Source organism: Hemiscyllium ocellatum, chromosome 27 (genome assembly GCF_020745735.1).
Source record: "Hemiscyllium ocellatum isolate sHemOce1 chromosome 27, sHemOce1.pat.X.cur, whole genome shotgun sequence".
Taxonomy (NCBI): Eukaryota; Metazoa; Chordata; class Chondrichthyes; order Orectolobiformes; family Hemiscylliidae; genus Hemiscyllium; species Hemiscyllium ocellatum.
In genome coordinates, this window is record NC_083427.1 from 3,513,830 (window position 1) to 3,658,008 (window position 144,179).

Genomic DNA, 144,179 nt, shown 5'->3' on the forward strand with positions numbered 1-144,179 from the left:
TCGGTGCTTTTATGAGGACTCTAACCCCATGGGACTTTAAACCCGTACGTATCTAAACAACTACTTGTGAGCGGTGCTTTTATGAGATCCTGCTCAAGGGACTTTAAACCCACTCACACATACGTACGTATCTAACTATTCTTATTTCTTACCGCGCTCCCAGCGCCCTTTTTTTTCCTACCTTCTATAGCACTCCCAGTGCTTTTGTGGTGGTCCCTCTAAAAAGCTGTTCACTGGTTCATTCTCGATCCCGTCCGGTAGCAGCTCCTGCTGTGGTGAGTTGGATCCAGGTCCGCCCCTGACTTGGGGAGACACTAGTCGTGAGTCCCAAACGGTATACTCACGTCCTAGTTGGGCCCGTGTCCACCTTGCCACAGCAAGACCGTGTCCTGTTCAACCGTCACCAGGAGCCGCCTTCCGTTGGGATCCCACCGCTGCCACCAAAATGTGAAAGCTCAGCCACACTACCTGGGCTTTTTGTGAACGCCTGTCCAAGAACAGAGAACCACCACTTGATTAACACATTTCAACAGTACTGTTTTTATTCAAGACTGTCAGTATACGAATATACAAACAATCCTGGGAGAATAGCCACTTAGACCACACTGGGTACTAAAGAGTGGATTCTCTCACCGTTGATAGGGAAAGTTGTTACATTTATACATAACTTCTCACGCAATACAGAGTCCCGTGTCATTAAGCTATCGCAAAGTATATTAATCAAAGTATACTTAATTGTAAGCTTACACATCAAAAAATGCTCTAAATCTAACACACAGACACTAGCAGCCATCTGGTTAAGATATTAACACTATCTTTAAAGTCAGACAGTAACTCCCATTATTTTTCTAGCTCTTCAAGGCAACAGTCAAATCTCAAAGATGCTCTTTAAATGTAAACATTCAAACCTCATTACTGTGTTACAGTTAGACCGTAAGGCACCAGTACTCCTCTGATGGCTGCCCTTTGACCTAGGGCTATGTACTATGTCATTCTCAGATCTGTGGGATTGGACATGTTTACCCAGCCTGTGCAAGTTGCTGTATTAGCAATTTGTTCGCTCAGGATGCTGGGCAATACAGCCAATGTGCTTCAGCCATTTTAGTTAACATTCTAAGCTCCATTTTCTATATGGTCACTATATCTATTTCCAACTTATCAATACCTGTTCCTATTTTTTAGAGTACAATCTTGGCATATCAAATCGTATTTAGGAACATACGACGTAGCGTCAATCAACCTGATCAACTCCTCCACTATTGAACACAATTGTGCCTGTTAGAAAACTCAATCCCACATTATCCCCCTAATTTTTTTTACAAAACTGGTAATCAGAAATCTATCAATGCTTACTTTAAACCTTTTCAAACATTAAGCTTCCACATCCATCTGTGGTAGCGAATTTCAAAGGTGAACGACAATCCGAGTAAGAAAAGTATTTCCTGTTATTTCTCTCATAAGTTTTATCCCCCTTATTTTAAATTATTCCTCAGATTATAGACTCCACGACTAGAGGGCGAACATCCCGCCTGCATCGATCTTGTGCATTCCTTTCAGTATTTCGCAAGTTTCAGTAAGATCACCTCTCAGTCATTGAAACTCCAGACAATTCAGCCCGAGTTTCGCCAATCTCTGTACATTGGACAGTTACACCTCCCTGGAAACAGATTCTCCCTGTTGCTTTCTACTATTAAGACGTGCACTTTTTCAGTACTATATATTTTCATATCATATGTCATATATCGACCATGTTTTATGTGCTGTAACTGCGATTGCCCACTTTGTTGTTCTCACTATTCGGCACACTGAAGTCGAAGGATCACTTATCTTTCTTGTTGTTAACAATGTCATCTTAATGTTTGGTACAAAGCAACAATGATCCGAATTTATAATCTATGTGAGGCAGTGTTACGTTTTGGTTCCAATGATGTGCACACGAAATGAGATAATGTTTCAGTGTTGGATTCATCCTTACTTATAGTGGTGGAAAGCGACGTGGGAAAAATCTAAAATGGTTATATAGCTATGTTGAGCGAAGGCATGCTGGGCTTATTTCCAATTAAAAATTAAAATACCTGGAGGATTATTAACAGAGGGAGAGATTTTGCAATTAGTACAATCACTGTTCACGGATTTGAGGTAAAATGAAGACAGTTTAGACACAAAACAGTGCAATGGGGTGAGAAATTGGTAGTATAATTTGCTCTGAATGCGATAGAGCAATGGGAAAGTAGGTGCCTTGAAATATTTTGTGAATAATTCAAGCTGAAAAGCTGCTAGTAAAGCAGTTAAATTACTTTATGTTCAATTCGGGGCAAGGGGAGGAGAGGAAATTATACACAGCTATAGTGGAGAGTGGGCCTTTGTGCATTCGAGTGAGCTTCAATTGACACAGGGATAAATGAGAAAAATAGTGGAATTAAGTTAGGATAGATACAGGGATGTGAAGAGGTAAGGGCACTGTGCGATTGAGTTCTGAATGATTTGAGCCGAAGTGTTAAGGTGGTGGTTTGCAATTAATGCAGCGCTACTTGGACAGAGTGGGTCTGTTGGAGAATGATACAGGGATAATGGGGACAGAGCGAGCAAAGACCAATAGCTAAGGTTTTTCTTTGATGCAGAAGAGGACATAAGTAATACTTTCTTTACATCTGCTCTGTGTTTGTACTTGTCAGCGCTCATAAGTTCGCTGTCTTTCAGTTTCCTATTCCTCTGACCTGGCAGTAATCATGGGAACTCTTGAACACTGCAGCCAGCTGTCGACAGCTTTCTCGCACAGCACTGCTGCCTCACAGCGCCAGAGACCCCGGTTTGATTCCAGCCTTGGACAACTGTGTGAATGGAGTTAACACATTTTCCCCATGTCTGCATTGGTTTCCTCCAGGTGATTCCTTCCACAACTCAAAGACGTGCATGTTAAGTAAATTGTTGTGCTAAAAATGCTCATAGTGTTCAGTGATGTGTAGGTTAGGCGCATATCTCAGGGGCAAATGCAGAGTAGTAGCGGAATGCAGCTGTGTGTGTTAATTGTCGGAGGTTCAATATGAACTTGTTGGGCCAAATGGCCTGTTTCCACACTGTAGGGTCTCGAAAAGAATGATACGTTAGATACTCCATGAACATTCTCACACATATACACTTACCCTTGTCAAGACTCTACTGAATTGAACAAGTTGATTATGAGACCCTTGGAGTAGAAACAGACAGAAAGCTGGCGATTAGCGAATTGAGAGAGGGTTTACCATAGGGAGAAGTTGAAAGAATATGCATTGATAGCCCATGAGAGTGATGTCTTTTAGCTGTCGATGTACAGAAATCGAGACCCGTAAAATCCAGCGGAGTGATTTTCTGAGGATGGTGAGGCGGGGAGATAAGAAGTATTAATGTTCAAACACTGTTTCTGAGTAAGAGGGAGGAAAAGATGCTTTTTAGTATAAAGGTATTGCCCTGATAGCGATAGAATGAAGAAAAAGCAGTATTGCACACAAACAGGCCCTTCACCCCACCAAGTAAAGAAAGCCACCAGCCATTGTATGGGAACTCTCTGAGGCAAGAAAGACCAAAAGGCAAAGAACTGTACGGAAATCGCTTCCTTGAGAGCAGAAGACTGACCAACTTCTGAAAATCAGATGTTGAGATTAACAACTGAGGCACATCTACCTTCATGCCGAAGTTTCGCTGAGGGTAATAAACCAAGAAACAAACACCAGTCCTCATTAAATGAGCCAATGAAATTCGAATATCAGTGTACATACACCACTCTGTGCAAGCCCAGCTGACTGATACTAGTCACTGAGCAGAGGGGTGAGGAAGTAAAATAATTTGCTGAGGACGGGGACTGAGAATGCCCAATTATCTCGCCTGAGGAAAGGTTCCGACAGAAACCAGTGGTAGCGTGTAAAATTCTCCAGCAATCAAGAGAGAAAAACAGACTAACATTATCTGTTAGACTTTTAATATGTTGTCGTGGAAAGGGACTGACAATCTTGCCAGTGCAGTGATAGTTCCAAAAGGGATTGTGACAAAATGGGCAGACATCAGATTGTAGATATTTCTCTGAGGTAGAAAGGTGGAGAGACATGAAACAGGATGCCCGTCTGTCCCTGATAGAAAGCAACTGAAAGACAGAACCTGATGGATAGATTTTCAATGGAGGAATAAACACCTGTATGTTAACATTCAGTGTTCAACTATCTCCGTAATGGTGGGGAACAAGGATACATCTTGCTGTCGACAGATATTCCTATCGTAATCATTTTGCTTGTGTGTGATTTTTTAAAAAATAGTGGGCGAAAATGAAAAAGATCTGCTTGAAACACAGGGTTTTCCATGAATCATTGCATACTTTGAAAATAAGTGACACCTATTATGAACACTGTTCATGTGGCTGTGCGTTCCAGCAATATGCAAATGATTCTGATCCTAGGAATTGTTTACAAATGAATTTGCTTGGTTTATGGACCAGTGACGAGTTATCAATGACAAAGGTCCTCTGCTTGACAACAAATATGTCATTGGTCATCGGGTAGTTAAACAGCTTGGGCTATCAGCAATATAGAGAGAAACTTTTTTATGTCATAAAAAAAGAAACTCGCAGGGCTTGCAGTAGGCAGAAACTCACTCTCTCAGATCTCTGCATAAGACAGAACTGAATAAGACAGCTAATTTTTCCGTTGTCAGTCAATGTAAGTTGTAACTTTGAATTGAGAAACCAGAGACCCCAATGCCTTGGCCTCTTGCAAACCAATTGAAAGCATTCTGTGAACCAAATGCCGAGGAGAAGCCTCAGCAAGAATCAACCCAAAAACATCTTGTAAATTGTGACGCGGGAACTGATTCCATCCACATCCTTTCTCTCTCTATGCCTGTGCTTTTGTGTGCGTGGATCAGGAGTTTTAAAAGAATTTAGTGTTTTAACTTATCGTGTGATGCTGGTGGTATATAATTGCTTATCTATTACTAGCATGTAATTAACTCATAAATGTAATTTGCACATGTTCTTCTTGAGGATGTAAATCTGTTGCATGCTTTCCATCAATCTGGTTCTAAAAATTAAGTAGTTTATAGCTTTGTGTATATATTAAAAGAAAAAAAAGTAACTCCCAGAATGAGTCCAAGAAGGCCGGGGCTTCATTTTGACTGTGTCATGCAATGAGTGGTGACATCACTGAGGCGGAATACAAGAAACATCTATCAACACACAGATACATGTGTATGCATGTGCGTGTGTAGATGTACATATGCATTTTGTTTGTAGGTATATATAAATATTTTATGTATGCGACGATGCTGTCACTTTAAAAAAAGTATTTTGACCTTATTTTTGAAAAAAGGCTGCAAAGCAGAAGTTCTGAACTGACTACTGAAGACAATTTAAGTAAACAAGTTGTGAGGCATTTAGACATTGAAAAATTGGAAGAAAGGAAGCAGCCTGATGGATGTGGCCAGTGAGCACGGATCCAGATTTTCTTGTTTTTTTATCAGTAACTCAGAAGCTTTTTGCGTTCTCAAGAGCTCCAGTAATTTTCTCTCGGTTGCTACACTCTGAATTTTCTTTTAATGTTTCTTTCTCCTAAAGAACTGCATGTGAGAATCTGTGTCTGAATTTACCCTTTTGCCAAATAATCTGTTTATGGGATGCTACGATATTGGAACAATCAATTAGTAGTAGGTACTATATTCACTAGTGTCAAAGAGTCATAGAGATACACAACATACCCTTTGAAAACATACCCTTTGGTCCAACTCATCTCTGTCGACCAGATGTCCTAATTAAATCTCATCCCGTTTGTCAGCATTTGACACGTATGCCTCTAAATCCTTTCTGTTCTTTTCCACACAAAGATGCCATTGCAATATTGTGATTCTAAAAGTCCGAACCACTTCCTCTGGCAGCTCATTCCATTAATGCACTGTCCGATGTATGGACCAGGTTCCCCCGGGGTTCTTTTTAATTTTTCATAATGTCGTCCTAAACCTATGCCCTCTACCTTTGGACTCCCCCATCCCCGAAAAAAACCTTGTCTATTTACCATGCTCGTGCCCCTCATGATTTTATAAACTTCTTACAACTCACCTTTCGGCCTCCTACGCTCCAGAGAAAATACCCTAGCCTATTCAGCCTCTCCCTGTAAGCTCAAACCTTCCAAATCAGTTAATATCTTTGCAAACCTTTTATGAACACTTTCAAGTTTCACCCTTCTTATAGCAGGGAGACAAAAATTGCACACAGTATTCCAATAGTGACCTCAGGCATGTTCTGTGCAGCCACAGCATGACCTCCCACTCCTCACTCGCCTATCGACCTGCGACTTCACTTTCAAGGAACCATGTATCTGCACTCCAAGTACTCGTTTTTTGCAATACTCAGCAGATCTTACCATTAGATATATAAATTGTGCCCTGATTTGCCTTTCCAAAATGTAGCACACCACATTTATCTGAATTAAACTCCACAGGCTAGTTTTCATCCCATTTCCCCATTTGAACAACATTCTGTTGCACTCTGAAGTAACCTTCTTCGCTGTCGATTTATTTGGTTAAGTTTTCAAGTAATGAAGCTATTCTAAATTCCTGTTTGTTTTGTTTGTATAACCATAGCGTTTAAGCACATTGTGGTTTGCTTAACTTCGAGTAACTTGACCAGTCGCTGTGCATCTGGAACATAACACTTCACATGTACCTTTAAGATGAAAAAAGCATAGCGTCAAGGCTTTCTTTCTTTGAGGGTTATGGTCTAGTTCATAACATGCATATAATATTAGAGACACATGCACACATGTTATATCTGTTAATATCGGAGAGATGTAAATGCAATAGTAAGTAATACCTCTTTAACTTATCGTAGCTTCAAAGTCTTCAATAACTGTATTTAAGATCTGTTCATTTTCAAGATTCTGCTTCCTGCTTAATCTGTTTAGTTCCGCAAACTGTCACGGTGGATATCTTTCCCATGAGTGGTATTCAGAGCTTCAATAGGAGGATTTGCCCTGGATATAATGAGTGAAGTAGCAGTGGTATGCTGGAGAACCCCACTGTGAACACAACAGAGTACAATTTTGCATCGCTGTCTGAAATGTCATTGAACAAGATATCTCCATATTTCTTTCTTCAGATCGCCTTTATTGATTGACATTTTATCACGTTTCATATTTAAATTCGCCATACTGATGTCACCAGAATATACAGGCAAGTTACCAAAGTGGAATTGAAAGACTCTGTTTATCGATTAGATTGAAACATTCAAGAAGATTAAAATATTCGTCTTGCTCTGCTCTCTTAGCTTATTATTTGTTCAGGTATCACTGAAAACTCGATTGCATGGTACGGATCACACAACAGCAGGATAGTTTATAAACGTCTGAGATTTTGCTTCACTTAATTATCAGCAGTTTGTTGGTTATCATCCATTCTGCGTTTCTAATCATTGCCAGGCATTCGGTGCAAAGAATGGCAAATGATGACACTGATGAGAAGTACAAAGGCCGAAGCAAATGCATTCATCACTGAAATTGAAAACCCGCAACTTTTTCTGATGGAATTCATTTACAATAAATTAAATATTCTCAAATCTGACAGAATAGAGCCGCTGTCAGTGATTGTGAAAACCCCACCTGATTCACTAAAAAAAGTTGTCAGAAAAAAATCGCACATCATCCCTGAGTTTGACCTTTACCAGTTCAACAGATGTGTGAATGACATATAACTGTTACCTAAAATAATCAAGAAACCACAGATTTCACAGGAACTTAAGAATGGCATACAAAGGCTGGTCTTGCCAACAAAAACCCTCATTCAGTGAAACAAGGACTAAATGGTGAATTCTAAATCATTCGGATATAAGACAATAGTAGTCTTCTTTTGTATATAACGAACTGTTATTGATTTTTGAGGTCGAGAACAATAATGTCCTCTGGACTTGGATGAAACACTGTGTCTAGTGAGTAAAGACCATTCTGCTTGTTTTAGCGATTTTGTTTTCTTGCCACCACAGATCCAATAATCTGCTTTATGCTGACAGGAAACAATGTTAACATAATTTAGAAGTGGAAATAGTTACATGGAGCTAATAAGAAGAAACATTTGAAAGTATCTTGGAAAATATGGTTCTTCCCTCTTATCTACATTGGCCCATCTCATGCTAGAACTGCAGATTGGAATTAACGAACAGAAAGATTCATTGTATTGGCTCTATGGATTTCACTTAGTTTATACCTAAGTTCTCTCTTCCTTCGCTGGCGTTCTTAAATTTTTACGATACAATTTCATGTCTCCCGACTTTCAGTTGGGACTGTGGTTGCCGCACTTCGTGAGAGGAGATGAACACCAAACTCCAATATGAAGAGGATTCAAAGTAACTCTATTTCATTGAATTTGAAGGGAATGCATCCTGAATAACTTCAAATGACGCACAAAGATTGAACTGAGCAAGTACTGTGCTTTTCAAAACAGCTTAATTCTGCATATAAGTCAATTATTTCGAATGTATCCTTCTATCATTCCGATAAGCCCAAACATTTGATGTCACCGCATCTGTGGACAACCCGTCTCTTTCTAAACTTGACTTGAAAGGCATTATTACTCAAGCATATTGCAAGTTGAACTCAGATGACTTTTCACAATGACAGCTAAGGCCACATTTTCACCTGGAATGAATTTCGAATGCTGCAAAGCAAAGATGATTTGGAAGTTCAGCTAAATTACATCTTGTACTGAGAGGGTATAATTTGTCCTTGCATCTCGCATTTTATTAATTTAAAATGATGTGCAAATGTCATGTGAAAGAAAAAAAATGGTTCACACAGAAACTGGTTAGGATATGAAGTGCCACTGCTCGGAAATGTGGGGGAAGCAGGATCACTTGACGCATTCAACAAAGCAGGGAATGTAGACAAGAGATTAGCCCCTGAAAATAGAGCCTATCTCTTTCTGTACTACGCATTATTGTCTAAATGTACTTGACAAGATTTAGTCAATCTGATAGACCAGGTGATTTGATGTATAAGTCATGTCGTGCAGTTTCTTCTGCAAAAAGTGAGGATAGAATAGACAATTCATTGCCTTGTTAGTAAAACAAAAACTTGAATTAATAGCAATATTCATCGTAAGGTCAGATGATGTAGAATCTGGGTGGGTAGAGTTGAGGAACGCAAAGGGAAGAAATCCATAATGGCAGTTATGTACAGGTCTCCAAACATTTGGGGAACAAAATACACCAAGAAACAAAAAAAAGGCGCATAAGAAAGGCAAGCTTACAGTGAACATGGGGGATTTCAATATGCAGGGGGGATGGGAAAATTAGCTTGTTAGTGAATCACCAGGAAAATAATTTGCGAGGAATGTCAAACACAACATAAAAACAAAGGAGGAAGCATGTAATGTGGCGAAGTGCAGTGGGAAGCCAAAGGATTGGGAAGTCAACGAAGACCAGCAGAGGACAACAAAGAACAAAATAAGGAGGGAGAAGATTAAATATGAGGGGAAACTAGCTGCTATTACGAGGAAATATTGCAAGAGTTTCTATAGATATATAAAGGCAAAAGTGAACCTCGGGCCACTGGAAAATGATGTTTGAGAAGTCATAATGGGTAACAAAGAAATGGCTGAGGAACTGAACACGTACTCTGCATCAGTCTTTACAGTGAAGACAAAATTAATATTCTAAAATTTCACACGAGTGTGGGAGCTGAGATGAGTAATGTGGACATCAATGCGGAGAAAGTGTTAGAAACACTAAAAGGTCTGAAAGTGGATAAACTGTTGAATGAGATGAACTACAACCTGGAATTCTGAAGAAGATAGCTAAAGAGGTCGTGGAGGCTTCAGTAGTGATCTTTCAGATATTACTGGAGAAAGGGAGGATCGTAGAGGACTAGAAAATCGTCCCCACTTAAGAAAGAAGCAGGGCAAAAGATGGGAATTCATCAGCGAATTAGTCTGATCTCAGTCATTGGATTCTGGTGTCCATTGTGAAGAATGAGATTTCTGAATATTTAGAAGTGAATCTAAAAAAAACGACGTCAGCAGAGTTTCATCAGGGAAGGTCATGCCTGGCGAATCGGTTAGAATTCATTGAGGCGGTAAAGAACGGGATTGACCAAGGAGTGTCAATGGATGCTTCCTATCTGGACTTCGGTAAGTCCTTTGATGAGGTGATGCACAGGAAGCAGTTGAATAAAATAAGGGCCAGTGGTTTTAGAGGCCAGGAGAGAAGATTCACTGCATGGAAGAGGCAGACTGTGAGGGATAAAAAGAGTTCTTTTCAGGATGGAAGCCAGTGACAGCTCCTGTTCCAGAAGGGTTAGTTTTGTGAAAACAACATTTCAATTTCTACATTAATTATTTGCTGCAGGAACTGAGAGAATTCTCGCTCAGTATACGGATGATGCAAGGTAAGCGTCGGGGCAGGTTGCTTTGAAAAGATCAGGAGGCTGATGATAGATTCAGGTAGTTTTGGAGTGGGCAATAATTTGCAAATGATGCAAAACGGGTGAACGTCTGAGGTCATGAACTTCGGTAGGAAGAATAGAGGCATGGATTATTTCCTACATGGTGAGTAATTTCAGAAATCGGAGTTGGCATTTCTCGTCCAGGTTTCTCTTCAGGCAATCTTGATGGTTGAGTTGGTAGTTCGGAAGGCAAATGCAATCTTATCGTTCATCTCGGGGGAACGAGAATATACAAGTTGGGATGTACTTCGGAGGCTTTATAAGGCGTTGGGCAGGCCATATTTAGAGCATTGTGAACTATTTTGGGCTTCATAATAAGTAGAGATATTGGCCCTGGAGCGGGTCCAGAGGAGGTTCACGAGAATGATTCCAGGAATGAAAATCTTGATATATGAAGAATATTTGAAGACTCTGGGACTATTCTCGATAGTGCTTAGAAGGATGAGGGGGATATGATTGAAATTTTAGGAACATTGAATGGCCTGGACAGTGTGGAAGTTGGGAGGATGTTTCCATTGGCAAGAGAGAGCAAGACATGAAGGCACATCCTAAGAGCAAAGTAGAAACATCTTCAGCCAGAAAGTGGTGAATCTGTGAAATTAATTGCCACGCAAGGCTGTGGAGGCCAGGTCATTGAGCATATTTAAAACAGTGATAGATGAGTTCTTGATTGCCAAGGGGATGAAAAGTTACGGGGGGAAAGCGTGAAAATGTGGAAAAATCCTGTTAGCCATCATTGAATGGTAGGGCAGACTTGATGGGCCGAATCGTCTAATTTCTGCTTCTATATCTTATGGACATCTTCTTATTAAACGCTCGAAATCTGACTGCTGAGGTCATATTACAGCCTTCTAGCTGTTAGACTCTGACAGCGATGCATTAAAATAGTAGAGATGGAAGACAGCAAGAGATGACATAAAAGCCTTATCTTCAAGGAAATAACGAACAGTTCCAAATCAAAGGTCTTATAAACCTACTTGATTTATCGCCATTTTTATGACGGTGAGGACGAAATATATTCACCGTTTCTACCAATGTTTGAGTGGACTTAGTACAATCACACAAAATTATGGTGTTCTTTTGTGTATCAAGTTTGGTTGTCGATAAAAAAGACAAATGGTTGGCAGGATGACTTTATATGTCAATTAGGTTTCAAAATGGGCATGGAGAAGGTATGATATATAGTTAGATAAATAGATGGACAGATAGGCAGCTAGATAGGGAGATAGGTGGAGAGAGAGGCCGAGTTCTGGTTTGGCATATATTCATGCAGCAAACTGACAAATGTTTAAAAATGTAAATGGAACAGTCTAGAAATTTGCACACGCATTGCAGTTCATGTGATATGGATGTAAAATTCTTGGCACCAACTATGGAAATTCCAGTGTTGTATTGACACTCAGATCCATTGCAGCTGGGTCAATAGACTACAGTGGCATGGTTGCCGAATATCAGAGTTTCTAAGCTTTTGTAAGGTTAAGTCATAACTGGAGCGTGTGGAAAAATCGATTCTCCACCTTGCGTACTATTAGTTTAAATTGATACCTAAGCAAAGGAAGGATCTTGCGAGAAAGAAAAGCTTTGTGCACACTGTGAGTTTTTAGTGTACGGAATTCATTGTCTAAAAATGTGGTCGGACTAAGTTCAACTGAAGCATTCAAGACGGCATTGGATTGACTTTTTTGGGATAATTTTTGCGTGCAGATTTATGGAAAAAAACGCATGAACATGTTACAACCTGTGCATGGACTTTGGGAGGAATGGGCTCCTTCTGCACTGTAATAAATCTGTAACACTGTGATTTATTTCTTTCAATATAGTGCTTCTGCCAGACATTGTTGCTTCACTATACATGGGAATATTTGGTTTGATTGCATAGACCATCTGATGTACAGTTCATCAGGCACCCTTTTTCCAATGTTAAGTCAGGATAAAATAAACAACTGCAATAGCACCTACTTTAGAGCAATGGTCCAAATCTAACCTTCTAGCTACTCGATTGTCATTGTGATGCGTTAACAATAATGTGGACAGATAATAATAAGAGACTACATAACTGTCTCATCTTGAAGCAAATGATGAATAGTTCCGAGTCGCAGTCTCATTACACGTGTTTGTTTTCATAACTCTTTCCTTGACGATGAAGACAAAACATTCATTTTGTCGTTTTAGCATTTTGCACAGAGGTCATGCAATTACAATAAACTAATTTTTTTTGAAGATGCTTGGCTAATTACAGAAAATAAATAGGCGGCATAATGGTTTTATATGCAGTTAAACTTCCATGTAGGACTAGAGAAGTGAAGGTAGATAAATAGATATCGAAATATGTTAAGAGGTGGAAAGATAGATCTAAAGGTAAATAGGTGGCTAGATAGGTAGATAGATAGCTAAAGAGGGAGGGTCAAGTATCGCTACAGAGTAGTAAACATTATTGCAGTAAACTGACAAATTGCCACATATGCAAACGAGGTGTACAATGAATTTGCGTGTGAATTGCAATTTTTATGATGTTTGTGGAAAATTCTTTGTTTGATCTCCAGGTATGGAAATTTCAATGTTGTTTTGATAGCAGGTCGATTGCAGCTGGACCAACACATAATCACAAATATCAGGGTTTGTAAGTCGTAAGCTTATGAGTTATTTATGCAATCTTTCAAGTTGTGAACCAGTTCCTCAGGCCATTCAACACAAAGTCAAGTTCTACCAATCTCTCATTGTCGAAAGGAGAACCCATATCCTTTGTCAGCATGGATCTTCATATGTGGGGCACACTTCAACTGATCGTTTGCTTTTGCTATTGCTTTACAAGTCTCTTCATGTATGTTCAAAGATCTTCACACAGAAGGTCACAATCTTTTGTTTCTCCACATTTTGAATATCTTTTGTCTCAAAAGTGTACGAACGTCTAATGTTTCCCTCAATGCACAGATGGTAATGCTCTGTGTCATATACATATAATCTTCATGCTATGAATTCAACTTCTTGATATTTTTAGATTTGCTTGAAGTAGTCCATCATCACAACCATTCATGCACATTTTTACATAATGTTCAAGCTTGGAGATATAACGCCTGCAGAAAGCCAAAATTGCGAAATTGAATACAAGGCATTAAAAAATCAGCTAGGAGCAAGGACAGGCTGTTCTACATACGAATATGTGCCATCAACGAGAATTGAACTTCCTCTGTCATTCCCTCAATGACTACCTATATGATTTGAAATGGATTTCCCGCAAACCTCGTCTAATATCCATTTTATACGTTCACATATCTCCGGTTCCAGCATTTTCATGACATGCAGATCCAGAACAATATAATTTTCTGTATTAAACAGAAACCCAGCCGAGGTTAAATCTGCATCTCTGTACGATGTATGAATGCAACTAATTACTTTTACACCTTACCTAAAACAAGTTATATATCTCTCTCCAATTGGCAGCCAATTTAGTTTTTCATAAAGCAAATAAGCCCACCTTCTCCAACCTAAACATAATGGCTACATTCTCTCATAGCTGGAAAATTCTAGAAGACATGTGCGCATGTGCTCAGGGATCGCCGTTTCTTGACCTTGATTAATGCTTCAAGTAACGAGTTTTTCAAAGTACCCAATTATATGATGAGATTCATCATCGGAGTATGGAAAATTTCATGTGAACTGACACCTGAGACATGTTACATTGTAATGTGAGGTCAGGCTGTTCAAAAATATAATGACACTCGATGTCCTGCAGGCGAAGGAAATCGTAATTCTTAAAAAAGTCATTTATTGTCAGATAGAATTGGTAGACAGTTTCTGCTTTTTTACTTAAAGTAGGAGGTTGCAAGTTTTGAAAGTTTGTTTGCTATGGCAGATTATCTGCTGCAGAGTGGGACAGGGGATCCGTGTAACTAATAAAATCATGGAGATGAGGAAGAAACAGAAGTATATAAGCACTCAATATACCTAAGCCTTTTTCAACATGCTTGATGCCTTGATCATCTTTCTGTGAGGCTGGATGTGATTCCAGGACACACAAAGTGAATGTAATAGCATTGTGCACTGCCCAGAGCAGTCGTGCTGGGCAGCGATAAAGAAAGTAATGGAACAATGCTGCACCAGTGCAACCAGCATAACAATTTGATTGAGATTGACATCACCTATGAGCATATGGGAGTAGGGACGAGTCTTACGTTTGAATATCAGTGGAGAACAGTCAATCATCATGGATTTTGCCAGAGCGGCGTGGAGAGAAGGAGTGGTGAAGCGAGGGTGACGGGAAGGGTGAGTTTCCCCGCATTAATAGAGACTGATCTCGCTAGTCGGGCCTCCATTTGTTGAGAGGTGCGAGGGAAGAGCGAAGGACTTCTGGGAAGTCATATATTTGTGTGGTTGCGCTACCCAAAACACTACTCGGATAGTGTGCCCCACCCATCATCCTCCTCTAAACAAAAAATAGTTCTGTGCACCAGATTGGAAAGGTAACAAGTTTATTTTTTATTCCTTATTTTTTCAATAGTCTCTTTGGGAATTTAGAATCGTGGGAATGGAGGTGAGGGCAGTTGAATGTTCCTCCTGCAGAATTTCGGAGGTAAAGATCACCACTAGTGTCCCTATTGACTGCAACTGCGGGAAGTGCACCCAACTCCAGCTCCTCGAAAACCGCGTTAGGGAACTGAATCTAGAGCTGGATGAAGTTTGGATCATTCGGGAGGCAGAGGGGGTTATTGAGAGGAGTTACAGGGAGGTAGTCACTCCTCAGGCACAAGAAAAATGCAGAAGTGTTTCAGTCAGTGGACGGAAAGGGAACCGGTAGGCAGTGCAGGGATCCCCTGTGGCCATTCCTCTCAACAATAAGTATACCGTTTTGGATATTGTTGGGGGGATGACTTACCAGAGGAAAGCCGTGGGGCACAGGTCTCTCACACAGAGTCTGTCCCTGCTGCTCAGAAGGGAAAAGGAGCAGAGCAGTAGTCATTGGGGACTCCATAGGTAGGGGGAGAGATAGGAGGTTCTGTGGGGACGAGAGAGACTCACAGTTGGTGTGTTGCCTCCCAGGTGCCAGGGTTCATGTATTTGGGATCCTTAAGGGGGAGGGGGAGAAGACCCAAGTCGTGGTCCACGTAGGCACCAACGACTAGGGAGGAAGGGAGATATGGATTGAAGGCAGAAATTCAGGAGCTAAGATGGAAGCTTAGAGCTAGGAAGAAGAGAGTTGTTGTCTCTGGTTTGCTGCCCGTGCCACGTGCTAGTGAGGCGAGGAATAGGGAGAGAGAGGAGTTGGACACGTGGCTACAGGCATGGGGCAAGAGGGAGGGTTTTGGATTCTTGGATAATTGCGGCTTTTTCTGGGGTAGGTGGGAGCTCTGCAAGTAGGTTGGTCTTCCTCTGAACCAGAGGGGTACCAATATCCTGGGGGGAAATTTCGCAAAGTCTCCTGGGGTGGTTTTAAACTAATCCAGCAGGGGAATGGGAACCAAAATTGTGGTTCGAATACAGAAAAGGTGGAGAATAGGGAGGTCCAAAGTCAAGTTTCAGGGATGCAAGAATGGCACCGGCAAGCAAGAAGTTGATTTGAAGTGTGTCTACTTCAACACCAGGAACATCCGGAATAAGGCGGATGAACTTGCAGCATGAGTTGGTACCTGGGACTTCGATGTTGTGGCCATTTCGCAGACACAGATAGAGCAGGGACAGGAATGGTTGTTGTAGGTTCCAGAATTTAGATGTTTCAGTCAGAACAGAGAAGATAGCAAAAGAGGGGGAGGTGTGGCATTGTTGGTCAAGGACCGTATTGCTGTTGCAGAAAGGATGTTTGGGGACTCTGCAACTGAGGTAGTATGGGCTGAGGGTTGAAACAACAAAGGAGAGGTCACCCTGTTGGGAGTTTTCTATAGGCCTCCGAATAGTTCCAGAGATATAGAGGAAAAGATAGCAAAGATGATTCTCGATAGGAGTGAGAGAGACAGGGTAGTTGTCATGGGGGACTTCAACTTTCGAAATATTGAAAGGGAACACTAGTACGAGTACTATTGATGGGTCGTTTTTTGGCCAGTAGGAGGGCTTCCTGACACAGTATGTAGATAGGCCAACAAGGAGTGAAGCTCCATTAGATTTGGTTCTGGGTAATGAGCCCGGCCAGGTGTTAGACTTGGAAGTAGGTGAGCACTTTGGTGATAGCGATCACAATTCTGTTATGCTTACTTTAGTGATAGAAAGGGATAGGCGTATACCACTGGGCAAGAATTACAGCTGGGGGAAAGGCAACTACGATGCGATTAGGCAATTCTTAGGAAGCATAGGATGGGGAAGGAAACTGCAGGGGATGGGCACATTAGAAAAGTGGAGCTTATTCAACTAAAAGCTCCTGAGTGTCCTACATAAGTATGTTCCCGTCGGGCAGGGAGGAAACTGTAGAGCGTGGGAGCCGTGGTTTACGAAGGAAGTGGAATCTCTGGTCAAGAGGAAGAAGAAGGCTTATGTTAGGATGAGATGTGAAAGCACAATTAGGGCGCTTGAGGATTACAAGTTAGCCAGAAAAGACCTAAAAAGAGAGTTCAAAAGAGCCAAGAGAAAACACGAGTATTTGTTGGTGGACAGGATCAGGGTAAACCTTAAGGCTTTTTGTAGGTATTTAAGGAATAAAAGAATGACGAGAGTAAGATTAGGGCCAACCAATAGTAGTTTTGGAAAGTTGCGTGTGGAGTCAGAGGAGATATGGGAATTCCTAAATGAATATCTTTCGACAGTATTCACTCGAGAAAACGACAATGTTGTCGAGGAGAATACTGAGATACAGGCTACTAGACTAGGTGGGATTGAGGTTCACAAGGAAGAGGTATTAGAAATCTTGCAGAGTGTGAAAATAGATAAGTCCCCTGAGCCAGATGGAATTTATCCTAGTATCCTCTGGGAAGCCAGGGAGGAGATTGCCGAGCCTTTGACATTGATCTTTAAATCGTCATTGTCTATAGGAATAGTGCCAGAAGACTGGAGGATAGCAAATGTGGCTCCCCTGTTCAAGAAGGGGAGTAGACGCAACCCTGGTAATTATAGACCAGTGAGCCTTACTTCACTTGTTGGCCAAGTGTTGGAAAAGGTTATATGAGATAGGATTTATAATAAACTAGAAAAGAATACTTTGATTAGGGATAGTCAGCACGGTTTTGTGAAGGGTAGGTCGTGCCTCACAAACCTTATCGAGTTCTCTGAGAAGGTGACCAAACAGGTAGATGAGAGTAAACTGGTTGATGTTGTGTATGTGGATTTCTGCAAGGCGTTCGATAAGTTTCCCCACAGTAGGCTATTGTACAAACTGCGGAGGAATGGGCTTGTGGGAGATATAGCAGTTTGGATCAGTAATTGGCGTGCTGAAAGAAGACAGAGAGTGGTGGTTGATGGAAAATGTTCATTCTGGAGTCCAGTTTCTACTGGTGTACCACAACGGTCGATGTTGAGTCCACTGCTGATAGTCATTTTTATGAACGATCTGGATGAGGGTGTAGAAGGGTGGGTTAGTAAATTTGCAGACGACACTAAGATCGGTGGAGTTGTGGATAGTGACGAAGGATTTTGTAGGTTACAGAGAGGCATAGATAAGCTGCAGAGCTGGGCTGAGAGGTGGCAAATGGAGTTTAATGCGGACAAGTGTGAGGCGATTCACTTTGGTCGGAGTAAACAGAATGCAAAGTACTGAGCTAATGGTAAGATTCTTGGTAGTCTAGATGAGCAGAGAGATCTCGGTGTCCAGGTACACAAATCCTTGAGTCAGCACGGAACACCTTCTTCCACGTAGCTCTTTCATGGACGAACAAACTCAAAACAGACTGACTGCTTTCAGTGAACATCCAGACTGCCAAAACCAAACCATTGAGAATTCCCATTAAACAATAGGAACTACAAAAAAAAAGAGATGGCAGTAAGATGGCAAAAATGCAATGGTGCACATGGAGAGATTTGTCAATTTACATAAATGTTAAAATGGAGAAATGAGAGTTCAGGCATGTGTTCTTGAATAATCTCAAATTGATTATTCCTATGGCTGTGACAAGCAGAATTATTGTTATGCCATTCACGACTCGTTTGACCCATCATTGGCAACAGTCGCAAATCATTCTTTGACAATGCAGAAATCGTTGCACTGAATAGTCTACTCATTCTGCTCCCTCATTTCTTTCAACAAATATTTTGAAATCAGCGAAGTATCTATATTAGATGACATTATATGAGGAGGCGGCGTTTGACATTCGATAGTGTTCGTTGTGTTACCAGTAAAGGTTCATAAACTTGTTTAATTTGAAGCTATGGGTTTTAATAACGTGCGCAGTCAACACTGAAGACTGAATTCCTGAGTACATGCGGCTGCATTCACAAACCTGATACGTTTACTACCTTAGTGATACAAAAAATTATCCACGGATAGAGATGGAGGAGCTTTGGTTTTCAGTTCGTTGTGTTACTCTAAAGGAATGCCTATGTACATCTTTTTGCGACCCCAATGTGTGAGGCAGGTGTCCAAGCTTCGATGACAGACTCTGCATAGTGGAGAAAATACATTGTCTGTGTCCATTGTGCTTTCATTAGCCCCTGATTGTTTCCATGGTGGTTTCTTTTAATCTTTTCGAACTGATTGATAGTACAGATTGTTTTTTTCATGGTCACTTCAGAGAACAGAAAGCAGATGCAATCCATCATACAAAGGTTTGTGCCAGCTATTAGCCAGATCAGAGCTTTTCTGCCAGTAATTACTTTAGGTGCTGCGATGCATGCAGCAGTTCAGAGATAAAGATAAAAACAGTCACTGCAACTTGATTCCCCAATGAATTTTAGCAATGCATAAGGTGATGTCACCTAACTTATTTTGTTCAGTGACTATGAGTAAAATTAATGATGTCTCTTGGTATTTAACATTCGCTATAATAAAGGATCCTCCGTTTGGTACAGTGCACATTTGTGGCACTTCAAAGAGACTTCTTCATTTCTCATTAGAAAATGCATGCTCCACCAAGAGGCCTGGTATATGCAATTTATTACACAACTCTTGCAGCAATCGCTGTTCCTGGTAAAGTATTGCAGCAATTAGTCATTTTATGATCGAAAGTCAGGTTTTATTTCAATGTTAAATCGCTGGCATTCAGCTCTGATTATACACCTCGCAGGAAATTATTCACTGGAATAATATGGAAATTAGAGGTCTAATTTACGAGTGAAAGTTCATAAATGTACTTTGAAATATTGGGTGTAGATGAATGTAATGAATCGGATGTAGGTTAGTTCACAGTTACGTGGTAGAATCTGTTGCAGAGTAACGTCAGCATTATCGGCTGAATCTGTGTACCAGCTGGGGCAGTTCTCTTTTGCACCCTTGCCATTCCCCCATCCCCCTCGAAAAAAAAGTATAAAACACATGGTTAACAACATTCGGGAATCAAGAAGAATATAAAGAAGGAAATGCAATTATTTTACTGAATAACCCCTGGAAAATCAATGCTAATGACTCGGTCATAATCTCATAATACACATTTTAATACTAAAACCTGCTGAGCATTTTCAGGAACTTCGAATTTTTTTTATGCTTTACACCAACCGCAGGTTTTTCCTGTTGTCACACGAAGTCTTCGTTTTACTGGTCTGCCACAGTTCAGCAATTGAGGCAGACGTTCAACGTAAAACGTTAAAAATCACAATGACTTCTTTTGGCGAAAACAGTCCTGGATTTGAGATCTGGGCGTGTGAATGGAGCTTTCTTGACATCTCCTTCGTGTAACTCAGCAGGAGAACAGGTTCAAAGGATTGAATAGACTGACCCTGTTCACTTGTAATTATCTTGTTTATTGTCTTTCAAACAAGCAGTTACCTTTAGCGTTTTGTAAAACGTAGCAACTGTCCTCGCCAACAGCAGCACCACTAGTTTTAGGAGTGTGAATGGAAGCTGATGATTTGCAACCTGATCTGCAGAATTAAGCATTGCATGTGAAAGTAACAAAACATTAGTCGATAGACATGAGTGTAGGAATAACATAGAAACACGTAGGTAACAGACGTTTGTCTATGATTGATATGCAATTGTTATTTTGCTTTTGTTGGCATTTAAAACATTGCTCTCGATAAACAAATTATCGACAGCCATGCATTCGGAAGGGCTTGTTGCAGTATTATGATTGAAGTTACTTATACTCTGCTGTCTTCTTAGACATATTATAAATGAACAACTGATGATGTAAAATACTGACTGCTGGAAATTGAATCTGATCTTAAAGATTGAAATTGTTCATAGCAAATTAAATCTCAAAACATTCATTACAGTAAAAGAAGAGATTGCAATCATTGCTTCATCTTTCCCAAAAAGATGCATCTTAGGGTCCCAAATGTCCTATTTTTTTTTCTCTCGGTTCACACGTAAAATTTCCACTTATGGTTGAATGCTGAAAAATTCTCACCCCAGACGCTACATCCTAAAGACTTCTTCAAATAGGTTTTGAAAGTATTTGTGGCCTGGGTTGTGGATGAGGTCGTAGATTTGTTTGTTGAGCTGGTGTGGTTTTCTGCAGACATTGTGTCGTCTCGCATAGTGAAATCGTCAGTGCATCTTTGACACAGTGTTGATGCTCAGTCCCGCTTGGAATTTACGTGTCTCTGTTTTTGGGTACTTCAGATGCTGTATCGTAGTGGTTTGTGTTTGGTGTCCAGTTCAATGTGTTTATTGATTCATTTCTAGTTAGAATGCCAGGCTTCAATGAAGTCTCACGCATGTATCTGTTTAGCCTGAGCTCGGATGGATACATGGCCCCAGTTGAATCCATGCCCTTTGCAATCTGTGTTTTTGGAAATGAGAGAGTACTAATCGTGTCTGGCAGTAGTGAGTTGACGTTCATGCACCAGTACGCCAGTCTACTTCCTTTTTTCCTATGTAGTGCTTTCACAGTGCTAGCAGAGCATCTTGTTGATAACGTTCGTCCTGTTGGATGTGAGTGTTGGATCTTTAAAATTTGTGAGGAGTTGGTGAAAGGTGTTTACTGCTCTGTGGGCCACAAATATACCTAGGAATCTGAGTTCAGGAAATCATTTCTGACATTTCTTTGATTTATGGAATGATCAATATCGCATCTGGACATCTCGTGTTTTCTTCTTTAGGTTAGTTGCGTAAGTATGTGAGGATAGTACTTCTGGGGTAGCCGTTTCATTTAAATCCATTGAACAGGCGTTCCTGTTGTGCCTTCTGGAGTAGTGAGTTGTTCAGTGTGTTCATGCTCATTTAAATGGTTTTCTAATGCAGTTTCGTTTGTAGGTGTTTGGATAGTTGCTATTATAGTTCAGTATTTGATCTGTATGTATATTCTTCCCGTCCACATTGGTGTGGAGTTCACAGGTCAGTGTGCGTTCCACTAACACATTCAGGAAGATGTATAAGTTGTTGTTTTCTTCTTCTTTAGTGAATTTTCTTCTGGTGAGGGCGCTATTCATTTGCTAGTAGGTTCCTTTCAGTTGTGTACGTTCAGTGATGATAAAGGTTCCAATCTGTACACCGGGTCCAGAGTTTGGGTTGGAACTTGGGGAGAGGTGGTCCATTCAAAGCCTTGCATTCCTGCTTCTGCTCTCAGCCTGATATCGGTGACCCTATTGACATGCCATTGATTTCTCTTTTAACCTGTTCATTGAATATAAAGTGAGTAGTCAGGCATAGGTCCGGTAATTTTAACATGCTGTTCTTGTTGATGCTGCGGATGTCGTCGGGTATCCTAGTAACCAGTTCGCCCAATAATGTGGAAATGGTACTCTTGGCTATGTTGATGTCGATAGATGGAAAGAGCACTGTTACGTCAAATGAAATCATTATTTTGTCCTCCTCAACATCATCAGAAAGACCACAACAGAGGAAGACGAAATAATGATTCCACTTGATGAATCACACCAGCCTCGTGGTCAAATCTATGAGCTAAGGTCAATCGAATACTTGCACCATTAATGGATCTTGGGTTTTTCACTTCTAACTCCCTTGTCATTTGAAACCTGAGCCACCCAACATGATCTCTGTGTTAATTCTTAATCTTCCTTAGTTTTGATTTATACGATAAACAGTTTCAATTTGCTCAAGCATACATTTGAAACCATAATGCAAAAGATATGTGTTCTATCTTACCAGTCCTACAAAAATCTGCAATTGTTTCGCCTCAGATTGGTGAATTTGATTTTTTGAAATGCTCACATATTCAGTATTGACGACGTATTGCCTAATGAAAAAAAATCTAACATGAAATTTTTATCAACCAATGTCCAAGGGTTTTGATGCTTATTAATAATGACATTTATGAAGACTATCCAAAACCATGAATATTCAAACAAAATTATTTTCATGTGCACTTTCGTCAATTGCAAGGCAACTGTTAAATAGTTTTGAATTTCTGGGACAATGTCCACAAAAAAGACATAGTTGTTGGCAACAGCCAATACACACTGGCTCAATTCTCTCAAAGATCTGTCAGCGGTTGAATCACCATAAATATAGCTTAAATATATTTCATTCACTGAAGTATGAATTTGAGAGGAACATTCTTAACATGAGTCACTGGACTCGAAATCAAACCCTGCTTCTCTCTCCATACATTCTGCAGCAACTTCCATTTTTGCTTGTTATTAATTTAAAATTGTTTTTGAATTAAATCAAATTGTTAGTTTGTTGAACCTGAGGTAGTTTTAAAAATTAATTAGTGTAAATCTGACTGTAATAATTATTCATACTGCAAAGCACCACACGAATAACAAGTAAAACTGTTTGATATTTTGATATATTTCTTTTTTATGAGATGATGTGTAGTCATAGATCCATACGTCCTACATCACGGAGACAGGACCTTTGGATAAAACTGTTCGATGCCGACCAAAACTTCCATCTATGTTAATACCATTCCCTTGCACTTGGACAACATACTTCGAAAACTTTCCTATCCATTTTTTGTCTAAATGACTTTTAAAAGTTGTTAATGTACCAACCTCAAGCATTTCTACTGGCAGTTTCTTCCGTATGCATACCATCCTCTGTGTAAAAGAGCTGTCCCTCAGGTTACTTCATTCTTTCCCCTCTCACCTTAAAATGATGGTCCCTTGTCTGCAATTCACCAACGCTTGGAAAAAGACTCAGGGCATTCATCATATTCATGCCTCTCATGATCTTATACACATCTAAAGGTCAGCCTCAGTCTCCTACGCTCTAAAGAAAAGAAGTCTCAGTTTGTCCACCGCCCCCCATAACTCAGGCCGCTGAGTCCTGGCAGAATCCTTGTAGATTTCGTCTGCACTCTTCCCAGTTTAATAACATCCTTCCTCTGGCAAGATGCACAATACTCCGTGTGTGGCCTCACCAACATTCTCTACAACTGCAACATAACTTCCCGACTTCGATACACAATGATATCACCTTGAGTGATGAAGTCCAGTATACCAACTTTTTTTCACTGCCCACTTTCAGAGAACCGTGAACATGAACTCCAAGCTACCTCTGTTCCACTACACTCCGTAAAGACGTCATGAAACTCCTATCTTGATTTGACTTTATAAAAGGCGAAACCTCACGCTTATGTATACTAAATTACGCTTCCCATTTTCAGCTCACTTTTCCAGCTGATCAAGCTCCTGCTGCAATTTTTGATAACCTTCCTCATTGTCACAATACTGCCTGTTTTAGTGTCATCTGCAAACTTCTAATCATGCCTTCTACATTCTCATCCAAACCATTGACATAGATAACAAAACGTAATGGACCAATCACCAATGTATGAGACAGTCTACGCGACACAGGCCACCAGCCCGACAAGCATTCTTCCACTTCTACCTTCCTACAATCAAGCCAATCGTGTATCCAAGTTACCAGCTCTCCCTGAATTCCATGCATTCTCACTTTCCACAGTAGTCTACCATGTGAAACCTTATCAAAGACCTGACTGAAATCCATATAGACGATGTTCACCATCCTGCCCTCCTCAACGTTCCTAAGCACTTCATCAGACAACTCTAACTAATTTGTGTGTCATGCTCTCCCATGCACAAATCCGTGCAGACTATTTCTAATCCAATCCTGTCTTTCAAAATGCATGTATATCTTATTTCTCAGAATCTTCTCAAGTTACTGACCCAGCACAGATGTTCGGCATACTGGTTTATAGCTCCCAGGCTTTTGTTGCAACCCTTCTTGAATAAAGGCATAACATTCGCTAGCCTCCCATCTTCTACGATGTCACCTTTGGCTAACGATAACGTAAAAATGTCACCCTAGGCCCCTGCAAGTTCTTCTCCAGTATCATGTAGAGCCTTTGAATATATCTGATGAGGACCAGGAGATTTATCGACCTTCATAAATTCTCATAAATCCTAAACTTCCTCTACAGTGATAGTGATTGTCGCCAAGAAATGACCATTAACTTCTTCAAGTTCCCAAGACTTCATGTTTTTTTCGGTGGTGAACACAGACGAGAAATATTCACTGATAATCTCACCTATCTCCTGCGGTTCTACACATGCATGCCCACTAAGCTCCTTGAGCGGACTCATTCTTTCTCTCGTTATTCTTTTTCCATTCATAGACTTAAACAGCCTCTCTAGATTCACCCTAATCTTCCGAACCAAGGCTATCTTGTGCCTCCTTTTCACCCTCCTGATTTCCTTCTTCAGTAAACTCTACTATCCCCATATCCATCCAATGATTCCCTTAATCCAAGCTGCCTGTACTTGAGCCATGCTTCCTTCTTTTTTCTTGTCAAATCCTCAAAATCTCTTGTTATCCAGGGTTCCACATTCCTAACAAACCTGTGCTTCATCCTCACAGGAACACATAGACCTTCAACTTGAGCTATCTCATTTTTAAAGAGCCTGAATTAAAACAGTCCTGTCACTTCAAATTTTGCAGCTAGAAATGTTACGCATTATTACTCGTGTACGTGTATCAGGTAACGTTTCTTCTCTCTTTCAGTTAATTTAGTGGCTATCGTGATCCTGGCACGAGGAAGATGTGGTCTCTCCCGATGCATCACTCAGTACTTGTTGTCCATGGCAGTGATGGATCTCCTGGTCATTATTACTGCAGTGATAATGAATCGTATTCCTGGCATTTATTCGCCAGGAAGCTTTCTGTTCATTACTCCCTTGTGTAGCCTTAGCATTGCATTGATTCATGCAACTAGAGACAGTTCTGTCTGGTTAACGGTGGCTTTCACCTTTGACAGATTTGTAGCTATTTGTTGTCAGAAGCTGAAATTAAAATACAGCATTGAAAACACTGCAACATTTGTTATAGGGTTTGTTTGTGCACTGGGATGTTTGAAAAGTGTTCCCTGGTATTTTATACATGAGCCCATCTATGTAATTGATAATATCCCCTGGTATTGTAGACAGAAGAAAATTCGTTACACCTCAACAGCGTGGACAGTGTTTGATTGGTCTGATCGTATTTTAACACCCTGCCTCTCGTTCATTCTGATTATTTTGTTCAATGCTCTGACTGTCAGGCATATTCTCGTGAGCAGTGCTGCCCGAAGGAGACTGCGGACTCAGAATAATAGGGAAGATTCATCTGACCCAGAAATAGAGAACCGGAGGAAGTCCATTGTTTTACTTTTCGCTATTTCTGGAAGTTTCATTCTTTTGTGGATGGCTTACGTTGTGCAGTTCTTTTATGACAGATTTACAAGTAATTACAACATCAAAAGCTTCAGTGACCCCAAGTTTATTCTGCAAGAAAGTGCAAACATGTTGCAGATGCTCAGTTGTTGCACAAACACGTTTATTTATTCAGTGACTCAGAGAAAATTCAGGGAGGAGATTAAGAGTATAGTGGAATATCCCCTGCACGTATTAAGAAAATTAGGTAAATGAAGAAATAAAAAAACCCTGTCTGCTTCATCCTATTATCTCTCTGTGTATTGCAAATACAAGAATCAATGATCCGTTTACTCATGTCGAGAAACAAGAGTTCAAATTTACTGACACATGAACTTACACAGTGAGAAAATCTTTCTAACTTGCTGAAACTTGACTTCTGATATACAATCCCATTATACTCAAAGTCAGTTTCCTGCAAAGGTATTCCAATTTCCTGACTTTACCGCCTTGTTTCTAGAAACTTTTGAGTTTGCTGATAATTAAACATACATTTCCTAGTTATGTGATAAGTTGGTTGCAGCCATGAGATCTTGATTTGTACCAACGAAACAAACATACTGTTGTACAGTTGCAGGTCGAATGGAAATTGTTTATTAAACCTGAAATAAAACTGCTAATTGTTGCATTGATTTAATATTGTGCATCACTTCTGATCACGCAACATGCATTGTTGGATATCGATTGGATCAATCAAATATGTGGTTCATCTGACTGGAGTTGTTTTGAGACTGCTAAGCATTAATTATGATATTAAGAAGGACTGTGTCAAAAATATTCAACAAACTGGTAGGTTTGGTATTGATCCGCTTGTAGGATCGGAACCAATGATGTTGAAAATAACTTATGTTGAAAAAACTAACGGTGTGCCAAGTACGAGAAGGTTAGTTTTAGATTACCACGGAAGGCAAGAACAAGTTTGGAATTGCTTTATATTTCTGCATGGTTTTTTTAGAGTGAGCATTTTCGTGGACTTATTTTTAAAAATGTAATTATATAATTTAGTCAATAATATTTCAGGGCCAAAGTGAAGTAACCAGGTGGAGAGAACAATTTTGTATTAAGACAATGATTTGGTCAACAAGGACAGAAAAGCACCAGGAGCCGACAGAGAGAAAATAGAGTAGAACATACATCTGGTCCAACCTGTTCAGACATTGAGCATGATCACCACTGATCTTAGGCTCCACGTGCACATTGCTGCCATTTCCAAAACTGATTGATTGATCGATTTATTGTTGTCATGTGCACGACGATACAGTAAAATGTCGGGTTTGCGTGCTATCCAGGCAGATCATAGCAAACAGATTACACCGGAGTAACAGAACAGATTTTAGTGTTGCAACCGCCGAGATGGTGCAAGAGGGAGAGAGATGAGAATTAAACTTTCTGTGTGGGTAACCTTCAGGAGAGGGAAAGGGAATAGGCAGACAGTACATCGATCTTCTGTGGCCATTCCCCTCAATAACAAGTATACCGATTGTATTCTGTTTTGGGGGTGGTGGTGGTGAAGGAGAGTTGACCGAACAAGGGAAAGCAGTGATCGTCATAAGAGATTCAATGGTTAGAGGAACAGACAGGAGATTCTGTGGTTGCGATGGAGACTCCCAGATGGTATGTTGTTTTCCGGGTGCCTGAGTAGGTGATCTCTCAGATTGAGTGTACAGGATCCTTAAGCGGGAGGGGATGAGTAGCCACAAGTCGGGGGACACATTGGTACCAATAATAGTGCGAGGAAAAGCGATGAGGGCCTGAAAAGTGAATATAGGGAGTTAGGTTGGAGGTAAAAGAAAGACGAGCAGAGTGGTATTCTCAAGATTGCTATCGGTGTCACAGGCGAGGCTAGGAACAGAGACCGAGTGCAGCTGAGCACGTGGCTGCAGGTTCGTGTAGCAGGGAGGTGTTCAGATATGTAGATCATTGGGAGGACGTACAAGGAGTGCGTGTTGCACTTGCATTGGAGTGCAGTATCGTGGGCGAGATGTTTGCTTGGGCTCTTCGCGAGGGTTTAACCTAGTTTGGCAGAGGAATGGGAACAAGGGCTGTGAATCAAAGGATATTTAGCTGGTGAACAGAAACAGTGTGCAGAGTGTCTGTGAGGAAGGATATGCAGTTGAAAGGGCAAAGCTGCAGTCAGTGTGATGGGTTGAAGGGTGTCTATTTTAACACATTCAATGTCACGTGTAAAGGTGATGAACTGAGAGACTGGATCAGTACTTAGAGCTACGATGTTGTGGCCATTACTTAGACTTGGATATTTCAGGGGCAGGAATGGTTGTCAGATGTTCCGGGCTTGAAATGTTTCAAAAGGAGTAGGGAGGGAGGTAAAAGAAGTAGGGGAATGTCATTGCTATTCAGAGATAATGTAACAGCCACACAAAGCGAGGTCGTCGAGGAATTTTTGTCGACTGAGTCAGTGTGCGTGTAAGTCAGAAACAGGAATGGAGCAGTCGGTTTATTGTGAGTTTCCCATAGACCTCCCAATAGCAACAGAGACGCGGAGGAGCAGATTGGAAGTCAGGTTTTGGAAAGGTGCAGAAGTAACAGGGTTGTCATGGGTGAGTTCAACAAATGGAGTCCTCCAGTTCTGTTTTCAGCAGCAGGAAGAGCGGGATCTTGGGCCAGTGGCCTGTCAGGAAAGGGCGAACCACTAATTTAAATCTTTAAGAACTTACCTCGAGTGTCGGAGCCCTCCCTTTCTATTTTCAGCAGCAGGAAGAGTCGGAGCTTGGACCAGGGACCTGTCGGCAAAGATGAGCCACTAATGTAAATCTTTAAAAGCTTAGTTCAGAGATCAGAGGTTTCTGGGAAAGAAGGGACTCTTTTCCCGATCAGCTATATAATAAGTGTTTTCAGAGCTGAAACCATACCCTTATAGGGTCTGCTATCCATCCACCTCTTCCAAACTTAAACACCAGGGACATATCAGGTACGCTTCTCTTCTTTTTACCTTCCTTAAAAAGGGACGAGCAGGAATGGCAGTAGAGGGAGAGGAATATTCATCCTGCATGATGTTTGAGGTGAGGGACGTCATTAGTGTTCCGTCAAAGTACATCTGCATGAGGTATACCCAACTCTTGCGCCTCCAAGTCCGCGTTAAGGAACTGGAGCAGGAGCTGGATGACAGCCGCATCATTCGGAAGGCAGAGTCTGTGATAGATAAGAATCGCAGGGAAGTAGTTTTTCCTAAGCACGAAGAAAGCTGGGTAACTGTTAGAAGTGGGAAAACAGTCAGTGCTGGAATCCCCCGTGGTCATTTCCCTGAAAAACAAATATACCATTTTGTATGCTGTTGGGGGGAATGACTTACTAGGGTCATGCGTTGGGATGCAGGTCTCTGGCACGGTCTGTCCCTGTTTCACGGAAGGGAAACAGAGAAAGGAGGAGAGTGTTCGTCATTGGGAACACAATAGTTAGAGGGTCAGATAGAAGGTTTGTTGGGAATGAAAGAGACTGACGGTTGATGTGTTGCCTTCCAGGTGCCAGGGTCCTTGATGTCTCAGGTCGTGTATTTGGGGTCTTGAAAGGAAAGGTTGACCAGCCCCAAGTCGTACTCCACAGAGGTACGAACGACAAAGCTGGAAAGTGGAATAGGGATGTAAGGCAAGAGTTCAGGGAGCTAGCGTGGAAACTAAGAGCTAGAAAAAACAGAGTTGCTGTCTCTGGGATTTTACTCATGCCACGTAATAGTGAGATGAGGAACAGGGCGAGACAGCTGCACAAGTGGCTGCAGGCATGGTGCAGGAGGGAAGGTTTCAGGCATATGGATAATTGGGGTTCATTCTGGGGAAGGCCGTGCCTCTACAAAAAAGACAGTCTTCACTTGAACCAGAGGGGCACTAATATCCTGAGTTGGAGCTTTGCTAGTGCTATTGAGGTAGGTTTAAATGAGCTCAGCGGGGGATGGGAACCAAAGGTGTAGATCCAGTGCATAAGAGGATGATATTAGGGAGGCCACAAGAGTGTGTTTGCAGACAGCAAGCTGAGTTGAAGTGTGTCTACTTCAATGGCAGGAGTGTCCAGAATAAGGCAGGTTAGCGTGCAGCATGGATAGGTACCTGGGACTTCGATATTGTGGCCATTTCGGAGACATGGATGAAGCATGAATAGATTTTGTAGGGTCCAGGGTTTAGATCTTTCATTAAGACCAGGGAAGGCGGTAAAAGTCGGGGAGGTGTAGCTTTGTTAGTCAAGAACAGTATAACGGTGGATGAAAGAAATTTTGACGAGGACTTGTCTACTGAGGTGGTATGGGCTGAGGTTAGAAACAGGAGGAGAGTTCACACTGCTGGGAGATTTTTATAGGCCTTCGCAAATGGTGGAGGAGAGGATTGGCAAAACGATTATGGGCAGGAGGGAAAGGAATAGGGTGGTCATTATGGGGAACTTTAACTTCGCCAACATTGACGGGAAATGCTATAACTCTAGTACGTCGGATGGATCAGCTTTTGTCCAATGTGTGCAGGAGAGTTTCCTGACACAGTGCGTCGAGGGCAGACCAGAGGGGAGGCCAAACTGGATTGGCACTTGGTAATGAAGCAGGCCAGGTGTTTGATTAATGGTAGTGAGCACTTTGGAGAGAGTGATCATAATTCAGTTATGTTTAGTTTAGCGATGGAAAGGGACAGGTACATGCCACAGGGCGAGAGTTACAGATGGAGGAAGGGCAATTATAATGCGATTAGGCAAGACTTAGGAGGCATAGAATGGGCTACCAAAATGGGAACAATCGAAGTGTGGAGCTGATTTAAGAAACAGACATTGTGTGTCTTTGATAGGTATGTCCTGGTCAGGCAGGGAGGAAGAGATAAGGTAAGGTAACCGTTGTTTACTAAAGAAATTGTATCTCTTGTTAAGCAGAAGAGGAAGACTTATGTGAAGTTGATACGAGATGGTTCCGATGAGGGAATGGAGAGTTACAGATTAGCTAAGAAGGATTTAAAGAGTGAGTTAGGAATGGGGCATGAAAAAGCCTTGGCGGGAACATCAAGGAAAATCCCACAGCTTCTATGCTTATGCGAGGAATAAGAGGAGTGAGAGTAAGGCCTATCAGGAAAAGTGGAGGGAACTTGTGCCTGGAGTCGGCGTAGGTAGGTGAGGTCCTTAATGAATACTTTGCTTCAGTATTCACTCGTGAAAAGGAACTTGTCGTTTGTGAGGACAGTGTGAAACAGACTGCGCAGCTCAAACAGATTGATGTTGAGAAGAAGGATGCGCTGGAAATTAAAAAAAAACATGAAGATAGAAAAGTCCCCTGGGCTAGAGGGGATATACAGGAAGTTTCTTCGTAGGCTAATTAAAAAATGTCATTGGACACGGACAAACGGCCATGCGGGATGCAAAAACACAGACTATTGGTGAATTTCCCATATAATTGACAAAAAGAGTACTACAACGATTCCTGGGATTGAACGGATTTTATGGAAATTTGTACCAAAGTTTAGTAGTGTGGCTGCTCCACTCACTGAATAACTGAAGAAATATGGAAATTTCCAGTTGGCAGCAGACTGTCAGAAGACATTTGATAATCTGAAAGCTGTGTTAACCATTATCCACTATTTGCTACACCTAATTATGCAAAGCCAATCAAATTGGCTATCGATGCAAATGATTTGGGTTTCGGTGCTTTACTCTTACAGGAAGACGGCGGCAGGATTAAAACACCTCTGCGGTATTTCTCTATGAAATTCAACATACATCAACCGAAATAGTCGACAATTGAGAAGGACACTATTATGGATCTTGTTGGTATCAAAATTCATAATTCCAGGTTGAGGTTAGGAGGTTTGAACTCAAAGGCTGCGAGGGGCAATTATTAGTGTCGTTTGTTTCGGGTGTTGAAATTTGTTAGTTTAAAAAGGGTGCACCTCATCTAGGAATGGCTCTTTCAGTCACCAAGTTTTTCAATTGGTGGAAGAATTCAACTTTGAGATTCACAAAACGTCAGCAAGGCAAAGATTTCCGAATTATCCAACAAACAAGAGATGTGATGGCCTTTGTCTGCGAGGAAGTAGGACAAAAAACTAGCAATTGCCAGAAATTCCATCGGAACGTTTGGAAACGGCTAAAATTCAATTGCAAATGAATCAGTTTGATGAGAGGCAAAAGAAAGAGGAAAGGAAATGAAGCTGCTGAATTACAATGGAAAGCAAAGGGAACAGAAAATCAGAAGACCCAAAGAGAAGAAAGAGTGAAAGAGAGAGAAGAAAAGCAGAAAGAGAGAAAGAGTTAGAAGTTCAGAATTTGGTATTTAGAGGGCAGAATGGACTTAAAAGGACGGAGGTGAAGGTAAAAGGTGGGAGGGAGGATTAGCAAGAAGGATAGAAAAGATGAACAAATCCATCATAGTCAAACACAGAGAGGGGAATATGTTTAAATATAGAACGTAGAAATGTACAGCACAGTAGAGATCCTTCAGTCGCCGATGTGGTGTCGAGAATTAATCTTAATCTATATAAAATAATCTAACCCCGGCTCCCCTCAATTTACTGTTGTCCATGTGCATGTATAGCAGTCGCTTAAATGTCCCTAATGACTCTTCTTCCACCACTCCCATTGGCAAGGCATTCCATACGCTCACAACTCTGCATAACGAACCTACCTCTGACGTCTCCTCTATACCTTCCACCTAGCACCTTAAAACTATGACCTCTCTTGGCAGTCAATTCTGCCCTGGGCAAAGGTCTCGGGTTATCGACTTATTTCTTAGTTAAAAATTTAAAGTTTTCCTTCAAAAAAGCGGTAGCAGACCCGGAAGGCGCGCTAGGTTACCTGGGTAAGGTTTTTCTCCTCCCCTTATTTAAACGCGGGCTCCGAGTTTTAGGCCTCAGTCTCTCGGAAGACTTCGCGACGGCTGGTGGGTAAGTTTGGTCGCTTATTTCTTAGTTAAAAATTTAAAGTTTTCCTTCAAAAAAGCGGTAGCAGACCCGGAAGGCGCGCTAGGTTACCTGGGTAAGGTTTTTCTCCTCCCCTTATTTAAACGCGGGCTCCGAGTTTTAGGCCTCAGTCTCTCGGAAGACTTCGCGACGGCTGGTGGGTAAGTTTGGTCGCTTATTTCTTAGTTAAAAATTTAAAGTTTTCCTTCAAAAAAGCGGTAGCAGACCCGGAAGGCGCGCTAGGTTACCTGGGTAAGGTTTTTCTCCTCCCCTTATTTAAACGCGGGCTCCGAGTTTTAGGCCTCAGTCTCTCGGAAGACTTCGCGACGGCTGGTGGGTAAGTTTGGTCGCTTATTTCTTAGTTAAAAATTTAAAGTTTTCCTTCAAAAAAGCGGTAGCAGACCCGGAAGGCGCGCTAGGTTACCTGGGTAAGGTTTTTCTCCTCCCCTTTTTTGAAGGAAAACTTTAAAAGGATGACTAGGGTAGGTATCGGTCCAGTCAAGGATAGTAGTGGGAAGTTGTGTGTGGAGGCAGAGGAGATTGGAGAAACATTAAATCAGTACTTTTCATCAGTATTCACTCAGGAACAGGACACTGTTGCTGATGTGAATATGGAATCACAAATAATTAGAATGGATGCCCTGGAAATATGCAGGGAAGAGGTTTTGGGAATATTGGAAAGGATGAATATAGATAAGTCTCCTGGGCCTGATGGCATTTACCCCAGGATCCTATGGGAAGCTAGGGAGGAGATAGCAGAGCCATTGGCCTGGATTTTTATGTCGTCATTGTCAACGGGAATAGTACCAGAGGACTGGAGGATAGCGAATGTGGTCCCATTGTTCAAGAAAGGGAGTAGGGATAGCCCTAGTAACTATAGGCCAGTGAGTCTGACTTCAGTGGTGGGCAAAGTCTTAGAGAGAATGGTAAGGGATAAGATTTATGAACATCTGGGTAGGAATAACGTGATCAGGGATAGCCAGCATGGTTTTGTGAAGGGCAGGTCGTGCCTCACAAACCTTATTGAGTTCTTTGAGAAGGTGACTAAGGAAGTGGATGAGGGTAAAGCAGTAGATGTTGTGTATATGGATTTTAGTAAGGCGTTCGATAAGGTTCCCCATGGTAGGCTAATGCTAAAACTACGGAGGTATGGCATTGAGGATACATTAGAGGTTTGGATTAGGAATTGGCTGGCTGGAAGGAGACAGAGGGTAGTAGTTGATGGATTATGTTCATCTTGGAGCGCAGTTACTAGCGGTGTACCACAAGGATCTGTTTTGGGACCATTGCTTTTTGTTATCTTTATAAATGATCTAGAGGAAGGACTTGAAAGCTGGGTAAGCAAGTTTGCGGATGACACAAAAGTCGGTGGAGTTGTGGATAGTGAGGAAGGAAGTGGTAGGTTACAGCGGGATATAGATAAGTTGCAGAGCTGGGCGGAAATGTGGCAAATGGAATTCAATGTAGCTAAGTGCGAAGTCGTTCACTTTGGTAGGAATAACAAGATGATGGATTACTGGGCTAATGGTAGGCTACTTGGTAGTGTGGATGAGCAGAGGGATCTTGGTGTCCATGTACACAGATCTCTGAAAGTTGCCACCCAGGTAAATAGTGCTGTGAGGAAGGCATATGGTGTACTGGGCTTTATTGGCAGAGGAATTGAGTTCCGGAGTCCTGAGGTCATGTTGCAGTTGTATAAGACTCTGGTGAGGCCTCATCTGGAGTATTGTGTGCAGTTTTGGTCGCCATACTATAGGAAGGATGTGGAAGCTTTAGAACGAGTGCAGAGGAGGTTTACCAGGATGTTGCCTGGAATGGTAGGAAAATCTTATGAGGAAAGGCTGAGGCACTTGGGGCTGTTCTCATTGGAGAAGAGAAGGTTTAGGGGAGATCTGATAGAAGTGTATAAGATGATTAGGGGTTTAGATAGGGTAGATACTAAGAACCTTTTACCGCTAATGGAGTCAGGTGTTACTAGGGGACATAGCTTTAAATTAAGGGGTGGTAGGTATAGGACAGATGTTAGGGGTAGATTCTTCACACAGCGGGTTGTGAGTTCATGAAATGCCCTGCCCGTATCAGTGGTGAACTCTCCTTCTTTATGGTCATTTAAGCGGGCATTGGATAGGCATTTGGAAGTTATTGGGCTAGTATAGGTTAGGTAGGATTCGGTCGGCGCAACATCGAGGGCCGAAGGGCCTGTACTGCGCTGTATCCTTCTATGTTCTATGTTTATCCATGCCTCTCATTACCTTGCTCACCTCGATCTTCCTCTTTCTCTTCAGAGAGAAAAGTCTGAGCTCAGTTCATCCCTACTCGTAAGACAAGTCTTCCAGTCTGGACAGCAGCCTGGCAAACCTCTTTGCACCTTCTCTGAAGCCTCCACATATTTCCTATAATAGGGCGACTAGAACTGGACAAGATATTCCAAATGTGGTGTCACCAGAGTTTTTTTTAACGTTGCCACAAAACCTCGCAGCTCTTAAACTACATGCCCCTGTTAATGAAAGCCAAAACATCATAGGCTTTCTTAACAACCTTGTCCATTTGAGTGGCAACTTTGCAAGATGTACACACTTGAACACCAAGATCCCGCTGTTCCTCCACACTGCCAAGAATCCTGTTTTTAATCCTGCTTTCAGCTTTTAAGTTTGACCTTCCAAAATGCATCAATTCGCATTTATCCAGGTTGAACTCCATTTGCTATTTCTCAGCCCATCTCTGCATCCTGTCAATGTCATGCTGCAGTCTGCAATAGCCCTCGATACTATCAACAGCACCTCCAACCTTGTGTCATCAGCAAACTTATTAACCCACCCCTCAACCTCTTCATCCATGTCATTTATGAAAACCACAAAGACAGTGGATCAAGAACAGAGCCCTGTGGGACACCACTCACCACTGACCTCCAAACAGACTACTTACCATCTACATCCACTCTCTGCCTTCTGTCAGCCACCCAATTCTGAATCCAGACAGCCAATTCTCCCTTTGTCCCATACCTCCTGACTTACTGAATGAGCCTGCCGTGGGGAACCTTCTCAAATGCCTTGCTGAAGTCTATGTGCAGCAAACCCACTACCTGACCTTCATCAACCTGGCTCATCACCTTCTCAAAGAACTCAATCAAATTTGTCAGGCATGTCCTGCTTCTCACAAAGCCATGCTGACTGCCTTTAATCATTCTGTGCATTTCCAAATAGTAATAAATCCCAGTCCTCAGAATACTTTCCAAACGTTGCTGACCACAGATGTATTACTGATTGATCTGTAATTGCCAGGGATTTCCCTATTCACCTTTCTTGAAAAGAGGAACATTATTCACCTCTCTCGAATCCTCCAGTACCACTCCTGTGGAGAGTGAGGAAGCAAAGATCTTCGCTCGCAGCTTAGCAACCTCCTTTCTCGCTTCCCGGTACTACCTAGGATAAATCTGGTCTGGCCCTGGCGCCTTACCAGTCTGAATGTTTGCCAAACACTTCCAGCAAATCAACTTCCTCAATCTCGATCTCTTTAAGTCTGTTTTTCTCTGCTCCTCAAAGTTCTCCTTCACAACAAGGTCCCTATCCTTCGTGAAAACTAAAGCAAAAAAAAAACTCATTTATGGCTTCCATTACCTGCGCAGATTCCAGGCACACATTTCTTTCATTTCTCCTGATCGGTTCTACCTTCTCCCTGATCATTATCTTATTCCTCACGTCTGAATAAAATGCATGTGGTGTCTCGCTAATCCTTCCTGCCAAGCTTTTTCGTGCCCCCTCCTGGGTCTCCTCTATTCATTTTTGAGCTCCTTCCTAGCAAGCCTGCCATCCTCCTCTGAAGCTGTGCTAGACCCTTGGTTCCTCCACCTCACGTAAGCTGCCTTCTTCCTTTTGACGAAAAGCTCCCTTGTTCTCGTCATCCAAGGCTCCTTAATCTTACCCCTTCTTGCCTGTCTTCGAAGAACAAATTTATGCATCTCTCACAACAACTACTCCTTAAACAGTCTCCACATGTCTGTTGTGCCTTTTCTGCGGAACAATTGCTCCCAATCTGTACTTCCCAACTTCTGTCTAATAGCGTCATAATTTCCTGTTCCCCAATTAAAGGTACTCCAATGGTAACTGCTCCTTTCCCTCTCCATGGCAAATGTGAGGCAGCTGTGGTCACTGTCACTAAAATGTTCTCCCACCGCAAGATCTGACACCTATCTGGCTCATTGCTGAGCACCAAATCCAAAATGAGCTTTGATAAAGGGTCAGTTGGACTCGAAACGTCAGCTCTTTTCTCTCCTTACAGATGGTGCCAGACCTGCTGGGATTTTCCAGCATTTTCTCTTTTTGTTTCAGATTCTAGCATCCGCAGGAATTTGCTTTTATCCAAAATAATCTCCTCTCGTCGGCCTGTCTACATACTGATTAAGGAAACTCTCCTGAACAAACCGACAAAAACGGCTCCATCCAAACCATCTGCACTAAAGACCCTCTAATCAATATTGGGAAAATTGAAGTCACCCATAACAACAACCCTGCTACGTCTGACCTTTTCCAAAATCAGCCGCCTTATGAGTTCTTCTATTTTCCAACTGCTATCAGGTGTGTCTGTAGAAAATACCCAATGAGGTTACTGCTCCCTTGCTGCTCCTAACTTCCACCCACACTTACTCAGAAGACTAACCTTCCTGGACAACCATAATTTCTGTATCTATGATGCACTCTTTGATTAGTAGTGCAACACCTCATCCTGTTCCTTCCCCGTTCTTTTTAAATACGGTAAATCCTGGAACATTTAACAACCAGTATTGCCCCCAAGAAATCCACGTCTCCCTTATGGCCGCAGCATCATAGTCCCAAGTACTGATCCATGGTCTAAGTTCGTCACTCCTTTTTCTGACACTCCTTGCGTTAAAGTTTACACATGTTAACCAATCACTTTTTTCCATCACATGAAAAACCGTCTCAATAGATTCATTACATCCTGTCAATGCGTCATCTACAACTACCTCTCCCTGAGATGTGCAGTTCTTGTTCCCAACCCCTGCCAAATTAGTTTGAACCCTCCTGAACCACTCGACCAAATTTCCCAAGCAGGAAGCTTTTGTCTCTCCAGTTCAGGTGCAACCCGTCCTTGGTGTAGAGGGCCCACCTTCCCCAGTGCAACCCGTCCTTAGTGTACAGGGCCCATCTTCCCCAGAAGGCATCCAAATGGTCTAAGCATTTGAAGCCCTCTTTCCTGCAGCAACAGTGCAAACACGTATTCAGCTGCAGTCGCTGACTGTTTCTCACCTCACTATCCCGTGGCACCGGTAGCAAACCTGAGAACACTTCTCTATTCGTCCTGCTCTTCAGCTTTCAATCTAGCTGTCTGCAGTCACTTTACAGATCCTCAATCCCTTTCGTGGCTATTCCACTGGTTCAATCTCTTTCTTGGATATGTAATTGGTGTGTATAAAATAAATATGTGTAATCATTGCCTGGATTTGACAATGAGCATGTGGAAGCCTTGTTTTTAATTTTTTTTGAAAGAAAGTGGCCAAACAAAGGAAGTGACCATGGGGGTATAGTTGATGCAAAGATAGTTGGTAGTTAGAAATCGTGAGGTACTTGCATCACGAACAGCAGAGGTAACTGGGGAGCATAATAAGGTAACAAATGCCATCGAAATGCACTTGAGCTAGTGCCAGGAGCCAAGAGACAACTTTACAGAATATAAGGAGGGACTCTGGTCAAACGTACACTGAATCTGAAAAGATAAGCAAAATAATTTTTATAGACATTTAAGGCATTGAAAATACTTCAAGAATATGACACTTTTAGAAAGTGGACTATTTTGGAGCTTCAAAAATTCACTTCCTGAAGTAATGAAAACTTTTGTGTAGAGTAGAACGTTACGATTGCAAGATTAGCCGCCTAAATGGCCCATGGTTATGAATTGGTTGATAATTCATAGTTTGGCTTCAGGAATCAATTTCAATTTGTGAATGTTAGAAATATCTGAAAGTCGAAATTCTCAAGTCTTAAGGGAAAAGGAGATCTCATTGAAGATAGTAACGATAATTTATCACGGGGCAAAAAGGAAATCCATGAGGAAGAAAGAGAAGTAAGAACATCTCTGGTATTTTCATTGCAAAAAAGTCGAACTCACGAAATCTTAGCGTTGATGGTTTAAAATAACAACGCTGAGAAGATAGGTGTGAGAAAGCAGGATACACCAGTAAATTTTGTTGAAGTGAAACAGTTAAGGATAGTGGAAGCTAAAAAGCTGTGCACGAATGTACAACCTGATCAGCGGTTGGTGGAGACGGAAGTGCCAGATCTTCTTAATATATTCATTTGTGCGGGTAAGGTTGACTCGGATATGCCAGGTGGAGGAGGTAAAGAAATTGCAATTTTATGAAATAGCATGTCAATCGTTGATGGCGAGAGATGTAGAGATATATCATTTAGAAGAAGTAGTGACAGAAAATGTTGTTATGTGTGGAATTCATAGTGAGACAAGAAGAACTCCACCATAAAATGTGAGGTTGGAGTATTGGATGAAAAATTGAGAAGTGGTAGTAGGAGTATTAGAGGAACTCTCAATTCCAGGAATACAGTTTGTCCTTGATAACAATGTAGCTGGATCACAGGTGAGCATGCTGCTTTCCTTGGTTGAAAAAGCCAGCGGAAAATCTGTTAACGTACATATGGCAGAACCTATAACCTCAGATGTTTCCTGCATGTGTGATAACAGGGTGACAAAGCCTCAGGCTGAAGCCGGAGGAGAAGTCAAAGAATGAGGAAAGGTTGAAGTGCATTTATCACAGGCCTTATCTGATCAAATGATTGAAGAGCAGCAAGAACATATGGGTGTCAAAGTGGATATTTTTAGTTTAGAGAAACTAGCTGACTTACAAAGGAAAGATGAAAAGAACTGAAGGAGTTGTATCAAGAAGCGTACACTGAAGATCAATCTGAGTGAAACCCAAAGTGTTGACATGTTAAAATCGACGTATTAATGAGGAAATCGTGGCCATTATATACCCAGGTGGACGAGAAATCGGTAGAAGTTAAACAAGTAATTTTACCAGTGGGTTGTGGAAAACAGGTGTTACGGATATCACATGAACTAACAACAGGAGGTCATTTTGGAGTAAGGAAAACACAAGGCAATATGCAAAAGCATTTTTATTGATATGGAATGCATAAACATATATTTGAATTTTGCAACACACGTCCTACGTGTCAGGTGTTAGTACTCATTCCCGTATTTGAGGAACCTTTCACAACGGACTTAATTGATTGTATAGTACAACTAACTAAAGCAATAAGTGGTAATCAATATTTGCTGAAATCATGGATGTATTCACTTAATTTCCGGAGGGCATTCCCTTATGTACAATCACAACTACAAAGATTTTGGAAAAGTTAATTAAATTTTTCTAGAGATGCGAATGACCCACACAGATGCAATTATATCAAGGGTCAATTTTCCATCAAAATTATTCAAGAAATTTACGGATAGCTGAGGAATAAAATGATTCAAATCCCAAAAGGGGAGGCACAGCGGCTCAGTGGTTAGCACCGCTGTCTTATAACGTCATCGATTTAGTTTCAATTCCATCCTCAGACGAATGTTTGTATGGAGTTACACCTTCTCTCTGTGTTTGGGTGAGGTTTCTCCGGATGTTCCAGTTTCCTCCCACAGTCCTAAAGAATGTGCAGGTTCGGTGTGTTGGCCATGCTAAATTGCCCATCGTGTCCAATGATGTGTACTTTCGCTGAGGAATGCAGGGTTATGGAGTAGGAATGTGAGACTGTGTGGGATGCTTTTCAGAGATTCGCTGTGGACATGTTGAGTCGAATGGCTTTTTTCCACACAATGGATTCTATGATTCTTCACTGCGTTCCATCCAGAATCGTAAGGACCATCAGAATGGGGGCACCAAAATTAGATATCATATTAAGGAACTATAGACAAGACGATGCTGAGGATTGGCATCAAGGAATTCTATTCATACTTTCTGCAATTAGGGACACACCAATGAATCTACCAATTGTGGTCCATTTGAATTAGCTTTTGGACATGAGGTGAGAGGACAACTGAAATTGATTAAGGAGAAATTGTGAAGTCACACTTCACAGAGCACATATTTGGACTATATGTCAAATTTTACGAACTGATTAAATAGAATGGATTAAATAGCTGGACAGCATTTAAAAGTAGCACACCATGAGATGAAACAGAAACCTGACAAGTAATTAAAGGTCTAAAAATTTGCTAGTGGAGAATTGTTTGATGCAAACGTCAGATGGAAAGCGATCTCACAAAGGATAGTATGTGAATATGCTAGGAGAAAGTGAGGACTGCAGATTCTGGAGGTCAGAGTCGAGAATATGGTGCTGGAAAAGCAAGGCAAGTCAGACAGCATCTGAGGAGCAGAAGAATCGATTCTTCCTTGTCTTGGATGCTGCTGGACCTGCTGTGCTTTTCCAGCACTATGCTCTTGACTCTGTGTGAATATGCTCAAAAGCAATGATAGGGAAGGAGAGCAAAATAAAATGTATTATCAGTTACAACACAGAGTTAAAAAAAGTTCAGAGCATTCCGAATTGGACATTCCTCAAATAAAGTTGGACAATGACGAAGTTATCAAGCATAGGAATAAATTATTGAGTTACCTCCGGAAGAAAACAGAAATAACCTGGAAGAGTTATTACAATCACACGGGGAGATAGGTGGGAGCAAGATGGGTAGCAATAATATAATTCCACATAACATAGATATAGGAAATGTTTTTCCATTAAGGAATGTTCTTATAGAAACTCTCGAATATTCGCAAAGGTCTGAACAGAGATTGAATGCATATTCAAAGTCGACATCATAGAACTGGGTTTCAGTGACTGGAGCCCACTATTGTACTTGTATCAAAACCCGTTGGCATCCAAATTTTTGATTACTATCACAAAGTCTGCTTCATGCCCTATTCCACGTTTAGAAGACTTGAGGATTAGAACAAGCAACTTATATTTTGAAGTTGAACCAACTCAGAGGATACAGGCAAGCGCTTTTATCCGAAAGAACAAAAACAATTTCTACTTTCGTGGTATTGAATGTCCTATCCGAATTTTAAGTAGACAGGCAGGAGGCTTAAGGAACACAGCAAGCCAGGCAGCATCAGGAGGTGGAGAAGTCAAAGTTTGGTGTAACTCGTCTTCACCAGTATTGGTGGGTGTAGGGGCAGCTGCAGATAAAGGGGATGGCAGGGGCAGGGTAGTGAAGTGGGGATAGGTGAAGGCAGGTCCAGTGTACGACCCTGGTTGGTCAGTGGGAAGAATGACTCCAGTTGGTGGCAGGGAGGAGTAGAAGGGAGAGAGAGGGACTGGAAAGGAAGTCGGGGAAATGGGAAGATAGGTTATTTGAAATTGGAGAACTCAATGTTGAGTCCCTCTGGCTGTAGGCTGTCCAGGCGTTAGATGACGTGCTTTTCCTCTAACTTGTGCTGTGGTCCATGGTGGCAATGGAGAAGGCAAAGGAGGATCATGTCGGAAAGGGAGTGGAAAGGGAATTGAAATGGCTGGTGACTGGGAGGTCTTGTCAGCCCCGTGGTTCTGACTGTGATGATAGGCGAACTGTTCCCTAGGTTTACGTTTGATCTCCGCAATGTAGAGAAAATCACGTTGGGAGCAATTGATTTTAATTCAACCACCTTTTAAAGACTAGCCAATAACTTCATTTCTGGATTACTGAATTAAGTGGTGTACACTGATGACCTGGCGAGCTTCAGTCAGACATGGAACGAACAGTTGTAGCATCTGTCAGAGTTATTTGATCGACTTCGGGCGGCAGGTTTGGTGATCAACCTGGCTCAGAGTCAGTTTCGAAAAAGCCTCACATCCCTGGGCCATATTGATTGTCATGGCACACACTGGATGTGAAAATGAAGGCTATTGTGGAGTTTCCTCTGCCATCAACGAAGAGAAAATTACTATGTGTTTATGGAATGTTACTATACTGGAACCATTAATTAATAATAGATACTGCATCTGTTATTCTGCTGCTTTTTCAATGGAGTTAAGTTATTCTAAATTCCTCTTTCGTTGATTGTGTTGTAACTAAATTGTGGTTTGGTTAACGTCAAATAGTTTGACCAGTCACACTACATCTGGAACAAGCACTTCGCATTTACCTTTAGAAGTAAGAAAATGTGAGAATCTAGACTATCTTCTTACAATATTTTGAGGGGGTCTAGTCTGGCCCATAACATGATTAAGAAGATTTTTCTCAACACCATTACTAAATTTCTTCCGTTCACGCCCTTAACACTGTGTCAGTACCAGTCTATATTTGGAAAGATAAGATCCCAACTCTTCCAATCTTTATTCCTACAGCTATGCGTGCTCCGCAGTTTCCCACTGGCTATTGGGATTCTTATGATACAATCCCATCAACGTATCAAACCCTTCTTATTTCTCAGCACTATCCATATAGTTTCACTGGACATGTCGACAAAAATATCTTCTCCAAGTATCACTGTTATATTTCCCTAATCAAAAATACCATCTTTCATTTCTTGCCTCCCCTTCCATCCTTCCATCAGAAGCTATTCCCTGGAAAATTGAGCTGTCAGTCGTGCCCCGCCTTCCTTATTTCTCAAGCATCAATCTATATCTGCGTTTAAAATATTCGAATCTGTTACCGTTGTCTTGTATGGAATAAACTGCTCCAAATGATGAAGATAATGCTGAAAAAATGTCTTCATTTGTCTTGTTAACAGTGACCCCGCATTCAATGTCCTCCCAGAAATGTAAGCACAATTTTCTCAACCAATCTATAGCAACAATTTATGATGTTGTTTTTCAGTTCAATTCACTTCTTATCCTTCTGAAGTTCAGGTCGAGCCTGTCCAAGTGGCCCTCATAAGGCAATCGATCCATTGCATTTATTCGTTGATTAAACCTCTGAACTGTCTCTGAAAGGTCGGTTTTATAGTATCCAGATGTTGCCTCACTAATGCCTTTATTACTGAACAACAATTTCTCTTGTTTTGGAAACGACAGGCCTTGTAGTGAAGGTTCAAATTTAATGAACTTTCCTAAATTTCATTTACTGGCATAATCTCTGATTCGTGCGCTAGGACTCACACATTTATCAGCTTTTCAGAGAAGTTGAAAAACTTAACACATTGAATGTAGTGCTTCCTTTTTATTCTTCCTGACAAATTAGATAATTTCACATTTTCCCTTTTCATACTCCGTTTTGCAAAGGTTTGGCCTGTCTCGTGATCTATCTTTTCTCATTACCGATTCTTTTTTCAATATTATCTTCTTCATTTGAAACAGTTTATTCTTTAAAAGGCGGCGGATTGCATTCTTCGAGTACTTTGAACGCAGAGATAAGGAGATGAGGAGTTATCGTGAATGGCAGGAATATAGAGTTGTCAGACCAGCCACAAGTTACTGAATTACACAGCAACCTAGCGGAACCGAGTGATTTGCCATTGTTTCCTTATTCAACTACATGAAATTTGCTTAAAAGACGCGTTAGTTTGAAATACTTTCTTGATTCGATGCAATATATTAACGTAAATGGCTTGGCATTTAAGCAATGCAATAGTTAAGGTGAAGTGATTTTTAGAAGCCAGTTTCTGTAGCACTTTGCAATTTAAACTCAGCACTAAATGAGTTTTCATGGAAGAAGGACTTAACATAGGTGTTATAATCTGTCCAAATTCTAGGAAGAAAAACAACGCACACGATCTTGTAATCTCGGTGTCCCCATGGATCTCACAGTGGGTATCAATATAGCAGCTCTGGGAAAGTATTTTTACAAATATTTAATCACAGTGATTGCCTGTTAACAAAAAGGATGAAGCATCGCACAGAGAAAATGTTGACAACATATTATAGAATTGCAAAGATATACTACACGATGCTTGCAGTCAGGGATATTTCTATCAGTATTCAAAATCTGTACATTTGTTTTTACCTGCAATTGTAAATACTGCACGCTGAATCATTATTGACTGTCATAGATTATATTGTAATTTCTAAAATTCTGTTCATAAATATCCCTGTGCTTATATTTCATATTCTTATTTGAAAATAACCCCGCCTTTATGAATTTAACATAATTGAATAATCAGGCAAGTCAATTTAATGCAAAACCATATTTTGCTGAATAAGATTTTCACGAAGACAAATTTCTAATGGAATGACCTAGAGGGTGGGATTTGATCGTCCTAATATGGTAAATGGCAATCACTAACTTGCGTGGAAGCCCTTTCTCCACAGACAATACATTGAGCAGAGTAAATCTTCATTGGAAAATTGCAGAAATTGTATGACATCGAATAGAGTCAAATCCCGACCTCATTGCCTTGTCTTTGCTGCATGACATAGAACATTGAACATTTCGGGCCTCGAAGTTGCGCCGACCGGTTGAACCAATCTGAAGCTCATCTACCCTATACAAATCAGTTTTCATGCATATGTTTACCCAATGACCATTTTGAAAGCCCTTAAATTTGGCTCGTCTACTATTGTTGCAGGAAGTACGTTCCATGCCCCTGCTACTCTGAGTAAAGAATCTACCTCGAATGTCTGTTCTATATTTCTCAGCCCTCAACTTAAAGCTATGACCTTGCTTGCCGTTAAACTGAGCATTGGTTACTGAGTGGTTGAAACCATTTTATCCGGTGACCATGTACCACTGGGATTATCTGTCACTGTAAAAGTGGATTATTAACTGAAGAAAAAACAACCGGTGGCAATTGAATTGACCATTGAAGAATTGAACTTTCGGAGTGGAAGAGGCCGGTGTAGTTCATAATAAAACTGAACTGACAGTCCCGAACCCAGCCTGTATACATTCCTCATCTTAACTTTCCCGGAAGAATTTTACTGAATCCGTGGAGAATGAGAGTGCGGTTTGTGCGGGGTCAAGGCGAGGATGGTGGCGGGAAGGTTGGCCTGACATTTGTGTTAGAAAGGGGCCAAGCAATGTGCACCTGCAGCGATGATCATGGAACTATCATCCCTTGTCTTTCAATAACCTTTGCAACACGGAATCCCCAACTACAAACGTTAGAAAGGGACTTATTTACCAGAAGTTGTTGCTACAAGAGCTGGCTATAGGGTAACAATTTTTTGGCATTCAACTGCTCGCATACTGCCCACTACTTACCAGGGACAAGGCGTGAGAGATGTGCTGATCTCGAATTTTACTCACATGCAATATAAATGCACCCATCATCTCAGGTAAAAAAAACAAAGAGCTTGATTCATCAGCTCATCTGGAATCTTAAATGTTTAGTTTCTCCGCCACCATTTCACAGTGCCAGCAGCATTCTGTACTACTTAAGGATATACTGCAACAAATCACCAAGGGCTCTTTCAGAGCAAGTTTCTATGCCCACAATCTGTGCCAGTATTCCTGCACAGCCTTGTTCGCCCTATGTTAAAGTAACTGACTGAGTCCTCTGATCACTATCATCATCTGGTGATCAGATATCTGTCATTGTACAAATGTGTTGAATGGAAATCAACAGTAACCATGTGAAGTAGCTCCTTCCTGTGACTGTAAATGCCGAGTCCAATTTTTGCTCTTTTCCTATGAGCTCCTTCCAACCATACAAGGAATGTCTTATTCGCTCAAATTTGAAGCAAAGTCTGACACCGGGGTGAGGCATTGCAAGCTTACCTCTCAGTAAAGTATTGGACTGAGTGGAGTAGACTAACCCATTCAATTCAAACATTTTATTTCCGATTACATATGTCTTCAATCCATCGTACTATCAAAATTTTATTCTGATCTCCGAGGATTCAATGTGGAATAATTTTGTAGTAAATTTACTTGATAGCAAATGTAAAAAAACAAATGTAATGATATTTCACTTTTTGCTCATAAAGCGGAGAATTAAGGTCATTAACACCTTTGGCTATAACATGCATCAGAACGGGGCCAAACTAGACCACGTCGGAGACTAGGAATCCTACACCAAGTAACACACCTATTCGAAAGGATGTATTGCACTCGTGGGGGTGCAGAGGCGGTTCACTGGGTTGATTCCGGAGATGAAGGGTGTGGATTATGAGGACAGTCTGTGTAGACTGGGATTGCGTTCATTGGAATTCAGAAGAGCGGGGGGGGGGAGGGGGCTTATAGAAACAGATAAATTATGCAGGGAATAGATAAGATAGAAGTAGAGAAGATGTTTCCACTACCCATTGAAGCTACGACAAGAGGACACAGCCTCAAGATCAGAGAGAGCAGATTTTGGATTGAATTGAGCAGGAACGTCTTCACCAGAGGGTTGTTAGCCGATGGAATTCATTGCCCAGTGACGTTGTTGACATTAATTCAGTCAACGCTTTTAAAACTAAGGTTTTTTTTAAACAATAAAGGTATGAAGAGATACGTTGAGAGCATGGGTAAGTGAATCTGAGTCCATGGAAAGATCATCCATGATTGTTTTGACTGGCAGAGCATGCTGGAAGGGCCAGATGGCTGACTCCTTCTCTTAGTTCTTCCATTCTGCTGTTATGTTCGACTGGATTGGAGCAGGAGATCTGCTGTGAGAGCTTACAGATCAGCTGATAAAAGGCATGATGTTGGGGTGAGTGTGACCCAACTCTACTATTTGACATCAATATATGGTGATTTGGGACCGCAGGAATTGTTTGTTGTGTCTGGAGTGAAGGGTTATTGTCTCAAAAAAACACTTTTGTGGCATTTTACAATTCTTCTTTCGCTAGCCCAATCACACACAATGTTTATTGAGAACTGTGAAGCAAGCACAGCCAATGTTGAAATTGCTCTCCATTTAATTTAAAAGCTTTCACCGGAATTAAAAATCCATGTTGCTAACCTAACTACTCCGAGTGGCAGGTGGCCCATGTGTCTGCTCTTTCTCTCATAAGATTGAAGGTTAGTGTATTCGTGTTAGAGCAGGATAATGTTCAGTTGTTTTATTATTATTATAGTAGTTAACTCTTTCTCATTTCTGTGCTAAATCTAAGCATCTACTATCTTGACTCAGAGAGCTTGAAATGTTTCATCTGCAATTTCCAGGGTGATTTCCATTTTCCTGTCTTACAGTAAATATAGTAGTGATAGTGATCCTGTCTTGGGGAAAGTCTGGACTCTGCTCTTGCACCACTCGCTACCTGGTGCGTATGGCCATATCCAATTTGTTCGTCCTTATCAGTCATACTACTGCGGATCAGTTACTATTACTTCCCAGGTCATTCCTGGACATAACCCCTGTGTACTGCATTACCTTAGGCCCGAGTCGGTTAGCCACAGACTGTTCTATCTGGTTCACTGTCACTTTCTCCTTTGATTGATTAGTTGCCATTTGTTGCCATGAGATGAAAGCGAAGTACTGCAATGTGAGAACTGCTTTTGTGGTGGTAGCAACGACTTGCATTCTCTTATGTTTGTAAAAAAATCCTTTCTATTTTGCATATGAAGCTGATGTAATAATCGACAATGTACCTTGGTATTGTTATGTCATGCAAGGTACTTCACAGAACCTGGGTGGGTAGGATTTGATTGGTTCGGTGCAGTTTTAAACCCATTGTTTCCATTTACTTTAATTTTGCTAATCAATGCTCAAGCGGGTAGATATATTTTAGTGGCAAGTCGAGTCCACAAGACTCTGTTGGGTCAATGCAAGGGAGAAAACCGTGGTGACTCAGAGGTGGAGAATCGAATTGTCTGCAATTTTACTCTTCAGCATATCTGGCAGCTTTATATTTCTGTGGTTGCCATATACTGTATATTTTTCTCCTACAATATTTCAGCAACAAATCCGTCAGATTCTGTGTACAGTTCTTCATATATATTTTCGAAAGTTAGATTATTGCTGGTGAATTTAAGTTGCAAGCAAACACATTTACTTAAGTTCTGACTCAGTCCAAGTTCCGAGAACAGGTCAAGAGCGCCATTGAATATCCATTTTGATCAACTATTCAACTCATTAATAAACAATATAACTGATAGGCGGAACTTGCAAGTGTATGAGTACAATAGCGGCATTAGGTATATTGTCATGTGCACACAGATGAGAATAGTTTTAAAAAATTACAATATCGCTGATTATGGTACATTGTAGGTACAAAGGTATTTAGATACAATTTCTGAGGAACATATTCAAAAACAAAGAAATGAAATGTCCGGCATTGTAGACCTTCATGCCAGCTTACGTACAAAATATGTTCCTAGGAATAAAATATTAGACATGAACAAGCAGAATAAAGAAATAAAAATTTTAGAATTGCGAATCTTTCAAGAATAGAAGCCGGAGTAGACTAGTCCATTTTGGCATGAAACTCGCACCAGTCTATGCCAGGCTTCAACTGGAGGTTCTCGAAAATTGGAGTCTGCGCTGGCTTCATTGAAGCTGGGTTCTCTGCCCTGGCTTTGTCTTGAGAACAGGAATTTGCTCTGGATCAATCTTGAGGCTGTGAGTCCGCGCTGATTGCTCTGGATGCTGGAAGTCCACGCTGGCTTTATCACCAGTTTGGATGCCCGCTCTAATTTCAGCTCAAAGCTTGGAGTCCATGCTAGCTTCATTTGAGTCCGTGATTCAGCTTTGGTTTCATGTCGAGGCCAGGAATATGCTCTGAGGCTGGCAGCGCACACAGCGGCCACAGTCTGCACCAAGGCTAGGGATTTCTCCCAGAGCTTGACCTACAAGTGAAAGTATCCTTTTTCATGAGTACCTTGTAACGTATCCATCACAAATGTCCTCACCTTTCTGTTTTCCAGTGTGGAAAAGGAGAATGGAAACATTGAAATATTCCACATAGATGTTACATTTCACATCTCTCTAAATTTAGCAAGCTCATGAGTTTGCTAAAATTTCTGAGCTCATTTACTTAACTGCGTTTGCCCTTTCTCTCTTGATAAATTCCTTGAGACTGAATGAGAATGTTGGTAGTTTTTATGTACTGTATGGCTCTAAACTTATTTTAAAAGCAAAACTGAAAAATAGGATTGGGAAGATAAAATATGATCTCTCTAGCTCACACGGCCAGTTGGCGTATCACTCACGAATATCACATTCTACTGCACTTCCCACTTTTTTCAACATTTGATTGACTGAGAGAAAAGATAAATATGCCACTATCAGCTCTGAACATTCTCAACGATGTTGCATTTAGAAGTGAATAATTTCCAAATTTCACAATTCTCTGACTGACGAAATTAAACCTCATTGCTATGCTAAATAATCAGCTCTTACCCTGAAGTTGATTTGGATTTCCTAGTGATGCAAAGTGAGTTATTTGTGTGTCTTCAGTCAAGTTCCTTCAAAGCGTACTGTGTTTTCATGAGGTGTTTCCCCATTTTTCAGAATTGTAAAGGGCATCATCCAAATATGCTTAGCTGCTCATCACAGGTTAATAACTATTGCCCCAGAAACATGCTTGGTAAATTTCTTGATACAGCCTTGAATATAGACATAGAAAACTTATACTGTGGCAGTAAGTATATCCACAACTCGAGGTATAGTCTAAGCAAAATTTCGTGCAGCTGTAGCAAGAACTTATTATTCTCGTAGTCCTCGTAGTGAAAATTCGAGAATCAGGGACCATTGTTAAGATGTCTCCATTTTAAGGGATGTGAAAAATTTTGTTTTCTTCAAGATTCATTGGAAAATGGAGCTTTCTTCTTCAAGCGTTACAAAGAATTCGATCTTAAAATTTATTCAAGTTTGATCTGGATATTTAATGTACAGGGACATGGAGAACTGACGGATCCAAGCAGAGAAGTGGAGCAGAGATCGCAACCACGTTGGAGCTGACTGGAAAGGCCATAAGGTTTACTTTGTTCCAATGTTTTGAAAGGAAAACCCATACTTTGATATCCAAATAGGTTTATACACTTGGATGTTAACTTCCTGCTGTACCACTCCGGGAAAACCAGCAATGAAAGTATCACACGTCATAAAGGGAATGTGTGTGTTGTGTGCTGCATTCTAAAGTGACTAAACTAATTTTTGAACCTCGTGCTATTCACTGCTAGATTGTCGTCCACATAAGCTGTTTATACCTAATTTCAAAATCCTAATTTTCTGCTCACAGTGTAGATTCCAGTTTAACTATACACCATTGATCATTTTATATCAAATAATATTGATCTACTATTTGTATTAGCAATATAAGTTGTGCTCATTACTTGTGACAATTAATAAAAGCCGTGCTCATATAATTCCCTTATATTTTCATGTCGACCAAAGTTTATTGAGGCAGGTATGTTTAATTTGTGCATTAGCCGCTTCTATGCATCGTCATCAAATGGCTTTTGGAAATTCAAATATAATTAATTTACTGTTTATCCATTTTCTACCCATCCAACCAACACCTTAAAATGCAAATTTGTTTGCATAGAAATACTTCCGTTTCACAAATGATGACTTTATCTGAATATGACCTGGTTTCCTCTTTATTACTCTAAATTACTGAACGACAGATTGGTTCGCAGCTCTCTGAAACTAAACTTCCTCACCAATAAGTTGCCAAAGTTCTGTCCTCAACCACCTTGCCTTCATCTGAGGTTTAGATCACAGAATACAACTCCCACCAATCCTGAGGTGCTGCTGTTTGAAAATTTACCACGATTTATTACGTGCCATGCCATTTTGTCTACTCATGCCTGTGGAAAAGAAAATATTTGGGTTTTGAGGAGGCCATGCAGTGAAAATTGTGAGAATCTGTATGTTCCTACCACTAATTTTTTTGAATGTCATCAATGACTTAAAAGTCGAAAGCGAAAGGACAATTTGAAACTTTTCTAGGAATCTGTCACAGTGCTGAAGATGAAACTGAAATTCAAGAGAACAATGACAGACCAGTAATGTGGATGTCCACGTTGCAGACTTGCGAAAGAATGCATTTTGTAAATCAAAAATATAGGACACAGGACAATGAAGAAGATGTGGAAAACAAGTAAAATGACGGGATTTTATTTAATACTTCATCACTCGCATTTATTCCTTTCATACTTCCCGGAAGTAAGTGACTTGGTAGGCATTTCCCAAGGTTAGGGTTCAATGACATTACTGTGAGACCAGCTGAAAATAGTAACTTTTCTTCCTTCAATGACTTTAGAGAAATAGATATGGTTTTATTTTTAAACAATGATCATGATTACCATCACTGGGATCAGTTTTTAATTCCAAGATACTCTGTTTAATGTCGACTCCCTCATATTCCATGCTGTGATTTCAAACTTCTTCCCCAAACCATGAGCCTTATATTCTGTATTATTCGCTCAGTGAAATTACTACTAGCTGTTTTCACTGATCTGTCCCTCAGGAAGTCTTTGTACAACGACTTGACTCTCCAATCCCTCCATTAGGGAAGATATCCCATTACTAAAGACAACCACACAGACTTTCCATAAGATAATAAGAAACCGGAGCAGAAATTAGGCCATTCAGCCTATCGAGTCTGATCCGCCATACAACTATGGCTGATAAGTTTCTCAAGCCCATTCTTCCACTTTCAACCCATTACCCTTGATCTTCTTGATCATCAAAAAGTTACCCATCTCTGTCTGAAATACATTAAATGACCTGGCCTCCACAGAGGTATTTGGCAGCGAATTCCATAGATTCACCACTCTCTTACTGAAGCTGTTTTCCCTTATGTCGTTTTAAAATATATTCTCTTTGCTCTACATGTGTGCCCTCTTCTCCTCGTCTCTCCTAACAATGGAAACATCTTCCCAACATCCAGGCCATTCAAAAATGTGTACGCTTCAATTAGATCCACCCCTTATCCTTCTAAATTACATCCAGCATAGTCTCAGAGTCTTCAAATATTCTTCATATGTTAACCTTTTCATTCCCGGGACGATTCTCGTGAACCTCCTCTGAACACACTCCAGGGCCAATGCATTGTTCCTGACATATGGGGACCAAATATGGTCTGACCAGAAATACATCACTACTTTTATATTGAATTCCGTTGAAAATACATGCCATTATCGCAGTTGCCTTCCTAAGAATAGATTCAGCTGGCAAGTTTACACTGAGAGAATGCTGGAGTAGAACTGCCTAGTCTTTTTGCACTTCAGACTTCTAAATTTTCTCCCCATTTGGAATGTCGTCCATTACTCTATTCTTCTTACCAAAGTGGATGACCTCACACTTTCCCACGATGAATTCTGTCTGCCACTTTCTTGTCAACTCTCCTAACCTGTGAAAATCATTCCACAGCTTTTCTGCCTCATGTCCCTTTATCTATCTTTGGACTGTATTCGAACTTAGCCAGAATGGTCTCAGTTCCTTCATCTGGATCGTTAATTCATAGAACTAAAAGTTATGGAACCAACACCAAGCCTTGTGGAACACCACTTATGGAACAAAATTTCTTACTTGTTGTCATTCTGAGAAAGACTCTTGTACCAAACTCTCTGTTCCTGCAAGGAAGGCAAGCTCCTATCAATGCCAGCACCTTGCCATTAATACCATCGGCTTTAACCTTACTCAGTAGCTTCCTGAGCAGCAACTTTTCAAAAGACTTCCTGAAGTCCAGGTAGATAACATCAGTTGGCTCTCCTTGATAAAACTATGCTGACTTTGCTTTATTTTACCATACGCTTCCAACTTTTCAGAAATCTCATCCTTCACAACAATTTCGAGGATGTTATCCAAAACTGATGTTAGGCAAATCATTCTATAATTTTCCGTCATTTGACTTATTCCCTTTTTAAATAAGGGTCTCACATTAGTGATTTTCCAGTCCTCTGGGGCCCTCCCTGATTCTAGAGATTTCTGAAAGATCACCACTAACGCTTTTATTATCTCTTCAGTTATCTCCCTTCGAACTCAGGGTTTAGTCCATTTGGTACAGCCGAGTTATCCAGCTTCAGGCCATTCAGTTCTTCAGCACCTTATACTTGGTGATGGCCACCATACTCAGCTCTGCCCTGCACTCTCTTGCTTGTTTGGGATATTAATTGTGTCTTCCACCATGAAGACCGATATGAAATAATTGTTTAGTTAGTCAGTCATTTCCTTGTTCCCCATTGCCTATCTCTCTAACGTCATTTTCCAGTCCAATGTCCACTTTTGCCTCTCTTTTGCTCTTTTTATACCAAAAAAGTCTTACTCTCTATTTTAATGACTGGCTATCTTACCTGCATATAAATTATTTCCCCTCCACATTTCTTTTTTTGTTGCCCCCTTTTGGTCTTTGTAAGCTTCAAAAATCATTGATTTCCCACTGTCCTTCAAAACATTTGTATTTCCTCTTCACCTTTTATGCTCGCCTTGCCCTCCATAGTCAGCCATGGTTGCCTCATCCTCCCTGTGCCACGCTTCATTTCCTCGGGATGAATATTTGCTGTGTCTCCTGAATTATTCGCAGAAACTCCTACCATTGCTGTCCAATATCTTTCCTCTAGGCTCGTCTCCTAGTCAATTCTATCCAGCTGCTCCACCATGCCTCTGTACTTGCCTTCATTCCACTATAATACCAATACCTCTGATTGTACGTCTACCCCCTCAAATTGTAATGTAAATTCAATTACGTTATGGTCACTGCCTCCTAAGGGTTCTTTAACTTTGATATGCTTCCTTATCAAGTCTGCCTCTTGCACAACATGAAATCCGGTCCTGACTGTTCCCGAGTGGGCTCCATGAAAAGCTGCTCCAAAATTCCATCTAGTGGACATCCCACAAATTACTTTTCCTGAGAACCAAGAGAAAACTGATTTTCAACGGTTCACCTGCATATTGAAACGCCTCATAATCACTGAAAATTTGCCTTTTCTGCACATCTTTTCTATCTCCTGTTGTTTGTGGAGCCCCAGTTCCTGATTTCTGTTTGGAGGCCTTTGCATAACTCCAAGTTTTTTTTTTAACTTTTTCAATTCTACCCAAGCAGATTCTGCACCATGTGACCCTACTTAATTTCCTACTATTGACTTAACTTCTTTTCTCACTAATAAGGCAACCCACCCGCTCTGCCCACCTGCATAACTTTTCGTAAGGAAGCACATCCTTGAATAGTTAGCGAATATTTCTGTTCCCCTTGCAACCACAACTTTGTGATTCCTGCCATGTCATATCTACCAGTTTCGATATGCACCACAGCCTACATGCCATATTATATAAAATCCTGTTCTCACTTCCGCTCAAGGAGATATTAACACACTGGCATAATTTAGACACTTCTCTTAGAGGCATATCTGTGATCTTATCTGTGTCTCAGTCGATGTGTAAAATGCTAACACATTGACTGGTAACTTCAAGACCCTCGTTCCCACATAGATATCTATGCAACGGTAGTTTGTTGCTTCGTTCTGGGACTTCAGGATAATATCTGTGAAGTGACTAATGTCCATCAGTCACCTTATCTCAATGAAATACCCAAACACATTATCGCTGTCTTCCTCAGGGAGATACTGCATACCGGCTCACAAGAAGCAACATTTTGAATCAGTGGCATTTTAAGTTTTCCAAACTGCATTCGTTGCCTGCAGACCTTCCCATAACATTCCATACGGCACGTAAACTACCACGGGTTGATTGGACGAAAGTAATTTATTATGATAGGAATTGGACAATAGATCAGAGCTTACATCACTCAGCATATGAATTGAAATGTTTTTCAAAGTAGTTTAATCCCATTTGAGTTGGAAATCAACTTCATTATTAAATGATTGCAGATCCTTATCCTTTTCAAAACACTGCAGTCAACCAGGTGTCAACATTTTTGAACCTGTGGCCATGACGACATTATAGCAATGTTACTGGATTTCGAATCAAATTAATGATTCAATGACACCTGATTTTGTGCCATTATTACAACAGGTAAATTTAGCAAGCCACCATTCACCCTGGAATTGAATATGCTCTTGATACTAAATATAATGTGAGGTTGCCAAGCAACCTAGTCCATTGTTGTTCCTTATGGAAGGGAATCTGCTTTCTTCATCTGATCTGTTCTCCGTGTGGTTCTGGTCACATAGTGTCGCAAGCAGCTGTAAGTTAGCCCTTGATGTTGTAGGTGTCACTCACCTTATACAAATTATTTTAAGGAATCGAAATATCAATCCACACTCTCCCCTACCGTTAATTCCTTACACGACCTTGGCCCAAAGCATGGTATATCTCAGGTTACATTGATATGTCCTGAATATCATAGCACTGCAATGCAGTGGCCCAGGGATCAATCCACCTCCTCACTGCATTGCTCCTTACAATATTGCAGGTCCTAATGCACTCTTAGGAAACCAGATGTCATTGCATCCTGAGATTTCCATTTCCTACCTCTTATCTGAGATTATATTGCCACAGAATAACATTTTCAGTCTTAGCAATGCAGTAGATATTATTTGATCATGAAATGAATTGTCGAGATTCTTCTGGTGGCTTCGATACTTCTTCACATTGTGAACATAATCTGCAGATAAATATGGATATGGCAAGTATGTTTATTCATCAATACTTAAAATATAGCATTAGCTGATGAAAAATTTTATTATATATTCCATACACTGCATCGTTCTCTCTCTTTGTCCAGTGTGCAAGTGTTAATTTAATTTTCTGTACGTCTATCTCTCTGTTAATGTATCTTGATCTGTTCATTTTTCTGTATTTGTGCCTATATTTTCAATTGCTTTCATACCTGTGTGCATAGAACTGACAGAGACTAAACATCATATTTGTCTCCCTAACACATCAGTCAATCTATCAGTCTTTATCTGTCTCTGAAAATGTATGATTTCTCGTTTTCCACGCTTTGTTTATTCTATAACTTATTAATATGAATATACATGATTATGTCTGCATCTGTATGTACTGATTGTGTATCTTTGGTTAAGGAGTTGAACGTATGCGATGATTTTTCTCATTGCAAGCTTTCAACTAGATACCACGCATTAATTATGTCTTATGAGGAAACAAAAACTACTGTTAGGCCGAGTTGACCATTATTATGTTTTTTTAAAATGATGTTGAAAGGAAGGACGCCAAGGTTTTGATTCATTGAGAGATAGTTTATTCACTCAGTATTGACCTTTGTATTTCTCGTGCAAAGATTCTCAAAGAACAATCATTGAATAAAGGCAGGATATGGTCTCCTTGATTAATTTGTCGAAACACAATCTTTCGGGATTCAATGTAGAGAAAAGTAGGCAATGATATTTTATTTAGTGACCGTTAGAATTTTAAGGCCATGGCCACTGCTCGAACATATTAGACTACACATCGTTTTTTCCACTGAAAGTTTTGTGACCTAAAAATGTACAGTAAGGGAGTGAGAATGGCTGTAAAACAAGTGAGCGCCCAAACACATTTTTTAACATTACATATGTAAAAATATGTAACTGTATATGGCAGATACAACAGATCATTACACAAAAAGTAAAGTTCTGGGATGTGATAAGGTGCAAAGCAAAAAAAAAGAGAAGGGCCAATATCCACTGATGGTCTTCAATACCTTCCTCTTCATCAGCTCCATGGATCCTTTCCAAGCTCTAATTCTTATCAGTTTGCTTATTATCAGACCATATTAGATCAACAGGATTAGGATAGGGATGGAGAAAAATATAATTTCACAACATAACTTCAAAAGTTGCCATTGTTGAAACACTGATCGCTTATATTTGCATGATCTGTTATTAGATACGTTTTCTTTTAGCACGACAATTGCCATCACACTTGCGGTCAACACTGCCAACCAAGTTACATAGACAGAATGACAAAGAATCGAGTCTTTCTCCAGGAACGAGATCTGATTGGGTGGACAACAGCGATATAATGGTCAATGGCAACGCAGGTCATAAAGGGTGGGTTGCTATAAAAATTGATTAAACCTGAGAGTATAAGCATGAACGAACGATTCCGCCATATTATATTCTGGGATATATTGAATGAGGTTAAACATTGAGGCCAGGAGAACGAAAACGTTGGTGATCGTTAAGTCAAACAGGAGGACTTCAGTTGCTGATGTGATTTTCTTCCTTCGGATGAAATGCCACAGTGCGATTGAGTTCATAATAGTACCCAGGAGAACTCCAGCGATAAGGAGAGAAGGAAGAAGGATGCTTTGCATTCTCGCCATTACTTCAAAACCCTGTCATTGAAATGGTCAAGGCTTCCATTTAAATTTTCATTTAATTCCTGCCTGTGTTTGGTGACTGCCGTGATCCAGCTTTCAAGAGCGGCCATTGATTCTTTGCTAATAGGAAAGAGTAAACGTTGAGCTATGAGGGAACATTGAAATTTACATTTCCAAGGAAACTGAATCTGCACCAGTGAGCATCGATTGTGGTAATTCTCAATTAGGATACAAGCACACTAATCGTCTCACTGAAGGCTGTATCTGTACTCTCGACTGGTCTGTCTCCTTTTCAAAGATGCTTATATATTATCTCATGCATTTCGGTACTTTATTCTATGAGGTAGATACCAGTACACTCTGATCTTTAACCACGGAACCCCCATTTAAAAGACATTGTGATTGTAACCCGACATGTCATGGATTGTGGCAGTTCAAAAATGTTATTCATCACCATCTTCCCATGGGCAATTTTGGTGGAAACGTAAATGTTCGTCTGATCTTATAAAATAATAAAGCAGAAGCAGATAATTCGTTTTTAAAGATACTGTTTTGCGGGATGATAGTGGAGTGTGATGGAATGACGTTATCTAAGAGGTTGCAATCTTGGATATGACTGGATATTCTCTCTCATGCTCACTACGATGTTGTTTGCAACGTTTTCCTTCCCGTCTTAACTATGCCTGCTCTGACCTCTATGCTCCATTTTCGATGTTATCTTCTCTACTGTGTATTTAATCATTCAATTTCTCCACTCTTCTATGCATGCTCCCAATCTTTGCCAGTAATAGTTCCCTCCACCCAACATTATGGGTTCAATTCAATTGGTGAAATTATCACTCAGCTTCCAAATCTTAACAAATTTTGTATGTTGTCGCAAAGTAATTATATCTTTACCTTTTCAGTATATTGGAAGCAGTAAAAATCGGTGTGAACTCACGTAAAAACGAAGGCCTATTCTGCACAGTTTGCTTCAAAGAACAGAATGCATGAAGTCTGCAGATTTTGGTGCATGTTCATCCAATATCCTACAGGTACAACCAACTACTGTGATTCAGAGTCATTTATAGTTCCTGGACTGCAGGTGCTTTGATTACTCAGCTCACTTGTACCGCGTGAAAATTCTAGTGCCTCCCTATAAGAGATTTGAATTTGCAAGTACCGAACCCAAATAACTTCAGTGCTGCAAATAATGAAGGTATATTGCCCTTACTTTCTCGGAAAGAACGGCTAAATATGTCCTCAGGAAGAGCTAATGGATTTCTGTTCTCACACCTGGAAATGTAGCGGAGTAACCAGTAATCTAATGTATATTTTGGAATAGATTCCTTTCTAGTCTCATCTAGAGAGGATGCCGAATATGTTTTTTATGCCCTGGACATTTGTTCTATAACATGTCATGGAAATAGATTCTGTTCTGCAATATTGAAGAATATATTATAATGCTTCAAATACATCTGAAGACAATTAAATGTGCCAGGCATTCCTGGGCTTTGAGAGCTCAGCTTTCAGGTTACCCAGCCATTGCGATATAATAATCGCATCCTTTTCCGAATGTAATCTTCTAGATTAGTTGTAGGTAGGTACATGGCAATTCTTACACTTAATTACAACAGCTGATTCCTTTCTCGTCAATTATCCCTGACTTGCCTATGTCCAACACACCATTGAAGGCCCAATCTCTATAAACACCAAGCAGTAGATGACATGTAAAAACATAGTGTCATTCCCATAGCACTTAGCTTTTTTCACGTTCTCAGCAATCAAACCGTCAAATGTATGAACGCAAAACCATTTGTTGCCATGTCAACCTATATGATGACTTATTGGTATTATCTAGTAACCAGAATATGTAAGTAGTATTTGGGTGACAGGAATGGCACTTCAGCACTTCAGATTATGAGATTTCAATTCCAAAATAATTGGAATGCGAAAGTTTTCTGGTTAGAAACGTGCCTGGCACAAAGGAAGATGGTTGTGAATTTTGGAGATCAGTCATTTCAATTCCAGAACGTTTCTGCCAGAGTTCCTTGGGTTGGTGTCCTATCCCAAGTATCTCCAGCTGCTTCATCAGCGACTTTCCCTTCATCATAAGGTAAGGTGTTTGCTGATGTTTGCACAATTCAGCACAGAGACTGAAAAAGTCCACGTCTAAATGCACCAAAACCGGGAAAATATCCAGGCTTGGAATGACAAGTAATAAGTAAAAGATCGTGCCATACAAATCCCAGGCAATGAAAATAACGATCAAGGGAAAACCCTTGTGCTTACCAGTGACCAGAAACTGAATTGGATTAACCATACAAATAAAATCGCCTTAACAGCAGGTCAGATCAAGGAATATTGCAGAGGATATCTTATCCCTTGATATCGTAACACCTTTCCACCATCTATAAGGCATAAATCGTGAGTGTGTTGGAAAACTCCACACTTGCCTGAATGAGTGTAGGCTAAAGACTCCGAGGAAGCTTAACATTTTCTCTCAAAGTCTGTAAGGATAAGGACAAGGAATTAGCAAATTGGATTTGTTGATGAGAAATTTTGTGATGATATCCATGACGCAGTTAGATTTAAGAGAGTAAAGAAAATAGAGCGAAAATCGTTTGGCAATGACACCACCAACCTGTGAAAGGGTAATTTTACAAACTAACATGCATGTGAACTGAGTGCCAGATCCGTTCAGATCAAATTGTGTCAGAGCGTGAGAAGTCATTAAGAAGGAAATGGCAAGAATAAGGGACAAGTATGTTCCCTTAAAACAAAACAGTGAGAGCAAGGGAGGAGAATCTTGGATGACAAATGATGTAAATGTTTTGATTAAGAAAAAATGCTGAACAAAAGACTGAGGCCCAGGATTACTGCGTCCGTGTACCTCGAGGCATACACCAGGTGCAGGGGGCGAATTAAGAGGCAGTTAGGGAAATCAGGACGATGCATGAGACAGCGTTTTCAGGTGGAATAAATGAAAATACAAAATATTATTTCTGAAAGAAAATATGTAAAATGTATGAAAACAATTTGGGAAAGAATAGGATTCAACAGGGAAAATAGTCACAATTTGCTTGGTGAACTGCAAGACTTGAGTACTGTCCTCAATGAATTTGTTACGTTGAGCTTCACAATTGAAATCAGTCATGTGGGTTTAGATATCAGAGTTCAAAACTATCACATTAATTTAAAATGAAGAGAACTGATAGGAATGTTAAAAAATAGAGAGAGGAATATAGAGGGAGAGAGAGAGATGGAAAAGGAAGGGACAGAAGAGAGAGAGAGGGAGGGGAAGAGAAAGAGATAGATAGATAGATAGATAGATAGATAGATAGATAGATAGATAGATAGATAGATAGATAGATAGATAGATAGATAATGCAGACACCTGTTGCTGAAAACAACATGAATTCGACGGGGACAACACTCCTATTATAAGGCAAGCCAAACAGAGAGCAGCCAGGGAATTCCTAGAGGCATGGCACTCATCCACTGTTTCTATCAACAAACATATTGAACTGGACCCAATGTACCGGCCACTGCAGCGGACAGCATCTGACAACCAGAAGCGGCAGAGACAAGCCACTATAAATGCCGGAGGAAACATCACAGAAGCGCTTCACAGGAGGCTCCCAAGCACTGAGGATATCACCTAGAAAGGGGACGAAACGTTTGCAACAAAAACTCACAGCTCGGATAACAGAACCACAACAACGAGCACCCGAGCTACAAATCTTCTCCCAAACTTTGAAGTCATACAGCACTTCCAAACTGGTTCATGGCAACCAAAATATCCATCCAAGCTAACCCCATTGCCCTGAACGTGTCCCGTTTCCTTCTAAACCTTCCTTATCCATGAGTTTGTAGAAATGCCTTTTAAATGTTAATTTACCCACCTCAACTACTTCCACTGGAAACTCATTCCCCATGCGTATCACCTTCGCATCAAAATTCTGCCCCTCAAGTTCCCTTTTATTGTTTCCCCTCAAACCTTAAGCTGATGCCCTCTAGTCGTCCATTCCTCAACCTTGGGAAAAAAAAGAAATTGTGTATTCACCCTATGCATGCCCCTCATGATTGTATACACTTGTATAAGATCTCCTTAGTCTCCTGCTCTCCAAAGAAAAAAGTCCAACCTCTCCAGATAACTCAGGCCCTTGAGTCCTGGCGACAGCCTTGTAAATTCCTTCTGCACTCTTTCCATTTTAATAACATCTTTCCTACAGCAGGACGACCAAATTTTGGACACAATATTCAAAGTGCAGCCTCACCAACGATGTGTATAACTGCAACATACCTTCCCAGCTTCTATAGTCAGTGCTCTGACAGATGAAGACCAGTGTGCTAAAAGCCTTCTTCATCGCCCTGTCTACTTGTGACTGCACTTGCAAAGAACTGTTCTCCTGAACTCCAAGGTTCCACTTCAGTCCATAAGGCCCTAACATCCACCATGAAACTCCTACCTTGATTTGACTTTCCAGAATGCCAATATGGAAAGGGAAATGTAGAATACTGTACACATTGGCAGCTTAAAAGAATAATAGATATAGTTACTATTCCTACTTAACTGTTCCAATATAGTAACATCTTAAAAGCACACGCCTTTGCAAAATGGAAAATTCAGACACCGAATCTCACTTACAGTTCTCCAATCAAGGTGGAAAAGAAACTTCAAGAGAAGACTCATAAATAACAGCCAAGAGACATTCACTGAATCTTCCAGCTCTTTTGATACCCCAGTATCTTCGGGTTTTCCTGAGAAGAAAGCTAACCCAAGCATCTGGACCTGTGAGAGCTGGTCCCATCTATTCAGACTGCCAAATAATAACCCAAGGCCATCCCAGTTGTTTACAGAAGAGGTCGTCAGCAACCACTTTTTATTTCTGTCTCACAATCTTTCTTCAAAACGAAAAAAGGACAAAATAACATCTTAAAGTGATTGCATCATCATACCTCCTCATTCAGAAAAACAGAACCATCAATATACAAAGATGATTTCATTTATAAACCCATTAATCTTGCTCTATACCACAATAACATAAATATACATGAACTCAAAGCATGCAATCATTCACCCCTATATTCTATTTCAGTCCGTTTATTCTCACCATCACATCATCAAAGCCGCAGCAACACATCAGCAATTGTATTTTCTCATTCTGCCATGTATATACTTTTTAAATTGAATGCTGGCAGTAATAATCTCAATTTAAACAGTCTGGAAGGTTTGTTCTTAAATTTCTCAAAAAACTTTAATGAGTTAAGATCAGCATATACGTTTGTCTCAGGTACATTGCTGGCAATATAAATATTGAAATGTTGCAGAGCAAGCTGAAGGTTTTCTTCTCAATCGTGGAATATATCGATCAGTATTCAACTTTGTGGAAAAATACCCAATAGGTCTTTCCATCCTCTCGTCATCTTCTTGTCAGAATACAGCACGGACACCCATCATTCACATTGAGGGCCAACTTGAATGATTTTACGTAATTTGGTGTGGCTGACACTGGGTCAGTGGTTAACACAGCTTTCAGGCTGTGAATTGCCTTCTCAAAGTCTGCCGTCCAGTGCAAGTGTCTGCACTTCTTCAGTAAGTCAATCAATGGAACAACCACACTACTAAATTTGGTATGAATTCTCGATGAACCACATTCAATCCCAGGAATTTTAGTACTGACCTCTTCATTGATAGTATGGGAAATTCCCCAATAATCTTTTATTTTTCACATTCCATGCAGCCGACTGTCCATGTACAACAACATGGCCCATGGAAATGACATAGTCGTTTGTGAAGACAAGCTAAGTTAGGTTTGTCACTAAGCCTGCCTCCTGAAGTCAACCGAACATTACTGATAGATGCTGAAATACTACTTTCATGTGCGATTAAAAGTCACCCGGTCGTCGATGTACTCCATATGATTGGGTAAACCACAAGTAACCATCTTGATTAACCATTGAAATGTGATTGGCGCACTTTAATACCAGTTTGACAGGGGAAATTCGGTGTCAGGAAAGCCGAAATTCTTTTCTTTCTTTCGAATAAAAATACCTGTCAGCATCATCCTAGTAAATCGAGCTTAAAAATAATATATATTGCTCGTCCCCTCTTCTCAAAGCTGTCTTTCAAACGCGGAATAGGACATTGATCAGACTTCGTATTGCATTGACTTCACTATCGTCCAAAATCTTTGGACACCATCTGGTTTTGCCACCATTACTATTGGTGATCTTCATTCGCTGTAACTCACTTCGCTTATGTGTCTTTGAGCATGAGTTCAAACATATTTGAACCTGTGCCACCTTTAGACGATAAAGTATATAATGATGTTGCTTAATTGGATCATCATTTCCTATAATTAGATCATACATAGTACTTTCCAGCTTATTCCTACGTATCTCCTGTTCTGATTATATTAACTGTTTCAGATGTTATAAACTTTTCTCTGGAAGGCAACTCAGTAACTTATTCCAAAGTTGAGATCCACATGAGCTATCGGCACCACATCCTTTTTAAAACCAACCGGTAACACAACTTGGTGAACTTGTGGCCGATTCTCATCAGCCTGAAGATGTGATGATCTTCATTTACTCATAACGACGCCATTTTTATGATAGGAACATTTCTTGGATACACTCAGACACTCCACCTTTACATGTTTTTTGATGGAACTGCTGCAGTTTTTCATTTTTCTATTACAAGTCAGTTATTTTCCCTGAACTAAAACTATCCATTTTGTCCTCCAACTATTCTCGCTTTTTCCTTAACCATTCGATAGATATGGTTTCTGATAATTGTACTTTCACTTCCTTTTCATTATTCTTTGGTTTCGCTCCTGCTCAACGAACAGCTTTGTGACCTTGTTATCAAACGGTCAGAAAAAGTCCCAGGATATACTTCCTGCCATATCTCAGTTGCCGGATTTTCAATTGGCTTTTCCACCACAATAAGCAGCAGTGTCACTTGTGATTCAGCTATATCAGCACCAAAGATAAATTGTGCTCCTAGACCCGAGAATTCTTATAGTAATTCTTTATTCACATGTCACCGGATACTCCAACCTTCCTTTATATTGGATAATTCTCGTCTCACTTTGATTTCCACACATTACCGCTTTTTATGGGTAAGTCCTTCTGAATTACATATCTCGATCATCTCTCAATATCAAATGTTGATGTTCTCCCGTATCTCTTTGAAGTTCAATTTCTTTAGCTGCTCAACCTGGCTTATGTATGTAAGCCTCACCCTTGCAATTAACTGTTTTGGGAAGACCTGGCATTTTCTTCTCAATCAATCCCAGACAAGTTTTACATTCTGGTTAAGCTTTTCAGCTTCAGCTGTGGTTCCCTTCACCACTTCAACAGTAAAATCCCTGGGTTATCCAATGTCCCCACATTCCTCCTCCAAATGCTTTTTCTAAACCACCAAAACTGTGACTTCATGTGCCTTACTTTATTCCAATAATAACACCTGAGTTAAATTAACTTCTCTTTTCCCCGCACGAGCCTCCATTTTACCCTGTGATAACTTATCTTTATTACCTTCAAAGAAATGGCCTGATACCTTACCAAGTAAAGGTTTCCCTTTTCACATTCTCATAGACTGAAATTGTTGTCAGAGTCAAACTTTGATTTATAAGCCAATCATAACCATCGGCAATTTCAGCTGTGAATGATGCAAACTTAACTTTGTGCTCCTCCACATGAGTTCTTACTGCTTCAGGAAGTGAATTTTTGAACTCTTCAAAGATAATCAACTCCTCAAAGATAATCTAAAAGCGTTAAACTTTATGAAATATTTTCAATGTCCCGATGCACCTATCTACATTTTTGTTTGATTTTTTTCGAGCACAATGTCCATTAGATCAGGACCCATGCTTAGATTCCTGAAACTTTATCCATAGGCTTCTGGCTCCAGCCAATATGCACTTAAGGCTGATTTCTTCACATCTTCATTATCTCAAGATATATCCTCTGGCAGTGATGCAAATACCTCACCAGCTCTACCTCTCAACGTTTTTTTAGTTCAACAAAACCCACGTGATTACTGACCACTTCATTTGTTCAATCAATTTCCTAAATGAAAAAAAAATCTACGTCCTGCTCTTCAAATTCAGGCAATGCTTGTGCATGTTTAAACCACACCTGGCAAAAGTGAGGACTGCAGATGCTGGAGAGCAAAGTCGAGAGTATGTTGTTGGGAAAGCCCAACAGGTCAAGCAGCATCCGAAGAGCAGGAGAATCGAGGTTCCAGGCATAAGCCCAACTTCAGGAATGAGGTTTGTGGGCCATGTGCTGAGAGATATAAGAGAGTGGGGTGGGGTTGGAGGGAAGGTAGCTGAGAAATAGATAGGTGGATGAAGGTGAGGGAAAAGGTGATAGGTCTGGCGGGAGTGGGAGTGATGCAGGTCAGGAGGGTGGAAGCTTGGGACACGGCTAATGTGGGTGAGGGAAATGAGGAAGCTGTTGAAATCCACACTTATCCAGTGTGGTTTCAGGGCCCCAAGGCGAAATATGAGTCGTTCTTCCTCCTGGCGTCTGGTGGTAATGGTTCGGTGGTGGAGGAGGCCCAGAATCTGCATGTTCTTGACGGAGTGAGAGGGGGATTTGATGTGTTCAGCCATGAAGTGTTAGAGTTGGTGGCTGCGGGTGTCCCAGCGATGTTCTCTGAAACGACCCACAATAAGGCATCCTGTCTCCCCGATGTAGATTTTGGTGATATCGTATCGATTGTTTAAATTACATTTCAAAAAAACTAAAGCATATTACCTCGGATCATGGTATCTTGGTGATGGTCAATTTTATTGACCCGACCATTGGTGTGTCAGGAATTACACTCTACAGAATTTCAACCCTCAGCCTTGTCTCAACAATAAATGCAAATGCACTCATAAAATGTTTAACAATTAATTCAACACGATCCATAATATCCACAATCAAGTATTGAAGATGAGATAATTATTTGAAATAATTGATTCGTTCATTTCTGAATGGATATTTCAATTTCAATACAGCCTAATATAATGATACTTTTCTTCATAAAGAATGAAGAACGGGAGAAAGGAAACTGTTGGCTCTTAAAATCCAGGACACCAATTCAATCGTTTTCGTTGCATCTTCTATGTTCTTGGATGATTTCCCAACCACATTGCTCAACTCTGTGGAAGTGCAAGGTAGTCGGTTGCATGGATTAGCAATGGTTGCCAATTCCCCTCAATCCACTGACAAACCTGACGTCCAAGTATACAGTTTTTCATAGTCCCCTAAATAATATAGATTTACTGGACACGAAAATCTGACAATTATCATATATTGCGAGGTAATTGGAGTTGGGCAGTAAAAGCTGTTAGTGTGAATGCTGCCCACCTCGAAATGATGAATTTGGATTCAGTCTGGTAGTCATTATGGTCAATAAGCATCGAAAGTAAATTAACGGGACACTGACCACATGGTCCTTGATTAAAATCAATTTATTTGAATTTAGTTGTTCAAGGAACATCATTTCTGCAGCGAATACAAGTGTGCCATTGGGGTACTCATTGGAATGAACAGAATTAAACTGCATTCGGATAATACGTGTTAGATTTAAGCAAAACATAAATGGATGACATGAAACAAGAACAATTACATTTGGCACCTCCGTGTTTTCTGAGAATAAAGGCAATGACAAAATAAGAATGCAACACTAAAAATGAAGATAAAGAGATATTTAAAGGCATTATGACAGCATTATATTTATACAAGTTGTGGAACAGAGAGCAAGTTTCTACTGGTTTGGACACTTCATTTTCTGGGTAAATGACAGGAGTTACAGTCTTGCCAATAAAGTTAGTTGAACGACTTAGAAATACACATGGAAATAGAGCTAAGGTACTGAGCAAACAGGTGCTTTGTAATGTCAAAGATGGCACAAGTGGTTGAATAGTCCATTCATGTAAAGAGTAAATACCTGACCCATTCAAAATCAAAATTATTGTCTCGGAAGATTTGCAGTTAAATAAGCAACAGAAACATTTATAATATTAATGTTGGCTGTGATGTCATACAATATCTGGTGTAGTTTTGTCTTTGCTTTGTTTTGCTAATAGAGATACAATGAACGATTTTATAATATGTTGAAAAACGTTCATCATATAACTTGCTTTGTTGCAACCATGACCTCACAACAAGATTCTGAGGAATTCATAACCATGGTTTGAAACAAGAAACATTATTTGCAACATTTTTTCACGTATAAGTTTTGGGTACTTAGAGAAATACAGTTTCAATTGCATTTCTCTAAGAACGTCAAATCCTGAGACCATGTCAATAGGAATCAAAATGAATGTTAATCATAAATTGTCATAGAGTCGTTCAACATGAAAACATATCTATTAGGTCCAACCAGTCTATGCCGGTCATTGCTCCAAACTAACCTATTACCACCTGTGTGCGCTTGGACCCTATCTCGAAAACGTTTAGAAAATTCATGTACATATTCAAATGTCTTTTAAACGTTGCAACAATAACCACATCTGGACTTCCTCTGAAAATCAATTCCACACGCGAGCAACTCCCTGTTTAGAAAACTTGCTCTCAAGTCTTTATTAATCTCTCGCCTCTCATCTTAATGAATACTACACCTAGTCATCTAATACCCCATCCTAGAGAATGGACACTTGCCATTCACCGGATCTATGCCACTCATAATTTTGCGAAATTCTATAAGGTCACCCCTCAAACTGTTACAGTCCAGGAGACAAACAAATCCCAAAGCACAGAGATTAAGAGCAGGGAGACTATGCTGATATCGTATAAAGTGATGGCTGGGTCACAGCCGCAGCACTGTTTGGAGTTATGAAATCCACGTTACAGGAGGCATGTTCTGTGTTCTTTGGGTTCTGCGTATAGCACTATTCTCAAACATTTCCTTTGTTAGGTCTAACAAACGTAGCTATTAATCACATTCAGCAATAATCATCTCCATGTTCAGCAAATGAAAGTCCTGAACAGAAGAAATCATGTGCTCATGCAATAAGGTTATTAATAACAACAGCGACAAAATGAATGTTTATACTTTTAGAATTGTTTCCAAACATTTCCATTGCAATTATTTGGATAATGTATGGCACTTTTCTTTCTATAACAATTACTGGACCTCCTAGAAATAAATGGGTTGTTATCTTTCCAATATTATTGGGAATCAGTTATATCCCTGGCTTCAAGTCCACTAGATTTGGTGGAAAATTTTCGATGTTCACTAATCTCAAAGACACCGTGAACATATCTCCAGAAAGTGAGTGACATAAGATGTACTTACACTTTTTCAAGATATTGCTGACAGTCCACAACTTTAAAAAATTGTCTTCAGTTTATTTTAATTGATGAAGTGTGATTTCCTCAGTTTGTAGAACTTACGTGGAATTTCATCAAAATCAACATGTAACAAAGAAAAAGTGAATGCAAGCGCTAAAGATTGAAAACGTCCAAATAGTTTTCATAGCTTAGTTGTGACGACAGAGAAACACAAGCTGAAGTGATGGCATGGAACAACCGAGACTGTTGAGAGGGAAAGTTAATTCAACGCCATTTGCGATCAGCATCTGATGGAGTTTCATTCACAACTTGTGACAAAACAAGAAGTAACTGTCTTCAGTAGTTTTTGTCAGTTAACCTGCAGGAGCAAAACCCAACAATTACCAAAATAAGATGGAGAAAAACCATCGCATATTCTAAATAACACACGCAAAAAGGTTTCTTATAGTTACGAAATCAGGAGATCTGATCTATAGTCTGGAAGTGAATGACAGCAGCCCATGCTTGGGTAAGTTCCCACTGGTTAGGTATTTCTTCAAACATGCAAAGTAAAATGAATAATTTGGATTTGGCAGAAAGATGAATGGACCCTTGAATCGAGTTTTACGAAAATGTTATGTTAAGAATCGCAATATGTAATGTTCATGATGCACAGAACCTCTCTGGTAAGTTAACAGACTAAGGGAGTAGAAATAAAATAAAAGTAGATGAAGACAAGAATGGGCAAATATAAAGTCGTTTACAGTTGATGAAAGCAGATCAGATTTGACTTCTAAACGTCCAGAAAAGTATAAATTATCTGTGTTAACTGAATTAAATTAATATTCACTATGCATCATCATACTGCAATTGAACTGGCAGTTAAAATTGCTTCAGTGAAGTACTTTGGTTTCAATTGACAGAGTGATTGCTGGTTTTAGCGGTGGCCATGGATAACATGCTTCACTGGTTAGTTTAAGTAAAGAAATGTAGCAGCATACACGGCACCATATAACGCAGTCATGATAATGCAGGCGTTACTTTACGAAACTTAGGCCCAGCAATGTAAAAAAAATGCAATGAAGTCATTACAAATAAAATTTCCAAAGTTAGGGCTGGAAATACTCGCAGAACCTGTTTTAAATATTCTACGAAAGCTGACAGAATGAACTGAAGACTACTTACGTCTGTGCGAGACTAGCTAACACAAAAAAGATTGAAATTAAAATGGCAATACGGCTCCTTGATCATTTGAACAAACAAATCAGTGAAGCATCTGCTCAACTGTATTCGAAATCTGGCTTTGATCTATTTGCCGAGAGTACAGCTGGAATGCAGGAACGCCTTATTCCTCAGACAAAACGTTTACATCACCCAAAGAAGCGAATGAACGCTATATGCTGTAAGTCAGATGCAATAAACATAATGCCTGGAAAAACTCAGCAGGTCTGGCAGCATCTGTGGAGAGAAAGCAGACTTAACATTTACAATGCAGTGACCCATCCTCAGAACTTCTGATTTTGTTTGTTCCTGACGACTGGCATATTGGTTTTTGATTCAAAACTGAGAGTGAATACAAAGGGGAGACATTCTGTTATAGTTTCCTAATTTTGTGTTTGTTTGAGAAACTACACAGCTAGAAAGACATATTGGTTTGGAAAGTGTGCATCACGCAGAAACACATGAATGATGTTGTGCCTGAAAGACTGAAATGTATGAAAGCTGTGTGCAGCGATTACGCTAAAGTTCTACCAAAAATGAATTAGTCAGCATGGCTGAAATTAGCTGGTCGAGAAATGTAGCGAAATAGATAACCGTTGAGATGCAAGAAACTGATATTTTTAGATAGCATCTCCACCTCCAATATCTGATGATAATGATGACAATGTTGGTGATGACCATAGATTATGAGGGATAGCATAATTAGCGCTAACCCATTAGGAAGCAATTAGGTGAAGAATTTCCTCATGTAATGAAATTGGAGTCATTGCACACGCCTTCTCAAAATTTTCTGGATATTGTGGGCCAATTTATTATATATTGTATTCTGTCAAATGTACAACCCTGGCAAACTTGACATGGATATATTGGTCCTCAGATGAGATGATTATTGGATAGCCATTTTCTATACCAGTGATAAACGTGATTAATATCTCAAATTTATCTTCTTCTAAGTAGTGTGTGTTGTAAGTTCACAAGGAGCTCTTATAATCCACTTTAGTTGTTTCGTGCAGATGGAAAACTATTGAAATCGTATTTAAGATTCCTTGAAACAATTTCCTCCTACCAATTGAGTTTTATGGTTTCGTGATTTCTCTTTGCTTTCTTCTGCTTAAAATAACGCTCAAGCACATTTATCAAACTAAGTGTGGGTTTCTTATGGGTGCTCCGTTTTCTACCCACAATCCAAAGACGTGTAGGTCAGGTGAATTGGCCATGTGAAATTGCCCATAGTGTTAGGCGCGTTAGTCAGGGGTAATTAAATGGAGAATGGGTCTAAGTGGATTTCTCTTTGGAGGGTCGGTGTGGACTTGTTGGGCCAAAGGGCCTGTTTCCATATTGTGGGGAATCTAATCTTGCATTCACTGCGCCAAAGTTTTTACCATTCACCACTCAGGTAGAAAATATCTATTCTGAGATATTAATCATTTTTATTGAAACTAACTGTCCTCTTTCAAAGTGGTGCAGTGCCCGATTTGCATTTGTTCACGGAATCTGCAATTTATGACCACGTTTACATCTACGTTAATGATAATTTCGCTCTGTAAGTTCACTGAGTCATAGACTGAGGTTTTGTCCATGTTTTCTTTCTTCAATGCTATGTTCATCATTTCGCAGTTCGCCATAAAGCAACCAATCAGAAGTGGATCAGTCAATTCACCGAGTTGTACTGCACCAGAGGTTATGCAAACCTTATTATCGTCAAACCCAAATGCCTGAGTTTTCGATGTGACCCTTGATTCATTTAGTGTCAGAGAGTTATACTTCTCAGAAAAAGACCCGTCTGTGCAACTCATTCATGATCCCCAGACATCCCAATCTGACCTTACTCCATTTGTCAACATTTCGCCTATATTTCTCTCAAGCTTCCTATTCATATATCCATCCAGATGCCACATAAATAATGCAAGTGTACCCGCCTGAAACATAGAGTCATCGAGTCACGGAGACATACAACACGGAAACAGACCCTTTGGTCCAATTTGTCCATGCTGATCAGATATCCCAACCCAACCCAGTCCCACCTGCCAGCACCCGGCTCATGTCCCTCCAAACACGTCCTATTCATATACCCATCCAGATGCCTTTTAAATTTTGCAATTGTACTAGCCTCCACCACTTCCTCTGGCAGCTCATTCCATACACATACCATCCTCTGAATGAAAAAGTTGTACCTTAGGTCTCTTTTATATCTTATCCTTTCACTCTCAACCTATGCCTATTAGTTCTGGAACCCCCTACCCCAGGGAAGAGACTTTGTATATTCATCCTATCCATGCCCCTCATGATTTCATAAACCTCTATAACGTCACGCCTCAGCCTCTGATGCACCAGGGAAAACAGTCCCAGCCTATTCAACCTCTCCCTCTAACTCAAATCCTCCAAACCTGGCAACATCCTTTTAAATATTTTTTGCACCTTTTCGAGTTTCACAACATCTTTCCGAGAGGAAGAAGATCAGAATTGGAAGCATATTTCAAAAGCAACCGAACCAATGCCCTGTACTGCTGTAACATGACCTCCCAAATCCTGTACACAATACTCTGACCAATAAAAGAAAACAAATAACTCCATTCACACTCCAGACTCTGCTAAATTTACTTCCTCATAAGGTGTTTTTTAATTTGTTCCCCTTTCACGTAAAATATGTGACTTTTATTTTTGGATCCTTCACCCTGGGAAGGAGACCATGGCTTTTCGGCATGCCAATTTCCTTTTGATATGAACCATTAGAAGGTTATGCTTACGAAAAGAAAAGGCCACCCCGTATACCTTATGGCCCGACAACATATTTGTGAACCTTTTCTGAACCCTCTAATTAAAAAAAAGTATTTCCTATAGAAGGGTGAACAGAATTCTACGCAGTACTCCAAAAGTGGCCTCACTGATGTCCTGTTCAACCGCAATGTAACAACCCAACTCAATGAATGCAAATATTTCAAAGGTCTTCTTGGCAACCTTGACTACCTGCGACTCTACTTTCACTGAATTATACAGCTGTACTCACAGGTCCTTTTGTTTGGTAACTATCCCAAGGGCCCTATCATTTCCTGTGTAGCTCCTGCCCCCCTTTACATTCCGACATGCAACCATCATACATATTTACATTAAACTCCATTCGTTAATCTGTTCAAGGTCCCGTCATACTCTGACTTAACCTTCTTTACTGTCGAAGACAACACCTATTTTGGTGTCATCTGTAAATTCAGTTACCACAGCTCGTATATTTGCGTCCAAATCATCTATGTCAACGGCGAAAATCAGTGGGTGCATGCACTGATACTTGTGGCACATCTCTTGGCACAAAACTACAGTCGAAGAAAAAAATCTCTCCACCACCAAACTCTATCTTAGTCTAGAATAAATTTAGTAATGCAGCCTCGACAGCCCATCTGGGGTAAATAACTTCACAGATGCTCTACACTTTGAAATAAGAGACTCACCCTCCTCTTAAATATGCACATAACGTATTCTAAGATTATGGTTTTTGATCCTAGCGTATCCTTGTCTTTGTGGATAGATGCATAGTGTGGGCGAACTATGTACATTTGACTGAAGGCTGCTGTCAAGTGCGATCACTTCTGGATCCTTTATTGTTCATCATATATAACCGACCGAGATGAGAATGTATGGGGGACTAAGCGTTATCCTTGGAAGGAATAACAAGACAACGGATAACTCAATGAATGACAGGACGTCAGAAAGCTGAAAATACTAGAAGAGATGTTGGAGTGCTTATCTGCAGGTCCCTGATGTGGCAGAACAGTTTAATACATTAATAAATAACTCTAGACACTTTCCTTTATCAGGATAGATTTTACAGATTGTAAGAATAGGCGGTAATGCAAGAGCAATAGAAATTTTTGGTTAGGCCACAGCTAGAGAACTGTGTGCAGTTCTGAAAGCCACACTATAGGAAGGATGTGGCTGCACTGCAGGGACTACTGAGGAGATCTGCCAGAGCTGAAGCATTCTAGATTCGAATACAGGCTGTATGGCCCTTGCTTGTTTTCTTTATGACAGAGAAAAAGAATAGGAGACCTGATTACAGTGCATTTGAATATAAGCGGCATGGATAGAGTAGATTGGAAGCTTCTGTTTCCCTTAGTGAAGGGTCCATACCGAAATAACGCCATAATTGGAAAATGAAGTACATGCAGGTTGAAGTGAATTTGAGGAAATGTGTGTTCAGCCAGGCGATGGTGGGAATGCACTGCCTGGAAGTGAAGTTGAAGCGTGAATCTTAATATGTAATTGAATGAGCACTTCAAGTATCAAAACATTCATTTCAAATGCTGGAAAGTGGGGTTATACTATATAGTTTGGCGCAGAGTCGATAAGTCGAAGTTTCCCTTCCGTACTTTATGATTTTATGACTCATCCTCCAGGGCAAACCATCTTTATGGATCCACCCTATCAGGTCCTGTACGATTCTTCTATATTAGAGATAAGTTGACCTCTTATTCTTAGGTGTAAACGTGTGCATGCTTTCCACAAGTCTTCATTGTGATCCACGGCCAACACTCCTTAATCGATGCTTTCCTCAGTGCTTCACAATGAAGCAGGATTATGTGGAAAAAAAATATTTATGAGCATCTTATTTTTACCTTTATACCTTTGTAGACTCAGCATATTTCACCGCTTCTGGATTGTAAACAATATGAATGAACGAACTCTTCGTTTTTCTGTTTTCTTTTATAATAAAATCTACAAATTAAGCATTATTCTATTGCTGACACAGCTTAGTTCCCAAGTGCCATGTTATTTCACATGTTCATGCATCACTCTGAGCAATGATTATATTTAGGAAGCTTTTCAGGATAAGAATTAATTACTTAGCGACAATAAAAGAAGTCCAAAGTCATCCCTTTGCATAAGAGTAACTATTCCTCAGGAAAGAATGTGCATCATTATCTGCTGCTCAGCGACACCTCAGTTATGAATGCTGTGGTCTCACACAACGTCACAGTGCGATTGAAATGCGCTATTACCTTATGGACAGTTACAAATGTGCTGTACAACATACTGAGAATGAACAGGATAACGAAAACGATGATGGCTAATGAGTTGTTGGCATCTTCACCGACTTTTTCTTGATCATTTCTTTCATTGCCATTTTCTTCCGGATATTCCATTATTTCGGGGATGCCTGTAATCAATGGATACAGTTTGTTAGAAAAGTAGTCACATCGACAAAGAAAATCTCTAGAAAGTTTCTGCAATATCACCGAACTGGCACGTGGGATGTGACACGTTTGTCTTTGGACTAAGTGAACTTGAAAATGGAATTGTTGCTGTATCATGGGACTTTCAAAATACTGTAGATCACGCAGTTTTGAGAACAGGCAAAAGAGGGCAGAGAAAAATCAGCACATTCTAAGTCAGAGGAAGCCATGCTTATAAAATTGATTAGACATTTTTGAAACTGCGATCATATGTGTGGATGAGGACAGTTTAGTTGACTAAGTTTACGTGTATTTTAGCAATGCTTCTAATACGGTCCCATATGGGAGACTGATTTATAATGTTAAGAAACAAGGAATTCAGGGAAACTTGGCGAGATTGAAGAAACTGACTTCGTAATATGACACAGAGGGTAGTGGTAGACGGCTGTTTGAGGTGAATGGAATCTGAAGTCCTATGGTGTGCCACAAAAGAAAAAAAGCTGTAATAGAACACTATTGTTTGTTATTTATGTTAATGTATAAGTGAAAATGTGAAGCGATTGTTAAGCATATGCAGATGACACCAGAACTGGTAGAGCAGTTAATAGTTACAAAATTGGTTGTAGGATACAGGAAAATGTGTATGGGCTGGTCAGATGTGCAGACTAGTAGCAGATGGTATTTAACCATGATAAGTTTCTTCTTTAGAAGAAGAAACAAGATAAGGGAGCATTTAATGAATGACAGGACATTGAACTGCTAATTACCTCTGTTAAATTATGGCCTCATTTCTGTAATTAATATACATTTCTCCACCTGAGCGTTAATTGTATCCCAAGGTGATTCATATTATTTCCAAAATAGTTTCACTAACGAACACGCATTGACATTTTTGAAGTGACCCAGATTATTGATCAATCATATAGTGCTCAAATATATGAATGAAATCTTGCAAAACCAGCGCACTATGAACGCACTGAAAGACGCCATTCAGTCCACTGTATCTAGCCTGTGTCAAGTCTAATGCTAGTTGCCAGTGCTTGATGAATAGCCTTGTAGGTTGCAGCAACTAAATTGCCCATACAGAATGAATATGTGTAACTTGATGCTTTCTGTCTGAACCGTTCAACCAGTAAGCAAACCCCAGGCAGCCGAAGACCTTTTAATTTACCTCATGTCCCGTGTAGTCTTCAAAGACTACCCTCTTGTTAAATGATGGTCAGATATCCGTTTTCTAATGGGAGAATGCGACTATGGCAGCACTACTTCACTTAACGTCGTATTATCCACATTAATGCAATTCCCCCTGACTTCACCACACTAGCAACACGTCTTCGCTGCACATGCTACATAAGCACCGCATTATTTTGCACAACTCGACTTAGTCAGTTATCAGGTCCCTCGATCGTAAGGAAATCAATAATGCCACATACAATCTTTCCTTACTGTATCAACGTAAAAGCCCTGACAATATTCCTTTGAACACTGATGTGCGCTGTCCCGAACATTTGTGTTCTTCCAGTAATACAGTGAACTCTACACAAAACTGCATCAGTGATCTAACAAAGATCTCCCACAGTTCAAGCGTTACACCACTGTTTTTCTATTCAATATTTCATCAAAACACCTCGCACATTCCTTCTTTTTCGCAGTTTTTTCCTGTCATGTAGCAATAATGGACCTGTGGACAAAAAATTTAGTTTCTCTAATATCCTGTAGTCTTCTTGGTATCTTTCTGGGAACTGCATGTTTACATGCAATGTTCCTCTCAGCATATGCATAAATTTCCACTTTCATACTGAATGCAATGATCTCATTCCAAATACGGAAGTAAACCATTGATGTCAATCTGCATTCAACAGCCATGACCTTCAGGATCAACAATAACACCAGCTTTGTGTTATCAGTGCAATCGATACCATGACTCATGCAATAAAGTATAAATCATTGATGATCGCCACAGAGAGCGAATAATTCAACACTAAGTCGTGTCATACAATATTGGAGATAATACTTCAATTCACAAAAAAAATCTCCGGTCTTAACCTTTGCTTCCGACCGCTAACATACCAAAATTCGCCATATTCCCATATATCCAGTTGGCTTTATTTTTCTGAACAGTCTTCCAGCTGGACGTAAACAAATGCGTTTTTAAACCTTGTAGGTATCATTCACGTACTGTCCACATGAATCACTTTGTTGCTCTCACACCGAAACAAATTAATTAACTTTGTAAGACACGATATTCGTGTCACACATTCATGCTAATCTTCCTTGATTGCTGCACGCTTTTGTCAGTGGGCTTCCATTTGATCTCTAATTGTCTGTTTCAGTTCTCGTAACCTGTCCTGCTATGAGTTCAGGCTGACTGGCCAATCACTACATCATCTGCCATCAAATCATTTTTAACACTAGAACAGCATTCGAAGACTTGCAATTCTCTGGTACTCCGCATGCATCGAATGAAGATTGGAAAGTTATCCTCTGCTTATGTTTTTTTCACGCACACCCGTTGATCATGTGATCTTTATATACCTTTGAGGAGGTCGATCTGTCCATGACCCCATTTTTCATTGTTAGTTTATCAGATACTTCACTGTACTCCTATTTACCTACATGTCTGTTTCAGCTGTCTCCTTTGCAAAGACAAAGACAAAATATTGTGTAAATATAAATTACAACGCTCATTTATGTTTGGGACAATTCTTTCATCAATCACTATCTTGACCTTAAGCAAAAAAAATCCTTAATTTCTTCAGCATTGTTTGCATCCTTTCTTTGCGTTCCTAATTTCCTTTCTTCTTAGATTATCTTGGATTCTGTAGCTTCCAGCTGTTGTGACCATAGGAACAGAAATTTAGTAATTGGAGTGAAACATTCGGCTCCTTGAGCCTGGTTCATCATTCATGTTAGTGGCTGATAATCTACATCGTGATTATCAGCCACTACCACGCATCCATATTTCTGCTAATGCCATTCGCATCTAAAAAGCAATCGCTTTCTATACTGCGCATGTTGGATGAATCACATAATCTCTCATTCTTCCATTGGCTTAGGCTATAGGTCCAGTTTCTTCTGTCCCTTTTCACAGGACAATCTGACCATTTCACAAATTTGTTATTTGAATGTCCATTGGAAGGAAAGTACATCCTTACAGAAGTGAGGGGAGCAAATTAAGTATTGTAACTATATACAACCTTATCAAAACTACAAAGTTGAAGCAAGACATAGTTTCATATTTACTCAAATTTACTTACGATGAAATTTTTAAACATCAACCTTCTTCAATACTTCCTCAGCAATTTGTCAAGTTTCAATCTATTCGGAACTACGAGTCCCTTTTTAGCATCAGTTACCAATCTCTTGATGTTCATGAAATACTTCACATTCCAAATAATCCAAAGTGAAAAACCTCACACTTAATCCACAAAATAATCAATCTGCACTATTCTTGCCAGACATCCAGGCTGACCATGACAGTTTATAGCCTCTTCGTAATCTTATCACAACTCATATGTGACATTCACAATTATGGTTATATTACATTCCTTATAATCATTGATCAAGGTTATTAATAACAGCTTGCAAGCGGTATTTATTGTGATATCTCACTCGCAACAATATTGTAACAATCGAATGATAGGTTATTTGTACCATTAATAACAACTCTGCGTTTTCTACAACTGAATTAAATCTTAATTAATGATAGAGAAATCCTGTATTCACACCAGCAAATTTCATGCAGAACAATTAATACTCCGATTGAATCGTGATAACATTTACAAAGTGAGCTAATTCACATTATGAATTCGCACTTCTGCTCACATCCAGGACATCAGGTCTCACATTGATCTGCATGGCTGTGAATTCTCAGCAACATCTGAATCGGGCGGCCATCTCAACTCAAAAGCAAAACATTTCAATTTCCTCATGTGTGTGCGATATTAGAACATCAGTGACGTGTGTGAGTTGGCATCGATTTACCTCGGAACGGATGATGAGATTTGAAGGGATAGCAAGAGGTCAATATTTCTCCTGTGTGCAATTTGAGACATTGGGAGAAGGAAATTCTCGATCTTATTTGCAGTTCTGCCTTCATCCAAAATTAATGCTTCAAATAGCTGACATGGCATGGTGACTTATGCAGGTCACCAAAGAACCTAAGTGGTAAAACCAGAATCCCTCAAATGAGAAAACTTTGCATACGACAAAAAGACATACGATAACAGAAGAGTTTGCTTCTTATAAATCGCACAAGACTGCATGTAAAGATCCCAACTACAGTAGCAGCATCATTCTGCGATTGGCAGGCTGTGTCAAATATGATCAACATCCCGTAACATGACCTCAAACATGTAACTGAAGTCACTGTACTTACAGACACTGACCTCAGCATAGACTTGAGGAAAGGTCTACAGCACAGTGTTCCTTCCATTCACCGAAAATGCCATTGAATGGTAAGATACTACTGACCACTTTATAAATATTTTCCAACACGAAGATAGCTCACATTCGGATATACAGAAGAGCCAAAAGAAAGTTAGCTCTCAATCATCAACCTAGCATGAACAGAGATCACATCGTACTCAACTGACAACTGTCTACGTCCAGAGACGCCATATAAATGGAAATGCGCCACATCCAAAAACAAAGCAGAATGTCTCGCTCAGAGATACAATCCATTGACAGGAAATATCGCATGTCATGGAACAGCAAAACTGCTGGGTATGTAATATTTCATCGCCATCACGAAGAGGGAGTCATCAATGCAATCTCATCAAATCAATTGACCTGAGCATGTTATTTTACACCTGACCACGGATTTAAACTTCCATGGCCATTCAGGAATTTCAGAACAGCAGAGGATTTCCTTTCCTTCATCGAATCATATTCAGAACACCATTCTGCACAAAACGTAGGTCAAAAGACCCAATGTGAGATTTGTGCCTTGTAGCTCTTGGATGTTGCAGAAACTTTGCCAAAGACGTTGTTCCCTCATATTAGGATGCAAGTCTTACTGGGAGTGGGGGGGAGGGGTGGGGGGGGAAGGCGCGGTGGTGGTGCGGCGTGTGTAGGTGGAGCAGGTACCGGAGAACATGGACACCACCCTGCCAAACACTTCCCCACATTGCCCCATTAGTTCCCGCTTATTGTGCATGACAATTCAGCATGATACTTAAAAGATAGTCTGCTTTGTACACAGGTTGCAATTATTACAACGTCATTAAAGCAACGAACTGGACAACTAATTCAGAATGTATTTAAATCCACTTAAAATACTTTAGGTGTATGTTTTCAAGGACCATTTGAAATACGAATTTGCAAATCTGCAGTCAAGGAAAACGTGCAGGTTGTACATGGATGAGGTTCAAAGGATAGAGTTTTGAAGGGACGAGGTCGGTGATGCTGCGTGAGTGGATTTGCATACCACTGTGTTTGAATATTTGGTATGACTGTTAAATGAAGATGAGGATAACCAATTATAAATTTGGATGACAGAGTGTCATTGGGTGGACATGATGGTAGCATTAACAATTTGGATATGTAAGAGGCCAGAATTCCATGGATGCTGAAGAATTAGTGAAAATAAAGTCGGAGCGAGTCACATCAATAATGGCAGAAGACGATGTAGACATGTTTAGATGAGTGAGGAATAGTAAGTAAGAGAATAATTAATGAGCAATGTTGAGTAGCGTTCAATCAGCTTATTGACAATGAATGATTGGGAACTGCTGCAAATCGTTATGCTATTTTTATTTGAGTCATTTTAAGACGATGGAGAGTGGAACATAGCAGACAGAGAGCTGAACGGTGGCACAGTGGTTAGCACTGCTGCCTCACAGCGCCAGAGACCCAGAATCAATGCCTGCCTCAGGCGACTGACGGTGTGGAGTTTGCACATTCTCCCCGTGTCTCCCCTTCTGTGGGTGCCCCGGTTTCCTTCCACAGTCCAAAAATGTACAGGTTAGGTGAATTGGCAGTGCTAAATTGCCCGTAGTGTTAGGTGAAGGGGTAAATGTAGGGGAACAGGACTTGGTGGGTTGCGCTTCGGCGGGTCGGTGTGGACTTGTTGGGCCGAAGGGCATGTTTCCTCATTGTAAGTAGTCTAATCTAATACAAAAAAGTAATGTCAAGAGGCACAGAAGGATTGGTTGAGCTTGTTGAAAGCAGATGTACCAGAAGACATGACAAACATCTGTTGGGGTGAGTGAAAGGTTTGGACATTGACTTACAGTTTAAGGAGGATGTCGACTCAGAAAAGAAGTCAAATATCGCGAGAGGAAATGACCAATAGATAAATGGGGCGAATAAGAGACGGAGTGGGGTGGCACACAGAATGTAGGACAATGCATTGTGCGATTGGTGTTCACACATTAGATAGGTATGTGATATACACAGTGAAAAAATAGGGAACTGTGTGTGAGAGAGAGAGAGTTATGTAGGACTAGTGTCGAAGTGGAATCAATCAGGGGTAGTATGTAATTTATACATAGATGAGAGTCCAAGTACGGATCTTTGTGGAAACCAAAACTGAGGACTAGGATTAGACGTCACTTCAGGAGAATATTTGACAAGACTTATCAAACGAAGGTGAAAGCAATTTGGATGACTGATTGTCATGCTAAATATGTTGGCATCACGTCGGTTTTAGTAATTCTTTTCAATGTGGATGTCCCACAAGCCAGGCCGAACAGAGGAATGCTGCCAAGAAACGTTTAGGATGAGTGTTACCTAAGTTGAAGCAACCCCAGTGGATCTAAAATTCTGCACATGTCAGCAGGCTGCTGCGCTGCCGTATCAGAAGAGGATATCACATGCATTTCAATCAAAGGCTATATCATCTTTGTTAAAACGCTATGCATAGAAACCAAGAATAAGTAAGTCAAAAAGTTTTCATTCTGCGTTTATTGCAATTATGAGAGCCACATACAGACGCAAGCATAATTTCTATTCCTTCTAATAACGATGTGAAATGCTTCAAGAAATCTACAGAACAATTACACTGACAAGACAAAGTTGTCCTTGCATTTCAGATTCTAAACACAATTATCATTAATTGACAGACAAAATTTGAAATAGTGACTAATCTCTTATTTGCAAAAGTTTTTAGTATCAGGAATGTGACTGCACCATGCAGAGAATTGAAAATGCATTGGATCGGTTCCTTAAACAGTTATTAACATCATGACATTTAGCTGTTTCTGGAAAGAAAATAGTATACCACGGCAATCTAAATACAGGGTTTAACAGTGTCACTTAGTATGACTGAAACATTAACAAATGTTGGTTTACCGTGAGATTTATTTGTACTTCTGATTAAATCCCGGCTGAGGGATGGGTGGCCCACTAAGCAGGAGTAAGTGGTGTCACTGTTCCATTCCGCTGCAGTAAGTCTCAATCCGCTGGTAACGAAGCTGGAACCATTCCCCTTCTCGCTTTCTGATTGGGTCCAGTAGCTGGAATCCAGAAGGGTGTCATTAGCCATCCAACCAATGTAAATCTCATCTGGGTAAAAGCCGGTGGCGAGACACAACAGGGTAGCCGAATTCTCAGTATCAATCTCCTCCGTCGACGGATGCAGGAGATAAACCTTAGGAGGACGGAATTCACTGACTGTAAAGAGAACAATGTTCATTTAACTGAGCTCATCTTATAACTACATCGAAAGTTCTTTGTTTGTAATGCAAGTGGTTTATAAAATATTTCCTGTCTGCAAGACTGTGCAAATATCTCTGAATGCTAGAACATTTCTTGTCCCGTAAAACAAAAACTTGGAGACAGTCACAGATTTTGAAATGACTGCCACTCTTGGGGTGCAAATGATTGAACTACATATCGGTCTTTAACACCAGGATTCCAGACTACCGGCCAGCTGACCAGTTAATGTAGAATTTTAATGAATCGATAATTTATTTAATTATTCAATCACTCAAATCCAGTCTTTTCTCGATAGCAACAAAAACTGGTCTTTTGGAAGGAGACCATGCTGGACTGAAAATGTTCACCCTCTTTGTCTTTACACTGATTGTCCCAGTCCTGCTCAGTTTCCCCAGCACCTTTTTTTCACTTCCGACTTCTAACTCCGACTTCTAACTTCCGTCGTATTTTGCTCATATTGCAGTACTATCTCCACTTACCAATTGTCTTCTTGATAGAGGCTTTCACTGGTGTTGGTAATTTACTGTCTTCTACCAAGCAAACATATTCAGCACCATTGTCCCACTCTGATGCCATTATTTTAAGTTTGCTCACAATGGTGGATTTACTTCCAATCCACTCGGGATTTTGCGTCTCGACTCCTTCCACTCTCTCAGTCCCGTTCACTTGCCAGAAAACGTTGATATTTTCTAAGTCACTATAAACTACTTTGCATGCAATGGTCGCTGTCATTTCTTTCCAAATCTCTTCAAATGAAGGTTTCAGTAGATTGACAGAAATGTCTGGAAATCTGCATTCATCTGAAAAGAATAAGGAATTCATTATTTTCAGTCTGCATTGTTTAAATCAGTTGCAAAATATGACATGAGTTGGGGAATGTTTTATTTACTGCAATCTGTTAACTGCCGACTTAGTTTGTTTCAGTTTATCTAATTAGATGTTGTGTTCGCTTGAACTAGACGTTTCCATTCGCAAGGAATGTACCTTCATTAATATTTGTAATCTATTACTGTATATTTCGAAATTGCTGTGTCTTGCATATAATGGGACATGATTGCTTCCGTTCTGGGGCTGCACTTTTACCTAATGTAATTTCTGATGCTGGAAGATAGTTCATACTGTATGTCCTGCCTTTTACAGATTATAATATCAGATTAGGTAAAAGGTCTTATAAATGTCCTATATTCCAGTGCTCTATTTATTTTTACTGTGTCTGACCAAAGTGTGGAGATGTTGTCCTAGTGTCAACTGACACCTTGATTTTTTGTTGCGTCGTTTGAGCGACCTTTGCTGTCCTATTTATTCAGGAAAATCTATTCCTGACAATAATATGATACTTACTACACAATGCACACCTAGTAAACAGCATTCTCTGAAGATTGTGAGACACAAAATATTCTTTGAAGAGTGTGAAGTGAAGAAATCTGGAATATTCTACACGCATATCTTTGACTGCTTAAGTTTGATACTGGGAACAGCTAAAACTAATAGTTGTCAGTATTGTGATAACTTTAAAGGGACATAAAAGACATTGGAAAACATGCTTTTAGATTTCTTAGCGCAAGATGGTCGCTTTTAATGCAAATATAGTTAATTCTTTATGGATGACGGAAAATATAAATGTAAAGAAGGTCCTTAGATGTTTTTCTTGTCTTGTTAACTTAAAACTTACTATCTTAATTGTATTAGCTTAGCAGGTTAACTCTGAAAATTCCAAAATCTCTTGTGAGGGCAAATGCTCCATGTCTCTTTTGCAATCCCAATCGCAGTGTTTTTGGCTGTATGCATACAATAAGCATTTCCTGGAATGATGCCAGTGCTGCAGTAATATTGAATAGGTGGGGAGAAAATTGCTGAAACTATTTCCGTATTGATTAGTATTTCTGTTTAGCATTCGAAACTCAAAGTCTGAATATTTGCTTGTCTGCTGGCAGCCCTGAGTGAATCATGTCCACTTCCACTGTATGTAATCAGTCGTAAAAGTAAGTGTTAGGAGGAGAATGGGATTGTGAGAAAACTGATTTCAATAAAATTAATCATGTCCTATTGCTAAAAGAGAAATCGAAGGTTTAAAAATGACTTTTTAAAGCAAACAATGTCAGTATTTTTCGTGTTAGTGTGATAGTTTTAAGCCTCAGCGTTCTAAACTTAAACCAACTCGCACATGTATCATGTTTCATGTGAAATTCTTGCATCATCGTGGAAAGAAATGCATGATTTAACCGTGAAACACAGACGTGGGTGGTTTATAAACTTCAATGAGGAATTTTATCTTAACTGCTCAGTATTAACGAATCCACACGAAAAAGAAACGTACGTATGCAACCTATTCTACAGCAAATTCATATGACTTCCACTCAGTCATGCCATTCGCAGGAGCACAATTACATTCAGTTCCACCAAACCAACTCGGATGGAAAATGAAACGAAGGGACTGTATGTAACTCACGTGCATCTATTCTAACATAACTTTCTAAGAATCATCTGTGGAGCTAAGTCAACGCTTGGACTTTCAGCAGTTCGCTATTTCTGTGCATGGATGCTCCCCAAACAAAATTCCTCATGCGAAACGTTTTTGACTGAGTCCATCAACAACATTTGTTCGGTTGCTTCTTTGTTCTTTCCCATTGTTGTATGAGATTTATTTGCACCCTTCAGTCACCTCAGCTAGTGTTCCATCCAAATTTACGCCGTAATTGTCGGCAGATGAATTACCAGAGAGGCATTTCAGCCCATTAATCTACCCCCTTAATCACAAACCCATGTACCATAGATCAGTGTTCAAAGTTTGGGGCATTACTATTCACTGCTTGAAGGCCACTAATGGTTGGCACAGTTATCTGTCTATTCCGGCGACGTCTAATGAGAATGTTACTGAAGAATAGAGTCCTTGAAATATACAAGATAATTCACATGCTTGAGCTCCACACTTGGGCAACTGTTCAGGTTGTATTTATTCTTACCTCTCAGTTGAAGTCAGCAATCACTTATGCTGGACCGAAAGTAGGATTATGAAACATTGGTTGGCAGCATTCTTCCATTTGTCATCATTAACTGTTGTCTAAAGGTATCATACCTTCAAGAGTTAATTGTGCAATGAAGAATTTAAAAAAAAAACTTTTCTCGTCAAACTATTTAGAAAAGTTATTACACAACTCTGGAGCCGATGATACTCGAACTCAAACCTGCCGGATCGTTACCAATGCTGTAGGAAATGTATCCTTGTATCTGTTATATCAACGGTTCTCACACTGGTTGAAGTGGAGCACTTGTTGGATATCATTTATTCTACGGTCTACCAACTGCCTGCCTGGTCTGTGTTAAAGTTTTTTTTCAAGGAGTTGTCGTGAATTTTAATGTTTTCTGACTCTTTGAATATTCGATTACAGTTTCATCTAGTGTCGACATTTGTCACAAAGCATTATTTGCGAGAAAAATTGCTGAGAAACAGTTCTTACCATTCGGGTTCCTGATAACCCTTTTCACAATGGATTGGGAAGGTGGATGCGAGACAGTGCAGGTGTATTTTGCTCCACTGTTCCATTCTACTGCAGATAAAATGAGAAGGCTCCTTGCACTGAAAGTCAGGTCCTGTTCCAGAGCAGTGGGAAAATTGGTGATGTTTGCTCTCAAAGAAGCTCCGTCTTTCTCCCAGGAAATACTTATACTGTCAGGATAGAATCCTCTTATCAAACATGTTAGAGTGGCAGAGCTGGTGTTTTGAATCTCTTCTGGTGACGGGGGAAAGATGTGGAGATTTGGCTTAATTGGTACGACTGCAATAGAATTATAGAGAATATTAGTTTTTCGTTTATGGCCATTCGTTCATAAAACAACTTATAAAAAAAATTTCCTTTTCGTAACCAACCTCTTTGTTTTCCTGTTCGTTTTGATACTGGGGTCGATGACTGATTCTGTTTTGCGGAGCATATGTATTCCGTCCCACTCTGCCACTCTTCCACGCTGCTGGTCAAGCGGCTGATGGTCAGATATTGGTTTCCTTCTATTTTAGCTGCTTCGATTTTCACACCATAATTCCTTACCTTCCCATCCACCATCCAAGAGACGACTACCCCAGCAGAAACTGTAGAGAGCACTTCACAAACCAGAGTGGCACTTTTATTGATCCAGATTTCTTCAACTAATGGATTCCTTAGCAGCACAGCAATCTCTGTTCGTGAGGAATCAAAGGTTCAGATTGTGGAACATGTTCCAATCATGCAACTGCGAAAGTTACAAGAGATTGGAAAATATACCTATTTCTCTCACCGATATGTGTTGAACTTGAAACACGATTGTTTTCTCCACGGTTATTGATTTGGATCACATATGAAGTAAGAGATAATTAGGGAGAGAGCGGGGTAAAGACAGACAGAGTGAGACAGTGAGATGTACGCCGAAAGATTGTCATTGAAAGAATGAAAGTGACATACTGAAGAAAATAACCAGAGAGAGGGTGAGTGTCAGACAGTATCAAAAAGACTGGAGAAGGAGGCATGGAGACCGACCGATGCACGCAGAAAGAAAAGCACATGGAATAACAATGAATGATGCACAACAATGATTAATATCTACAGTGACGGAAAGATAAAGGAAGAATTATTTTCGATATTGAGAATGGAAGACACAGAAAAGAGAGATCAGTGGAAACATACAGTCGGATGGATAAACAGAGACAGAGCAAGACTGACAGTAACAAAGAAATTGATAAAAAGAAAGATTGACATTGAGAGACAGGAAATTTACCACACAGCGATGCTCAATGAATTTAAGTCCAGACGACAATTGAAATCATTATCGCTGACAAGTCATGAAAATGCTGTCCAAGAAATCCCTGCACAATAAAATGTTATTGATATCACTCACTGCACCTAGTTCAAGAATGCTACACTCTCAAATACAGACTACCAGTATAACATTCCATCTCATCCTGTACTGATTACGAATATGACTATCTTTTATGATTGTGAGCTTGTGAGTACATTTAATTTTCTTACCGGATGTTGATCTAACCTCTTTTCTCTGATTACTGTTCGTTGCAGAATGAGAAACATGACAGCTGTACATAGAGCCGCTGCTCCATTCCTGCTGAGATACTTTAAGTAAGCTTGTAGAGCTGAAGTCATTGGTCGACGTTTTCATTGGTGATGTAGTTGTAAAACCAGAACTGATGACATTTTTGTTCTTCTGCCAACTGATCACAATGTTTTTTGGATAGTATCTGCTGATTATACAAATCAGATGTACAAATCCGTTTGCTCTCTGTTCTTCAGTTGCAGAATAAAATAGACTGATGACTGGTGCAGTAGGCTTTAGTCCTAAAATTACAAAAAAAGGAGATTTACTCCCTTTTGTACTTTCGATTAGACTGTTTCTGTGATGTCCTGTTCAATCGATAACTCTCAGATATTACATAAAAGAGATGGTTGTATCTTTATGTCATGTTGCTTAAATAGATGGTTCACAGCGTTTGCCTCATCTTTAACTGTGAGCTGAGCTCCAAACTGCAGAGAGTCACGCAGCATGGAGATAGACCATGTGGTTTAAGTCATCCATGTCATCGGATTTTTTAAATTTGACTAGTTCAATATGCCAATGTTTGGCCTATAACTCTTCAAACCTTTCAATTTATTGTACCCTTCCAAACGCCTTTGAAATTTTGTAACTGTTGCTACAATTTCTTTGGTAGTAGATTCCAGAAACCTACCACATTCTGTGCAAAAAAAAACAAAGGTGCCACTTCGGTCCCTTTAAAACCTTTTCAATGTCACCTTAAACCTATTCCCTCTAGATTTGAACTCCAATATCCTAGGGGAAAAGGTCTTCACCATTTATCTTATCAGTGCTTTTCATGATTTTATAAACAGCTGTAAGGTCACACCTTTAACTCCTCTATTTGGAGACCCCCTGTTTGCATATCTATAAATTCACTGTTTTCTGATACTTAGCTCATCTGCCATTTAAACATTAACTCATGAATTTGTGCAAACTGGAAAATGCATTCCTGGCCAAAATCCTACTTTCCGAATTTGGCGTTTCAAAACCTCTGCTCCCAGTGTCGTAATCGTATACGAAGTATTCATTCTGGATCACCCCTGTGCTTTGTGACCTACCTTTTGTCGTGTCAAACTGTGTCTCACTTTCAAAATTGCTTTTCAGTCCTCAATTTCTCAATGGCTTCACTCAACTCCATCTCTAAAATTTCCTCCAGCTCAAGTCATCTGAGAAATATGTATTCATCTAATACTACGCTCTGGAGAATTCCGAATTATAACTGGCCCAAAATCGATAGCTTTGCTTCTCGTCCCGAAACCTGAGGTTCAGTAATACTCCCTCATATACCTCTTCTCCTTTCTTTAATTTATGTGTGCACTTATTAAATAATGTCTTTTTGTTGAAACTTTACCCAACTTCAAGATATTGATGATATTTGGCGATAATCGGTTTTACATTTCCTGTTTATGGAGAAATTTGATTGCATAGAGTTATCTGGAAATAGTTTTGGGCAGGCATTTCTGAAAAAAAAGGTGTAACTTGAGTTATGATAAATCAACAGAAACGTATTTGCACATCGAATAACGAAAATCTTGAGGTTTTGTTCACGTACTGAGAGGGAGCAAAAATGTCTCTTGTTGAAGTAAAAATCTCTACTACGCCAACTATTGGTTAAAGTTGGCAGAACACATCGATTAATTCCCCATCCTCCAACCGTCTCACTGTTGACAGATGATCACTGAGGATTGGAAATGCACAGTTCACGACCGTTACACAGCGAAAATATTCTCATGCTTTTCACATAGATCGTTTTCAAAATTGTTCTCGTTTAGCTTCTCTAAAATGAACACAGAGTGGTACTCTGAGCGACGCTGCCTTTGGAATGAAGTTCCTAATCTGAAACATCCAACTCCAGCATAATGTAGATCACTTAATATTCCCATTCATGCAGGTAGAAATTTTTTTTAAAAATGCCTTGGTTTCCCAATACACACAAATGGGTTTCTTCCCATTCCGTTTTTGATTTGTTCTCATAAATTTAAAAAATTCTTGTTAAGGAACCAAACCACATTTTCTTGTTCCCTAAACGAAACGAAAATCTGACCGAAATGTTAAAAGCCTGGGATTCCATTTTCAGACTGTGCTGTGCACCAGACGTCTTACAGGAGCCATCAGCAAGATCATGGTGCTTGTTCCTGCAAACAACTCCTGTCTCACGAGTGCCTCAGCTGAGCTGCTGCAATTTCCCCCCAAGTGTATCCTCAACTACTCCGTCATTTTCTTCACTGGTATCCAATCTTTAACTTCATTTAAATTCAACTAGTCCGAACTCTATTTCCCAGAACCAAGATAGCACCATTTCTTGTTCACCAATTAATACATTACCTCAAAGACAGGCAATATTTTATAGCTAATTTTCTCATCCGTGTGTTCAAATCAAGCCAGCCATACTGATACTTCGACAATGCTGTGAGCTGAACACCGTCCTAGTTTCTGTACTGATCCAATCTGCTTTTTTTGTTAATCCCCAAACTCCATCGCTGCAGCAGCGGTCACGTAACACATCACATGAGAAAATATCAAATGTGATATTCTATCAATAATACAACACAATGGCAGCCTATCAAACCACTTCTCGGTTAAGACGTTGATTGGTACTTTCACAGATGAACACTGTTCATGATCTTCCGCAAAGGCAACTTCAACAGATTCTGCATTATTTTCGTACCAAAGTCTCATATCAACACTTGTAGTAACTTCCATGGTGATGGCTGCCTTCATCAGTCAGTATAATACCGGACATCTGCGTAGTAATTGAGTCCAGCCGCAAATCTCATGCAAATGTTTATGTCCTCTCAATCCTGCACTGTGAAAACAATGATTTTCTGACACTTTGCTGTAAGTATCGCAGCTGCAACAGCTCGAATTGAAATTAATTCCGGCTGCGTTGATGCTCAGTATATGCCAAGGCCAGGAGTTTACAAAACTGCTCTTGGCCTTCACCACTCAACTTCCTGCAGGGTGACAAGAATTGGTTGGATACAGGTGACGTCGGAATGACAGGAAACTAGATTGCAGTTAATTCACAATGAGATTTGCGCGAGAGAAAGATATTTCACGGAGACATATCAGACTGAAAATATACATTATGTTTCTTTCTCCACGTTTGCTGCTGGAACTGTTGGGTTTCCTAGAATTTGTCGTTCCTATATTATGGAAGTGTGACCTCATTTCGGGGATGCAGCATGTGAAATGGATTTGAGTAAAGTTTAGAATTGCTCAAGTTGAGTAGTTATTTATGAGAGCAATGTTCAAGTCACCTATCAATAACTAAACGTTCGGGGGAGACAAAAGGAAAAGAAAAGAGAGTTTGCAGAAAATCACACCAAACGTTATGGGAGATTTTATCTGTATAGTAACTGGAAAAGACAGATATACAATGTTATGCCTTAATATGGTGTTGACACAATGTTTTTGAGACAGTTTCTTTGAACTGCATATTCTGGACTTACATTGAGCCTGAATGATGGAATGGAATAGAATTAAGTCAAGACCGCATAGCGTAGACTGGCCCTCCCCAACCACCCCAGCCCCTCACACACGCACATAGTTCTTTACATCAGTAACAATGACGGTGTATCTTGCATGCAATTTGAGGGAGACAGAGCTGGCTCTGAAACAGCTGCTAAAAAAAAGATAAGAAATATTATCACAGCATGGAAGAGAATAGGCTGATGTGAATTGACAGTCGAAAGATTGAACATCAGATCTTTGGGACACATTTCAGATTGCATAATTTTGATCCATCCCAAAAAGTAAGAAAATTCCAAGGTGAGTGTAGTGATTGAAATGTTGCCAGAAAAGTCGATGCCACTGAATCTGAGTTTCCTGTTTTGGGCTATTAACTCTGCACAGTCAGGAAGTCCCAGATGATAGATATAAATACTAGTGTTCAGGATTCTGCTCATTCTGGCAGCTGGCTATAAGCTAGCTGAGTCAGTGTCATATCATATGAACGTGTAAATAAAAGTTGATCTCGTGATTAGATATCAGCCTTCATGGACCAATTTCAGGATGAACCCGCCATTTATGCGTAACTAGCGAGGTTAAAGACAATTTAATGAAGCAAAATTGACATGATTATGCAAAGAAAGATGGCAAGTCAGAGAAATACGCAAACTATCTAAATTTGCTCAAGTGAATGATCAGAAAATTGACAAGAAGCAATATATCAGGGTTTGATAGGAAATAAACAGATAAAGATTTCCTCTAAGTATTTTGAAAAGCAAAGAAATTAACAAAGCGAGCATCATTCATATAGAAAATGAGACAGAAATAGAAATTATTATTGTAAAATAAGGGAGGTGGACAACGAAAAGAACAGTTATCTAATTCAAATAAAAATACAAATAAAAATCTGAGAAACAGCCATAAAACAGCAAATCAGCAGAGAACAGAAGCAGGGAAGTGACATGCACAAGAGAAATTGTCCTGAGTAAATAGATGCAGCTGCGACTGACACCTGCCAGTACGCTCATAACATCACCCCAGTGTCTGATCAGAAAATGCTCGTGAAAGAACTGACTTTTTGACTTTACTGTCACATGATATTCTTGATTCTGAAAGATGTTTTGATTGCAAGATTGATCACTTATCAACTTTATTGGAAAATGGAGTAGACAGCGAGTAAGAAATGACAGACAAGTCAGTTCAAAAGCTGTCATACCAAAATGTTGCATGCTATTGTTGACCTAAATGATGCATTATACTCCAGATGCATTGAATAATTTCAAGCAAATCAGTGTGAATAAAATACACATGATTTTGAGAAAGGGAAATCAGATTTGAAAAATCTCCTGGGTGATCAGGTTAACCCTATAATTAATGGTTGCTGTGTAGGTTGATCATCAGAAGACATTCAACAAAATGCTTCATCCAAGTTGATGAAGACCGAAGAGGTATAATAGTAAAACAGACAGAAGATTAGCTGGGTTGCAGGAATCCCGAATAGGTGTGAATGAGTCATTTTAAGATTGGAAATGGAGTGCAACTATATTGCCACTTACGTCTAAGATGAAGACGTCTACGGTTCACTTGCCAAAGTTGTTGAACTCACAAAAATAGAAGGAGCATAAAGTCATAAACGGGCACAAATATATGACAAAAATATTATAACGGACATGGGGAATACAATGGAAACTTCAGCGTATTGCGGGAAATTGATATAGAAAACCCACTTGACCCGAGGAATAGAGAAAAAAAGTCAAAATTGTGACAGATTGCAGAATGCTCAGGTTCAGCGGCATCATGGCATCATAATGGATGAATCGTTTGAGATTAGTACATACGGACTGTACGTAATTACGGAAAAAATGATGTCATTTATCACAAGAGAAAATGAACACAAATATTTGGCTGTTATTTTTCAGATAGACGAAGGTCATGCGAGATTGCACCTGGAGTTAATGCATCATTTTATTCACCTCATCTACAGGGGATTTAAGAGGATGTTCAGAAAAGGATTGCTAGCGAATTACATGGAATGACTAAGTTGTCTTTTGAGAAATGGTTTTACATCCCTCTTGGCTGAATTAAAACCTGAATGCTGCATGCATGTTGGATATTCCATAATCGGATCTATTAAAAATATGTTTATGAAACATCAGAGGCGACGCTTGGACCATTTCTCAGTAATATAAGAAACATCAAAGGTATCGTAGAGTTAATGTGTAGCAGGAGGTTATAATTGATTTTGTTTTTAAATTACATGCCAAAATGGAGAACATGCTTGGTCTAATTTGCAAATAACTAAAATACATATTGCTAAATCATTCTGAAGTACGTTGGCAAATTTGTGCCAGAGTACCTCTGTGTCGTAAATTTGTTGGACTGGAAATAAATCATAACCCAGTTATGATGCCCTCATCCCATGAGAAAGTTTTACTTCAAAACCAGCGAAACAAATATATTTCAGACACAGAATGTTTATAATACAAGAAGCATGCTCTGCATTGGTGAAAATGAAAGGAATTGCCAATAAAAAATTCAAAGAAAAAATGATCTATTACAGTGAAAAAAAAACTAAGACGACTGGTAAAAATGATAGAGCTCTTTAAATACTGACAGAAATAGTAATGAAATAACAATTTGGAAACAGTGAAAGTAATTAGCTGCAAGGTCATTAATGTAGGTATTTAATTCATATTTCTGGGCAATTTCGAAAAGTAAAAATATATATAATTTCTCTTTGAATGCAACTGACAAAGACAGTAACACCCTGGTGGTATGCACTGTTTTCCGTGAGAGAAAGCAAGTATAAAATTATCCATGAAAACTGCTGCCGGCCATTTCAGAGAAATACGGTTAATACTCGATTTTCATCAGTTCACCACTCAATCAAATGATTAATCAACTATTAATTGAATAACATAACGGTACGTATATACAAGAGTGGAATCAGTTTTGGCAATAATACATTTCGAGGCGAAGTAACTGTTTTGGCAAACAATTTCTTAAGTGGTCAAGTTGCATGAAGCACAGAAATGGAGGAAAACAATTGTCTCACTGCAATCTTTCCTGTATCCTAGAAATTTTCCCAACAAAAATTATCGTTCTCTCTTTGTGATGACATCTTGTATATCCTTTTTTTTCACTACAATCTTCTTTTCTCCGTTTTCCTTCAGACCTCTCTGGCAACACTGGGGATCAGACTAATTCCTGGGACAGCAGGATTACTTGTTAAGAGTGACTGACTCGGTTAGGAGCATATTCACTGGAGTTGAAAGGAATGAAGAAACGCTCACAGAAGTCTTTAAGCTCTAATAAGATAAAGAGAATTTTTTTTTACCTAACAAATGATTTTCTGCGAGAGAAATTAGTTTGGGCCAAGACATTATTTGCTTTCGACAGGATTCAGATGTACCTCTTCGGGCTAAATGAATAAGACAGCATGGGGAGAAAGAGGGTACTGAATTGAATGATCTGCCAGAATCATATTGAATGACAGAGCAGGCTCAAAGAGTCAAATGGTTTTCTGTTACTCACATTTTTAATATTTCCATGTATGATATGGAGGTATACTTTTTCGAGTTAATATAACTTGTCACTCTGTTGAGCTGATTTGTTGTCCTGTAAAAATCACTGTATACTTTCCTAACGGGAAAATGACAAACGGTTATTTGCTTAGGTGGCTCCATTCAGATTTGAAGTTGGAACACGTTTTAACATTTTTTTTCTGTATATTATAGCCTTTGCAGCCAGCATCAGAGGATTGTTGCTTTGGCCGAGAAGAATGCTTCCCAAGTAGAACAAGTGATCTCTGTGGTGGTAAAAATGGCCCTGTTAATAAATGTCAACAGGTTTGTAAAATTCATTTGGCTGTCATTTTAGCCACTGTAGGGGAACGTGATATTGCATAAATATTAGGTTTTCATGTTCACTAAAGCTCGCAGGTAAATAACTAAGTTACCTGTCATAAACACAGTCAGTTATAATTAATAAATAATTTTAGGAAATTTGTCCTCACGCTAACATCACACTGCTGGATGTTCTAAATATTCAGTTGCAGAGGACATTACCCTCTGAAGTGAAATTATTCCGTGCACCCTAAAGATGCAGTAACGGCAGTTTCTTCATTTTCATATTATTCTATGAATGCTTAAATTGAAAAAGTTGATGTCAGTTTGAGTGGAGTGAATGGTTCGTATTGTGGGACTGTTACAAAGGCAAAGCCCTACTTCTGTTTTGGCATTCTCTGTCAATTGTTAACCACTTACGTGGATTTCGCCTCAGATCACCTGCACTAATAACTGATGTATCCAAGCATGCAAAAGGAAGGTTACTGTATCGCAAAAACAATGCCTCTGTGCACAACTCAATTCATTGATGCTACTCATTTTGATGTGTTGACTAAATTCTGGCGTTACGTGAGATCAAGACAGAACGTTTTGAACAGACAAGTTGTTTGGTTCGATTAAAAGAAAGGAAGCAGACAACACGAAGTGTAACGAGTGAGCCAATGACCAGCAACCTATTGCACTCTAAGCAACAAATATTGAACAAATAGGCATAACATTCATTTTAAAGTTAAACTGACAGTTGACACTGAAACTACAGTTGCCTTAAAATTATCGAATATTCGACACAACCTTGCACACAACAAGCTTCGAACTATAGATGTACTTGCGACAATGTTGATGCAATCGATATTATTTTACATAATAAGGTTGTCTTTTGAAACACGTTAAAATTAGACACAATAAAAAAAGTTAGCAAAAAATCTCCGTCAATGCCGACTTATATTACTTGTTTGAATTAGTTATTCTGTGCATCTGTGGCGCACTGGCAAACCTTAATTCTGGGTAACTAAGTAGGCTGTTTCGTTTGTAACAACTTAATTCCATTATCTACTCACATAACCATCTTACGTTCTCTATGCTAAGTTGGCTATCTGTTCAAATTGTTATTTTTTTTCCCATTTAAGTTATATACTTAAACATATATTTATCCTTGAGAAAAATCTGAACATGAGATTAATCTAAGACAAATACATCACAGCACAAATATTTGAGTCGATGGGAAGATGCTCTGTTTCGCCAATTATGCAATTGTGCCTGTTTAACCAGAATAATAATCCTTTACAAGCCATCAACAAAATCATAGAGAGATTAAGTAAGGGAGGAAACTTACCAGGTTTCACAGTCAGAACGGTGCCACTCCCTTTTTGGTAGTAGAACAGACAACTATGTCCAGTTAGTCACAGTGACATATCTCATTGCAAAAAAATAATTGGTCGCACATAACTGTAAGTCGAACAGCAGCTCTGATCATCTTAGTGTCTCTTCTCTGGATTTGGCCGCTAAATATTGCTAGCAGTCATTTGAAATCGTCTTCTGCTATTCCAGGTGACATTTGATGGCCTCAAAGTGAATGTCGAGTGTTGAAAAGACAAGTCAAGCCCAATTTATTTCTCGGGAGATTTGATGGCGTTTTTGCATTAGTAGAACGTCAGGTTCATTACTGTGATCGTCACATGCCCCACAGGTATACGTGCCACTGTCCTCAACTCTCAGATCACTAATTTTCAGAGAAAAGGATGATAATCCCTCGTTCACTGATTCAACATATCGTTCACGAATTGATATTCTCTCCTCGTTTGTTGAGCCCAATTTTGTCCAATACCAGTCTGTGTTGTACAATCCGTAGTTAGCATCTCTTAGGACGCAGTTGATGGTTAAAGTTTCGCCCGACGTTTTTGTTGCTGATCTCGGTGTTTGGTCGACCCTTGAAGTTAATACATCTGGATGGGGAAAAGTATATTTAATGCATAAAATTCGTCGATAAATAGGAGAGTTTTTAGACAAGGACATTTCAGTAACGTAAATGTGATTTTAGTTAAATAATCGTTATGAGAAACAACACTGACTTGGTAACCTGGTTAAAAGGACTGAAAGCAAGAAAATATTCATTTTTTATGCGCCAGCAGATAGAACACTTTTACAGAGCCGAAGCCAGATTTCAATACCATCTATCCTCTGAAACGTGTGTGTTGGAGCATCGACCTTATAAACCTTACGCGATTATCTTTATTTGCATGGTGTGGAAGAAGAAACCAATTGCGTTGATTATAGGTCACGGGTTGTGACGGGCTGAGTTTGGTGCCCACTAAGCATCTGGATGAGTGGAGCTGGAAGAGCACAACAGTTCAGGCAGCATCCGAGGAGCAGTAAAATCGACGTTTCGGGCTAAAGTCCTTCATCAGGAATAAAGGCAGAGAGCCTGAAGGGTGGAAAGATAAGCTAGAGGAGGGTGGGGGTGGGGAGAAAGTAGCATAGAGTACAATAGGTGAGTGGGGGAGGGGATGAAGGCGATAGGTCAAGGAGGAGGGTTGAGTGGATAGGTGGAAAAGAAGATAGGTAGGTAGGACAACTCATGGGACAGTGCTGAGCTAGAAGTTTGGAACTAGGGTGAGGTGGGGGAAGGGGAAATGAGGAAACTGTTGAAGTCCACATTGATACCCTCGGGTTGAAGTGTTCCGAGGCGGAAGATGAGGCGTTCTTCCTCCAGGCGTCTGGTGGTGATGGAGCGGAGGTAAAGGAGGCCCAGGACCTCCATGTCCTCGGCAGAATGGGAGGGGGAGTTGAAATGTTGGGCCACTATGTGGTGTGGTTGATTGGTGCGGGTGTCCCGGAGATGTTTCCTAAAGCACTCTGCTAGGAGGCGTCCAGTCTCCCCAGTGTAGAGGAGACCGCACCAGTAGAGCAACTGATATAACAATAGAGTAACTGATATTGGTGGATGTGCAGGTAAAACTTTGATGGATGTGGAAGGCTCCTTTGGGGCCTTGGATGGAGGTGAGGGATAAGGTGTGGGCGCAGGTTTTGCAATTCCTGCGGTGGCAGGGGAAGGTGCCAAGATGGGAGGGTGGGTTGTAGGGGCACGTGGACCTGACCAGGTAGTTACGGAAAGAACGGTCTTTGCGGAAGACAAAAGGGGTGGGGAGGGAAATATATCCCTGGTGGTTGGGTCTTTTTGGAGGTGGCGGAAATGTCAGCAGATGATTTGGTGTATGCGAAGGTTGGTAGGGTGGAAGGTGAGCACCAGGGGAGTTCTTCCTTGTTGCGGTTGGAGGGGTGGGGTCGGAGGGCAGAGGTGTGGGATGTGGAAGAGATGCATTGGAGGGCATCTTTAACCACGTGGAAAGGGAAATTGCGGTCTCTAAAGATGGAGGCCATCTGTGGTGGAACTGGTCCTCCTGGGAGCAGATCTGGTGGAGGCAGAGGAATCTAGAATACAGGATGGCATTTTTGCAAGAGGTAGGGTGCGAAGAGGTGTAATCCAGGTAGCTGTGGGAGTCGGTGAGTTTGTAAAAAAGTGTCAGTGTCAGGTCGGTCATCCTTAATGGAGATGGAGATGTCCAGGAAGGGGAGGAAAGTGTTAGAGATGGTCCAGGTAAATTTAAGGTCAGGGTGGAATGTGTTGGGGAAGTTGATGAATTGCTTAACCTCCTCGCGGGACACGAGGTGCGGCCAATGCAGTCATCAATGTAGTGGACGAAGAGGTGGGGAGTGGTGCCAGTGCATGTGAACATATTAGTAAAGTAATGAAGTAAACAATTCATTATAGATTTAGTAAATTTCCACACATCATGCCTGATGACGTGTTAAATTTCCTTCTTTATTAACTTGATGATTTTTGAATTTCTTATCCGTGAACGTCTGCAATGATAAGACAGCGAACTCATGCTCAAAGGCCATAGTTGAATAATTCCGATTGAAATCACACACACAGTGCACTCTGACAACGGAGTGGCCACCCAGCCGTGTCTATGAATGCCAAACTGGTCTGAGATATGACAATAGAAACATGTCACATGTTTGGTGTCTCCCTTTCGTTCATAATCTAGTCTGAAATATTTATTGAAATTAAGAATATCTTTGAACATTTAAATAGTACTGAAAATAAATGTTGACCTTTATGAATTCAAAATTCAGAAGTGAAGAGTAAAGATTCAAAAAGAACAGAACACTGCAAAGATAAAAAAAAACAAGAGACGATAGCCAGCAGGTTTACAAATGGATGGAAACATCAAGCAGGATTTGCTTCTGTGGAAATTTGTGTTGACCTCGGTTTCAGCGATTTGGATGTCAACCTAAAGTGAGTGCTCTTGAAATTTGAATAATGTATTCAAGTACACATTTTGATTAACAATTTAGGAAAAAAAAATCAAAGAGAAAACGATAAAATGGCGCAATTATCTTTAAGTCACGATTACTTGTGGGAATTTTGCAGTCTTTATACAAAAGAGCAATGGTATTCCTTTGAATTAGCAGACGTCTGATGCTTTGGAATGGAAGGACTTTTTAGAGAATATCTTTAAAGCATGATAGGACTCTAAAAATAAACACATGAAATTCCAGTTCATTTTTAAAAATTATGAAATCAGCACAAATCAGAACAAATGACTAATTTAAAATGTACTGAAGATAATATACCATATTTCGACAATTTAGTTTTCGAATCCACCCGAGAGTATGAAGATTATAATTTCAAAGCCGACATCAGAGATTCTGTATAATGACGACTGGCATGTGGATATACCGGTACGGGGAATGCATAAATTTGTTATTTTCGTTGCTCAAAGACCGAAGAGTGGTATGCTGGCCCAGTGGTTAGCACTGCTGCCTCGCAATGTCTGGGTCCTGCGTTTGATTCCCACCTCACGCGAATGTCTCTGTGGAGTTTGCGCATTTGCCCGCGTCTGCGTGAGTTTCCTCCCACATTCCCAAAATGTGCAGGCCAGGTGAATTGGCCAAGCTAAATTTCCCATAATGTTAGGTACATTATTCAGTGGGAGGTTGGGTGGGATATTCTTCAGAGGGTTGGTGTGGACTTCATGGACCAAAGGGCCAGTTTCCACACTGTGATCTCATCTAAACTAAAAGAAAATATGTATTTTCAATAGATACGTATGAAATACAGGACAGGGGGTCCTTTTATACTTAGAGGAAAAATACCTTCGTGAAGTTGCTGAGTATAGAAACACATGCCATGCATACACTTTGGCAGATGGGGAAAAGACATATAATCGCAGACAGGGTAGTGTCCCTGTATTATTTTCCAGTCTTGTAATTTTCATGTGATATTTCCTCAGATGGACTCCCAATAAAACTAATGACGTGAAGTTTTGATAATACTGTTCTACGAGTTTGCTGCTGAGGGTGCTGTTGAGCATTTCAAGTGTATTACATTTGCTTTTCTTCAGTGCAGAATATCCAGTATTATTGCATGTGGCGATCATTCATAGAACATCATACAGTTATACAGCATGGAAATAGACCCTTCAGTCCACTCGTGCATGTATCCTAAACAGAACTGCACCAATTTTCCAGTTTGTTTCTCATATTCCTCTGAAATTTTACTATTCATGCACCTGCCCAACTGTGTTTTAAATGTTAAATTTCCACCTACCTCTACCACTTCATTATGGACCAGAAAATCCACCCTTGACATACGTTAAGAAGCTAGTCAAGACCTTAACATTTGAATGTTTTGAAGGCAAGTACTCAGCGTTGCATTCTGGAAGTAATTTGATCGTCAAAACCACCAGTTGTGTATTATAGCAAAATATAACAGGGAAAAGATGAAGTTGATTAACTTAATTCTAAGGAAGACTTAATGGCATAATAGATGATATAACTACTGAACGATAACAGTTCCAATAAAGTAATATTTCATAAACTCACCCCTGTCAAAATGAAAATTCAGAAAAATCGTTTCTTTGAAAGACAATTCTCCTGTCTAGGAGGAGAAGCATCTGGAGAAAATAATAGGGAAATGTGTATTTCAGCTTGCATCCAGCTTCAAGATCTGGCAACTGCTTGCACTGAAAACCTAAAACTAAATATCTTGGTTGACTGGGATACAGCCCCAACCATTTGGGCTACTTCGATTGTTCATGTTTTCTTTAAAGAATTACCTAAGACCTCATAAGCTGTTTACTTTCTTGGCTTTCAATAGGTAGAAACACCCCTCGGTCTTAAAACCTCCCTTCAAAATAAAAGATGAAAATACGCATATAAAGCCATAACAACGTCACAAATTCCTCTGGCATTACATTCCATCCATGCACCACCCTGCCTGTGTGAAGTTTATTCCTCGGGTCTCTTTCAATTCTTTCTCCTCTCATTTTCAAACCTCTAGTTTTAGAACTCCCTTACCCTCGGGCAAAGACCTTGGCTATTCACGTTATCTGCGCCCCTCATGATTTTATGTACACTGAAAAGGTCACCCTGCAGCCTCGCACAAACTTTCAGCCCAAATAAAAACCCTCGAACACAACCTTGTTCTGCCTTGTAACAAAGAGCCAATTTTGTGTCCGTGGGTGGCAGCAGAGAATATTATTATAACTGGAGGTCTGTGATCAGATGAATTGCTGAAAGAAAGAACATGGTGGCGGAGGAATAGAAGCACAGTATGTAGGCTCCTCAGCCCTGAAGCCGGTTTCTTTTCTACTCCATTCTTCTTTATTTTTCTCTTTTTCTGTTTTTAATCCTTTTCAATTAGCATACACAGTATAGATGATAAGAAATTCATTATATCTTCATTTAAAAGATTCAGCTGAGAGTTTTTTCTCAGTGGTGGTTTCTTCTGGTCTTTCCCTGCATGTTGCACTTGGCCTGCAGCGTGGTCTCTGATGGAGCGCCATGTTGCGAAGGTGCTGGTGTTTGACGGAGGTGGACAAAGTTAAAAATCATATAACACCAGATTATAGTCCAACATATTTATTTGGAAGTATTAGGTTTTGAAGCACTGCTTCTTTGTCAGGTAGATGTGGAGCAGGATCATAACACACGCAATTTATAGCAAAACATGAAAGTATCATGCAACTGAAACGACATATTGATCATCCCAGATTGCTGTTAAGTCTTTCATCTTTTAGCATGAGTTGCAGGTTTACACTCATTAATATATAAATATCAGAACTTCTCAGTGACATCTCAACTCAGACACTGCATTAAAGTTGAGGTTAGAGTCTGTCTGTATCACGCATTCACAGTCACACGCACATAGTCTCAAACACTGTCTCGCTCATGCACTCACACACATGGGGTGAATTTGCATTTGCAGAATTGCATTTGCAGACACGATTTATTTTGCTCAAAAAGCATACATTTTTTCAGGCAGTTAATGCAGGCAGTCACTCCATTTTATAAATTCGTACTTCGGAAATAGAACCACTCAGACTCAAGATTGGGATAAAGAGAATGTGTGATTCTTAGCTTTCATGAAACTGATTGTCCCGGTTTGAATTCTCGACGGCGGTCTGACTCAATCATAATCTTCAGCAAATGCTTCCGACTTGATATTCCAATGTGTCGGCGTATTATTTTATCAATGGGTGGCAGACTTACCCAGTCCAGTGATCTGGCAGTCCGCGTAATTTTACGTGGGGTTCTTGGCAGTCTTTCTGTGGAGGCTTTCAGCCCCATGGAGCAGCGCCCCGACGTTTCAGTTTTCATCCCATCGTGTCACTCTCGTCGTGGATGTTGTTCTCATTTCGATTGGATCTGTTGTCTCTTGATAGGATTCCTTCAAGACCAGGAGCCCTTGAATGGACTTTAACGAACTTTGTCTTTTATTTACTTCTTGTAACTTATTACTTTATCACGATTTCTGTCATTAGTCAAGGCGCCATGGCAGGGCTACTTAAAGTACAAATGAGAAGAAACTCTAAATTCTAAATACGACTGAATTGTGCACAAATGTTATTTGTTCATCAGCTTGTATCCAGTTCAATGATCAAAGATATAATGCTTTCTCTGGACAGACGTGATGAAAGTGTGGCTAGTAGAACATTGTTAGATTTGAGAATATTTTGGGGACAGTAGTTATAATATCATTGTGATGTCCTCAGCTGTGGATTTCTGAAATTCAACCTTTACAAAAAGTCTAATTGGATGGCTGACTTGAATACTCCGATCAGAAGAACACATTGGTTTCCCGCAATTCAGTGATCAAGAAGACCTCCAGTTTACCTAGAAACTATCCTCTTTCTGCGAGGCAAAGGTCAAGAATGTGGTTGAATACACTCGTATTTACTGCATGAATTCAGTTCCACCTACTTGGGAGTTCGACACTATCAAAGGCAAATCTGACCAAAATCTACACAAACGCAAACAAAACTTATTGGACTGTAGCAAACGCATTTGTTATCTTCAAGAGTCACGACAGTCAGTGGTTTCACCGGTTTCATTAATTTCAACGTTGTCTGTTTTGGTTTTGCTCAGTCAGAGTCTGCTTCTGTCCCTTCAACTTTTCATGTTCCATCTTGAAGATTTTATCGTCCCGTTTTTATTGTTGTTTGAGAAAGTCGAGACATAATTCTATATTTTTGCAAAATATCATTTGTACAGTTAATTCATCATTCATCGATAGAAAAAATGTTTCCCATAAGTCTGTTTCTTGCATGTTTCAAATTTCAAGTTTTGTCCAAATATTCACTCCAAGAGTGTGCAGTCTGAAGTTTATTAACAAGCTTTCGTTGGGACTTATGGTGAATCCTTCTCAAAATCTGTATAGGAAACATTGATAAACATTTGCTTATTTAAGAACCTCTTTAAAGAAGGAACTCGATTTGTTAGTCATAACGAATCATAGAGTCATGCAGCAGAGAAGCAGACCCTTCAATCTAACTATTCTATGTCAAGCATGATCCCAAGATGAATTCGTCCCACCGACTTGCTCCTGACCCATATCTGACCAAACCTTTCCTCTTATCTTCTCAGCCAAATATCTTTCAATCATTGTAATTTTATCCACATTCATCACATCCTCAGGAAGTTCATTCACTATGAGAATCTCACACCGTAAACAAAATCCTCATGTCTTTTTTTAAAGATCTCCTCTCAACTTTAAAAATGTACCCCCTAGGATTGAATTCCCACATCTTTGAGTAACTCAACATTAACTCTACTTTTTCCCCTCATTACTTTGCAAACTTCCATTAGGTCGCCTCTCAACCTGCTGTGCTCAACTGAAGAGTCCCGGCCAATCCAGCCTTTCGTTCTAATTCACACCTTGCAAAGTCAGCAGCAACCTGGGCAAATCAAGGCAGATGCAATATAATTTGTTTCAATGTGAAGCTATTCAAATTGGAAGCAAAAAACAAGAAATACCATTACTACCCGAATGACTGTAAATTGGCAGAGTAAACTGTTCAGCAGGACCTGAGGCGGCACAGTGGCTTAGTGGTTAGCTTAGTTGTCTCATAGCCCCAGTGATCGAAATCCAGTATTCATGACTTTGAGGTGGAATCTCCTGGTAGCCAACGTAGAAGCAGGGAATTGCAGCTTTTCCCAAATGTCCCTCTGGTGCCATTCGAGACCAAAAATACTCGCTGGGTCTTCCATTATGAATGCCAGTCACCAATGCTCAATTGTAGGAAGGATGTTCTCAACTTGGAGACACCCACGTCTTATAATACCTTCACTGTAGAAACTGTCCATTAGGCCCCACAAGTCCAGACCAATTCTACAAAGAGCACGACTCACCCCCATGACTTATGCACTTATCCTATGCATCCCTGTCCACTATGGGCAATTTAACATGACCAAACCAACAAAATTACACGTCCTTGGAATGTGAGAGGAAATCTGAACACCTAGAGGGAACTCCCGGAGTCACGAGGAAAATGTGCAAAACCCACACAACCAGTCGCCAAGGCTGGAATTAAACGCTGTCCATTAGCACTCTGAGGCAGCTAAGCTGACTACTGAGCTACCGTGCCGCCCCAGATTCCACTCTAAGTTGTCCTCTCTTAATTTACAGTCATTCAGGTAGTAATGTTCCTTCTTGTTTTGCACTTCCAGAGTGAATAAGCTCTCATTTATCCAAACTATGCTGTGTCTGCCATTAATTTACACTCTCACCCTGTCCAGATCATACTGGAGGATCGCTGCATACTCGTCACAGTTCAGCCTCCCACCGAAGTAGGTATCATTTTCATACTTTGTGTTGTTATATTTTGTTCCCTCATCCAAATAATTAATATTTATTGTGAATAGTTGAGGTCATAGTACCGATCGCGGTGGCAACCTATTAGTTACTGCCTGACAATTTGAAAATGACCTATTAATTCCAAATCTTTGCTTCCTCTCTGCCAACGAGTTTACTCTGCATCTCGCCCAATCTCACGCTTAAAAAAAGACAAATAAATGTTTTCAAGCCATCACGTTCTTACAGAGTGTATCTCTGATAGGTAGGTTCTTGATTCGTAAGGGGTCCAGAGTTACAACAAGAGAATAGTGTTAAGACATGTAACAGCCATGATCAAATGGTGGAGCAAACTCAAATAGGCTGACGACCTTACTTAAGTCTTGCATGCTATGGTCTTAAGGCTGAAGATTGATTTGTTATGCATGCTCCTTTCCAGTATTGTGATTACACTCAGTTTGGGTTGTTAATTCTGCTCTAATGTTTCAAAAACTTTTTTTTACTACTTATTCCTCCACTTGACGGGCGCACACAGAACCTAACATTAAGTCAGCTCACAAAAAAAACAATGCACAGAACGTTCACATCTTCTCCAAAATGCCCTTAAATGTCTCGCTTCTGAATCTACAGCCGCTCATTTTCCGTGGGTTCTTACTCCAACCATACCATTTTCATGGCTTGGCCAGGAATGCTTGGAATTCCTAATAATGTGGGAAATTTCATACAGAGGCTAATTTAAGATGCATTATTAAATTAGGACGCTTTTGTAGAATATTAAACAAGGAAAATATATCACAGGGATTATGTAATCATAATTAAAATGAACCATTGAGATTATAACGTCGTTATTTTATATATATATTTTACACTTCAGTGCCTACAAGAATTAGCAGTGTTTATGAAGCTCTCGATTCAGCACGTGATGGGGGAAAAGTCCTGTGCAAATGCAAGTTATTTTGTATATTTAATGAATGTCATTACTGCACGCACACGTCTTCATTTCTTATATTCTGTAAGAGAACAAAATTAAACATTCTGAATAACAGTAGTCCGTGAAATACATCAATATTTCAAACGTTATTAGGTGTTTCAAATTAAAGATTTCAAACGCTTAAATATTCCGAAGTTAAATATGAACTGGAGTTCAGACAATCAATATTTGTGCTGTTCTCCACAACATGCAGGCAGATTCGTTCCAATGCCACATTTAACCAAACGTTATTGTATCACAATGTAACTAAAAGACGGAACTAGCTCGTTTTCTAGTCATTTATTGCCATTACCTCCCTGCTCCCATATAATTAATAATGAACAAGAAAGAACTTGGAATCACTGAATTCGATCGGGAAACTTTGCTAAATAGGAGATACAATAACTTCTCCTAATTATCTGTTCCAATATAAGCAAACCACTGGACACATCCCTGGCAAAAGGCAAATTCTTCAGAAAGCAGCTTTTGTCTCCCATGCAATGCAGCAGCTCAGGAAGAGAACCCCCAATCCGCACCTCCCATTCCCAAGCGTTAGGCTGTAATCGAGAGAGGGAGAAATAACTTTCACTACTTCAAGACCCCAATAGCAACTGTCGAAAGCTAAACTTAACATCTTGGATCTGTGTGTGAGAACTTGAACATGCCCATTCAGGCTGCTTCCATTGCGCCAGCTTTTTTTAAAAATCAAAACAACGAAGACATCACAACTAGTTAATCTTCTCTTAGACTGCTTTGCACCTGTCCACCAATCTTCCTCTCTGTTAAACAAACCAGAACAAAACACACCTTTTAAAGCCACAACAGCATCACACTTCATAATATCAGGGGGAAAACTTGCATATTTCTGTCAGAAAATCACTGTCACAAACATTCTGATATTGAAAAGGAAGAGGTATTGAGCGTTTAAAAAAAAAACAAGACAGCTAAGTCCCCAGACCATAATGGGACCTATTCCAAAATATTCTGCGAGGCAGGAGAACAAATTTCTGCAACATTGACAGACATCTTGTGTCCTCTTTGGCCACAGGTGATGTCCCAGAGGACTGGAGAATAGCCAACATAATCTGAATGTTTAAGAAGGGTAACAGGGATGATCCAAGAAAGCACAGGCCTGTCACCTACACATCAGTGGTAGGGAACATATTGGAAAAGATTCTCAGGGACAAGATCTATGCGTATTTAGAAGTAAATAGATTTATGTACAGGGGAGGTCATACCTCAGTATCTTGATCAAGATTTTTTGAGAAGGTGACGCAGTTGATTGAAGAGGGAAAAGCGACTACTGTTGTCTATATGGACTTCAGTAAAACCTTTAAAAATGACCCTCGTGGCAGGCTTGTACAAAAGGTGAACTCACATGGTACCAGGGATATAGAATTGGCTCAGTAATGAGAAACAGAGGGTATTGGTACAAATATGCTTTTTGGAATAGAGGTTGTGTCAAGTGGTGTTCCAAAAGGATCAGTTCTGGGGCCTCTGCTCATTTGGAGCAAAACGTGGCTGGTCTGATTAGTAAGTTTGTGGATGATACAAAGACTGGGGGAGTTGTAGATATTGGGAATGATAGTCAGGGGGTACAGCAGGAATCACATCAGTTAGAGGCATCGGCAGAAACCTGGCAGATGGTATTTAACCCTGATAAATGTGAGGTGGTGCATTTCGAAAGGTACAGTACGGCGGAAATTATACACGGAAAGATAGAACTCTTAGAAATATTGATTGACGGAGAGATCTGTGTGTGCAAGTGTACAGCTTGGCGGCACACTGGCTCAAAGGGACTGCATGGTGACTCAGCAGTTAGCATTGCTGGCTGACCAGCGCCAGGGACCCGGGTTCGATTCCAGCCTCGGTCGACTGTCTGTATGGAGCTCGCACATTCGCCCTGGCTTCCCCAGGTGCTCCGGATTCCTCCAAAGATGTGAAAGGTAGGTGAATTGGCCAAACTAATTTGCCCACTGTGTTCAGCAGTCTGTGCATTAGTCGGGGTTAACGAGGTAATAGGTAGGAAAATGGGGTCCGGTTGCGTTAGTTTTCGGAGGCTTGGTGTGGACTTGTTGGGCTGAACGGCCTGTTTCCAGAGTGTAGAGATTCTATGAGGCCACTGAAGGTGACCGCACAGGCAGATAAGACAGTACCAAAGGCCTATGGCATGCTTGCCTTCATTGGAAGGGGCACTGGATATAAGAATAGGCAAGGTATGTTGCATTTTACAGAGCTTTAATTCGGCCACACATGGAATATTGCTGACAGTTCTGGAAGAAAGATATGGTTGCTTTGGAGAGGGCACAGAAAAGGTTTACCAGGATGCTTCCTGGTATGGGGGATTTTAGACATGCAGAATGTCTGGATAGCTGGGTTCAATTTTCACTGGAACCCAGGAGGTTGACGGACGACCTGATAGAAGTTTATTAGATTGTGAATAACATGGTTAAATTGGAAAGCATAAGGCTTCTTCTCACTTTGGAAAGGTCAGTTGCTCTGGACCATAGTTTCAAGTTGAGAGAAAGGAATTTTGAAAGAGATGTCTGAGGCAATGATTCCATACAAAGGGAGGTAAATGACTGGAATGCCCTGCCTATGGAGATGGAAGCAGACACAATAGTAGCATTCAAAAGTACCTCGATGCACGCATGAAGGGGAAGCGACTGGAGAGCTACAGATCCTGTAAGTGAAGATAGCATAGAAGGGCAAAATATGTTGGCGCAGGATTGAAGGGCAGCTGGACCTGTTCTTGGGCAGTGTTATTCTTTATTCTTTTTTCTAAAATTCTTGACAGGACGCGACCAGCAATATTATTCCAGGCTTGGAAGTAAAATTGTAGCTTTTTGTCTTCTAAGGCACCAGCCGTCCACTTCTGTCAAAAACAATATCTGCAAAGAATGTGCTGTTGATTGACAACTGGGGTGTTTCTCTTGTCCAAATAATGTCAATTCATTGAGATGTGGATAACACAGTTGAGATGGAAATTATTGACCATTACAAGTTGCCCTTGAGAAGGTGGTCAGTCAAAGAACAAAGAACAAAGAAAATTTACAGCCTAGGAACAGGCTGAGCCGATCCAAATCTACTCTTCAGACCTGTTGCCCAATTCCTAAGCATCTGGATCTGGTTTCTCCCCACCTGCTCATGCATCTGTCCAGATGCACCTTAAATGAATCTACAGTGCCTGCCTATACTACCTCTGCTGGCAACGCGTTCCAGGCACCCACCAACATCTGTGTAAAGTAGTTGCCGCATGTATCCCCCTTGAACGTTTCACCTCTTACCTTGTAAGCGTGACCTCTCGTTATTGAATCCTTCATTCTGGGAAAAAGCTTATCTCTATCTACCCTGTCTACATCCTTAATGATTTTGTAGACCTCAATCAGGTCTCCCTCAATGGCCTTTTTTTCTAATGGGAATAATCCTAACCTAATCTCTCTTCATAGCTAAAACCTTCCATACCAGGCAACATCCTCGTAAATCTTCTTTGCACCCTCTCCAAAGCGTCCACATCCTGTTGGTAATCTGGATACCAGAACAGTACACAGTATTTTAAATGCGGCTGAACCAACGTCGTGTACGATTTTAACATGACTTGCCAGCTCTTATGCTCAATAGCCCGTCCGATGAAGGCAAGCATACCATATGCTTTCATGGCCACTCAATCCACCTGTGCAGCAACCTTCAGGATACAATGGACCCGCACTCCCAGATCTCTTTGCTCATCAACTTTTCCCAAGGCTCTCCCGTTCATTGTATATTTCGCTCTGGAATTAGACTTGCCAAAATGCTTCAGCTCACATTTGCCTGGATTGAACTCCATCTGCCACGTCCCTGCCCAACACTCCAGTCTATCTATAGTTTTCTGTATTCTTTGAAAGTCCCTTATGCTTTCTGCTACTCCACCAATCTTCGTGTCATCTACAAACTTGCTGATCATACCAACAGTGCCCTCTTCCAGATCATTTATGTATATCACAAACAGTAGCACCAACACCGATCTCTGTGGAAACCATTGGTGACCTTTCACAACTTCGAGAAACTCCCTTCAACGACGACTCTGTCTCTTGTTGCTCAACCAGTTATTTATCCACCTGGTTAGAACACCTTGCACACCATGTGACTTCATTTTCGCTATTAGTTTGCCATGGGGAACCTTATCAATCGCCTTGCTAAAGTCCATGCAACAACCCTTCCGTCATCTATCAACTTGGTCACTTCCTCAGTACATTCTCCAGCAACTTTCCTAACACTGACGTCAGACTCATTGGTCTGTAGTTACCCGGAATATCCCCACTACTCTTCTTGTACAGGGGGACAAAATGAGCAACCCTCCAGTCGTCGTGCAGGGGGACAACATGAGCAACATTCCAGTCTCCTTCAATACCTGTTTCTCCGGAAGGTCCAGAAATCAAAGGTGTCAGTCCAGTTTCGATTCACTTTTGGTGATATGGGAAAATGTTTGAAGGCTGTGGGAACTACAAAGACTGTGAGCGCTGACAACATCGTGACAGTGGTACTGAATACATATCATCCAAAACTTGCCGTGCCGCTAGCTAAGCTGTTCCAATATAACAGGAGCCTGGCACTCACTCGATTATGATGATAGTTGTCTCATTATGTCCTGTCTAACGCGACAAATTAACAGCAATCAGTATAATCGTGATCATTAATAAAATGATAGAAAGGGCCCTCAGCAGTGCTAAACAGCAGTAGCTGCTTTACCATAAGTTTGCCTTCCGCCAGACCTTCTTAGCTTCTGGCATCAGTATAACCTCAACACAAACATTGACAAGTGAACTGAATTCCAGATGTTAACTAGAAGAGATAGTCCCTCAAGTCAAGGCTACACTTGATCGAGTGTAGGATCAAGGAGCACTAGCGAAAGTAAGATCAATGGGAATCGACACTTATGTTTGATTGGCGTCACATTTAGTCGGAAGGAAGATAACTGTAGCAATTCGAGGTGAGATGGCTCAGCCCAAGGACATCTCTGGAGGAATTAGTTAGGGTAGTATTGAATACACAATTGTCTTCAACTGCTTCGTTAATCATCACATTATCAGAAGTGAGGGCGTTTGATGATGACGACAATATATTCAACGCAATTCACTACTCCTTAGGGATGTGATTATTTATGTTTAGGAAAGAGTGGGCTTATCAGTGATAGGCGACATGGTTTTCTGCGGGGTGGGTCTTGCCTTACAAACTTAATAGAGTCCTTTGAGGAAGTGACCAAGTTGATTGATGAAGGGAAGGACGTTGCACGGACTTTAGTAAGGCTTTTGATAAGGTTCCCCATGGTAAACTAATAGCAAAAGTGAAGTCACATGGTGTGCAGGGTGTGAAGCTGTCTGTGGCCAAATGCAGCACGACTTAGAAAATTTCCAGATTGGGCTGAAAAATTAACAACTGCCATTATCACATTACATCGCCAGCCAATAAGCAGCAATAAAATTTTTTAGCTTTTATCACCTGGTATCCAATGTCGTCACAATCATGGAATCCCCCATGCGACCATCTTAGGAGTTACGCTTAACCAGAAACTGAACTAGGTGAGTAATTTAAATATGCACTTGAGGTAAGGTTGTAATGATTTGACAAACAGAGAGCTGGAGTGCATGTTATTGTTAATTGCACTTTCGCTGAGAAGGTCCTTCAATTTTTAAATCGCTAACAACGGTGAGCTGGGATTTGTTTAATATGTTTCCTCTGCACTCGATGGACAGGATCCATTCGTGAAAATTTTCCTTTGCTGGAAGATGACAGCACTTACGTTACACTAGAAGAATTAAAATAAGGAAGTTGCCAGTTGTGGAACACATATGCTTGATATCTCTGCCTGAACATCGGAGAAAACAATCGCCTTTGCTTTGTCCATTGCTTCCAGACAATTCTTGTTCCCACACAGATATTTTAATATTCTGTCCCACACAATAGCATTCTCTGTAAGCTGTTCACAATCATCTGCTACAGGTTAGGGTCGAGAAGTCGAGTTTCACCCAAGCCCTTCTGCTTCACTTCATATCTCAATGTCTCAGCCATACATCTTCTCTCAAAGCTATTGGTCATTGACATCGAGGAAAGTAAGAGAGGAATTGAAAATCTGTTTGCTGGGCATCTTAGTTCTAGTTTTGTTTCCTGAAAAATACATGTTTAAACACTAAAGCTCACTGACTTATTTTGGTATTAAACGAAAATCAACTTCTTTCGACAGTCATGCAGGTGGGCAAGAGTCAGCTTTAGTAGAATTGCCGCAATGAAAGTTAAGAATTTGCATTTTTTTTACAGGTGCTTGAATTAATTGGCACTGCACAGCATTGAATTGAAATGTCGATGAATAATCAGCACAGCAACTTGGTATTGTGCAGATACATGTCACAGTACACACAAACTTCATAAGTGGCTGATCTGGAGGGCAAAAGCTCCGAAATTGTTCAGTATTCTGTAGTCTCGAAGCTTGAGGATGTTGTACAAAGAGAAATGACATAAATCCTAAATAATTTTCTGTACTTAAAAACAAAGAAGATAAACCACAAACTAAGATCTGTTTTTTCTCTCTCAACGAAAGACTGGTCGTTGAACTTCTTAGATTGAAGTATATATCCATGTCATTAATTGCATTTTTCAGGCAACGAGATGTTTATGCTACATTGTTTCTTTCAAATATTAAAAAAACGTGAAACATGTCATAAATTAGGGGTGAACCCAATCTGCGTAAATCCGACACCGCACATATGATTAAAATAGATGCTTATGATTAAGATTCTTCTCAAGCATGCAAAATTGGAATGTGTCTACTGAGATAAAGAGTAGACAGCAACTTACGAAACATGCAAATGATTGATATCACGGTTGATATCACCAAGAAGGTGCAGATGGTTAGAAACGGTTGATCACACATACATCTCTGTATGACTTGAAGGAAAGTTTATACCCCCACTATCTGGAACATGTTTCAAATTGACAATATTTGGAAATGGTTTATTTGAACGTTTCAAGAACATGAGATCTGGAATTTCACAGAGACCCATTACTGAAGTGGCTGGAAAGCAGGAAAAGAAGTTTAATAGAGCACATGGGACATTTGGTCTGGATTCTGGAGGCATGAAATAAAATCGCTGACGATCTTGTGCTAATCCATTTAAAATCATTGATCAGTTCATGACAGAGGGAAAATAAGCTAGAAAAATGAACGATGACCGACTCTTGTAGAAAGACACGAATGTGCATAATATGTGTTAATGATAAGAGCTTGGGAAATGTCGAGGTGCAAAATATCTTGGATATCCTTGTCAATAAGTCACTGATAGCTAACATGCATTTGCACAAGCTATTTGAAAGGTAAATGGAATTTTAGCCGTTATCACAAGAAAAGAATTTTATTCCTGGAGTAGAAGAGTGTTGCTTCATTAAGCAGAGAAGTTTCCTTCGACAGCACCGACGGTATATATCTTTGAATCCTTATCACAGGAAAGCACAGTTTCCGTAAAGAGAGCATAATGAATGTTCAGCAGATTTGTTCCCAAATGGCGTGACTGGGCTTCTACAAAACTACAGACCTTCATGACCCTACGTTGGTAGAGTTCATATAACTTAAAACAGTACAGCACAAGAACAGGCCCTTCAAACGACAATGTTGTATCGAAAATAGTATCATAGAATAGAATCATAGAATCCTCACATTGTGGAAACTGGCCAGTCTGCCCAACAAGTCTACAACAAAACTCCGAACAGCACCCCAACAAGAGTCTGACTCTTGTCCTCAATTCCTCATCTAATCGAGACAACCATGCCACATGCCTTTTATAACACCCTATCTACTTGCGTGGCCACTATTGATTTGAACTGCAAGATCATTCTTTACTTTAATGCTGATCAGACTCTTGCCATTGATTGTACAATTCTCCTTCATACTTGATCTCCCTCACACTTACCCGGATATAACTCCATCTGCCAATGCTATGCCAACAACTCCTATGCTCCTGTAACCCGCTGTATCCTTTGACAGCCTTCTAGCCCATCCACAACTTCACCAATCTTTTTATCATCTGTAAACTTACTCACCCCCTATCTTCATTTTTATGCAGGTCATTTATGTATATTACAACAGGAGAGGTCCCAGTTCAATTCCCTACAGAACACCACTTGTCAGGATCTTCAGCCAGAAAAACAAATTTCCATCACTTCCCTCGGCCATCAACGGTCAAACCAATTCTGAACCCAAGCGGATTACATGCAACTTAATCTTATGGATGAGTCTATTATGAGGGAGCCTATCAAAAGCCTATCCATGCATGCAGCATTCAATGTTGCACCCTCCTGGATCGACTTTGTCACCTCCTCAAAAAATTCAATCTTGTTATGAAATCACAACCAGACCTGCACAACTCCATGCTGACTCTCCCTAATTAGGCAATGTTTTTACAAATGTGCATAGATCCTACTCCTAAGAATACCATATTGTAGATTCCCAATCACGGATGTGAGACTTATCTGTTTATGCTTTCCTCAATTATGCATATTTACCTCAGACCACAAGCTCATACAACATAGGAACAGAAATGTCGGCCATTCAGCCCATCGAGTCTGATCCGCCATTCAATCATTGGCTGATATGCTTATCAACCCCAAATGTCCTGCTGTCTCCTGGAACCTTTGATCCACTTTGCAATCAAGAATCATTCTATCTGTGCCTTACATGCACTCACTGATCTGACATCCAGAGCTTTCTGTGAAAGTGATTTCCATAGATTCGTCAATCCCTGGCTGAAGTTTGTCCTTACATCCGTTCTAAAAGGTCTTTCCTTTATTCTAGGGCTGTGCCCTGGGGTCCTCGACTCTCCTACAAATGGAAACATTTTCCCAACATCCACACTGCCTCGACCATTCAGAGTTCTGTATGACCCAATTAGATCCGCTCTCATTCTTAACTCCATTGAATATAGACCCAGAGTCCTCAGACCTTCTTCATGCATTAAGCCATTTATTACTGGGACCATTCTTGTGAGTCTCCTCTGAAGACACTCCAAGGCCAGTACACTCTACCTGAGATATGGGGCACAAAAGTGAGCACAATACTCCAAGTGTCTTGACCGGAGCCTTATAGAACCTCCGAAGTATGTCCTTGCTTTTATATTCAAGACCTTTCAAAATATATGTCATCAATGCATTTGCCTTCCTAACTGCTGACTCATCCTGCAAGTTTACCTTGAGAGAATTCAGGGCCAGAACTCCCAAATCTCTTTGCACTTCAGACTTCTGAATTATTCCTCATTTAAGAATAATCCATGACTCTGCTTTACTGAGTAAGGTGTATGACCTCTCATTTTCCCACCTCCCAACTTGAACTTCTTGTACCTTCTTGAACTGGGAAATAACATTATCTACTCATCAATCCTGTGGTACCTCTCCAGTGGTTAGCAACGATACAAATATCCCAGTCAACGCCCCAAGAATCTCCTCTCTCGTTTCTGTCAAAATGTGAGGGAGATGCAATCTGTCCATGGGGACCTATCACCCTAACACCCTTTAAAAAAAAGAACGTGCCTTCTTCCCTGATTTTATGACTTTGCTATCACTTTAAGGATTTGTTTTTGTACCTGTTTGTAATTTGAAGAGAGTTGCAATGCAGATGCACAGAACTGTCACTAAACAAGTAAGCAATTTGTGAGGCCTTGGGATTTTTGTCTAAGCTGGAACAATGGAAGCAGCCTGGGCGTGGCCACCTCTCACAGAGAAGGCTTCCTTATTTTTGATAGATTTCAGATTTAGCTTTATGCAGGAACCTTTGGGGCCTGAAAAAAGTTGGAAGCTTAATTGCAAGTCCCCTAGTTACTATATGCTCTGAATTTGCTCTTGTTGTTGGTTTTTCCTCCTGGATTCGAGAACTACATGCGAAAGTCCATGATTGTATTTAACTGTTTGCCAAGGTTGTATTTATGGTATGCTACTATATGAGAAGAGTTAATTAGTAGCAAGTACTGCATCGCTTATTCTGGTAACGTATCTAATAGCTACGTTACTCTGAATTTCTCTTTCTTTTATTTGCAAGTTAACTGTAGTGTTTAAATGAATTGCGGTTTGCTTAACCTCTAGTAGTTTTACCAATGACATTACGTCCAGAAAATAACACGTCACATCTAGCTTAAAATAAGAAAGAAAGGAGTATATTTCTTACTTAAAAATATTCTTACAACGTGAAAAGCGAGTCTGGTTTGATCCACAAGAAATGTCCTTTCGAGATCGAAATCTACAATTCCAAATTGGTTTTAGGATTGTTGGACTCAAAAGTGGCGAGTGGTCAGTTTTCATGTCATTAATTACGTGTTGAATTCATTTAGTTTTAGCAGGGTGCCTTTGTACGGTAATGGTTCTTTCAGTCACAAATAGTTTCCTGGGGGTGGAAGAAGTGACATCAGGAGTTTAGTAAAAGTGTGCAAGGTAAATCATTTGGAATTGGCAAATGAGTTGGAGGTGGAGCTAATTGGATCAGTGAGGAAAGGGGAGACAGTTGCAGCAAAAGCTCCACATTAAGAATTGCAGGAAATTACATCAGAACATTTGGAAAGAAGGCTCAATGTGAGCTCCAAATCAAACAGCTTCAATATGAAAAGGAAACGAAACTGTTTAAATTACAATTAAAAGTAGAGCATAAAGAGTAAGAAAAATAAGTAAGAGAGGAAGACAGAGAATTTGAACATTGGAAGTTGGCAGTTTGAGAGGAGAGTCGACTTAAAAAGGCAGAGGTGAAGGTAGAAGGTGGGCTTAATGAGGAGAATAGTGATAACGAGCAAATGCATAATAGCCAAAGGCTTAGTGGGGATATGTTTAAACATGTCAAAACATTGTTTAAAGTCTATAAGACGTATGTAGAAACCTTGTGCATTTAATTTGAGATTTGCCTGAATGGATGAAGTAGCGGATTACCACATGGATTTTGCTGATATAAACGCAGTTGACAGGTAAAGCTGGTTGTGTAGTTGCTTCGCTATCAATGCAGTTATCTGGGAACTATAGTAGGTGAAGAAAGGGATCCTATGTGCATTTGAGCTGGTGCAATCTAAGGAGGAACTCTGATCCAAGATACATCGAACGTGAAAGGATCAAACAAAGTAATTTTGACAGGTGAATCAGGGCATTGAACATAGACCAAACATAAGACGCTCTTAGAGAAACGATTGAATTGAAGGAGTTCAAAAATTTACTTTCCGAAGTAGATATGTGGAAGAGAGAAGGGCTCAAAACAAGATTAGCGGTGGAAATAGCCAGTGATTGTGAATTGGTTCATACATCAAATTTTGGTTTCCGACATGAATTTCAATCTGTGATGGATAGAAAATGGGGAAAAGAGTAACTTTCAAGCGGTAATGGAAAAGGAGACCTCATTCAAATTCGTAAGGATTGCTTACCACAGTGTAAAACGGAATCCTTGATGGGTGGCACAGTGGTTAGCACTGCTGCCTCACAGCGCCTGAGACCCGGGTTCAATTCCTGCCTCAGGCGACTGACTGTGTGGAGTTTGCACATTCTCCCCGTGTCTGCGTGGGTTTCCTCCGGGTTCTCCGGTTTCCTCCTACAGTCCAAAGATGTGCAGGTCAGGTGAATTGGCCAAGCTAAATTGCTCGTAGTGTTAGGTAAGGGTAAATGTAGGGGTATGGGTGGGTTGCGCTTCGGCGGGTCGGTGTGGACTTGTTGGGCCGAAGGGCCTGTTTCCACACTGTAAGTAATCTAATCTAAGTAAAGAAAGCTCACGGGTTTTTACTCCATTAAGTTAGGACAGAACAAGTGTTGATGGTTTAGAGAAAAAACATCATTGGAAAGACGGATGTGAGAGTACAGGATGAAACACTGGATTTTGTCGAAGTGCTAAATTAAGGCACAATGGTAGATGCAGAAACTGCAATTTCAAGAGATTCAAGAGAGATGAGGCGATATTCAGTTCAGAAGGACTATTTCCAGAAAACGTACTAATATGAGGAATTCACGGTGAGACAAGTGTACTTCATTATATGAAGTGAGTTAGGAGTTTCTGGAGAAAACTAGAGAAGTGGTCGTAAGACTCGTGCAGGAACTCTCTACTTCAGAAATCTTTGGCAATGACACAGCTGGATGACAGGTGAGAGAACTTCCTACTGTTGTTGAAAAGCTGTTTTGACATCAGGCAACTGAGGCATTACCCTATTTTTCCTGACTGCATGGGTACAAGGTCACAAGGCTACAGGTTGAAGCAGGAGGACAAATCCAAGGATAAATATTCAGAACTTTAAATTGTATTATTGTCAAAAAGGCTTCATCAAAAGACAAGAGGGAAAAAAAACACTTGGTGGAGGACAACTTTGATGTTTTTAATTAAGAGAAATTTACTGACTTACAACAGAACGATGTAGAACCAAAAAAACAGAAATGTTAAAAACATACATCGAAGCATAATCTGAGTTTATAACAGAATGTTAAAGTTTAAAAGATGACGTCTTGATGAGGAAATGGAGACCATCAAATACTAAGACCGATGACAAATGACCAGAAGTTAATCAACTTGTATACTCTGGCAGTGATAAAACAAAAACATTTAATACCTATTCCTACATTTGAAGTATTTCTTTACAACGGTCTTAACTGATTGGGTAGGAAGCCTAGCTAAAACAATAAGTGGAAAGCAGTATTGACTATAATGGACTGCCGAATAGATTTCCATTGGCCATTTCATTATGCAAGACCACAGCTAAAAGGATTGGTGAAGATATACGCAAATATTTTATGAGATATGGACTACTACGGAGGTAATCAGGTCAAGAATCAAAATTTTGGTCAAAATTATTCAATAAAGATATGGATAACCTAAGATTAAAAAAAAATTAAATCCATTATGTGCCATCCAGAATCGCGGCTTTGGGAGATCACATAGACACTTCGATTACTTAGGAATCAATGGGTAATTTTCAATTTGTCAAGCAATAACTAGTGGGGCTCTAGAGGGATTGTTGCTCGGACCTCAGTTATTCACAATATATATTATTCTTTGAAAGACGGAATAAAATAAAACATCTCAAAGCTTGCAGATAATACCAAGCTGGGTGGGGTGGTGAACTGTGAGAATGATGCAGTGATCCTCCAACACGATATGGACAAGTTGAGTGAGTGGGTACGTCAATGGCAGATGCAGCATAACTTGAAAAAATGTGAGGATATTCACACTGGAAGCACAAAAGGAGAAAGCACATCGCTACCTTAACAGATGTAAATTGGGAGGGGAGAGTGTGAAGCAGGACATGGCGTCCTTGTGCATCCGTCGCTGAAGGTAAGCATGCAGGTGCAGCAGGTGGTAAAGAAGGTGCATGTATCTTGACCTTCTTTGCTACAAGTTTCGATTACTGGAGCAGGGGCGGCTTGTTGCAAATATACAAAGCCTAGGTGATGCCATGCATTTCCTATTGTGTGAAGGTTTGGTCTCCTTTTTTTTAAGGAGGGAGGCTCTTGCTGTCAAGTGAGTACAGCAACGGTTTATAAAATCCCAACAATGAGGGAACAGGTCCTTTGACCCAACAAGTCCGAACAACAATCCATCCAGACCCATTCCCTTACATTTACCCTTGTCTCATGCACCTAAACTGCACACCTCTGAACAGCATGGACAATTTCGATTGGCCAAACCAGACTCCCTCGAACACCTTTCGATTATGAGAGGAAACCAGAGCACCCGGAGGAAACCCACGCAAACACGGGGAGACTGTGCAAACTCCACACAACGCTATGATTGAACCTGGTGTCCCATGTGCTGTGAAGGAGCAGTGCCTACTACTGAGCCTCTTCTGTCCAGGTGCAGCCTCCTGGATTCAATATCAAGTTTCACATTTTAACACTCTACTCATACGTCAGTCCTGCCACCCCCAGAATCAGCCTGGTAAATGATGACTCAGTGGTTATGAGTCGAGACTCACGAGGTTAGGATTGTTTTTGTTGGAGTTTATTTGAACAATGAGGAATCTCATAGAGACGTATAAAATTCTGACAGGACTAGATGAAGGGAGAATATTCCCGATGGTGAGTGTGCTTATAGGTAGCACTTAGGGTCAAATGCTTGATTAGATTAGATTCCCTACCTTATGGAAATAGGTCCTTCGGCCCAAAAGGTCCACACCGACCCTCCGAAGAGTAACCCACCCAGACCCATTCCCCTCTGACTAATGCTCCTAACACTGGGCTATTTAGCATGCCAATTCACCTGAGGAAACCGGAATATCCAGAGGAAACCCATGCAGACACAGGAAGAATTTGCAAACTCCACATAGACAGTCGCCTAAGGCTGGAATCGAGCCTGTGACCTTGGTGCTGTAATACAGTAGTGCTCACCACCGAGCCGCTGTGCCACCCCACCCTGTTCTTGGGGAAAGCAGGATTAGGCTGTTGAGTTGGACAATCAGCCATGACTCCAATAATTGTTGGGAGAGGCTCGAAGAGCGTGATGGCCTCCTCCTGCTCCTATCTTCCATGTTTCAGTGTCTACGTGTCTATAATATTTCATTTCTTTCGGGTAACGCAAAACTGGGTGGACGAATGAGCTGTGAGGAGGATGCAGAGATGTTGCATGCTGATGTGGACAGCTGGAGTGAGTCGACAAATGCAAAGCAGATCCAGTATAGTTTGGAAGAATATGAGGATATTCACTTTGATTGGAAAAATAAGAAAGCAGAGAAGAAAATGTTCTACAAGATCTGGGTTTCCTCATGCACCAGTCACGGAGCAACAGACAATAAATAATGCGAATTACAGTTGGCCTTTATACTGAGAATATTCGAGTATGCGAAAAAGGGTGTTTTGCTGCAATTAAGCATAGCATTTATAAGGCCACATCTGGAACAGTGCAGTTTTAATCTTCGAATCTGTGGAAGGATATTCTTGCAATACAACAAATAAAGCGACATTTTGTCAAACTGCTTCCTGAAATGGCATGACATGACATGTGAAGAAATGTTGTGCTGGTTCAGATTGTATTCACTAGAGTTCAGAAGAATGGGGAGTGATCTCAGAGAAGATTAGGCTTGATATTGATGGAGTCCACAACCAGGTTTAGGTGTATCAAACAAAATTGGAGGAAAAGGAATACTCCACCACGATGCAACATGTGTTTTGCAGTTGGTGGTCACACTTTGGGGAATCTGGATGTCAGTTTATCCTTGCAGTACTTAGAACCTGCAGCATTTTCATGTAGCGAGTAGTTTTATGTGGAGACTCCAGTTTTGTTTTAGGTCGATGGCAATCATGACTATTGTGATACTAGAAGCCTCATTGTCGGTAATGCAGTTGTATGTCAATGGTGAATGGTTACATATCTCCTGTCGGGGTCGATCATTGTCTGCAACTTTTATGGTATGAATATCATTGCCATTTCTCGGGCCAAGTCTGGATATTTTCTAGGACAGTTTAACATGGCCAATCTATTTAAACCACATACCTTTGGACTATGGCAGGAAAGGGGAGCCCCTGGAGGGAACACACATTATCATAGAGAGAATTCAACTGTCAAGCGAGGCTGAAATTGAGCCCGGGTTACTGTAGCCATGCTAACTATTGAGCCACCACGCCGCTTTATAGCACAGCATTGCTTCTTTAGAGATTATGCTTTTTAATTTCCTTTCTACCTGGCTGAAATCTGTCTTTAGGACCTCATTCCTCTTCCTTCCTATGAAGTTGATACCAATGAGGACAGCGAATACTGTCTTTACCTGAGCCTGAACAGGGATGTTCTGCAGCTGCATCATTATAACTTTGAGTTAGGGCCCAGCACACCATGTTGCAGTAACTTGCTTAGATTCCAAGCGTCATTTCAGGTTCTGGTCAACGGCCACTCTCAGGTTGTCGATAGTCTGGGATACTTTGATGGCAATATCACGAACTGTTTCGGAGGAATAGTTAGACTTCCTTAGTTGTAGATAGTAATTTCATGGTATTCTTGTGGCAGGAAAGTTCAATGCCACATATTAGCCCAAAAGTGTCTATGCGATCATATCTTGCTATGTTGGACATAGGCACTTCAATATCTGAAGAGTCAGAAATGGTGCTGAATTGCGTGCATCGATCGGTGACCATCTGACCATAGGATAAAGGTGGGGGGCGGGGGGGGTCATTGATGAAGCAGGTGAAGATCATTCAGCCTAGGTAATTTGCGAGAAGAACTTCAGCAGAGATATCCTGAAGCTGAGTTGATTGATCGCCAATGACTTAAACCTGATAGATAAGACGCTGACCAATGCTACGTGATTCCCAATGTCTCAGGTTTTGGTACAGGTTCTTGATTTGGCATTTTATCAACAGCTTACTTGATTTAAAAAATCATTCTCACATCCCCTATGGCATTTAACTGAAATGATTAACGTACCGTTATTATTAGTAAGTATTTCTTTTTTTGAATAGGCGTAGTGAACGATGAACTTCTTAGTTCTCCTTTCCATCAGTAGGTCATTATGCAAATTTGGGGAAAACTCTGTTGCGTGTTTAAAAATATCAACAGCTGCGAATGAACTCACATATTTGATCATCTTTCTTACGAACTGTGGAAGGAGGTCTTGTAAAAACAATAAAAACTGTAATCAGGAAACAACTGGAATGCTGTGACCAGTTTTTTAATGCCCTTATCGATAGAAAGATATTTTCGCATTTGGGACAGTCCAGAGAAGGAACATTAGTTTGCTCTAGGATGTGGAGTTTTTTTTTAAAGAATGACTAAATTGGGCTTTTACGTATTGAATTTAGGAGAATGTGATTCTTCAGAAATTTGGTAGGATGGAGATTCACAGGTTGTTTCCTTTTGTAGGAGAATTTGGAGCAATGTTGCATAATCAGTGTAAAGGGTCGCCTATTTCAGGGAGAGATGGAGAGGACTTTCCGTTCTCAGAAATTGTAAATCAGCCGAATTCCTTTCTACAGAGGATGGTCAATCTTAGGTGATTAAGTATATGAACAGAAGTTTACTCAGTGAAAGAATCACGGGGAAAAAAAAACCAAAATGGAGTTAATGATTATTAGATCAGGCACGATATCAATGAATAGTGGCAAACAGTTGATGGGATAACTGGCTTAATTCTGCTCCTTTGTTTTCCGGTCTAAACATGAAGTCTGGTGAAGGAGATGGACATTCAACCGGAGATAATAAATTTTGCAACCCAGATATGTCAAAGAAAATGTGTGTGGTTAACTACGACAAACTCAAGAAGTCATAAAAGCAATCTTGTGTGACATGAAGGAAGTGTTTTTAACATAGGACATAGAACATTTCAGCGCAGTACAGACACTTCAGCCCTCGATGTTGCGCCGAAAAATGGAACCAATCGGAAGTCCCTCTCTCCTACACTATTTCGTTTTCATCCATATGGCTATCCAATGATCATTTAAATGCCCTTAAAGTTGGCGAGTCTATTGCTGTTGCAGGCAATGCGTTCCATGTCTTACTTGTTTCTGAGTAAAGAAACTAACTCTTTTATCTGTCCTACATTTATCAACACTCAGCTTAAAGCGATGTCACTTTGTGCAGGCATCATCTTCCGAGGAAAACGACTCTCGCTATCCACCCTATCGAGCACACTGATTATCTTGTACATCTCAATTAGGTTACCTTTAATTCTTGTTCGTTCTAAAGAAAACAGCCTCCAGTTCCTCAGACTTTCTTTATAAGATCTTTCCTTCATATCAGGCAACATCTTTGTAACTCTCCTCTGAAGCCTCTCCAAGGACTTCCCACAATGCTTTGACCAGAACTGTATGCATTAAGCCAAGTGTGGCCACACCAGATCTTTGTACAGCTGCAGCATGACATCGTGGCCTCGAAACTCAATCCCTCAATCAAAAAAGCTAACGTACCGTATGCCTTCTTTACAACCTATCAACCTGGCTGGCAACTTTCAAGGATCTATGTATATGGCCACCGAGATCTCTCTGCTCTTCTACACTAACCTAGAATATACCATTAAACCAATACTCCTTATTTCTTTTGCTCCTTCCAAAGTGAATCACCTCATGATTTACCGCATTAATCTCCATTTGCCACCTCTCAGTTCAGCTCTGCAGCATATCTGTGTTCCTCTGTAACCTGAAGCATACTTCAGCATTATCCAGAACTTCACTGCCCTTATCTATGCCATCATCTAGGCATCTGTTTGTTACAAAAATGATGATTTTTTTCTTTTGCGAGTACTTTGATGCGCAAAGGAAGAATTTAAAAGAGCATGAACCCCGAGAGTTCACAAACATCATATCTTGTCGGGGCGGCACGACGGCTCAGTGGTTGGCACTGCTGCCTCACAGCACCAGGGTCCTATCTTCAATTACTATCTTGGGCCACCATCTGTGTGGAGTTTGCACATTCTCCCCGTGTCTGTGTGGCTTTCGTCCAGGTGCTCTGGTTTCCTACCACAGTCCAAAAATGTGCAGGTTAGGTGAATTGGTCATGCTAAATTGCTCGTAGTGTTAGGTGCATTAGTCAAGGATCAATGTAGGGGAATTGGTCTGGGTGAATTGCTCTTTGAAGGGTCGGTGTGGACTTGTTTGCCCGAAAGGCCTGTTTCCACACCGTAGAGTATCTATTCTATCTTGAAGGGACGAGGGACATTTAATTGCTAAAAATAAAACCTGTGTGCAAAACTCACTGCAGCCAGTTGCCTGGCACAGAGTCTGACTCTGTGGCTCAGAAGGGAAATGGGAGATTAGGAGAATAATAGTGAGAAGAGATTCATTGTTGAGAGGAACAGACAGCAGATTCACTGGAATCGAATGAGACTCCCGGATGGTATGTTGCCTCCCAGGTGCCAGGGTCAGGGATGTATCAGATCGAGTCAATAAGATCATGAAGCGGGAGGGTGAGCAGCTAAACGTCGTGGTACACTTCGGGACTAATGACACGCCTAGGAAAAAGGCCCGAAAAGAAAATGTATGGAGTTAGATTGAAAGCTAAAAGTCCGGATGAGTAGAGTAGCAATTGCAAGATTCTTAATGGTATCTCGAGTGGGACAGACTAGAAACAGAAAGCAAGAGCAAATGAACACGTGGTTGCAGAGCTGATGAAGGAGGGAGGCCTTCAGACATTGGAATACCTTCTGGAGATATGGGACCTCTACAAGGAGGATGGATTGCACCTGAACCAGAAGGGCAACAATATCCTGGGCGGGAATTTTCTTAGAATTCTTCGTGAGGGTTTAAACTAGTTTGCCAGCCCGGTGACGTATTGTGAAGGGAATGTGAACAGGCAGAAACAGAGTGCAGAGAGTCTGCGACGAAGGATAGACAATTCTACTTTCAAGGATGAGTGTAGCAGCTGTGTAGGTGTGTCCCTATCTTCAAGTCCCCGCCAAGCCTCTCAGAAACCTGACTTGTAGAGATATCGTAGCTCCTTCAGTGTTGTTCATTTCATCAGGTTAAAGTCCTTGATGTACTTTCCCAGCAGTCTTGTGGGTGTTTGTACAATGCAATGGTCCAAATACTGAAGATTAATATTATACTGAATATTTTACCAGCTATTGATTCCCACATTTCCTTGAACAAATGAAGATAATTTTTTTTCGTCCTTCAAGCGGACAGTTCGAAAGTCAGACTGCAACTGGGCATGTGCATGAGCTGCACCCCCTCGTGTTGCAAACAAATAACTGGATTTAAAAAAATACATTTAGCAGTAAGCAGAGAAGCTGAAAGCAATATAATTTCCTCAAACCCACCCACTCTTAAGAAAACAGTCAGTCAAGACAACATTATGCTTACTATTTTTATCGATAATTTTGTAACCATTTCTTGATGCTGATTTTATTTCTTGGGCTTCAGTTGTGTGGAGACGCCGAGTCAATGCTTCTTTCTGTTTTGCCCCTGTACATATTATTAATAGCAATTCCTTCCCACGCCCTGACGTTAGCTTCACCATAAAATTCAAGGACTTTGTGCAAATCTAAGTCAGATTATAAGAAAAGGCAGCTGAGGTTAGTTATTTGACCCCTTGAACTCGTTCTTCCTTGTCGAAAAGATCATGCCTCATCTGATTCCAACTGAACTCCACATTGCAGACCGCACTCGAAAAACCTTGATTGCCTGTTCAATTCAATAAATATTCAATGTCCCAGCCTTCGGCGCTTACTGGGGTAGATAATGAATTAATACGCCTCTTGTCATGGTCTGCCAACTGAAAATGACATGTTTGTTCCAACTTTCTGCTTTCTGTCTTCCATTGTGCTGCCGTTTTATAAATCTAAGACAATAGAAAACAATAAACGAAATCTCAGAACCCTAAAGTTCACACAAAATGTGCCTTCTGGAAGGCTCTGCCTTTTCTGCTTCTGTTACAGCCTTCCTTCTGCTGATCCTGTTCTCAGGGATGATTTCACTGTAATTTCGTCTATGAGTGCTCTCAGCTGGATATTAGGTAATCTTTATGGTGTTCTTTTAGAGATCTTAGTGATTTCATGCGAGAGTTATGCATTTATTCCTCGATTTTCTCTCATTTCAAATGACATTTGTCACACCTTGCTCTGTCCAGTTGCCTTCTTCTTTATAATCGTAATGACATATCAATTTCTTCACAATGACATTGGTGAAAAGTCGTCAAACAATTGGATTAAAACTCAATTGGCTTTCAGTTTTTAAGTGCTTATTTTAATGAATTGGCCAGTTCCAGCTAATAGGCAAAACTTCTAGAAAAGCCTAAGGTTTCCAATCATACAGCCAATTGTTGCATGTTTCAATTTCAGAAATGTCTGTAATCTGCAGGTACTTATAGATGCATTTTTCTGTATAAATCTTTAAGCTGAAAAAAGCGATTTACCTTTTAAAAGGACAACCCTCTCTTCCCTCCTAACATTTTACTAAACACATTCTTCTTCCTGCCTTCCACTTCACAAGGCCTCAACTTCCTAACAAATGGCAAACAAATTAGCAAGAATTGATTTAGTGAATGGAAACCCAGAAATGGGTTCGAAGGAGACCTGTCTTAAGTTAGAAGTATGAATAGTTCCTCCTAGAAAAAAAGAAGGAGCATATTCAGAACACTTAATCGGAAAAAAGTTATCTGTCTATAAGAACTATTGTTGCGTGCGTTGAAGAAGAAGTCTTCGCAACTCACAGCATGAGAACCACAAAGACATTGTTGGTGAAACTTGCACAATTGACAGAGAAGGAAAGTGTACTTTGATTCGCTGTAGTGTTTGAGCCGAGATAATTTTTTATTATGGCATTTTTGGATAGCTTGGTTTCTTGAAAGCTGTTGAGTATTAAATACACTTTTGCCATTAATACCAGATCCGGTGCCTTGCATGTTTAGATTTCATTGAAAAAAAAACATTTGCGCAAACATTTTTAATACAACCATATCAATCTTGACTTTGACCTGTCTGTTGGGAACATTTGCTGGGATCATTACATTGTACACTATTTGAAGCAGGATTGTAAAATTCAGAGGTACAGTGAGATCCGAGAGCGTTTATGCAAAACCCCCTGATATGTCAGCACAGCAGGGGTGCAGGAAGGCTAGTGGAGGCATTATGCCTATTGTGACAGGAATGGAATACACGAAAAACAGAAATATTATTAGAGTTGCACAGGGCGTTGGAATGAGCACAGTCGAGTATTGTTTATAATGTTGGTGTTATTGTTTAAAACATGTAGATGTTTACGTTTTAAACAGTTTATACAATATCCACTCGCACTATTTTTCGGATAAAAACCTATCTAAGAAGAAGAAAAAAGAAAAATGCAAGAACAATCAAACGTGGGATGAATGAGGGAAACTCTTCACAACTACAAAGCAGATAAACAGTCTCTACCATTGCGAATTATCTGGTATCATCAGGGAGGATAAGCGAGTAAGTTCATGAATAAACCAGGGCTGTGATGTGGCCAGGAGCTGAAAAAACCTGCTTGAACTAAAGTGAACATCAGTGAGAAGGTTATTGATCAGCAAGTGCGGCTTGTTCGCACTGTTGATGATCTTTTACATTGCATCACTGATGACTCAGAGTAGACTGATCAATTGGCAATTGAGCGATCGGTTTTATACTCTTTTGTTTGGACAGGACTACATGGACATTTTTCCGTATTTTTGGTAGACACCATTATCACAATTGCACTGGAGTAGCTTGACTAAGTAAGGAGCAATTTCGAGAGAAGGTGTCTTCACTACAGTTGACAAAAAGATTTGGGGACCATTGAAAATTGTGAAGAATTTTAAACTTTCGAAAACGGGGCGTAGATGTGGCAGGTGCATAGGAATAGATGTGGCAGTGCAATACAAAGTTGTAAAATGTGAAATTGTCCATTTGTCAGGAAAAAAAAATGGTAGAGAAATATAATCTGCATGGTAAAAAAATTGCAGAACTTTGTGATACAGGGGATTACATCTATCCAAGTTCATGAATCACAAAAGGTTAGCATGCAGATATGGCAATCAATGTGGAAAGCTAATAGAATTTGTATTGACTTGAACTGATTTCAAGGACGGTTTTTCTTTTCTTATACCGTGCATTGGTGAGCGTAAATCTGCAATACAATGCACAGTGCTAGGTCAAAATCTTGGATTTGTTGTTGCCCCATAAACGTCGAGTGCATTAGTTCAAGAAGGCAAATCACCACCACTTTCTAAAGCGGAAAATAAGTGACGGATGATAAATGCTGGTGCAGATATCGTCTCCCAATATCATATATGAATAAAACTAATGACATTTCCACCTTTTTGAGGACGGATGTAAATGTAGTAGAAGCAGTTTAGAGAAATATTAGCAGATGTGTGCCTAGAATGAGCGTCATACCTTACAAGAAACGCTTGGACAAGCTGGGCTTCTATCTGCTGGAGTTCAAAACAGTAAGAATGTTTTGAAATATAAAGTATCCTGAACCAAATGTTGGAGTGCTGATTGCTCTTCTGGGAGAAACTAAAATAATGACTCTTAATTTAAAGTCGGATTTGCCCTATTACTGGAGAGATAAAATGATTTCTCTCTCTTCCTATCTCGCTCAGATCATGCTAAATCTTCAGAATTCTCTTCTTGCAACAGTGGCAGAAGCAAAGCCTTTGAATATTTTTATGGCAGAGCTGTACAGGGTTTTGTTAAGGAAGCGAAAGGAACTGTATTAAATGTGGATTTGAAGTTAAAATCAGATCAGGCATGAACTCAGTATATGGTAAAGCATGCCCATATAGCCAAGTGACCTGTTTCTTCTCCTCTTTCATTTGTAACGGAGCACAGAAGAAGAACGTGCTAAAACGTATTTGATAAAACTAATTTAGGATTAATGAATTGAGAGAACATCATATGTAAATATTATATATTTCAGGAATATGTTTCCTGGAATTTTGAATATTACGAAACGGTAAAATTATGTATTGACCATGCATGAGAAAATCCAGCAGAGTAGCTACAGAAAAAAATACTATTCCCCTTCGAGAACCTAGAGCGAGAATTCACATTCAGTGCACCATGTGCATTGTTAGAAAATCACAAGGGTTATCTATTCATTCAGTTTATCAATTTGGATACAGAACTGGCTCAAAGGTAGTGGACAGAGGGTGGTAGTGGAGGGTTGTTTTTCAGACTAGAGGCCTGTGATCAGTGGAGTTCCACAAAGATCGGTGCTGGGCCCTCTACTTTTTGTCATTTACATAAATGTTTTGGTTGTGAGCATAAGAGGTACAGTTAGTAAGTTTGCAGATGACACCAAAATTGGAGGTGTAGTGCACAGTGAAGAGGGTTACCTCAGATTACAACAGGATCTGGACCAGATGGGCGAATGGGCTGAGAAGTGGCAGATGGAGATTAATTCAGATAAATGTGAGGTGCTGCATTTTGGGAAAGCAAGTCTTAGCAGGACTTATACACTTAATGGTAAGGTCCTCGGGAGTGTTGCTGGACAAAGAGACTTTGGAGTGCAGGTTCATAGCTCCTTGAAAGTGGAGTCACAGGTAGGTAGGATAGTGAAGAAGACGTTTGGTATGCTTTCCTTTATTGGTAAGAGTATTGAGTACAGGAGTTGGGAGGTCACGTTGCGGCTGTACAGGACATTGGTATGGCACTTTTGGAATATTGTGTGCAATTCTGGTCTCCTTCCTATCGGAAAGATGTTGTGAAACTTGAAAGGGTTCAGAAAAGATTTACAAGAATGTTGCCAGGGTTGGAGGATCTGAGCTACAGGGAGAGGCTGAAGAGGCTGGGGCTGTTTTCCCTGGAGTGTCAGAGGCTGAGGGGTGACCTTATAGAGGTTTAAAAAATTATGAGGTGCATGGATAGAATCAATAGACAAATTCTTTTCCCTGGTGTCGGGAAGTCCAGAACTAGAGGGCATAGGTTTAGGGTGAGAGGGGAAAGATATAAAAGAGACCTAAGGGGCAATTCTTTCACGCAGAAGGTGGTACTTGTATGGAATGAGCTGCCAGAGGTTGTGGTGGAGGCTGGTACAATTGCAACATTTAAGAGGCATTTGGATGTGTATATGAATAAGAAGGGTTTGGAGGGATATGGGCCAGGCGCTGGCAGGTGGGGCTAGATTTGGTTGGGATATCTGGTCTGCATGGACGGGTTGGACCGAAGGGTCTGTTTCCATGCTGTACATCTCTATGACTCTAATTGACTGTACATGCAACTTAAAAGGGACAACTTGTGAGTGGTCTACATGTTCACCATTGGATTGTTGCGTGATGACACAATCACACAAATGACAGAGAGCATCACCATACGGCTTCGATCACTATCGACTGAAATGAGTCATGCCTTCCCTTATTATTTTGTGAACATCGAATTCTCCACTCCCTCCGACCCCCATCCCCAGAAAATTCTGATACTGTGATATTGGGTATATTCAAGACGGAGATCAACATGTTTTAGATGATGTCAGAAATGGGAAAAAGGAGACAATGTAGAAAGCTAGAGTTCTTGTACAAGATCAACAATTGTTGAACTGAATGCTGGAGAGTGTTTCAGGGTTTGAAGAATACACGACTTATTTTTCCTGTAATCCCATCTTATTAAACAGAGATCTCCTAAATGAATAAGGGTGAAAGTGTGTTGAATTTAAGACTATTGAATTAAGCTGAATATGCTCCAGTGAACAAGCACTTGCAGAATACTCATCATAACAACATTAGGTGCTGAAGTACTATAAAATAGCATTTAAAATATTTGTTTAAACAAGGTGGTCTAGCATTCAGTGAGTTGAACAGCAAACTGATCTGAAAGGATTGAATTAAAGCATTTGGAGGCTAAGTGGTAAGCATATGTTGAAAGGCCCTGAGACTTTCAAAAATCGACTAATTCAATTATTATCGAATGGCAGTCCAAAACGTGCGGTTTGCAAAAAAAGGGACACAAGTAGTTGACAGACATCATGAAATTTCGCAATAAATACCAATTCAAGAGGAGAACAAACACTTATAAAGCACGAGAGAAGAATATCGACTGATGGACAACTGGACTTTGATTGCTAGATTCGTTTACAAGGAGAGTAGACTCAGTGATGTTAATTGACAGCTATCATCCAAATTTGTTCTTAAGATTTCAAATCAAGCCGGTTGACTCTGATTCTGGTGTTCATGTCCTGAGCAATGAATAACCATAAAGCTGTCACGTCTATAGCATGAAAGCAATGCAATGTATTTCCATGTCCTTCCTGTTTTCCAGGCTGTAGTGTGTTATTGTACAAACTTTACAAACTTTACAACGCACACATGCGCACCTGACAGCAAACCCAACTAATGATAAATATGGTGTCAACCTAATTCCAAGGGAAGCAGTACTTCAGTTAATCTAGTCTACAGTTTTACCTGCTCAAAGTGGTCTCCTTTACTCTCGGGAGACAAATGCAGAGCAACTGCAACCAAGATTGAGAAGCTGGTTGTCGCTTCAAATAAATCAAACACTCCATAGATTAAGCTACTCCATAACAGTCAGTGCCATGTGGTCATAAATGTAATGCGTGAAATATGACATTTGTTTCACTACTACCCATTCCGTTTTGTGAGGAATCTTGGCTAAACAATTAACATTTCGGAACATAAGAACAAAGTAGGCCAGTCAGCCATTAAGCCTGAAGAACATGCGCCTCTATTTAGTACAAAATTGTCTGATAGAATACTCATTGCCACTGTATCCCATTAACATTTTAAAAAAACTGGCAACCGGAAATCAATATTTACTAAAAACACTATCAACGACCGAGCTCCGTACTGCAGTTAAGGGAGTGATCTGCAAAGTTTCACAAACATCTAAATAGCAAAACATTTTTTTCTCCTTTCACACTGAAGTGGCTTTCCCCTTATTTTAAAATTGTGCCTTTGGTTCTAGACTCGTTAACTTGGGAGAGAACACATTAACTGCGTCCACCTTGTCTATTATTTTAAGTATTTCAGAAGTTTCAATCACATCGCCTTTCATTTGTGGAAACTACTGACAATTCTGCCCCTGTTTTCCTAATCTCTCAATGATGGGCAGTCCGCTGACCCTGGGGTCAAATTTAAAGCTGTTTTGTTTCTGTTATGAGACAAGCGCTAATTCGATTCTTTACTTTTTTTATATTATATGTCTTACATTGACGGCTACTCTAGTGTTCCCACCATTCAGAGAAAGTCTGAAGGTTAGATATCATTTTCATTTTAACCAATTATTCTTAATTTTTGGCACAAAGCAACAATGATTATAATTTATATTCTACAAGAGAATGTGAGACAGTGATTTATTTTGGATCCAAATTTGGGCACATGAGTTGAGATAATAGTCCAGTTTATAATGAAGCAGGGATATGTAGGAATAACTTAGTATGGATACGCAACTGTGTTCAGAGATCAGACAATGGGTTTATTTCCAAATTGAAGTTCACATACCTGGAGGGTTATTATGAGATATTGAGATTTTTGACTTAAAATAATCATGATTCAGAGCCTTGGCGTAAAGGGAGGACGGTATAAAAATGAAACTGTGAAATGCATGAAGAAACGGGTAGTACAAATTGCTTTGAATGCTAGAAAGCCATAGAAATGTAAGGTCAGGTGAAATATTATAGGAGCAATGCAGGTTCAAAGACATCTAGTGTAGCTGGTAGATTATTTTGTGCTTGATGCGCGGTAAAGGAAAGAGCAGAACTATACATGGCCACAGTGGAGAGCAGGGACATTGAATCTTGGAGTTAATTTCAATTGACATGGATAAGGATAGAGTTAGTTGGATTAGGTCTGTAACAGTACAGGATAGAGAGGAAATAATAACACAGTGCCATTAATTTCTGCATTATTTAGGCTGATGGGGAAAGCGAGGTGTAATGGAGTTGCTTTGGAATTGATGCCGAGCTATTAGGACATGATGAGAAATAGAGATAAGTTGGAGAATGACATGGGAATGGAGAACGAAAAACATAATGGCTTTTTTTTTTACTTATTGGATGACATTAATAACATTTTGTTTGCAAACGCTCTGCTTTTGCGCACATCAGCGCTAATGCATGTGCTCTAATCCACTTTCGTGTTTCTGTGAGCTGTGTGTAATCATGGAATTTGTTCAACACTGCAAACAGTAGCAGACAGCTTTACTGCATAGCCACGCTTGTTTCCTGAAATCTCTCAGAATAAACGGGAAAACCTTCATCATTCTGTTCAAAGCTTCCACATTTATCGGTGATGATCAGTTCAGAGGAACGTCGAGGTTGTGTATTTGGGGACATGTTGTTGTGAAGTTTGTGCCTTGAACTCATATTCAATAGAGAAGGGAAAGCTACTATTAACTGCTGAGCTGCGGCTCACAGTTTGATATTATAAATCGTTGCTGAGCCAGTTGACTTCACTATCTTAACATAACGTGAGATGAGCCCTACAGAGGAAGGATGAAATATTCATTAAGCTAATGGTTTAAACAAGAAATTATTTCTTTCCAGAAACTTCACACTGATAGTTATGTTGTTCGATACATTAATCACCCAATCATCTAATGCAGCTATTAGCGAAAGCACAAAGACAAAGCATTAGGGCATACTCATGTCTATTTCATACACGGCCAATTTCTTGAACCAAGTCTATTCTTCTCTAATGTAATCACGACAAATGTCTTTATTGCTTTGCCAGTTCATAATCAGAGCAATACCCATAATAAAATAATATTACTAAGCATAATTCATGCCAACATGGTTGTGGTAGAAATATACCAGAAAATGAGACCACAACGAAAGCTCCAAGTGCAATGTGAAAAGATTCTTAAAATTTAAGAATAACGTTTCATGCTTATTAACAATAATAACACGATAATTTACTCAGAGCAAGGCCACATGTGTAACTGTGCTTTTTGGCACTTTTCTTGTTTCCGAGATTGTAATCAAATACTGACTGATACGAGTGATTGAAGATTTTTAGCTGGTGAGCACAAGTTGTACTCTGCTTCCTCCTGCTGGCCTCATTGCCTGCATGCAGTTAGCGAATAAAATAATTATAGTCTGACGGATGGGTTGAGGATGTTGAGGGGAAAGAGTGATCGTGGGATTGGTCATTAACAGTCAGCGCCCTAACAATTGACCTTAGTGAATGAGGCATAGAGATAAAAATCATTGCGCTTTGTGAACGCAAGGGTAACTGTATATTTAATATCAACATATTGAGACAGAATACAGCGGCAGGTACTATTCCCCACCATTCATGTGAACAGCTTTTGATGGTTGTTGCGAAGCAACAAATTTGACACTATTCAGCACCAGCAGTCCACGTTGAAAATACAACAAGACCTGTATGGTATGCAGGCATGGGATGACAAGTGTCAAATTACAGTCATGCCACAAATGTTAGTTAATTGCCATCTCCAGCAAGACTTATTCTTCCCATGCTATCACTTCTTGATGTTAAATAAACAGCAATATATTTATGTACTATGGCATTTATTTCCCACCTTTTAGATCGAAAAGCGAGACTGATTTGTATACAGACATAGGACTGGAGTGAAACATTCAGTAGAAATAGTTAGAGAGGAGTCGATAAAGGTAGTTTAAGCAGAGATGTGTATGCTGAATGAATTGATGTAGAGATTTACAGAGTCGGCACAAGACACAATTATAGAAATAGAGAGAAAGAGAGAGGGAGAGAGCTAGAGAAAGAGATTTGGAAGTAGAATTGGGTAGGTTTAAACAAATTCAAAAGTAATCTAAATAGTTAAGGGTAAGTTGCACGGTCAATTTATGTTTGTCTTTCTTGCTGACAAGATTTTAAACACAGTATGTCGCTAGGAGGTTACATAAATCTATTATGGGTGTACTAAAACCTATGATGCGCCTGGGCCTGCGGTTAAATAATGAAGAACTGGAGGCAGAGACAACGGCTGAGCATTTAAGTTTGCACTGACTCCTGATCTGCTGCATTGCAAGACTAAAGATTAGGTCTGTTTTAAATGCTGACAACTGAATGCTGAAAAATGTTAAACTCTGTATTTTTGCTGAAACACGCTTCATGGAGACTGAGTTCAGGATTTACACGAAATTGATGTCCAGAGATGCAGAGGCGTTTACGGCAGCGTTGGAGAGTGAGACATACCTGAAATATATGATATTCAGGCTGGTGTTTGGCTGAAATGTGCTCTTGTACGCAGAGATGAGAGTTCAGTATAACTGGCAGTCCTCCAGCAGAGAGAAATAAATTAATTTCCAGTCTCGTTGAATACCTGAATATATTTATCATTTTCATACAGAGAGTGGTTCCTAGGTGGAACGAGCTTCCAGAGGAACAGGCAGATACGGGTACGGTTAAAACGTTTAAAACACTTGGGATAAAGCATGGTCGGCATAGACTGTTTGGAATGAAGGATATGCTTCCGTTCGGTAAGACTCGATATGAGACCCTTGGTCCCACTTGATTAATGATCAAAGGTACTATTGATTTCAATTGAGTTTAAAAATACATGGATAGGTTTAGCCTGGAAATAGTATGGGAAGTACATTTGAATGCACAACGAGTGTTACATCCATTGTTGGTTTTGGAACTTGCTTGAGGACCAAATGGAATGGAGGAGCAGATAACTGTTCCAGTGCAATGTAGAAAAATTGTAAATGTACATATGTGCAGCTCCTCCAGATATCACCAGCATCGCATATGCCTGTCTTGAACCAAATGAATTCGCTCCAGGTAGTAAAAAGAAACCTGTGGGAGTCACTGGACACTGCAGAGGCAGTGGTTCATGAGAATCCTCCAGCAATATCATTAAAGACATGTGCTCCAGAACTTGCCACGCCCCGAGACAAATTGTTCTAGTGCAGCTACAACACTGGCATCTATCCGAGAATTTGAGGTATTGCCTGTTCAAAAAAAAGCAGGACAAATCTAAACTGGCCAGTTCCAGCCTCAATCTTCAGTAAAGTGATGGAAAGTTTAAATGAATAGTGCCAATAGACAGCACCCTACTCAGAGTAAACGTGCTCACTGATACCGACTTTGGGTTGAGACAGGGCCTTCACACTTTCTGACCTTATCACAGCTTGTTGCAAACGGCAAAACAAAACGGCAGAATTTCAGAGGTGAGATAAAATTGACCACCCTTAACATTCTGCCTGCATTTAACTGAATGTAGCCTTGATGATCCCGAGCAAAACTGAATTCTGTATAAACCCGACGGAATATTCTCCACTGTTTGAAGTCCAAACCTGGTAGACAGATCGCTGCAGTTATTAGTGGTCAATCATCTTAGCGCCAGCACATAACTGCAGGACTTTCGGAGAGCAGTGTCCTGGGATCAATCATCTTTATCCGATTCGTCAATGACCTTCCCTCCATTGTAATGTCAGAATTGGGGACGTTCGCTGATGATTGCACAATGTTCAGCGCCATTTGTAACTTCTCAGATACTGAGGTCCAAATAAAGCAAGACATGATCAATATCCAGATGTAGGCTGAAAAATGGCGAGTTATAATTGTGCAACACAAATGCATATTGATGGCCATATCCAACAAGACATAATCAAACCCTGACATTTATTGTTAAATAGCATTGTCATCACAGTATCCCCCACTATCAAAAACCTGCAGGTTACCATTGACCATTGAAACTTAATTGAATTAACAATGTGCAGACCTTGGTTACAAGATCTTGTCAGAGGTCAGGGGTTTTGCATCGATTAACTGACCTTTTTGACTCTCCAAACTTTACCCACGCCTGCAAGGCACAAGTCAGGAATCTCAGGTAACAATTTCTACTTGTACGGATGAATGCACCTCCAAGAACATTATACAAACTTGACAATATCTAGAACAAAGCAGCCTGCTTGATTGCAACCACAACTGCAAACACCATTCCCTCAATCATCAATGTTCAATGACAACAGTGTGGAGTATCTACAATATGTTCTTGCTATGACACGGCAGTGAACATTTCTGCTAATTAAACCAAACACACAGAATAGCTCACCTCACTTTCTCATCTGGTGAAGTGTGCGTGACAGAGAACTCCCCAAATTTCACTATTTAACGAAACATATTCAATTTATCCTTGAACTCTAAAACTGAAAAATAATCAACAACTCTTTATAAGTCTAAGTATCCTTTCTCTTAGCGATTTATTATCGACCTGCTACTCGATAACAATGTTTAGATCCAACCAAAACCCCTATTAAATTTACAGCAAGTTAATTTTCAAAACCAAACAGTGGCTGTTGTCTCCAATGTTGGTTGTCCTGTTTTTGTAGATCAACCTGAACCATCTTTGGTCTTTTGCTGCAAAGACTTTTCATATGAAAAAGGTACCTTTGATGTGGTGAGTAGCAGTCTTTCGACGCAGATGGTGCTCTTTCTGACTAATTGTCCAAAATGCCTGTTTTTTTTATTCTCCAAACATCGTACTGTTGCAATGGCTCAGTGTTGTCAAAATAGTAAAATTCAAAATCGATTCGGTTTTAGTATCTTTGGCTATAATTTTGGTTATAAATTGAGAGGCTGTGAGAGTGATTTTTTTTAAAAATGTCCATTGATGTAAAGAAAAGCAATCAAGAACGCCAGACGGTGGCAAAATGAGTTTCTAAGGGTAGTTCGCTGGGTAGATAAAATATGTATCTATCCAAACATATTTCCGTGAAGGAGGGAAACAGTGATGTTTTCATTGTAAAGTTATTCTTATGGACAAAGCCAGACTCCCTGAAAGCATATCAAGAAAGTAGTCCAGACCCTAACTTTGCTAGTTGTTTTAAGCAAGCGTAACACTAATATTTCAGGAATTATGCAGCTTGTCAACCCACTTAGTATTCAACAAAACATAATTTGTTTATAAGAATGCCGAACGAAGCACAAACAAAAGAGAACAGAATACCGAATAACTTAACCTACCCACTTAGTGATGCTGGTCCAAACACTTACAACAATCCCCATAAACACACGTTGGCACAAGAGGTAAAATGAAACACAGGCTCTTACAGGAGGGAAGACAGAGACAGCGTATCAGCCTAGACCTGCTTCTTTGGGTCCAGGAGCTTCTTCAACTATGCAGTGCTTAAACCAACCCAAAAAAGAGAAGACTGAATTGAGAGATTTGGCTTCTCCTCTTCATTGTGCAATGTTTTTATTCAAAAACGTATTTTTTTCCCCTAGGGCAGTATCTGTTAGCTACAATCAAACCCACCCCTAAGAGATTTAAGCTTAGACTTTTTTTGGAGTCTGGGTCGTATACGACCTCTCTGAAAAAAAAGACATACAACATTATCTTGTTTAAAAAAAAACATCGCCATAGATGACCCATTATAAATGAACTACCAATAAGCAAATGGTGGGTGGCACGGTGGATCAGTGGTTAGCACTATTTAATCGTTCCCGAAAAATTGATACATGGTCTAAATGGGTGATTTCTAAATTCTGACATAGCAATTTCTCCTTAGTCAATTTGTGCATTCCTATCACGTCATGTCCAAACATTCATTCAAATAAACTGAATTTGGTCGATTAATTTGGTGCACATCTGATCGCAAAAAGCACAATCGCGATTCCATTATACCAATCATCTGGATAGTCTTGACCATAAGCCTTCAAAATGGTCTTCAATGTCTGATGCCACCTTTCTAGCGCTTCCTGCGACAATAGAAGGTATGCAGCAGATTTGAATTGTTTTATTCCTAAGCAATCCATATCTTCCTCGAATAGTTTCAATGTGAACGTTAACACTTGATTGGACTGTATCTCTATAGGTCGTCAATATCTAGTGAAAATTTTCAGTATTTCGTCTATAATCTTTTGAGCTATGATATTGTGAAATGACATAGAAATCTAATGGACACGTCGATTATTCTCCCCGTGTGTGTGGGTTTCCTCTCGGTGCTCAGGTTTCCTCTCACAGTCCATAAATGTGCAGATTAGCTGAATTGGCCAAGCTAAATTGCCCATAGTGTTAGGTGAAGGGGTAAATGTAGGGAAATGGGCTTGGGTGAGTTGCTCTTCGGAGGGTCAGTGTGGACTTGTTGGGCCGAAGGGCCTGTTTCCACACTATAAGTAATCTAATCTAATATATTGTTGACAAATACTGATTACCCCTTTCTGTTTTAGATATGGACCTCTCAATCAATTTAACTCTTATAAATGATTCTTCACATGCAGGATTAGGTATTAAAGGCGCGGGTTTTATGACTGCCTGACATTTTCAGATATCTGATTATGCATGACGTGTGTGACAAAATTCAACCACATACTTGTGCAGTCCAGGCTAGTAAAATGTTTTTGTAATTTAGCTTGAGATTTTCACAATCCTAAATGACCACTAGTGGTAGCTCATGCACCGCTGGCAACACAACCTTTCTATAACCCACTGATAATAAAACTTGATGAACCTCGGTACATTTCTCATCTGCCTGAATATGCGATGGTGTCCATTTTATCATGAAGACATCATCTTTGAGATACTAACGTTCAGTGAGACTTTCGGGTTCTTTCTCTGTGTATGCATTTTGTTCCAAATGTTTTAGCTTTCATCTTGATGCGGTAACTCACTTAATTTCTCTGAGCTAAAGATGTACGCTACGTCATCTGTCTGCTGCTGGTTTGTGTCAACTATCTGATCAAACAGGGTCTCTGCTAATGCCACTTCAACTTTCTTATCTGTACCTTTTGATCTCTCGTCTTTCAACTGGTGACTTTCTGACCTCGTTACCACACAGTCACGAATGATCTCAGGATATGTGTCCTGCAAAAATTTATTTTGCCTGAGTTTCCACGGACTTTTCGACCACAGTACGCAGCACTCCTGCCGGTGAACCTGCTATATCATTAACAAGGACAAATTATAATCCTGGAGACGAGCGTTTGTCCAGTACTCCTGCCAGACATAATTGAGCGTTTCTTGTCTCAATGTGAATACCCGTTACTCGTAACTTTACTGGCCAAAACATTTCAGGAGTACATATATCCTCATCTTTCAAAATCACATATTGAAACGATCCTGTGTCTCTTAATATTGTAACCGCTTTATCTGCTGCTCCTGGCCTAGGCGAATTAACTTTGCCTTCGCTTGTGCAAGGTTTAAGAAGGTCTGGCACTTCCTCATTAAATAACCTCCGACCAGGTTACACATTTTGGTGCCGCCGACTGGACTCCACTATGCTTTCCAAAACCACTTCAACAAAATTCGTTGGCTTATCCTGTTTTCATACATCTGCCTTCTCAGTGTTTTTCCTAATCTACCAACACTGTGGTTTCATGTGGCCTACTTTGTTGCAGTGAAAACACCAGAGCTTTTTAACTTCTCCTTTTATTCAAAGCTTTCCTTTTTTACCTTGTGGTAAGTTATCCTTATGAATTTTTCTTTCCATGTGAGGATTTCTCTTTTCCCCAATTTTCATCCCTCACTGATGGAAGTTAAGGTCGGAAACCACGCTTTGATTTATGGACCGATTCCTAAAATTCAGCCATTTCAACTGCAAATCTTGCCTCTTTAACTCCCTGACCTTCCACATGACTTCTCAGTACTTCAGGAAGTGAATTTTGAAACACGTCCAAAATGATATAGTCTCTAAAAGTGTCATAGTTCTGCTTCTTTTTAATACTCATGTACGCCTATCAAAATTACTTGGTTTGAGCCTTTCAAACTCAATGTTGTTTTGGCCAGTGTACCTCCTTAGATTGTTGAAACGTTGTCTGTCGGTCTCTGGCACAAGCTGGTGTGCACTTTAGATGGTTTTCTTCAACTCCTCATTCCGCCCACATACCTCCCAGATAGTCACGCAAATACCTCCCTAGCTCTACCTTGATGTATTACTTGGATTGACAAAACCTGCATGCTCACTAGCCTTTGTTTAGCCACAGTTTCAAATGAATGAAAAAAAAGGCTCCCAAATACTTCTCATCAAATCCAAGCAATGTTGGAATATATGTTAATTTTCTCACCAGTACCTTGGCTATCATGGGTTTGCTTATCCTCACTCTGTTCCTCAGTCAATTTACCTTCAGCCGTCATCTCCATTCTTTTAGGATGGCTTATCTGTGTAAGTGCCAATTTCTGAAATTCGAACTCCCTCTCATTCTTCCTTTCCAGTCTCTCATTTTCTCTCTCTTTCTCTAACTTGTCTCTTTTCCATTTTTTTGTGTTTCCTCTACTTCTAAACGTAATTCCTTTCCTTTTGCCTTTAACTCAATCTGTTTCATTTTCAATTGAATTTTAGCCATCTCTAAAGATGCTGATGGCGTTTTCCAGCAAATTTAAATGAGTTATCAATTTACTCTCAATGATCAACAAATAATGAAAGGGATGGTGGGACTTTTACAGGAATAATATGGGCTCAGTGGTTAGCACTGCTGCCTTACAGCGCCAGGAAGCCGGGTTCGATTCCCGCCTCGGGTCCCTGTCTGTGTGAACTTTGCACATTCTCTCCGTGTCTGTGTGTGTTTCATCCGGGTGCTCGGGTTTACTTCCACCACCAAAACATGTGAAGGCCAGGTGAATTGACCATTCCAAATCACACATAGTGTTACATGCATTAGTCTGAGGGAAATGGGTATGGGTGGGTTACACTTCAGAGGATTGATATGGACTTGTGGGCCGAAGGGCCTGTTTCCACACTGGAGGGAGACTAATAATAAAAAAAAAGTGATGGTCGATTTTTTTTTGTGTACTTTTTTTAAGATTACATTTATGGGGTCGACTATTATATGAATAATATTTTTGAGGGACTGAAATTCATGTCTGTTAAAAATCATACCATAGTATTAGCAGAAGCCTAACTGATCGCTGAACGAATTCAAAAGCAAAAAAAAGAATTGTGGTAATTCTGTCCACGCAGAGCGGAACATAGCTACCAGCAGACTGTCAGAGTGGAGCAACTGGCAGATTGGAAAGCTGGAGCAGGACGTGACGGATGGCATACTGATTCATAAACGTTGATCTGTTTTCTGTAAAGAACTAGGGCCGAATTCTACACGAGATATATGAAAAAATCCAGGTTATTGGTCAAAAATAGGGGGTTGACTTTTATATGAGATCTACTATTACTCGAGTATATAAAGTATCTCTCCATTCTTCACCGAAGAAGGCATCTCCAGCTTGCCTGTTAATTACAGTAGCTTGGCGTTAATCACCTTTTTCAAAACCCCCGAATGACACTTCTTCCGCCCCCAGGAAGTTCTTGGTGATGGAAAGAGCCATTAATATCTCAAGGAATGCTTAATCTAACCGAATTCAACACCGAGAACAAAAGCCACTGCCACCTAACACTCGCTGACTTCGGTTTCAAACACACTAATCACAATTCTGAACTGTAGAACAAATCCTGTCAAGGGCCCCCAATCTCTGTTGGACCAGGCCAGACCATCTCAAAACATTTCAAGAACTTGGCGCCGAAGCCCAAGTTATGTTAATTGTTTTATCTAGATGTAACACGTATATTCCAGGAAAGATGAAGCTGGTCAACCCATTTATTTTTAAACAAAGCACAAGTTATTTACAAGATTACCTTTTGTAGCATAAAAAAAAGAACCAAAAACCAAATACCTTACACTATCCGAAAGCCCTACAGCCTATCCCTTCTTAATGAAGCTGTTCCAAATTATTGCAGCAATCCCCATAAACACCCCTTGACACAAAAGGCAATATAACACTCAGGATCTTACAGGATAGAAGTCAGTGAGAGGTACGAGCCTGGACCCAAAGTGATTGAATTAAGAAATAACAATGCAGGCAGGAACATGCAATTTAGCCCACCCACTAATGAAAGCCACCAATAATTATATAGAATCTCTGAGGCAAACGGACCAAAGAGTGCCAATCAGTACAGAAGTCTCTCCCTTCAGAGCAGAAGACCGATGGACATCACGATTGTAGAAATACGATGCTGAGGATGAATAACTGAGACACAACTAACTTTGCATCGATATTTAACTGATGGTGTGAAACTGAGGAAAATATATTAGTTCGCATAAGTCTAACTTCAATGAGACAGTTAAATACTATTTCAATGTACTACATCTTTGCTAGCAAGATAAACTGACG

At 40.2% G+C, this 144,179-nt stretch overlaps 1 gene segment (V, D, J or C); it reads right to left on the bottom strand.

The window, feature by feature from the left end:
- Positions 1-49,198: 49,198 nt before the first annotated feature.
- LOC132828627 (Ig heavy chain C region, membrane-bound form-like) lies at positions 49,199-97,753 on the bottom strand. The segment is given in 9 exon segments: positions 49,199-49,603; positions 75,459-75,616; positions 82,926-83,246; positions 83,771-84,091; positions 86,750-87,067; positions 87,160-87,462; positions 88,289-88,609; positions 97,306-97,584; positions 97,711-97,753. Coding segments are annotated over 9 exon segments (2,469 nt in total).
- Positions 97,754-144,179: the final 46,426 nt, after the last annotated feature.